The 144,179-nt window shown below is 36.8% G+C and overlaps 4 protein-coding genes and 1 pseudogene across 10 annotated transcripts; 1 reads left to right on the plus strand and 4 right to left on the minus strand.

Annotated features, from left to right (window-relative positions):
- The first annotated feature begins 7,928 nt into the window (after window positions 1-7,928).
- On the plus strand, window positions 7,929-12,804 carry RBIS (ribosomal biogenesis factor). 2 transcript variants are annotated; one of them, XM_032869102.1, is made up of 4 exons: window positions 7,929-7,988; window positions 10,130-10,246; window positions 12,261-12,377; window positions 12,653-12,804. In XM_032869102.1, the coding sequence occupies exons 2-4, from the start codon at window positions 10,133-10,135 to the stop codon at window positions 12,725-12,727; spliced, it is 306 nt and encodes a 101-aa protein (XP_032724993.1). In that variant the 5' UTR covers window positions 7,929-7,988; window positions 10,130-10,132; the 3' UTR covers window positions 12,728-12,804. The 2 variants fall into 2 exon arrangements, with proteins under 2 accessions (XP_032724993.1, XP_032724994.1); XM_032869103.1 differs by having other exon boundaries at window positions 7,930-7,988; window positions 12,670-12,804.
- Window positions 12,788-41,468, minus strand: E2F5 (E2F transcription factor 5). Of its 2 annotated transcripts, none has more exons than XM_032869101.1 (8): window positions 40,960-41,468; window positions 22,184-22,293; window positions 21,055-21,216; window positions 19,521-19,564; window positions 18,011-18,075; window positions 17,201-17,468; window positions 14,972-15,016; window positions 12,788-13,580 (listed from the first exon to the last, which is right to left on the minus strand). In XM_032869101.1, the coding sequence occupies exons 1-8, from the start codon at window positions 41,191-41,193 to the stop codon at window positions 13,471-13,473; spliced, it is 1,038 nt and encodes a 345-aa protein (XP_032724992.1). In that variant the 5' UTR covers window positions 41,194-41,468; the 3' UTR covers window positions 12,788-13,470. The 2 variants fall into 2 exon arrangements, with proteins under 2 accessions (XP_032724992.1, XP_032724991.1); XM_032869100.1 differs by having other exon boundaries at window positions 14,972-15,019; window positions 40,960-41,466.
- Window positions 41,469-45,855: 4,387 nt separating this feature from the next.
- LOC116874580 lies at window positions 45,856-45,980 on the minus strand (annotated as a pseudogene).
- A 5,165-nt stretch (window positions 45,981-51,145) lies between these two features.
- Window positions 51,146-87,453, minus strand: LRRCC1 (leucine rich repeat and coiled-coil centrosomal protein 1). Of its 4 annotated transcripts, XM_032869104.1 has the most exons (19): window positions 87,101-87,453; window positions 84,336-84,541; window positions 83,986-84,051; window positions 81,018-81,185; window positions 78,851-79,026; window positions 78,554-78,760; window positions 70,277-70,473; window positions 69,879-70,026; window positions 68,559-68,707; window positions 64,589-64,793; window positions 63,755-63,894; window positions 61,867-62,068; window positions 61,290-61,475; window positions 60,345-60,519; window positions 59,279-59,442; window positions 55,495-55,703; window positions 55,267-55,404; window positions 53,663-53,798; window positions 51,146-51,845 (listed from the first exon to the last, which is right to left on the minus strand). In XM_032869104.1, the coding sequence occupies exons 1-19, from the start codon at window positions 87,451-87,453 to the stop codon at window positions 51,723-51,725; spliced, it is 3,348 nt and encodes a 1,115-aa protein (XP_032724995.1). In that variant the 3' UTR covers window positions 51,146-51,722. The 4 variants fall into 4 exon arrangements, with proteins under 4 accessions (XP_032724995.1, XP_032724996.1, XP_032724997.1 ...); XM_032869105.1 differs by lacking the exon at window positions 78,554-78,760 and having other exon boundaries at window positions 87,101-87,280; XM_032869106.1 differs by lacking the exon at window positions 84,336-84,541 and having other exon boundaries at window positions 87,101-87,266.
- A 16,289-nt stretch (window positions 87,454-103,742) lies between these two features.
- Window positions 103,743-113,969, minus strand: LOC116874456 (solute carrier family 7 member 13-like). Of its 2 annotated transcripts, XM_032869109.1 has the most exons (5): window positions 113,854-113,969; window positions 113,280-113,346; window positions 112,502-112,633; window positions 107,583-107,944; window positions 103,743-104,619 (listed from the first exon to the last, which is right to left on the minus strand). In XM_032869109.1, the coding sequence occupies exons 1-5, from the start codon at window positions 113,944-113,946 to the stop codon at window positions 104,344-104,346; spliced, it is 930 nt and encodes a 309-aa protein (XP_032725000.1). In that variant the 5' UTR covers window positions 113,947-113,969; the 3' UTR covers window positions 103,743-104,343. The 2 variants fall into 2 exon arrangements, with proteins under 2 accessions (XP_032725000.1, XP_032724999.1); XM_032869108.1 differs by having other exon boundaries at window positions 113,280-113,969.
- Between the last annotated feature and the right edge of the window lie 30,210 nt (window positions 113,970-144,179).

Below are 144,179 nucleotides of genomic sequence, written 5' to 3' on the forward strand. Positions count from 1 at the left end.
GATGAGTAATTTTCAAAAGGCCTTCATGCTATTTCTTCCTAATCAAAATCTCAGCTTCTTAAAAAGTAGCAAGACTCCATCTCAATAAGGATGTGGTGAATTTGACATGCTCATACACTGTTGGTAGAATTGTAAAATATATGGTCTTTCTGAAAACAATTTGGTAATTTAAATCAAGTATTTTAAGTATTTATAAACTTAGGTTTTATTCCTAGGCAGGCTCCCCAAGAAAATATTAGGAGATCGTCTCAAAGGTTTATGCACAATATGTTTATCACAATGTATTTATAACAGAATGTCAATGAAAAGAGAGTTGAAGTAACTTATTATATATCAAAAAGACATAATTTTAGAAAGACACAAATATATTTTCAATGTACTTATTAATAAGTATATATGCTTATATTTACAGATTATAAATTTTTACCTGGAAAGAAATTCCAATTTTTAATAAACAACACAGCATAATTGCTTAGGAAAAAAGCTGCAAAGAAATATAGTTTTGAAAATCTGAGTGATAGAACTTATTCATTGTTCAAAATATTTATGAGATTACCTTCAGATACTAGGCAGTTTTGAGGTACCTGGGTGGTGCAGCTGGTTAAGTGTCTGACTCTTGGTTTCAGTTCAGGTCATGAGCAAAGGGTCCTGATCTCAGGGTCATGAGATCGAGCCTCAAGTCAGGCTCTGCACTTAGCATGGCATCTGCTTAAGATTCTCTCTGCCTCTGCCCCTCCCTGCCTAAAATGAATGAATGAATGAATGAATGAACAGTACGGGCATATATGAAAATAAAACGGAGTGGAAGTCATAGTGTATGGTTTCTGAGTCTAAGTCATGAAAGACATTGCAGTTTCCCACTTGCTCTCTTAGATCACTCAGCCTGATGGTAGCCAGCTTCCACACTGTAAGAATACCCAAACAACCCTATGGGGAGGTCTCCTGGAGAGGATTTCAGGCATCCTGGCGCTAATCAACCCCAACCTATAGCCACATGAGTGAGTTGCCTTGCAAGTAGATCCCTCAGACCCAGTCAAGCCTTCAGATGACTGCAGTCCCAGCCAACACCCAACTGAACCTCAGGAAAGACCCTGAGCCAGAACCATCAAGCCAAACCCCTCCCAAATTCCATACACACTAAAATTATGAGATAGTAACCAAGGATTGTTGTTGTGAGTGACTGAATTTTGTGGTAACTTGTTATGTGTGAGAGAACTAATATAGCAGCAAACAAACAAAACCAGATAGAAGGCTCTGCCTGTATGGAGCTGACATTCTAGCAGGAGGAGACAGATAAAAAACCAAAATGATTAAATATATTATCATATGGGACAATAGTGTGATAGCAGAGAAGGAATGTAGGAAGACTTGGAACTTTATAGAAGTAGTCACTTTATAGAAGCCCCCACTGAGAAGACATCGAGCGAAGGTCTGAAAAACGTGAGAAAGGAGCCTGCTAGATATTTAGGAAGAGAGTGCTCAAGGCAGAATGGTCCAGAAGGAGGAACACACCTGGCATGGATTACAGAACAGGAAGAAAGCAGTGGCGGCAAGGGGAGGTCACATATGGCTTCAAAGGCTGTAGTAAGCACTCTGGTCTTTATTTTGAATGATGTGGGGAACTATGGGGATTTTGAGCTGAGGAACGACATGATTTGATTAACATTTTGGCAGGATTCCTCTGGCCACTGGGTTTGTATAGAGATTAAAGCAGGAGAACCAATTAGAAAGCTATTCCAATAACCCAAATGAGAGGAAGGTAATGGAGAGTAAAATCAGAATGTAATCATTGTTGTTTTTTTGTTTTGGTTTGTTTTCTTCTTTACACTTTTCTGAATTTTCCATATCTACAATGACCTTTCATGACTTTTCTAATCCAAAAGAAAATCAAGTCTTTAAGGAGCCAAATGTTTGTGAGAACTTTAAGTCCTCAGTATTTCTTGCTTGTTAAAATATAGATGTCCATGTACTTCTTAGTAGGATTTCAGCACATCAGGGTTGTTATAAAACACAAAGAAAAAAGTAAAAAACTATTGACTTTAGTTTTACAGACGCTGAACATTACAATTTCAACTGAAAAACAAAATTATTTTTGAGCTTTAGACAGCTTGAGTATTTGCATTATCAACTAAACTTGGTAATTACAAAGCACAGCATCCTTTCACTTTTTACTTTTAAATACTGTCGAAATTCAGTATCAAATTGTAATTAAACAACACACTGCCTTCTTTACCTTTGCCAATTTTCTGAGTTTTAAACATGTACTTGCTAAATATGCCACAATTCCTGCAATTTTTAACCATTACTTGGATTTTAACCAAGCATCATAAAAAATGTGAAAGGACTTCATGTACCCTTTGAATACTTTTATTGCCTTTGCACTATGTATTTGAACATTCTTAACCTTCAAATATTTCATATACAAGCCCTCCTTTGTGACTATAATTAGTTTAGTTTCAGGGTTTCTAGGCACTTGGCCAGGAGATTACTCTGGATAAAAATCTGTTCAATTAATTTAAAACACATTTGTTAAGCACCTAGCATTCCTGAGGAACAGTTACAAGAAGATAAAAAGAAGTGTTCTTCTGGGTATTTTTAGTCATGGTAAAGGTGATAGAGCTTTAAAGTCATTTCTAGTATATTGGCTACAATACCTTGCTTGCTTTTTTACACTTCAGGGAATTTTATTTCATTTAGCAAATGTTTATACCATTCCTCCCACGCATTGGAAATACAAAATACTACATGGGATTGGTGACTGAGTAATAAGCTGGCCCCAGAGGGGTGCATGGGAGTCTCAGTTGTTAGGCGTCTGCCTTCGGCCTGGACCCAGGTCCATGTGAGGCTCCCTGCTCAGCAGGAAGCCTGCTTCTCCCTCTCCCACTACCCCTGCTTGTGTTCCCTCTCTCGCTGTCTCACTCTTTGTCAAATAAATAAATAAAATCTTAAAAAAATAAATAAATAAAAACTGGCCCTTGAAGAGTACATGGAAAATCAAGAGACAAACATGCATACAAGTAATATGCTGTTTGAATTATAGAAAATACATAGTAAAACACGAAAGCCTGTGAGTTTCCTCCTGCAGCTTTATAATCACCTGCAGAAGTGAGTCATTTTTTCTTCCCCCAAAAGGGTTAATGATCTCCTTTCATTTCTTGATTCTAACAGTCCAGATATTTTCAGGAATTTGACCTAGTTAGAAAGGTGGAGGGTCCTGCCTGTTTTGTTCCACTTTCTTATATAGACTGTGTTACAGATATGTTTATTCTTAGTCTAAAATTAAATGCTTCTGTCACTTAGGGGTTAGAGGGAAAAAGAATCCCTATTTCCATAATCAACCATGAAAATTTTCATGATCTAATTGGCCCCTCACAAGAAATGCGGATTCATTGGAAGGTAGCTTTACTGTTTACTTGGCCCACAAAGAATCTATGCAGCAAGGCAAAATGCGTATCATTTTTATGGACTGTTCTTCATGCACTGATACTCAAGGGAAGTCATATCAGGTGCACTGGCGTCCCAGGCTCTCTGTTATTTATTTCCTGAACCCCTGCCCCCTTACTGCCACCATTCCTTCTTCCAATCTACTTTCATACTGCCAATTAAACTAGCTCCGTATAAAAAGCCATACGGGGTGTGTGTGTGTGTGTGTGTGTGTGTGTGTGTGTAGGAAGGGGAGTCCTTTATTTTCTATAGAATAAAAACCCAAACTTTGCTATCTGCTTTTTCCCCCTTCTTCTTTCCCTCTTTCACCTTTCCTTCCTTCCTTCCTTCCTCCCTTCCTCCCTTTCTTCCCTCCCTCCCTTCTTCCATCTTTCCTTCTTCCCTCCTCCTTTCTTTCCTTCCTTCATCACAGCCGTCCCTCCTTCCCTCAAAATTAAGTCTAAAAGACATTAGGTCTTAATAAGGGAGGGGAGATGGCAGCATCTTAGGGAAAGTCAGAGCCCAAGCAGGGTAAGAATACTATCTCTGCAGGTAGCAGCAGCCAGAGTGGATGACACAATGGATGGTGTGACCCCAGTGGGGCTGAGGGGGGCACCTGCGTGAAGCTGGGGTGGGAGAGGAGGCAACAGCGAAAGAGGATTGGTTACTAACAGGAGGATAAATCAAATGAGGGATTAGCACCTATATTTAGAATAATATACATAGAATACTATATGTAGGGAGCCAGGTTTCTCACTGATGGAGAAATAAATTACAAATATGAAAAGGTAGGAAACAAAACTAAATCTATAGTATTCAGTTCAAACTGGAGATACTAACATAAACTCATGGTTTTACATGTAGAAATAAATACAGTTGGTGAGGCGTGTGAGCGTGTACAGAGAGTTAGACAGGCAAATAGTATATATACATGCATATATTGTGTAGATCTATCCGCTGAGGCCTAGAAGCAGCAACATTTCAGAGCTTAGCTTCTAAATATTATTATGCACTAAAAGGAACCAGGGCTCCGTGGAGAAATGACTCATTCTGGGATGTGGGATGTATAGGTCCAAATGAACCTGGAGTGCTTTGCTGTGCCAAAAAGTAAGAAGGTGGTCAAAGAAGGATGGGGACGAGTCAAAGGGATATATGTGAAGGAGCACTCATGGGCCAAATCTTGGGCAATGTGAACATCAAGTAAATTATGATAAGAAAAGGCTGTAATCCATTGAATAAAATAACAACCCATGAACCTGTACTAATATAAATAAATAAATAAATAAATAAATAGATGGAGAACAAAGTTTTTACTTACAATGGAATGTCAGCTGATGACTATACAAGGAAGACAGAGATATTAAAATTACAATTTGGGTATCCACACAGTAATAATTAATTTACCCAAGATACATCAAGTACCAAAATTAGCATGAAAGTTTGATGAGGAATGGGATATTGGCAATAGCTTCAAGTTGCTCCTCATAAAATACTCGTTGATTTAAAGGGGGAAAGAAGTAAGTCTACAGTGGAGAAACTTGGCAAAAAAATCTTAAGCAACCAAAGTTAACATCACAATGTTATCATAATGAGACAAATCTAAATTACAAACCACCTGACAGAATGCAATGAGACCACAGCATCATTTTTGTGGTACTTCTGTCTACCTCCTTTCCCAAAAGTATATCCCGAATCAAATCATGAGGAAACAGAAAAACTCCCAGTTATGAAACATTCTACAAAATAGACTTATTTTTTAAAGTGTCAAACTATTGTGACTGAATGAAACTGAGCAGTGGGGAGAATAAAGTTGAATCAGTGAAATAAGTTTATCATAAAGTATCATCTATACAAGCCTGGTTTTATTCCAATAAAGGGCTATGAGATTTGTGATGAATGGTTTGCAATTATTTATGGGTACTCTCATTTTTCTCTTCTCCCTAACTATCCCTGTTTACTTGTTGAACTGCTTTCAAGACAGTTTTTGAGGACCAGATCTGTATACAGAACTCTGCATTGCTGAATGTCAACAGGAAAACTACGGTTTCTCAAAAATGTTTTCTCTACTTAGGATTTAATTGATCTTTAAGGTTGTTAGAAAAGCTGGAAATGTATTTGCATGTATTTTTAAAGATTAGAAAACTTGAAGTTATTTTTTCTTTATATATGATTTATTTGGTTCATAAGTAAATGACTTTTAGAAAATTAATGCAATCCTTTCTTTTGTCCTAGTAATATCTTATGCTCTCATGCTTTGTATTTTATGAACTCTGCACAACACTCCTGTGAAGTAGGTTGGACAGGAGTAAAGACTCTTTCACGTACAAATGATTTTTAAAAAATTAACTCAAGACAATTTAAGCAAATAAAACAACGTTTTTGCTTAGGTAAGTGAGAAGTCTAAGGATAGATCTTTCTCCCGTCTATGGCTGAGTCTAAAGACTCAAATGACATCATCAGGGTCCAGCATTCTATTGTTCAGATCTGTTTTCTTTTATATGTTGCCCTCATTCTCTCCCACTGCACACAGGTCTTCTGCAAGTTGCTGGAGAAGATGGCTAATAGCAGCTTTAATTTCACATCATCCCAATATAAAGACACTAAATGCAGGAGATAGCATTCTTTACCGGCTCTAGCTGAAAAATCTTTAGAGGAGGACTGTAATTATCAGCTCAACCAGGACAACTTAATGGGAGAAGAATTGTTCTCCGGAAAGGATTCTGAGCAGAAAATGGATGTTCTCTGGAGTGGACATATCCTCTGAATGGTCATGTACATATGGGAAAGGGAAGCACAGAGAAATAAAGTAACTTTTTCATAATCACACTACTGGTTGGTGAGAAAGGTAAACCAGAAATCTATGACGCCTCACTCACACTTCAGATAATACCTCTGCATTTGCCTATATAACCATGCTATTTCTTTGGTGTATGTGTCTTTATTTAACCATTTCAAATTTTTTAAAAAGGCCCATACATTTTTGCGAATACTATAATGTCATTCCATCTATTTCTTTGTCTTCCATATATACATCAATAACTTCACATTCAAGGAACCATACTTCTACCTGCCTTATTTGTTTCAATATTTGTGGATGACTCAGGCCTAGTAAAAGAATTTGATGATGATTTTCTGTAGCTTCAGCTTTATTTTGGTTTTGCCCCCAAACATTATGGGCATTTTATATTAGCATTTTAAGGTGTTTTTAAAAAGTCACTCTTAGAATACAAAATTTGAATAAACATACATTGCAAGGTAATTATTCCTCTTTCCTCCATATATGCCCTACTTTTTTGTGATAGACATAAACACAATTACACGATTTACTGTCAAAGTGCCTCATCTTCCTATAAGGAGGCCAGTGGCTGACTTGGAGGAAAGAAAATTTGAGCCAGGGCCAACGCACACAGATCCTAGTTTGGTTTTGTCCACTACTAGTTTTGTAGACGCCAGCCAGCAGCTTCAAATATGAGCCTTTAGTAGTATCTTCCTTGAAAAAGGGAGTGGTATTACGGCCTTATTTTGATACTTAGAATGTAGACTAAATTCTTATAATAAACGGATATATGTAAATACTTCTACATTTGTTTAAAATCTGGCTTTCCTATGAACTCATCAAAATAAGTTCAGAAATGCATGAAAACTGTTACTTTAATGTAGAACTCCTCTTGGTAGAATTGAGTCAATTTTCTAGAAAAATTCAAAATGTCTTAATTGAGAAATACAAATTCACAACCAGAAGGCAAAAAAAAAAAAAAAAAAAAAGTTTCTCAGTTTCTCTACGTTCCCTGACACTTTTCTTTTCATATTTTCTTGTACCTGTTCTGTATTGTTAGCAATGTTCTTTTTGAAGGAAAGGGGGAAACCATGCCATCTTCTCGTTCATTACAAACGTTCTCTTCGGACCTTATAGCTCCCCATCCCTCCCCGCCACACACAAGGTTCTCTGCACGCCCTGGACTGCCTCGACGCCATCCAGAGGCGTCTAGCGCCACCTCCTGGGAGCGTGGGCAGATGCAGCCGGGAATCTGCGACTGAGAGCCCACGGGGTGACGGACTTCTCGGCTCAGAACCTCAGAAACGCCTCAGTGCTTTCTGTACACAGACCTACCCACCCGGGAAATCCAGACTTGGCCGCATCTCCAACGCCCTTAGCTCGCCGGAGCCCAGTTTTGGTCCTCAATCCTGCCTAAAGTAAGGGATGCTCTTGGGGCGGGTTTTCCCAAGGTGGGTGGAACTTCGCTCTAGGCGGGGGGGGAGTGGGGAGAGGGCTTCCCTACGTTTAAAAGATACTTTAGAGAGTTAGCCCTGTGGGCGGGGCTACGTTACGAGGGTGGGAACCCGCTTGTGAGCGGAAATACGTTTGGCGGGCGGGGCTTCGTGTAGTCAGGTCCGAGCTCTGTGGGTGGGACTCCGCTCGGTGGGTGGGGCTTCACCCGGTGGGCGGAATTACGGCCTGTGGGAAGAATTTTGACTGGCTCCTTTCCTCCCCGGAACTTCCGGAAGATCCTGTGGTTGTAGATGGTGTCGCTCGGAGCGTGAGTTGTTGCACGAGGATATTGAAGGTACGGTGAGAGGTTAATAAACTATTTGGCAGACTGGCGGGTAGTTTTCGGGGCTCAGGACAGGACTGGTGGGTCTCGTGTCAGTGAGGCCCGAAGGCTGGGCTCGGTCGCGGTCGGCCTCAAGCAGTCCTAGTGGGCAGCGGGCCTGCTGACCCAGGCCTGAAACCCTGGTGCCTTTTGAGCCTTAAGCCGTTGTCAGGGTACCAGTTTTTCGTTGTGTCTCTTGTCATCCCAGTTTTCACGTTGCTCTCAGAATTTCAATATTGCCGCAGGCCCCCAAGGTATTCCCTTCTCCACGAACCTTTCTCAAGTCCCCAACTCTGGTGGACTTCTCCCTCTTGTGTCCCAATTTTATGCTTCCTCTGGCAAGACGTATCATGTGTCTGTGTTTGTATCACATACATGTATGTATATCACTTTTTGTATATCTGTCACTTTTATACCACACCTGGCACATTCTAAATTGTTATTAATTAATACTACATAAGTGATGGGATTTTGTTACTGTTGGAAGGATCTTAGATTATTTAATTGCAGGGATATGATGTGTATTTTCTAATTCCTCTGTAGTAATCGTGAATTTCCTACTGTGCTCATGTTTGTTTGTTTTGGGTAGGAGTACCATTGGTGTTTGTAAGCATTGTTGTCTCTGAGTAGTTTACTGAAGCTAGACACTGAAGGAGGATATACATTTCAGTGGAGAGATACAAGTTGAGCAAAGGAAAGAAAGGAGGAATATGCAAAGTATCTTTGGAGAGCAGTTAGTAGACTGGGATGGGTGTGTACAGAGAGGCGGCAGGTTATGTTTGACATATTTATCTTGGGTTTGGGGTTCCAGCAGTAATATACCAGGACAAACCACCCTGCCCCTAATGCATTGTTAGAGTCAAAGTTTTTAATATTGGGAAGGTTCATCACATAGCACAAGGCATAGACTTGAATGCACTTGCCTTACGCCAGGGGTTGGCAGTCTTTCTGAATGGACCAGATGTTTGTTAAATAAATAAATAAATATTGGGCTTTGTGGACCACAGTTGTAGCAGGGAGGTAGCCACAGACAATACATAATCAAATGGACATAGCTGTGTTTTACTACAACTTTACTTAGAGACAGGTGCCTGACTAATTTGGTCCATTGGTATAGTTTGCCAGTCTATGGTCTAACCAAATAGACCTAGGGACTACAGCAGTACTCTAGTCCTGAACTATTCAGTACTGCATGATGTTTATTTATACATGAGAAGCCATATCACATAATTTTAACTCTGGATCTAGTCTTCCCGGCTTTGAATCCTGTCACTTCTTGATTAATGACAGTGTGACATTGGGCAAATTAACCTCTTTGCATCAGTTTTATTTGTAAAATGGGGATAATAGTACACCCCAAAAATGTGCAGAGTAAATTAGTTAAAGCATATAAAATGTTCACATAGTGGTTATACACATATTAAAAGCTCAACAAATCTTAATATTTTTTAAAATTTTCCTCATATGCATTGTTAAAGCAGATTTAAGACATGTTTTTAAGTTAGGATTTACAGACTCAGTGCGTGTTTAGCTACAGAGTAAAGAAAGTAAGTAAAGTTTCAAGACAAGAGCCATTCACGTAAAGGTGATATGGAAGTTGTGAAGGTAATTTAAGGTAGGAAGTTAGGATTAAGGACTCATTTTGAAGAAGTGTACATAGGAGAGAAAGTGAGGCAAGTGAAAAGGAGTGAAAAAGGAGAAAGCAGACAGGAGTTCATCCTAAAGCAGGATGATAGGAACCAGAATGGTAAAGTAGTATTCAACTAGCAGGATGGATGGTGATAGTTAACATTGTCAGATGCTACAAAGAGCTGAGAAAGCGATTGTGTTGATAGTATTAACAAATTCAGCCAGCAGAAATTAATGTGGTACTTCCTGTGGGCCAGGTATTACAGATAAAAGAATTAGATACATACTCTGCACTCAAACAGCAGAAAACCTAGTAGTGACGAAAGACATGGAAATAATTTAATACATGCAGGAACTTTAAAAACAATCAGGAATAAAATGGAGTTTCTTAGACTAAATTGGAATCTTTACTATAAAAACTTAAGTTGATTTATAGTTCATAAATGTGGGCAACTTAATTGAGCTCCTTTTCTTTTTTTGCCTAGACAATGGCTAAGAACAAACTAAGAGGGCAGAAGTCCAGGAATGTATTTCATATAGCCAGCCAAAAAAACTTTAAGTCTAAAAACAAAGCAAAACCAGTTACCACTAACCTTAAGAAGGTAAGTATTAGCTAAGCACTCTGACTTTATTGTTTACAAGCAAAACATAGTTGTAAAGCCACTGGAAAACTGAATGCTATTATTTAAAACAGGTTCTTAAGCCTTTCTCACAAAGGAAAGATGATTTTAAACATTTATTTTTAAAAAAGTGAAAAAAAAATTACCTCCCTTTTTTGATGTGGTTGTATGAAAAAAAAAAAGGCACTTTAATTGCAAATGCATGAGGCTCCAAAGAACAGTTTCTGGGTTTTTTTTAAAGATTATCAAAATGAGTTTTAAAAGCTTTATCAGAGTATAGAAATTATCAAAAACCATGGTATGGGAAACAGTTCTTATCTCTGAACTCAAATATATTCAAGAACCTCTTAACAGAAGCAAGACAGAAAATGCTGGTCAGCACTCATTCTTTTTCTCCTCAGTGATTCTCCCTGAAGATATCTACAACTCAAACAAAAACCTATAAAATAAGATAGATATTTTCTTTCTTAAAATGCGAAATTTGAAAAGAAAGTTTTCTTTTTTGTGTTTTGTTTTATTTTGTTTTTTTTTTTTTAAATATTTGGGAAATGGGAAATTTCATTGAGATTAAGTAGATTCTTTAAGAAAATTCTTCAAAGAAATGTTTTCAAGTTTAAGTAGTAGGTGGAATCAGCTCTCTAGGGCCTAGTAGTTGTCATAATAGTGATAGAAATGTAACATTTCATCTTCCAGTTTTCATGAACTATCTAAATTACGCTTTTTGATCAAGCATTTTTATGACTTAGTAAATGCTATAAAGAAAATAAAGCTAGGTGATATGATACAGGTTGACACTGAAGCCAAGATCCAGATGATAAGGACCAAGTAATCTAAAGTTCTGTTAAGTGTTGGGAGCAGCATATTCTAGGCAGAGAAAAGCAAATACAAAGATCCCAAGCTAGGGGAAAACTTGGTGTATTTGACAGGGATCATTTTGTGTGAATAGAAGTACTAGAAGCTTTATGTATGCTAATGGAGAAATCTAAGAGAAGGAAATCTGGATAGGCAGGCTGGTTGGAGAAAAAAATCTAATAGTTTTTACAGAAAGTGGCCTAACTTCCTAAGTGGAGGTTGTAAGATTGCCAGGTACTATATAAATTGTAAATTAAAGTTTGTGGTCATGAACTTAAAGTGAAGCCAGCCAGTTAGTCACGATTTCCTCAGTTTTAGGCTCAGAAAAAGCTGTCAGTTGAATTTAACTAGGTTGCCAAGCAGGTTTAATTAAGGGAGAGAAGAGAAGGAAAGTTAAGAGTATAAAGAAGGGATTGATCAAATAGTGCTCATGGAATCTCTGGTGGCTAAAGGAAAAAGGATATGAAAATGTGAAAAATAGTGACATTGGTGGAAGACAGTTTCTGTAAGACTCAAGAATTGTTAATGTTAGCAAACTAAGTGAACTAGAGAGACAGGATATGGTGCAGTTACAAGTAATGATGCAGCCAGAAGTAATCCATGTGAGTGGATGGCTGAGGTAGGTAGTGAAAAAGAACCCTGAAATTGAAGAGCTGAGTTTTAAAGGAGAAATGGTTTGGGAACAGCAGTGAAGAACAAGAATATGACTCCTCCTCTTAGATTTAAGGGAGGAGTGCTGCAAAGGAAAATGTCCTCACGAGACCGGAAGGGACTTCCAATAAAGCAAGAAGGTCAAGGAAGGATTCAGAGGTGGAATGTTCAAGGAGAGTAAGTCATTTGATCTGATTGGGTTTCTCGTTTTACAATGAGAGATGATGGTACCATAGCCTAGAAGGACTGTGGTCATGTATTTTAGTGTGCCTGTACCAATTCTACATATGAGGTATGACCACATAATTCTTATTTTTAAAAACACAACCTTTGTCTAAAATTTCTCAATAAAACCATGAGAATTTTTGTGTGAATTTTCCCCACAAATGAGTAGGATTGTTGAATTTTTAGGTTTAATAAGGTTAAAGTTGGATATATTTTATCATTAATGGTTATAAGATTGTAAATTAATGCCTTTTTTCTTTTTTAAAAGATAAACATTGTGAATAATGAAAAAGTTACCAGAGTGAATAAAGCTTTTGTAGATATACAAAAGGAACTTGCACGTTTCTCAAAAGGCCTTTCCCTTGAACCTTTGCAGAAACAGCTGGTGAGTAGAAATCAGTTCCTTTTGTTATTGTTAATAAGTTAAACTCCCAACTTTTTAAAGCCACTAAGTTGAATGCAGTTTTTAGTATTTGGCTCTCTGCTATTCTTGGCCTTGTAGTATACACAGCATATTGAGTCATATTCAGACTGAAACATTGAGTCTGAATATGAGAATTTATTGTTTTACTTCCTATGACTAGAAGAAATTAAGTCAGATAATAATTATATACAAGTCATTTTTGTTCACTACTATTATCTACATTTTAAAATACAGTATTTTTTTTTCCCTTCAGATTCCTCAGCAGTGTCATGAAAACAAACCAGTTAATGTTGATGAAGCGACAAGATTAATGGCTCAGTTGTAATACACTGGAGATACATCAAATACCCCAAAAAGACCAATAAATTAAATGTTTTATACAGTTTTATTTTTAAAAATCTTGTTAATGTACAGGCATTGGCACATTTTTAAAACAAACTACATAAAAGAGATCTTTCCTATAATCTAGGAAAGTGGAATGTCAGAAGTCAACAAAATGTGATAAACTTAAAGTGCTAAAACAGAAGGCACTTCACAAAATCTGTTCACTGAAACAGTTAATATAATCCTACTTTACATCCTTCACTTTATAAGTGGCAGTGAATGTGTGTTTGGATTGGAGGACACACAAAAATACGGACAGTTTCGTGGCAGTAAAAAAATACAAGACAAACAAGTGATGAGCCTTTGGCCAACTTTTTTTGTTTTCGATGGCCTTAAGTCTATTTTAACTTTCTTCTCATAAGAGGAAAAATGAGAAGGATTCAAAATTGGAAGAAAAGCTGAAATCCCAGAATCTAATTATGTGAGGATGGAAGGGATTTGTGGGTATTAAATCACCTTTTCCCCTGAAAAAAGCCTTTGTTTTTGTGGTTGAAAGAGCCCTTTGTTTTTATGGTTGAAGTTTTGTGAAGTAAAAAAGAAAGTATTAGAGAACACTTCAGAATCAGTGAACTAAAAAGATGTTACATTCATTATTTTAAATACTTAGGTTATTAAGAAGTCTAAAATGTTACAGTTAGAGGTAGATAACAGTCCCAGGTTTCCATGGAATCTAATAATTTAGTATCTGGACATCAAACAGATCACAGACTCCTTCATTATCATCTAAATTAAAGTTGTAGTCATCTGCTGGGGTAGGAGAAAGCCGTAAGAGCGGAAACACTGCAAGCAAAACAAATTCAGTGTTAAATACGGTTTTTACATACGGCTAATTATGTCTAACAAAATACTCTCAAGTACATCTATCCAAATTAAATTACATATAAGAATATTTTACAGTATATAATAGAAAAAGTAATAATGAAATTAATGACTTGTATCTAGTGTGTATTTTGAAAGATTCTCATTTAAAGATAATTTATGCATGGGTATGCATAGTATAGCATGAGAAAATTTGTATTTGTTGAACTTGTCACACTAAAATACGTGCTTTAAAAACATTGGTCAGGGTGTCTAGGTGGCTTAGTGGGTTAAGCATCTGCCTTCAGCTCAGGTCATGATCCTAGGGTCCTGGAATCCAGCCCTGCCTCTGGCTCCCCGTTCATCACTGGGGAGTCTGCTTCTCCCTCTCTCTTTGCCTCTCCCCCCATTCATGCTCATTCTCTCTCTCAAATAATTAAAATCTTTAAAAAAAAAAATTAGTCAAACACTGTCCTCTGATCTGCTAAATAAGTTACTACTTTGTAAACAGAAGTAGGAACTGGACTTAATAAATTTGCTGATGTTCTGTTCCTACAGAAATGTTTAATCTCAAATGGCTACTGTACCATTTGTTATTTAGCAGTTGCAACTTCCTAGGTTTGGCTATGTTTGTTAGGAACCAGGACTGAATCCAAGAACTTACAGAAAGGTGAAGCTAAAAGAGCTATTAAAGTAATTACAAAAAAATTTTTTGTATTTTTAGGATTTTTAAAAAATTTCAGATTTGGGGCACCTGGGTGGCTCAGTGGGTTAAAGCCTCTGCCTTCGGCTCGGGTCATGATCCCAGGGTCCTGGGATCAAGCCCCGCATCGGGCTCTCTGCTCATCAGGGAGCCTGCTTCCCCCTCTCTCTCTGCCTGCCTCTCTGCCTACTTGTGATCTCTGCCTGTCAAATAAATAAATAAAATCTTTAAAAAAAAAAAATTATCTCAGATTAGATGACAATTTGGCTAATGTTAATCATAGTTCAGGTACTTCACATTGGTAGCTTGAAGTTAGCCCTAGTGGGGTATTTACAAAACTGGGTTTTGGGATTACCGATATATTATTTTACTCTTCTTGGCCAAATTCTTCAGATATGTAAAGGGCTAGTGTGCTAACTGTAGAAATTTAGTCCGTGATGGTAATAAGTATTCCCTTTTGGGCCCTTTTTTCTCAAAATGCAGAAAAATTAAAATTCTGAAGGATGCCTACAATTTACTGTTAAGTGGGAGATTTTTTATAAATCATCATAGTATGTTAAGCAATTAAAAAATACAGGTTCTGCATTTCTTTTAAATCTTAGGCCACTTAAAAGTTCTAGAAAAGCATTATTGGTATGTAAAGTAGTTAGTAAAATTTTAAACTACTTACCATCAGAAGACATTAACTCATCAATGATATCTCCACTAATAGTTCCTGCTGGAAACAGAAATGTGATAAAGTTTTGTTACATTTCTGTTTATATATTTTAATAGTAAAAGGCAGTTATATTTAAATGCAGGATATATATAACAGCATATATTTAAACAATTTAAACAGCAGCTTGATTAACAAAACATTGTTAAAATAATAGAACTTTATGGAAAGATGCCTTTTTCATGAGCACCAACTCTGCTTGGCATTACTTTTTTTTTTTTTTTTAAGATTTTATTTATCTATTTGACAGAGACCACAAGTAGGCAGAGAGGCAGGCAGAGAGAGGGGGAAACGGGCTCCCTGCTGAACAGAGCCCAATGTGGGGCTTGATCCCAGGATCCTGATACCATGACCTGAGCTGAAGGCAGAGGCTTTAACCCACTGAGCCACCCAGGCACCCCATGCTTGGCATTACTTTTAAATGTCCAAACTCAAGATGTAGATCGAAGGACTCAATCATTCTCCCAAAACCGACTCCTCGGTTTTACAAAGTCAGTGGTATAATTCTCCCAGCCAACCTTAAAACTTCAACTTTCCATTCCTCCTGTTAAATTTATCTCCAGATCTCACATATCAAAGTTATTTCATACTTTGTGTAAACAGTATTTCTCAAATCTCTTTCCAATCTTGTTACCTCCCATTGCAGCTTTAACGTTCTCTCCTGGTTGCATAACTGCAGACACCAGATCTCCAGTCTCCATTACCTCTAATCCTTCTGCTTCCCAAAAGCATCTTCCCTGTGTTTCCTGTGCTCACCAGTGTACAGTTCTAAGTATGCTACTTCCCTGCTCACAAATCCTCATTGGCTTATGGGCTAAAGTCCCAACTCAGTCTGATATTTAAGGTTCTCTCTAATCTGACCCCAAATTATTCTCTCTACTATTTCCAAATACGAAGCTATATACAGAAATTTTTTAATGCTTTGTGGAAGCCAATGTACTAATTTTGTCTAAGTTAAACCACATAAAACCTGTCTGTCTTTATACATTCCCCATTAGATTATAATTAGATCATAAGCTTCTTAAGGAATACATTTCTACTGTGCACCCTCATTCGATACCTGAAAGTATAGAAATAGTTACAGAGGAAGGAAAGGAGGACAAGAAACTGAAAAATATTATGCCCAGTTAGATCTTTATAGCCTCATTCTCAACTACTGTGAACTCCCAGAGTAGTAAGACATACCACATTCCACTGAGACAAATGCCAAAGGTAAAAATAAACATGGTGTGTACACAATATAGTTCTTAATGATCTGCATTATTACATCTAGACTGGCATGACTAAGTAAGTCATTCGTTTGGCAACCATTGAGAGAATACCTGCCATGGGCCTTTTATTTGGAATCAGTAAGGAGTTGCTAAATACCTAGACATGTAACCATGGAAAAAATTGAGTCCCCAAGGAAATTTTTGTAGTTTAGATGTTTATCCTATTCCTGATGCCCAGTTTTTAGAGTTTTAGTTATTTTCATTTCAGATTAAACAACCTGGGAAGGCAAGATTCCCAAAATTAAGGTTGAGACCTTTTTTCAACTCTATAAAACTAAGCTTTCCAAATAAAAAGTGTAATAATAAGGGATATGAAGAAAGGAGGCAAGCATCACTATACTGTACACCCGTCTGATTTTTCTTAAAGGTAATTAGAACACATTTCAGTCATTCATCCTAGAATGACTAAGAGAGAAAAGAGTCTTTCAAAGTAAACCTCTGATAAGAAAAAACAAAAAACCTTGACATATGTAAATTATGAAAATGGGGAAAAATGAACAAATTTCAATTAATTCCAAATGTGAATCCTAAGGAAAACTGCATGCTTAGGCCCATTAACTATCTTTTCCTTGGTCACTGTTTATAATTATACACAGTCATAGGTACATTATACTGCATTCAAGTGTGTGTGTCTGAATACACAATCAGATTGTATGTCTATGTTACCTAAGAAACAAATCCATAGTAGTATAATTAAAGGCAGGATCCGTTTTTAAATTTTCCTCATAATACCTGTCCCAGTGCTGGGCATGCAGGAGACACAAAATACTTATTAAGCTTACCATTTTGCCTCCTGGGTTTGGTAATCGAGTGAGTAACCAGAGCTGACAAATTCAAAAAATCTCACCAACTTGTTTAATACAGTATTCATAGTCTCCCTTCTGACTTTTTAGAAGAAAGGCTCTAGACCCACCTGATGATAAGTCTGTGGCTGGTGTTTGTTGAAGATTTTGGCTTCTTTCAGAGGCATGTTGCTCAGGCAGATTCTGAGTTGCTGTGTTGGATTTCTGTGGAGTCACTGGAGTGGAGGGCTGAGAGGAGGGTTGTGTGAGGTCATCAGGTGGGGGGACAGGAAAAACCACAGGCTTAGACGAATTGGACTCTTTATTTATAAGCAGCACGTGGATAGGTCCTGAATGACTCTTTAGATTGATCTGGTATTTCTTTTGTCCATTCTGACCCTTTAAAGTTATTGGGTATAAACAAATGAATAAATATTAAAATTTCCAACTACCTTGGAACATTAAAAATTAAGATAAGCAAAGCTATTAGGGACTAATTATTTTATAGCATAGAATTATATATAGCAGAGTCAATAAATGTCTGACTCAACTCAAAAATGTTTTGGGAAAGACCCAACTTAAAGCAAATCTGTTACTGTTGATATTGAAGTTGAACTTTTTCCTTAGGATTGTTATATCAGTTACAGATATAGTAATTTTAACTGATTTTTTAAAGAATAGTGATATATCATTGCTCCTTCCTTGATATTTTCTAGATCAAAATCAAATTTAATAAAGCTTTTAATCAAAATGTTAAATAATTCAGTCACTTCTATAATCTTACTAAAGTCATCCAAATTCAGATACCAATACTTTCAGGTAGGAAACTTGAAAGCAGTAATTTGAAAGTGTTCACTCCCAGTTAGCTTCTTCAGCTAATAAGAAAACATTTGTCCCTCTTGAGACAGTAGATCAATTTTAAGGAAACTTATCCTACATACCATTTCTGGAATAGGTACCTCCAGCTGTGTCCCAGAAGGCGCCTGAATGGCCAAAAGTGTATCACCTGGTGAAAAGAATGGTTTTAAACTTTAGAAAATACTATTGATCTTGGAATATAGTGGCAAGAGTATGGGCTTTGGAGTCAGAATGCTTGGGTTTGAATCCCAGGTTAGGTGACCTTGGGCTTTGATTCCTAATTCTACAAAATGGGGGAAATACAACTTACTGCATAGTTCTGAGGATTAGATGGGGTAATACATGTAATAGATCTTAGAAGAGGATAAATACTTAGTGTTTGCTCTGTTATTCTCATTAACAAATTCAGATCAAGTGAATTTTGCTTTCATTCAGTCTTGTATAAGGTCTGAAATTCTTGAAACCTTTAGCCGTAAATAACATTGTCTACTTGAGATTTTTAAATTACTTAAGTGACTAAAGGTACTAGAGATTAGGTACCATACTGTGAAATCTTGAGCTGAAGTGAACTGAATTTTAAAGCTAAATTCTACAGCAGACTGTGTGGAGTTGAGGATTAAAAAATACTTTCCCCAAACTTTCTTAGAAAGCTTAGGACAGGGGTGCCTGGGTGGCTCAGTCCTCTAAGCATCTGCCTTCGGCTCAGGTCATGATCCCAGAGTGCTAGGACCAATCCGTACATGGAGCTCCCTGCCTAGTGGGGAGCCTGCTTCTCCCTCTTGTTCTGCCCCTCCCCCACTCATGTCTGGTGTACTCCCTTCTCTCTCAAATAAATAAAATCTTAAAAAAAAAAAAAAAAAGGCAAGCAAGCTCAGGACATATGGTGGCAGACTAAAGCCGTGTCCACACATAGTGTCAACATAGTCTTGGAAAGCCAGATATCACTTGGCAAGGTGCTTGGTAGATCTTTTTATGTGCATAATATACAAGACTGTTTAATAAGCCATGCATAACTAAATATAAATATGTATACAATATTTCATTTTACTTGGGTTATGATTATGGGAATGCAGCCCACCTCCTGCTATAGTTATTAATATACTGTATTGTCCTTTCAAGGGGAAAACAGGGAGCAGGGGGTGGAACAGGGTTAGGAATAATTGTCCTGGTTATACAGTGGATTCACCTAATTCTGCCTTCGTGCTTTCTTGGAGTTCATTTGTGACCAGAACACTTGCTGCACACAGTTTCGTAAACAGTGACGAGAACCATGTTTTGTTCAAATTTGGTCACTGACACTACAAATCTGTGACTTTGAGACTTGTTTAGTCTCTCTCTGACTTAGCTGCCCCTCCACCACACAGTTTACACCTACCAATGCAGTCAATGAAGTGAAAACTGAAAAGCAGTTATTTTCATGAGAACAGAAACAAAAGCAGCCTGTACCTACAGAGCACTGTAGGGTGACACAAAACGTCCACAGTTCCTGAAAATAACAACCTCGGGTGAGTGCCTGCGGAAAGCTGAATCACTCTACACTAAATATGTCGATCAGAGGAAGAATGTTAGAACAAACTGACTAATGGTACTTACCATTAAAGCAATTACAGATGTCTTCATGAGTTACATAGGAAAATGTACTGTCATAAGAATTAAGGAACAATATGTATACCATGGTTTAGGCATTTAAGTTAAGATGATAAATCTGCAGGCCAAAACAAAATGACCAAATGCATAAAGGTGCTGCCACATATGATAAGATTTAAAAAAAAAAAAAAAAAAAGTCTTCAGTTTGGAAAGGCAAAGACAAAGGTCGAAAGAGGAGTGCCCATCCTTTGCTCTGAGAAGAAATCACTTTTGATTTTCTGGGACATCTGAGGGCCTTTTAAGAGAAAGATGAAAAACAGTGCATATTGCTCATGGAGACAGCTTCTGTAGGGAAAGATATTGGTAGGGAAAAGGATGCCATTAGCAGTGGAGAGTGACCAAACTGAGAATCTCCCTGGGTCATGGTTTAGGGAATGGGAATGGCCAAATTCTTGGAATGCAGTGCAGCAAAGTCCAAGATCAACTAATTCAGTGGTTTCTGTATCTTGGGGCTCCATCAGGCACAGCTTGAAAATTCCATTGTTATCAAACTGTTAAGGAGCTTTGATCTGTAGAAAGGAAATAGCAAATGAGATCATGGACTTATTCAACAAATTACAAAACACATAAAAAATTAATTGTATAGGGGTGCCTCAGTGGCTCAGTGGGTTAAGCCTCTGCCTTCGGCTCAGGTCATGATCTTGGGGTCCTGGGATCGAGCCCCACATCGGGCTCTCTGTTCAGCAGGGAGCCTGCTTCCCTCTTTCTCTCTGCCTGCCTCTCTGCCTACTTGTGATCTCTCTCTCTCTGTCAAATAAATAAAATAAAATCTTAAAAAAAAATTAATTGTATACATTAGTCAAAAATTCCTGAGAGGTGGTAGAAGATAAATGCCACTAAAAGATTCCCTAAGAGTGGAGGCAAGTTTACAAATCAAGAGAATCATTGGTATTTGAGAGAAAAGTGATTTTTAAGCAACACATGAAGAATATCACTAATTTTCCCCCCACATAATATGATAAACACATAAGCCTTGGTCCCCAACCTCAAGCATGTACTATCTTTGAGTTAATATTAGGCAGAAAGTATCCTGGATTGATTGCAGGCCCATGATATTTTATTTTCAAGCCAAAATTAATTTTTCAAAACTTTGAGAGTTACTGAATTTTTGCTACTTCAGAACACTGAGCATAATTATTTAAATATACCTATGCATTTAACAATGACTTCTAATATTCAGAGACCCCCTAAGCCCACTTTAGCTAGCATATTGCATCCTATCAATGGTAGACTGAAAGTGGATAAACTTTTTTTTCTCAATGCAACAAATGAATAATGTTAACAGATGTATTATGTATTTTAAGAGGTAAAAAACTTTTCAAATATCAGTATAAATTACTAGAATGACTTTGTAAAATTAAAATGCTATATTCACTTACAAAACTTTTCAAAACACTACAATAAAGTAACTGATCTTCAGACTGGATAATACATAAATACAAACTCTATGCCCCTATGGGTAACTTATTTAAAAGGATATCTATTATTAATGGAGTCGTCCATCACATTTTTGATGCTTTGCTGTAGCCACAACTTCTGCTGATCAAGTTCTCTTTCCTTCAGTTCCAGATCTTCAATTTCAGCTTTAAGATATCTTAATCTGTCTATGACTTCTTTAGTATTACAGCCAGCACCTACACCTCTTAAAAACATACAAGAATTAATAATGCCAGTATCAGGCTCAGGTTAACATCACTTAATTTTTATAGTAATAAACACTGACTTAATTAGTAATTTTTCAAGACAAAAAATCTTTATAATCTCCTAAAAAAGCAAGCATTAAAATCCTTAGACAATCTAAACATCATACCTCTGAATATATTTGCTTAGAAAATTTATTGGCAAGAACAATCAAATTATAAAAATTCTCAATGCTTTTGCCACACAGAAAAATGAAAATTTTTATAAAGTCCAAAAAAGTTCTCGGTATGTTCTAGAATGGTGTTTGTCATCTGAAAGGCCAGGCTGGTGACTGGCATCAAAAGGATGTCAAAGCTAAACAGTCCCACCTGGAAGTGTCATGACAGACTAAGATGCTGGTAAAATAAATTACGACCTTTTAATATTTTGGTGAGATTCTGGCTTTAAAAACAAACAAAACCAAAAACTAAGGCCAAAGAGGACAAATCTGCAGAACAGAAAATATTTTTTACATTCGAACATACAACCATACAACAGCTAACAAATGACAATACACATTTCAATCAACTACCATATATAAGGTACACATTCTATACACAGGACATAGTTCCTATTCTTAAGGAGTTGATATTAGTTAAGCCCCTGAACACTTGGGCAGAGAGGGATTAATAATACAATGCACTATGCACTGTATGCCAAATGAGTAGCCTGAGGAAGAAAGTAAGATTTCAATGTTCAGAGTATAAATCAAACAGTGGACAGAGTAAGGGAGTGTGCCAATAGAAGAGTGCCATTTGCAGAGGCCCAGAGCTGGGTCTGGGGAAAGACAAGGGGCCTGGTGAGACTAGAGGGCCAAGAGAGAAGATTTAGGAGAGCTAAACAGTAGAAAGTGCAGATTTTCCGGAGTGTTAGGAAGAAAAACAAAGGTTTTAGAGTAGGGTACTGGTTTGTACCCAGTACAAACTTACTTCCATTGTATGCTATTTTTTGACTTTTTCTCAATCAGGTCAATTCCCTCCAAGACATTGGTGATATCGTAAATTCTTCTTTTTTGTCTCACAGCCAAAGTATCTGCAGCCTGTTTTTAAAAAGGAGAGGGGGGAAAGGGGGGAGACAAAGGACAATGAGATAAGGGACAATTCATATTTTAAAGCCAAAAAGGGTTGATTAATGATTTCACAGCATGAGAGCCCGATCCCAAATCTGACCTGGTCAGTTGCTTGGGAACAATAGGTGGGTATGTTCAAAGCATCTCTCAAACATTGCAAATACCAAAGAAATTATCCCATTTAAAAGCTAGCAGATGTTAGAGTGGAGGAAAAAATATATGAAGGGTCATGACATAAAGCCCACAGAAATAAAAGAACACAATTAAGAATACTTCATGTCACGTTATGGACTAGTCCCGAGGGCGAGTACTAATTGTCTACCCATGTCACTTCCTATTTCATTTCTCTGTTCATAGACAGTCTTGTCTAAAAACAGCCTTAATTGTTTTTTGAAACTTTGAAAAATTATATCTCAGCAACCTGTTAATAATTAAGTCTAGAAACTTGGCAGGGTGGGGGGAGGGATTCTAAATTATACATACACTTGTAGTACCGAAATATACTATCTACATTTTTTAATCTCACAATGAAAATGGAAGAGTGACTCATGCCATACCAACACAAAGTATAAAATCAACAATAAATCAAAAATCTATAGCACAAAGTTGTGGTGCCAGCAAATATAATACAAAAGCTTTGTAGTCTGACTCAAAAGTAAGGTCAACAAAAATATTTCATGCTACCATGTTATGAATAAGTGCAAGAATGCTATACTGTTTCTCTAACTGGCTACCACTCATATTTATGAGCTTTTCTCCAATGGCATAGATAGACCCTTAAAAAAGAGGTTATCCTACAGCTCTTTTTCAGGGTGAAAAAGACAATTACCTATCTTGAACATGGAGTCATGTGGTAAGAGTCATGGTAGTAAAGAAAAAACACATTTATGTCCTTAACACATTCAGCACATTATGAACAAAATTTAGTTTCATGTAATTGGTTACCAGCTTTCCCCAGCCATCACTACTTTGTTGATTCTTTAAAAACACAGGCCACACACACACACACACACAATCTGGGACAGCATATTGTTTACAATCTGGGCCTTCTTTCTACAGGAGCAAGTGTAACCAACTTCACAGGCATTTAATGTTGATTCTTTTTTTATACAGAATTTATTTGAGGTGTGGCAAAATATATTGTAAATTGGAATACAGAGGTTCTGCTTTGTAGCAAATCCAATGGCTATTGATTTTGATACTGCTGAAATAAGTTATTCATGCATATAGGTTCTGTCTGATACAATTCACAGCCTAAATGATTAGTTTCCAATAAATCAGAAAAAAAAGGAGGAAGGCAAACTCTGCTTTAAATAACCAAGAATCATTATAGCTTAAAAAGATACTGTTTGGCATGAGGACTGATTCTTTCTTAGCATTTCTTCCAGCATAAAAAAGTGGGACATCTGAGGGCTAAAGTCATGTTAGAAGGGGTGAACAGATGATAGTTATTGTACATGATGTTGTACTTGTAGTGCCGAGCAGGGTAGACTCTCAAGACTTGTCAGTCACTTGGCCTTTTATTTTTTTGTTTGTTTGTTTATGTTGATTCTATCAATTCATTTATTGTCCTACCAAAATACCAAGTTACCACTGTCCGATTAATCATTCAGGCCTTCAGGAAGGGGATTCATGCCTCAATCATTGGACCAGGAAAATAAGTAAGATGTGGTGGAAAGAATGAAGAACCAGAAACCAAGGCTTTTCTGACTAGTTCAGTGCCATCTCTTCTATTAAACCAGAACATTAAAAGTAGGACTAGGCATGGTTTCATTGATCTCCTCTTCCCTTGTCCTTAGCAACTTCCTTCCTGTTTTACTGACCTTCATAAACTTGCTTGAGTTTGAGGCTGTTTTTCTAAAGAGCAATAATCTCCTGCCAAGTTAACTGTAAAAATCTGAAGCTGAGGATTCATCTCTCACTTCCCTCCGAAGAAGCCTTCTTGAGAAGTGACCCAGAGCACTTCAAGCCGGCTCTACGTTTTCCGTATCTATGTACTCACACACAGAAGCCTTCAAAACCATAGCAACAGCTCGCCAGTTAGGGTATTAGGACTTTTTGTGTGAACCAGACTGCAAGAACTCTCCAAGGTCTTCAGCCAAAGAGCCATCAGGGCTCACTTTTAGATCAAAAATTTTTTAAGGTTTATCATCTCGTTTATAATTCATTACTGTTTAACATTACAAATTTTAGTCCTATATTTCCAAAACTAAATGTTATTTCTTAAATACTTTTCTATTTAAGTATATAAACACATAAATGACCAGCATGTGCAGAACATTTTCACTTAAAAAGCCTCCCCAGGTGTTTTATTTCAGCAGCCCCGTCATTTTTTGGATGTTAGGTTCTGGAGTTTGCCACACAGGGATCCAATCCCAGCACCGCCACTTCCTATCTTCAGCTGGTCTCAGATTCATGAAGCCTCATTTCCTTTTTTGTAAAATGCAATAGTAACATATCTGAATTGTGGGGATTAAACTAGATAATCTTAGCACAACTGTCTGCTACATAATGAACACGTCAATGTTGGAAAGTAACAACCTCATCATCAAACACAGGTTGAAATCCCAGATCGTGGATAAGATTTAGAGTTTGTGTATGTACAGACCTATCACATTTTATGTAGTGTTTCAAAAACTTGTTTGAATTCTTAAATTTTCATGAAGTAATTCAAGACCTCATACTCAACAGAATCATACACTGCCTCACCACCATCATCCTTCATTTGTTTAGCACCTATGATGTGCCAGGCTTGTCTGTGTCTTATGGATAGAGTAGTAACAGAACAAAGTCCCTGACCTCAAAGAGGAGGAAGGAGTGCAAAGGCTCTGAAGTGGGAATATGCTTACCAGGATGGCCAGAACAGTGAGTGGGAGGGAGAACAGTGAGAAAAAGAGGGGGGTGGGGGGGTGTGAAGGAGGGAGACAAGACAGGAGGCAAGAAGGGGTAGTGAGGGACAGACAGCTAAAGATGGTAACACTGGATAGCAAGGGGCCAGGTCACTGGGATGTTGCAGGCCATTGTAAAGACTTCAGCTCTTACTCCCTGTGAAATGGAAAGCCACCAGAGGGCTTTAAGCACATGCTGATTTTGATGCCCTGCTTTACAATGTTCTCTCTGGCTATTCTGGGTAGAAAAAAAGAGGCTAGGGAGAAAGCAATGGCAATAATCCATTCAAGAGATGGTAGTGCCTTGGAATGAAGGGGTGTCTTTGGAGGTTTGAGAAATGGTGTGATTCAGGTTATATTCCAAAGTTATAGCAAGGAGTAGATCTAGACAGCAGAGTCAACTCCACAGTTGTTGACATACACAACTGTAGGTGAGGAAGACCGTGGAAGAACAGGTTTGAGGCACGAGAAATCAGGAACGTGGGTTTGGATAATTTGACCTCCAAGGGGAGAAGTTCAGAAGACCACTGGACATGAGAGTGTGTGGGTTAGCAGAGAAGTCCAAGCTAGAGATACAATTTCAGTAGTCAACAGTAAATAGACATTTTAGGTCACAGGACGGAACCCACTAGATTCACCTAAGGAGGTAAGAATAGAAAGAGAAGATGTCTAAGGGCAGACCCCAGGGTACACCAGTATTAAAGATATGGGAAGTAAGGGGCAACTTGCCACTGAAGTAAGAACTAGAAAGAGCAGAGTCTTGGAAACCAAGGGAAGAGTGTAAGAAAGAGGGACCAGGTCAGGTACTGCTATCGGGGTGAGTCAGATGAGCAGTGAGACCTGATCACGGATTTGACTTTGGCAAGTCACTGGTGATCTTGGTCAGAGCTGACGTGGCAGAGTAATGGAGTCAAAGCCTTAATGGAGAGATTCCAACAAAGAGTAGAAGGAAAGCTCCAGCAGACAACTCTTTTGAAGAGTTCTATTGCAAAGAGGAACAGAGAATGTGGTAGTGGCTGTAGGGGGTTATGGGATCCCTCCAGGAAGTTTTTATTCCTCTTCCTTTCTCTTTTCTTTTAAAGATGGGAGCTAATTCAACACCGTAAGTTATGCTGGTAAAAACCGTCCAGTAACTGTCCAGTAACAGAAGAGGGATAATTAACCATGTGGGAAAGAGAAGGGACCACAGTAGATAGGCAAGAGAATGTGAATCAGATGAGCTGATGATAAGCCTTAGATAAGAACAACAAGGCATATTAATAACTGCATTCCAGCTGAGTGCTGGGTGGATGTAGGTATGATAATAGACAAAGGAGGGGGAGAGTTCAGACATTTCCTTCTGGTTGCTTTCTATGTTCTCAAAAGTGGAGGTTGGTGGCGGTGGGGAGTGAAGAGGTGAGGGTATGGTTAATGGTTTAGAAGAAAGAAGAAAGATGAAATACACATCTAGGAGAGTAAGAGTAAATACTGTAGATGCTGACCCAATATTAGTCCTCTTGCAGTTAGTCGTCGTGAATTTAAACTGAGACCCATGAGCATCAGTGTGCACTTTTCTCCAGCCCTGGAGAACAGCCTGGGTAATGATGAGGGGCAGGCCAGAAAGTAAAATGGGGATATCGTCACCCCATGCTGCCACATGGCTACTGAATAAACACACCTGTGCATGTATCAAATTTACTTTAAAAGGTTCCATTTGCTATAATCTATATTATTATAGATTTGACCTATAAAACACAAAGGAAACATCTATATGTACGAAACCAACTCAACTGGGGAGAAAATAAACAACCATCTGTAAGAAATGCATCTCCCCTCCAAACAGTAAACCCTTTTCTAAAAATACATCACCAATTGCAAACAAAAGTAAAGCGTGGGATGCTTTTTTTAGAGGTGGGCAAGATAACTCGGGAGAACGGAGAGATTGCATGAAAGTGCTAATAAAGGCTCTAAGAATTTCGTGGACCCACCCCTTCACTTTAACAAATGAGTCCTATAAGACCCAGTGTCAACTCTGGGGGAGGGAGAGAGATTATGCGGTAGGTTTATTTAAGATTAGTTGCAGCTCATTTGTTCAACAATGTTCTTCTGATGGAGCACGATGTTGCATTCAAATGCGCTCACAGACCGACAATGACTATGGGAAACATCCCGTCTTTCAGGTTCTCCATCTGCAAACCAGGTACTTGACTCTCTTCCAGGACCCTGACTGTTAAGACAGGTGTACTCAGTGTTTCAGCTACTGTGCTTCAGAAACCAACACTGCAGTCAGTGGGGCCAGAATCCAAAAGTAGAAAAGGTGCCAGGGAAACACTGTATCAAGTCGGTTAGTTATATACACACATGCACACACATGCAGATGATAGGATGCTGACAATAAGGTGAAAACCCAAGTGATGCCCCCAGGGTGCCCATAAAATATCTTAAAAACTTTTAAAAACCGAGTGAATTCATTTTCAACTGTGCCATGTGGTGTTTTCTGTTGATCTCCCTTATGGTAAGGTTTGGACTGATTATTAGCTAATTTCAAATTCAGTTAAAGGTAATTAACTTACAGAAAGTCTGATTTCAAATCACAGCTAAGAAGAATCATTTATAAGCCAGTAACAGGATAGCTACGTAATAGGATCTTCCAAAGAGTATCATCTAATTTAATGCTCACACCATTTTGTTAAGTAGGTACAATTCTCCTCATTTTATAGAACACAGACTCATAAAGCTAATGGATAATCAAATGGAATTTGACAGTAATGATATATTCATGAAATAAGTTTGTGGCAAAACATTTTCAAATGGGCTCTATAATTTCAAGATTTTAAATAAGTGTGGTGTGCTGTCAAAATTCCCAAGCTAACAAAATTGCACTTAATAAGCAATTTAAGCACCACTAGAACTTATAACAAAAGAATTGTATACATGTCTAACACTGTGGGTAACACCTTGTGTTCGAGAGTGCAGTATAAAAATGGGAACAGTCCCATACTGTAGAGATAAATTGTTATAAGAGGTTGAAAAAAAGAAAGATTACTTAAGGTGGAGGCAAAAAAGAAAGTTCCTGCAAGAAGCTGCTATGTGCTTTCAATGGGGCTGCAGGGGACATTAAATCAATAAGGAAATTAAATACCAAAAATAAAGAAGTAACCTTATGGATACAAAGGCCTCCCTCAAGAAGCAGCACTAAGTACACAGTGTTTTAATTCCTAGTCAGTATACAGACCCCAAAAAATTTCTCTTAAAAAATCTCCAGTGCTTTTGCTACCCCAAACTGCCATTTGTAAATATGATATTGATATATACGTACCAACATTTTTGAAGTGCATAAGTTTTAAATTTGTACTAATTTTTAACTTGTTTTTATTGCAGGATAGTTGACATACAATAACTTACTAGTTTCTGGCGTACCACTTAGCAATTCAACATTTATATATGTTGTGATTACCATATTAAGCCTAGCTACTCTCACCACACAAAATTGTTACATATTAACTATATTCCCCAGTTATACTCTGTATTCCCACGTCTTATTTTATAACTAGAGGCTTGAGCCTTTTAAATCCTGAATAAGGTTTTATTTTTTATTTATTTTTTAAAAGATTTTAGTGATTTATTTGAGAGTAAAAGAGAGAGCATGAGCAGGTGGGAGGGGTAGAAGGGGAGGGAGAAGCAGGCTTCCCACCAAGCAGGAAGCCCGATGCAGGACTCAATCCCAGGACCCTGGGACATGACCTGAGCCAAAGTCAGACACTTAACGACTGAGCCACCCAGGGGCCCCCTCCTCGGGGCCCCTCCCGCCCCCCATAAACTTTTATAAAGAAACTTGTTTTATTGTTTTACTCAAGTCTCCAAAGATTATTCAAAAGAAAAAAGAAGATATTTGATGAAGTATCTGTTTAAGTAGGAAAAGCCCACTGAAACACTGAAAGCTATAAATTACAAACTCTAGATTGCTTGTTCAAGTCTTCAACTGCTTTGAAAATTCTCTTCTCGTAAGTACTAACTTTTTAAAACAAGAGCAAAATCATGTGCATCTATCTGCTCTTCCACCACTTGGGTTTGCCTCTGCATATTTTATGCCATCCGGTGGGTGACCGGCACAGAAGTGAGAGGCATGGTCTCTGGGATGGGCCTGACTTACTAACTTTGTGACCGGGGCAAGTTATTTAACCTCTCTGTGCCTCAATTTCCTGATCTGTATGACTGTTAAGATGTTGTTATCGTGAGGATTAAATAAGTAGATCTGAAACAAAAGAGTGCCTGGCACATGGTAGACATCACAGTTGTGGTAGCTATTATCACCATTATTGATCCAATTTCTCCCCTAAAGTAATAAGAAAATTTTGTTCTTGGAAGGTGTATCTTGGAACAAAATAGAACTCCCCTACCTATCTCACTAAGTCATTAACTTTAACACTTTGGAAGACAGTCAAGCTCAATGAAGTAGGAAAAAAGGCTTCTGAAGAGCAAAAATAGATTTTTTTAAAAAGGTGTATTTAACTACTCAAAACATTCACTCCATTTGGATCCTACTTACTTCTTTTATAGGATTCCAAACAGGTGGGCTATTTAATTTCAATGTCTATGGGAGAACTGAAGTGCCATCTGGGACAGTAGGGAGGCACCTCGGAGCAATCAAGGGACAAGAAACTACAGAAAGGACAAAAACTCACAAGCAGACAAAGCTGAGGCCACTGGACAAGACAGCAGTCCAAAAGAGAAAAGCCTTGAGACAGGGCGCCTGCGTGGTTCAGTCAGTTAAGGATCTGCCCTTGACTAGGGTCTTGATCCCTGGGTCCTGGGAAGGAGCCCCATGTTGGGGCTCTTTTTTAAAATCTTTTTTAAAAGATAGCTTGAGGTTATCATCTCCAAAAAATACAAAAAAATACTATTCATCATGACTATCTTCAGTGACCAAAAAAGTAAAGTCCTCACAGTGTTTTCAGTATAAGAAGACAGACTTGTGCAATGCATTCTGAAAAAATTTTTCAAACAAAAGTCATGAAATTTTTTTTTTAATAAGAAACAATGTTATTGGGGTGCCTGCCTGGCTCAGTCCGTGGAGCGTGCAACTCCTGATCCCGGGCTGAGTTTAAGCCCCACACTGGGTGTAGAGATTACTTAAAAATTTAAAATCTTAGGGGCATCTGGGTGGCTCAGTCAGTTAAGCATCTGCCTTCAGCTCAGGTCATGATCCCACCATTCTGGGATCAAGCCCTGCACTGGGCTCCTGGCTCAGCAGGGAATCTACTTCTGCCTCTCCCTCTCCCTCTGTGTGCTTATGCGCTCTCTCTCTCAAATAAATACATAAATCTAAAAAAAAAATTTAAATCTTTAAAAAAATGTAATGACTTGTAACAACAATTTTTTTAAAAAGAATGTTATTAATTGATATAAATTCTCAGTTAATCAGAAAACTCAGCTATGGACAAAATCTCATTACATAAGGAATCAACAATGGTTTTCAGGACACTAGAATTTGTCATATTCAAGAATATTCGAGTCAGATGTGGACTTCTAAATAAATCTAAAAAAAATCTCAAGGGATTATAGTGAATATCAAATCTGACTGAGTTACATACAACTTTCATGTTAGCTTCCTTCATAACTGTGACCAACAGCCTATTCGGAAAACTGATTAAAATCCTTCAAACTTACAAGGCATCTCTTTCTCAAACACACACACACACACACACACACACACACACACTCATGCACATGTATATACAACAAAATGTCATAAATTTCCTTCACAGGGTACTTCTAAATGTTGACTCAATAGAATAAATGAAAAATTAGTTGACTATCCCAATAATTAAAACTGATATAAGCATGAAGAACACAAATTAAAATATGGACAAAAAATGAAATTACACCAAAAAATTGTTAACATTCTTGAAAAAAATTTCAAACTTTTAATGAGTATGGAAGGAATAATCAAATGAATGCAAACAAAAACAATGAAAAAATATATCCACACAAAGACTTGTACCTAGTCATGACAGCCCAAAATTGGAAGTGGCAGGTGAATGGATAAGCAAAGTGCAGTATATCCATAAAACGAGAAAGAATAAAACGGGAGAGAAAGGAATGAACTACTGTTATACACAATAACACAGGTGAATCTCAAAACGTCATGCTGAGTGAGAGAAACTAAACAGAGCACATACTGTGAGTTCACTGACATGAAAAGACCTATAAAGACCATTTTAATTCAAGAGAGCAGACTAATGGTTAGTGGAGCTGGGGTGAAGCTAGGGACTGCCTGGGAGGAGGCACAGAGAATTAAAACTGGGGCGAAGATTTTCATCTGGCTGTGGTGGTTACAGGTAGAAGCATTTGTCAAAACCATCGAACTGTGCCTTTAGAATGTAAGCATTTTAGTGTGTATATATACATGTGTATATACATATATATGGTAAAAAAATAGTTATTCATTACCATTCAAATTCACAAAATATGAAAACATTTAAATATGCACTATTCTTCTTTATCTATCTAATCTATTATTTATCTAATAAGCACCTATCTCTCTATCATTTGTCTAACAAACACCAGTATAGCACTTACTATGTACCAAGCACTGTTTAAGCCATTATTTTAAGATTTTATTCATTTACTTGAGAGAGGGAGAGAGAGAGCACACAAGCAGGAGTTAAAGGCAGAGGGAAGAGGAGAAGCAGACCCCCCGCTGAGCAGAGAACCCCATGCAGGGCTTGATCCCAAGACCCTAGGATCATGACCTGAGCCAAAGGCAGCCGCTCAATTGACTGAGCAACTCAGGCACCCCTGTTTAAATGCTTTAAACTCACTTTAGCAACTCCTATAATAATTATATAAGGTAGGTATTGTTGTTTGCACTTTTGCAAAAGGAAACTGAGCCTTGGTAAGCTGCTCAAGTTCACTGAACATGGTAAAGTCGGGACATAACCCCAGGCTGCATGTTTTTAACCACTACACTATGCTGCTTTTGATGTGGTAAGGTGGCTGGTCATGACTGCATGCTGCTAGTGGGAGTATAAATTACTATCTTTTTGTAAAGCAATTTGGCAATGTTCATCAAAGGCCTTAAAAATGTTTATTATCCCTTGATCTAGCAATTCTTTAGTGCAGATTATCCTAAGCAGAAATAATTCAAAATGTCTACATGCCAAAAATGTCTTCTGGACCTGTTGCTAAATCCAACGGATACCAAAGTCTGGAATTTTCTGCAATTCGAGACATTAATTGGTGAGGCAGGGGTGGTTATTCCACTACTACAGCGTCTCAAATGAGAAAATAGTTAAACTGAGACCAGACGGTTTAGAGAAGTGGCCAAATGACTGTGTATTTGTGTAGAAATGTGCTCCAGCAGACGGAAAAGCCTGTGTGTTTGACAGCCTGAAGACAGAGAAGAGAGGGCAGGTGAGCATGCCAGGAGAGTGGGCCTGGACCTCGTCAGAGGAAGGGGGGCCCGAGGAGGTAAGGTCTTGTAGATGTTTGGATGTTGTTCTAAGTAGAGGAGCAACACGACCTTAAATTCTACAATTCTTCCATATATCAATGTCATCTGCTTGCTGAGTCCATTAGTGCCCCGTTCAGCTCCCACCTATTCCCTGCTTCAGTGGCTCTCCCATCACCAATCCCCACAGATCAGTAGGTGGTTCCGAACCCACTTTATAGCGTAAGAAGTGTACAACTGCCCATGTCCCTGACTTTCCTCTACAGCCGTAAGCTGCAGTCTACTAAAGCAAGGGGCTGAAGCACACAATGGTTAACTCATATTTGTTGAATGAGATGGGAAAAAAACCTAGAAACGACTTATATACCTGTCTATGAGAAAGGTTAATTCTGACGAATGGGATGGATGTAACTTATAAGGCCATCACAAATTATGTTTACAATTGGGAAAGATAAAAGTTTGATCTCAGCTATAAAAAGGTGGAACAAATTGAAGACATATTGAAAATGGAAGATAGTGGTTCTCCTTGGGAGATGGCATACTGGGTAGTTTTTATTCTAGAATATATTAATCTATTTCCGAGCTTTTTACTATTTGTATGTTACCTCAATAATTATACTTTAAGTTTAAAAAAAGAATCAGAAAAAAATCCTCCCTTCCACAAACATATTAAGTTTAATGTATAAAGAAAGAATAATTGGGAAAATCCAGTTTTAACTGGCAAAATCTTAAAAAAACAATGTATTTATAAAAAATATTTACTATTGGGGCACTTGGGTGGCTCAGTCATTAAGCGAGTGCCTTTGGTTCAGGTCATGATCCCAGGGTTCTAGGATTGAGCCCCACATCCGGCTCCCTGCTCAGTGAGATGCCTGCTTCTCCCTTTCCCGCTCCCCATGCTTGTGTTCCTTCTCTCCCTGTGTCGCTATCTGCCAAATAAATAAATAAAATTTTAAAAAGAAAAAAAAAATATTTACTGTCTTAGGGACACCCGGATGGCTCAGTCGTTTAAGCGTCTGCCTTCAGCCCGCATCGGGCTCCCTCAGTGGGAAGCCTGCTTCTCCCGATGTCTGTTCTGCCTGCTGCTCTCCCTACTTAGGCTCTCTCTCTCTCTCTCTCTGACAAAAAAATAAATAAATTCTTTAGAAAATATATTTACTATATTAAATAAACAGCATAATACAATTCACACACCCAAATATATGCCTGGTCCATATCAACAGACAATCCTATTCAAACATTTCATTCCTTCAGTCAGCTTGACTTTTATAATACATCCTTGGATTGTGATGTTATTCTCCAAAACACCAATTTATACCATTTACTACTTTTTATTTTAAAGATTTTATTTATTTTTTTGACAGACAGATCACAAGTAGGCAGAGAGGCAGGCAGAGAGGAGGAAGCAAGCTCCCCACAGAGCAGAGCCCGATGCAGGGCTGGATCCCAGGACCCTGGGATCATGACCCAAGCTGAAGGCAGAGGCTTTAACCCACTGAGCCACCCAGGTGCCCCTACCATTTACTACTCTTGATATTAAAGTAGACTATCTGAAAACTATTACTGTCATTCCAAATTTCTTTTCTCTTTCTTTTTGCCTGGTAGACCATAAACCTTTTGAGACCTTTATTGGCAAGTTTCTTGTTAGCAACAAATGCCTGAATTCTTTTTCATCTAAACAACTTTATTAAAGGGGCACTTGGGTGGCTCCAGTGAGTTAAGTATCTGACCCTGATTTCTACTCAGGTCATGGTCTCAGGGACTTAAGATCAAGCCCCGTATCGGGCCCCATGGAGCCTGCTTGGGATTCCCTCTCCCTCTCCCTCTGCCTTTCCCCTCCACCCACTGTCACGTTCTCTCAAAAAAAAAAAAAAAAAAAAAAGTAAAAATAAAAATAAACTTTATTAAAAAGAAAAAGGAACTGAATACATTCACATGTATTACATACACTCTCTATGTAATACAGAAAACACCCAGTTTCCAATTATCACTCATTTGATGTATTTTGTGTGTCATGCTTTCGTGATGTTACCTTTTGTTCTTTTTCATGGACTTAAGCTGTGCTATTTTCCCCCCCCCCTTAAAATGAGATAGCAGTTCAAAGTGTTTCTGGCCTGCTAATAGTTACCTTTAAACTTTAAATAACATAGTTATATGCTTGGCATGGTGGTTCAAGGCATTACTGCTGGTATCAAGCTACCTGGACTTGTATGTCACTCACTGTGGATATATTTTAAAAATAAGCTCTACACCAGATGTGGGTCTGGAACTCACAACCCTGAGATCAAGAGTCACGTGCTCCACCGACAGAATGAACCAGATGACCCAAAATTGTTTTTTTTTTAAAGGAAGCTTTATGTCCAACATTGGACTGGGATATTGACTGTCACACCTCCTTTCACCTCACTTTTCTATTAGCAAAATTATATAATCTCTCTTTTATACGTTTGTTCTAAGGATTAAATGAATTCATACAAGTAAACATCAGGCATAGTGCCAGTCATTTGGTACTAGTTAATAATAATAAGTTTTATTAGTGTTGTAGAGCTTTAGTCTCCTGAGAATTTTTTTCCACTTAGCCAAGCATCTTGTATTCATGTTGAATAATGAGATGCCGGAATAGATGTGTCCAGATCAGCTTTCTATGTGCATATGAATCATTTTTTTTTTTAGAGCAGTTTTAGGTTCATAGCAAAACTGAGCAGAAAGTCCAGAATTCCCCTACACCCCTGCTCCCACACATGCAGAGCTGCCCCCTCTATCAGCATCCCTCACCGGAGTGGGACATTGGTTTAAACCGATGAGCCTACACTGACATGTCATTATCACTGTTGGTCCATAGTTTATATGAGGGTGCATTCTTGGTGTTGTATGTTCTATGGGTGTTGACAAATGTGTAATGCCATGTGTCCACTATTACAGTGCCATACACAATACATTCACTAAGAATTCTCTGTGCTCTGCCCTCTCACTTCTGGCAACCACTGGGCTTTTAGTGTCTGCACAGTCTTGCCTTTTCCAGGATGCCATATACTCAGAATGATACAGTAGGTAGCCTTTTCATATCAGCTTCTTGAACTCAGTAATATACATTTAAAGTTCTTCCATGTCTTTTCAGGGCTTGTTGCCCTTTTTTTTTTTTTTTAAAGCACTGAATAGTACTCCATTCTCTGAATGGGCCAGTTTATTTATCCATTTACCTACCAAAGGACGTCTTGGGTGTTCCAGGTTTTGGCAATTACAAATAAAGCTGCTACACACATTCATGTGAGGGTAGACCTAAGTTCCCAGCTCATTTGGGTAAATACCAAGCAGTGTGATTGCTGAATCATACAGTAAGGATATGTTCAGTTTTCTAAAAACTGCCAGTCTTCCAATGTGGCTATACCATTGTACATTCCCACCAGGAATGAGAGTTCCTGTTGTTCCACATTCTCGCCAGCATTCAGTATCGCTAGTGTTCTGTGTTACTTTGCCATTCTAACAGGTATGTCATAGTATCTCGTGTTGCTGTTTTGTATGTTTCTTTAATTTTAGTAAAATACACATGACATAAAATTAATCATCTGAACCATTTTTAAGTGTACAACTCAGTACATTCACACTGACGTGCAACCCTCCTCATATGGCAAATTCTATACCCATTCTGTTAGTTTTCTGGGACTGCCGTAACAAAAGACCACAGACTGGGTGGCTTAAACAACAGAAATTTATTTTCTTACAGTTGTGGAGGCTAGAAGTCCAAGATCAAGGTGTTGGCAAGTGTGGTTTCTTGAGAGGCCTCTCCCCTTGGCTGGCAGATGGTCACCCTTTCGTTGTGTCCTCACATGGGTTTTTCTCTGGGGGGATGTATCCTCGCATCTGTGTGTCTAAATTTCCCTTCTTCTAGGGAAACCAGTCTGATTGGATTAGTGCCTATCCCAATGACTTCATTTTAACTACTTTAAAGGCCCTATCTCCAAATACAGTCATGTTCTGAAGTACGGAGGTTTAAGGCTTCAACATATGGATTTTGAGAGGACACAGTGCAGCCCTAACATGTTGAACTATGAAACAAGTTCCCATTCTCCCCTTCCCCCTAGTCCCAGGCAATCACTCTTCTACCTTGTCTCTATGAATGTGACTACTCTAGTTACTTCATGTAAGTGGAATCATATAGTATTTACCTTTTTGTAACTAGCATGTCTTCAAGGTTCATCTATGTTGTAGCATATTTGAGAATTTCCTTCCTTTTTAAGGCTGCATAATCTTCCATTGTAGGTACAGATCACATTTTGTTTACTTATTCATCTGTTGATAGACACTTGTATTGCTTCTATCTTTTGGCTCTTGTGAATAATGCTATGAATATGGGGTATACAATTATCTGTTTAAGACCTTGTTTCTAAATCTTTGGGGTATACACTCAAAAGTGAAATTGTCCCGAGAATTTTTAAGCCCTAAATTGTCCTGAGAATTTTTATGCCCTAAAGTTCTGCCTGTCCTACTCATATATTTTTTCTTAGGCTACAAAATCTTTGCTTTATGTCACAAAGGCCTTAGGTTAATTATTTCTTCCAAGGCATGTATTAACTAGCTAATCATAAATCGGTACAAGTCAGGGACCTGTGAGATAAGGAACATCATAAATACTTTATCATTTTAACCTAGGTATCATGCAGGCAATTTGTAACATAAACAAATATAATACAATCTTAATCATGCTTTAAAATTCAGAGTGGCATCAAAATGACAAATAAAATATAGAAACTCAGTTAGAAATTATATTTAATAGGAATTTCCAAAACAATATATAGATAGTCATGACTATCTTAACAGTTCCTTAAATTCTTACTTCTGGAAAAGTAGAACCCTAATTTAATTTGTGAAATAATGTGGAATTTGCCCTCAATACCCTCATTTTTAAAGGAGGAGTTCAGATCACCTGGGTGGCTCACTAGGTTGGACTTCTGACTCTTTGATTTCAGCTCAGGTCATGATCACAGGGTCGTGAGACTGAGCCCCAAATTGGGTTCTATGCTTAGCATGGAGTCTGCTTGGGATTCTCTCTCTCCCTCTGCCCCTTCCTCTGCTGCGTGCATGTGTGTGCTCTTTTTCTCTCTCTCAAATAAATAAATAAAATCTTAAAAAAAAAAAAAGAAGAGCTCAATACCTCTCTCTTCTGCCATGGGTAGAGGAATAAAAATAATCATGTGTTTTTTTTTTTTTTTTTTTTTTTTTTTTAAATATTTTATTTATTCATTTGACAGAGAGAGAGATAACAAGCAGGCAGGGAGGCAGGCAGAGAGAGAGGAGGAAGCAGGCCCTCCGCGGAGCAGAGAGCCCGATGCGGGGCTCAATCCCAGGACCCTGGGATCATGACCTGAGCCGAAGGCAGAGGCTTTAACCCACTGAGCCACCCAGGCGCCCCATCATGTGTTTTTCTTTAGAAGAAACATTCCACGTTCTTATACAGATGAAAAACTTAAAATGAGAAGTTTTGGTTTTTCTAAGGAATACTAAAAGGCAGTAAAGCATACACAGTAAAAATGGTCTACTTTCAAATCACTCTACTATGTGACACTGGGCAAGTTACTGAATGTATCAATTTTCTCATCTGTGAAATAGGGATGTTAGGGCCAAATTTCCACGTTGTTAAGATGATAAAATTAGTTAACATATGTGAAAAGTCTGGAACAAACTCTCAATAAATGCTAGTTATTAGCAGCATAAATTGAGAGGAGTGAGGGATAATGTGTCATCTCACTGGAATAAAAAGATGTAACTACTGCATCCCATTTTTGTAAATAAAACCCTATAGTGTGGGAATTGGAGGGAGAGATTATGTAAGTTTCAAAAACCACTTTCAAGGTGTTTCTAATCCCTCCTAATTGTTAAAGTATACTCAAACAGCTTTATTAGAATTTATTTGATTTATTAAGCAATTTTCTCAGGTATATTATGAAGAAAAAATGCATCACTAAGACACAGTGTTATGTTCTTATTTTTCAGTAGTAGATGTCATGGTTCACAGTAAAAAACACCATAGAAAGAGTTCACTGTAAGATTTTTATATAAATAAGATTTTATACATCTATGTAAATAAATGAAAATTATATGTAAATAAATATGCATTTTTTTCATATGTATGTGAAACAGAATGACACAGTGCTCTTTAGGAGTAAAAAATTATTAATATAAAGAGACATAATGTTACTGCAGAAATCTCTGAAACTTTTAGGAAAGTTCCAGGATGAATGAAACAGTGCTGTTATGATAAATTAAACTCCACTTCCTACTCACTTTCTCTGTGACTTCTGGAGAACACTTATATGGCTGTAGATGAAACAGGAGGAAGACAAAGAATTTAAAGGCAAGTAAGGCGAAGTTCCATCATGTTTCCTGGTGAGCTGAGAAAGAAGCTCTTAAAGTTAAACCCCGAGTTCAGCTGTATCTGGAAAACCCAAAACTTCCCTGATTCCCTTTACTGAAACCACAATACATTTACATGGTAAGTTCAGGATACAACTCATTATCTAGATTTTGAACAGCAGTTTGCAAGCCATGTTTTGTAACCTCTCTGGCTTTTGTTGATGACTTCACGACTTCGTATGAAATTCTTTAAACTGAATCCATTTTAGTTCCTGACAATCTAAATACTTTATATATTCTATAAAGCACTTTCGGGAGGAAGAAAGGAAGGAAGAGAGGGAGGAAAAGGCTGTAAAAAGAAAAAGGATTTTCTAGAGTTGGGGGGAAATTCCAGAAATAAAAAAGAAGACAGTGGAAACTACTTGCCAACATGCAAAATGCACACATCATGCCTCATTTGAATTCAGATAATTCAACTCAGTAATCACTTAATGAACACCTACTGTGCTAGGGTAAGGGCACTGAAAGTCAAACAGCAGTCCCTGGGCTACACTCAGAGGAGGGCCTATAGTAGAAACCTTCAAGTGGGGAGGGTCTTCCTCTCTACCTTCAGGGAGTACTACAGAATGCTCTCCAGCTCAGATGCTGTTTCCCTTGCTCTAGGCACAACCTTAACGATCTTGGTCACACTCTCAAAGCTGAGTAAAGTGGTCCCACTGGCACTCTGGTGGGTGCTGGGACCAATCAACAGTGTAAAATCTGATTTCCGGGAAATGCCTCAGAGGGGTCTGCAGCAATTAACGACTCCTCAGTTATTTTTATTTGGGGGTGCCTGGGTGGCTCAGTCAGTTAAGCATTTGCCTTCCACTCAGGTTGTGATCTCAGGGTCCCAAGATCAAGCCCCTCAAGGGGCTTCCTGCTGGGCGGGAAGCCTGCTTCTCCCTCTGTCACTCCCCCTGCTTGTGTTCCCTCTCTTGCTGTCTCTCTCTGTCAAATAAGTAGATAAAATCTTTAAAAAAATTTTTGTTTTTAAAGCTTTGGTTCTTAAACTTGGTGCACTGGTTGAATTTTAATTCAAGTAATCACATTCTCCTGTTCCTCAGCATTGTGGAATCCTTCCAAATCCTGCCTGGAATGGATAAGTCATTTTGTTTAACTGAACAGTTTTGATGCATGTTGTTGTTTGAAAAACTGTAGTAAAAGACGAAGCACACGTTCTCATAAAACAGTTTACTAAGCGCTTCTTGAGTCAAAGTTCCTTGAATCAAAGTTCTGAAACACCCTCTTTCTGTGTGATGGCAAATCTCCCTTTTATAAATCTCTATCAGACAGCGTATTAAATCAAAAATCAAGTATCACCCTCCCACCCGTCATGATGATGAAAAGAATTGTGCAGGGGAGCGGGGTTTTATTACTATTATTATTTCACCGGGGAATGAGTGCGGAAAGTTCACTTTTTTTTCCCTTTCATCCGGAAGCGGTGGCAACATCGGGTGTTTTTTTTTGTTTCGAACAAGGGGAACACGTTCTCAACTAGAATAGCCTATTAAAACCATCATTCCTAACGGCAAAATCGATCCCAGGTGTCTCCAGGCAAGGTGCCCGGGGACCTCCTGCGCCACTGCCACAGGTGGACGCGAAGCAGCAAGGACCCTCGGTCGCCCTCGGGCTCCTGCGCCAGAAGCCACGCGGGCGCGCTCCAAGTCCTAGGCTCTTTGTCGAGAGCCCAGCGCGGCGCCGGGCCCTATTGGTTATGCGGCCGATCGGGGCCATCCTGGTCCCTCGTCCCTCCCCCATCCCGAAGTCCTGGGCCTGGGCACCGGCCACATGGCCCTAGCTCTGGGGTCGCCCGGTCCCCGCGAGGCGCGTCCACACCACGCCGCCCGACCCACGCTTCAAGGGGGTGGGCTTCTTCGGGGGCCTCGGGCAACGAAGTCCGCCCCCATCCCCGCCTCCCGCGCTCACCGCTTTGAGATCCAGGACGCCGTCCTTGGCCTCCTGCAGCAGCGACACGAACTTGGTGGTGAGCAGCCCCAGGCTCTTCTCGTGCCGGCTGCTACCGCCCCCGCCGCCCCCGAGCTGAGGCAGCGGTGGCTGCTGCGGAGGCTGAGCCTGGGAAGGCTGCGACGGCGGCCGCTGGCCCTGGCCCTGCCCCTGCGGCGCCTGCTGGCCCGAGCTCGCGGGCTCCGCTGCCGCCATCGCGTCCCCACGCCGCGGTGGTGAGGCCCCCGCGCCCAGCGGCTCTTCTGCCCCCGCCCGCGGCCACCTGCCGGGCCGGCTCTCCTGCGGCCGCTCCAGCCGCCGCCGGCCGAGAGCAGAGCCGAGGGGCGCGGGCTCCTGCAACAACAGGTGCGCGCGCGGCGCCCACTGGTCTCGGGGCGGCTAGGCGCGCCGGCCTCCGCCCCCTCCCCAAGCCCTGGGAAGCGTGAATGAAGCCCACGGCCGAGGGGAGGGGGAGTGGAAGCTGAGAGAAGGGGCAGCGAGGGGTGGGGACCCGAGTTTAAATGGCAGGAAGTGACGCCGCGGCCCGCCGTTGCCTAGAAACGCATTTTTCCTTGGGAAGGAGGAGCGAGCAGGGAGGAGGGGAAGCGTCGGTGAGTGTGTTTCACACTCGCCTCCCTGCTGCTCGTGAGCTGCCTCGAGCAATGACGACCTCCTGCAGCTGCAACGGGAGAAAGCAAGGACCTCTCTGGGGCAGAAAAACACTATGCCCAGTGGCCATCAGTTTCTGAGCTCCGTTTGTAGAGCCGCAGGAGATCAGATTTGGGTGGCTCACCGTCATCGGGTATTATCTGCTGAGCGCTCTTTTCGAGCTTTAGAATCTTTTGCAAACATTTCAGTGTCTGGGACTAAGTGCAGGGTTTTATTCCATAGATCATCTTTTCAGGTTTGGGATGGTTTTGTCCTAATCAGCAATTATTCCCAAGGCCTTAACTTTGTAGGTAGAGGAACTGAAGTGTAACGGGAGAGGTTGTGAACTGCTAGACTCTGCTAGACCCCAGATCGCCTGCATTTAGAGGTGTCCTTTATGCCTTATTGAAAACAGATTATTCTGTGTTATTTAGACTATTAGGCACTCGTAGGTTTTTGTACTTCAGTGATACCCCAAGCCATTTTTGATAAATGAGATGGCACACAGATCTGAGTTAAAAAAAAAAAAAAAGCCTTTTGTCTTGATTACAAACTTCTGAGAATAGGTTTAAATTTTAAATGAATTGTTTTCACCACACTTGGAATATAGTAGATGCTCAATAAATATTAGGAGAGTGGGAATTCTATATGACAAAATTAAGAAAGCTTCTTGCAAGATTTTACTTAAAGTAACAACAAACTAGCAAAAATATGTGACTAAAATGAAATGTTCAGACAGCAGCATTCACAAGTAAAACTAAACCGTTTTAATAAATTTGTTTCCTATTCATAGAACTTTCTAATAACCAAATAGTCTTCATTTTAATGAAAGAACTCTATAAGCAAAACTTGAAATTAAAAATCTGAAATAAAACATGAAAAATTCAGCTAAAAAAAGTCAAACAATTGATCTGAAAGTGGTTTTTCCTGTGTGATTTGTCGTCAGCAAAATCAGTGACAAGTTTTGCAAATTAATTTTATTAATAAAATTTTATTGATCAATAAAATTAATAAAAAACGATTTTTAATTTGAAGACAGAACATTCTATACATGCTCAGACAGGAATTGATAAAATTATTATTATTAAAAAACCCTTACATTTATGTTGTGCCTTAGTTGGGTAAGGCTGTAATAACAAAAATACCATAGTCTTTCTCACAGTTCTAGAGAGGCCCGAAGTCCAAGTTCAGGGTGCCAGCATGGTCAAGTCCTAGTGAGAGCTCTATTCTTGGCTTACAGACTTTCTTTTCTTGTCCTCACAAGACAGAGACAAATAGAGCTAGTAAGCTCCCAGTGTCTATTATAAGGACACTAATACCATCATAAGGGCCCTACTCTCAAGACTTCTTCTAAACCTAATACCTTCCAAAGGCTCCCTCCTCAAATACCATCACACTTTAACATGAATTTGGGGGCGACACAATTCATTCCATAGCATGTAGTATTACTTTATAAAAGCTATTTTGGTAATTTTGAAAATAGATTTTTTTTATTTCATTTTTTAAAGGTTTTCTTAAACGCAATTATACTGTTAATGATGCTAATAGTTCACTTGAAATTTATTTTGCAGTGTTTTTGTATTTTTCACAATAGATTTTTCACTTGTTTAAAGTAGCTGGGGTTCAACTAGAAAATATTCACAAATTATCCATCATTTCATTTAGTCTTCAAAATCTTATGTCTGTTGTAGAAGCTAAAAACCACTTACACCACTGGTTCCCAAATTTTACTGAGAAAAATCATCTTTGGTATTTGTTAAAAATGCAAACTCTTGGACCCAAACCTCGGAGATGAAATCAGCATTTGATATGAGAATTTGACTTGGAGATCTGCAATTTTCAGTTTCAGGTAATTCTCATACCCATGGTCATTCTTTGAGAAATACTGAACAACAACATGAAAAATAAGGAAATTATCTTTTCCTCTAAAAACAACTAAAGATCAGGGGCTGATAATACAAAAGTCTTCTTAATATTATTGAATCTTGGGGTGCCTGAGTGGCTCAGTCAATTTAGTGTCTGCCTTCGGCTCAGGTCATGATTTCAGGGCCCTGGGATCGAGCCCCACATCAGGGTCCCTGTTCAGCGGGAAGCTTGCTTCTCCCTCTCTCTGCCTGCCTCTCTGCCTACTTGTGATGTCTCTCTCTGTCAAATAAATAAATAAAATCTTAAAAAAAAAAAAAAAAAAAGAAAAGAATTCTAATGCCTGGGCCTCCTGGGTGGCTCAGTCAGTTGAGCATCTGACTCTTGGTTTCAGTTCAGGTTGTGATCTCAGAGTTGTGAGATCAGGGCCATGTTGGGCTCCTTGTGGAGGCTGGAGTTTGCTTGGGATTCTCTTTCCCTCTGCTCCTTTACCACCCCCTCCCCCATCTCTCACTTCTCTCAAATGAATAAATAAATCTTAGAAAAAAAACGCTAATTCTCATCATCATTAGGTTAATGCTTATGATCTGATATGTGGGGTCTGAATTTCAACAATACATATTCAAATATAAGAACAAGAGATCCAAATTTGTTACAGCAAAATATAATTCAACTAGGATACATTGCAATCTTCTATTTCCTTATGCATGAACAGTCCTCTGCTCTTACAGATAAAAAAAGGGGAGGCAAATCAGGTCAAACATTTACTGAAACTGAATGTCATTTAGACCTTCATGAAAAATCAAGTTGCTTAGCAACTCTCTTCATTGGAAACATGATTGATAACACATTTCTTTGAAATTTTAGTAAGATAAAAATACTTATCACTAAACTACCAAAGCTTGTCTAAATAATGAGCCATCACATGAAGGGTTCCCGTTCATAATACATTGCCCTAATTAAGACCCAAACTTCTGCATAGTACCCTCTGGTACAAACCCTTTGGCAACTAAAACCCTGTGTCAAATGAATGTTGAAATTTTTTGGATTTATCATCAAGAGGGGGTGATTCCAAGTCAAGTGTTGTCAAAAGATAATTTTTCACCACTAATAACCCCCACATCATTCAATTCCTTGTGCAGTACCAGGAAACCTATTCCCTAGAATGAAAAATAAAACCATCTAAGCAAACAAATAAGTAAATCCTTCAAGGTAATGACAGAAGGTATCCAAGAATTATCCAACCTTAAAATATGTACTATTTTGTCTTGTTCTACTGTAATTAAACTGTTTTATTTATAAAACACATATTTATATAATTATATGTATGCTTTTATTAAAAATACTTTATTTAGCAAAAATTAAATTCAGACTCATTCGTGGATATCTTCCAACTATGTCATGTTAACCATAAACATTACTAAATCAAATAATATGTGCTTTTAGAATCTCTGAGAAAAAATGCTTTGTAAAATGGGAAAAATGGAAAAGCCAAAGTATTACCTTTGGGATCTTTCATCAGTCAGTAGATTATCCAAGAGTTTGTCTGTCTTTTGTAATGTGTGATGCACATACTACTGGTATTACACAGAATGACTTCAGCTGATTACATGGTCAAGCATCTTTTAATTGTAATACTTGCATGACTAATTTAATGTGAATTGGGAAAATTTTAAAACAAACATAACCAGAACATCAAACTAGTGATTTAACTTATGTTATTTAAATTATGGCTAAAATATGTATTTAATTTTTAAAAGTTAGTTTTAGGAGAACTAATAAGAAACTAATAATTTGGATAGTGTGAAAATGTGCCAGAAATCACGAGATGAAACTCATGATGTTCTAACAGTTTTTAAGTGTATCAATTTCTTTAGTAATCATAACCAGTTAAAGTTTAGTGACCACTTATCTTTTAGCTGACAGGAAGAAAAACATTTTACTCTTCTAGTCTTTTTTTTTTTTTTTTTTGACAGGAAATAGGATTCACTGATAGGCAGTGCCCAGGTTCTCATGACTACAGAGCCCACCATTCATCCAAGGGGCCATGATTAGGGATACATTTGACTCCATGGCCATCTGATGAACTGCTTTTTCTTCAGCAACCATATCTTCAATTTCATCCACATTAAACTTAAGTCAAACCTCACTTCTTAGAAATGTGAATCTTCTGGCAGCAGGGAGCTTGCTCTTGGTCCTACGTAGGGCCTCAATTACATGCTCCTTGTTCTGCAGCTTGGTACAGATGGACATGATGACTTGTCTAATATGGACCCTGGCCACTGTGCTTTCCAAAGCACTCCTCAGACCTGTCTGCATCCTAGCTTAGAGATAGCACGAGGTCAGACATCAACGCCCACTGTCAAGGGCTGTCTCCAAGGTCCCTTAGGGGAACCCACACAATCAATAGGCTGCATACACTACCAAGGAGCCATAGCACCTTGGGCACTCTTCTACTCTTTAACCCATTATGCATCACAAAGAATATGCTCTCAAAGTTCAGAATCTTTATGTGGGTTATATCAGTAAAGAGAGCAAGTGTGTAGATTTCATAAGTTCAACAGTGTTCACAAAATAGTAGGTGAGGTATGCCAGCATTGTAAACACTGAGAGCAGAAAGGGCATTCCAGGCTTGTAAAAGTGGAAACCAATATTGTTTTCACTACTGTTCAGAAGAAACTATCTGCCAAACAGGAAGCCCTTCCACCTCAAAGGTTTAAAAATAGAGGAAAGAAGTGGCATAGACAGATCCTCAGTCTCCCATGATGAGCCATATACTAAGAAAACAGAATCTAACAGCAAGACAATCAGTCGGTTAGGTGTTTTTTTTTTTGTTTTGTTTTTTTTTTTTTAAAGATCTTATTTACTTGAAAGAGAAATTGAGAGAGACAGAGAGTATGAATAGGGGAGCAGGTCAGAGGGGGAGGGAGAAGCAGACTTCTTCTTGAGCAGGGAGCTTGACATGGGGCTGGATCCCAGGGCCCTGGGACTATGACCTGAGCCAAAGGTATAATGTTTAACCCACTGAGCCACCCAGGTGACCCTGGCATCTGACTCTTGATCTCCGCTCTTGTCTTGATCTCAGGGTGGTGAGATTGAGTCCCACTGGATGTGAAAAATATAAAAAAATAAAAAATAAATAAAAAAAGAATAAAAGCAAGACAGTTACATTACCAACAACTACAGCAGTATGGAGATAAAAGTGAAAAAATGGCAAACAAAAATAATCCATTTAAAGCTGTGGCAACTACAAGGCAGCCTAAGGCAAGGGCGATTCATATACCCATGAAGTGTCAAAGCGTTATCTACTATGGAAAATACTGCCTGACAGTAATCAAAATTCTGGAAAGATTTCAAAGATTCTTATAATATTGAGACTCTAAATTCTCAAGGTTGTAAAGATGATCATCTCTTTGGGTTTAAATAAAAGTATAGACCAAGGGTTTGATGGAAAAACAACAACAACAAAAAAATCCAACTTCATCTATAAAGCACTGCTTAATTAGATCTATGTGGGTGTGAGCAGACTAGAATTTGTACACTACTTGAAGAAAGATAAGGATTCAGTCTATTTACAGATTTATAACTAACAACTAACAGATGTAACTACTTCTAAATATAGCCTTTCCAAAGCCTGGTAGGAATCATGCTGGCAAACTGCACAGCAGCTTCCTGGAAAAGAATGTTCAGTAAAGAACCTTTGATTTGATAAGTGTCAGAGAAGATCTCATGGATTGATCCTCCTAAAATTCACTTCCAGTAAAACCAAAGAAAGCACACCCACTATAAAAAGAATATATACACACATATATGTGATTCTTACCATTTCCGGAAAGCCTGAGCATATCTTTCAACAAGACCCTGAGGTAAGGATAAGGATCAGGGAGATTTGTTTGGATTCTACGTTTTGTTTCCTAAGTTCTAGTAAATAGGTGTTTGTTTTACTTTGTAGGTGACTGTGTGGTTGATTCAACACATCTTTTAGGGAATGACAGTGGAGAAATTGGGCAGGGGGTTCTAGGTAGGACAAGGCATGAGCTATCTGATGGGAAGCAATTAGGTCAGACTGTGGCTTATACCCCAGGATGAGGCAATAAATGTTGGAAACACCAGCATGACAGAGTCATAACGAAAGAATACAGACTCCAGGCACTCTGAAATAACTAAGCTATGTTTTCTAGAGCAGGCACTTAGACAAAAACGGTGGTAATAACCACTTAATGTATAAATGAGTCAATTATACCGATATGTTCAGCTGCTTTTGTCTTCCTTGGTCATTGTGATTTAAGGCATACATTAGTCATGAGCAGCAGTCTCATGTTGCCAAAGGAAGTACAGACAATGAGCCCCACCATTAGTGGTGGTATCGCTAGCCCATAAATCACAAATCAGATGGGGTATCAAGACTTCTCAATGAAAATCTTCCAAATGAATTAAGTAGTCACATCTTTGGCAGGGTTACTCTCCTACTCCATAAAATGTGGACTAATTGTTGGATTCATTTACTGGAAGTTGCGATATCAACCTAAGGACATTACTACTTCATCCACTGCACATTAGTAGGGTTTAATGAAGAAGGGTATCAGCTGTTTATTTTCGAGTAACTCAAAAGAAGAGAGGATAAACTACACTCAGGGTTTGGCGATGTGAGTGAACATTCTGGGATTTCAGTGGAGAGCAAGTAGAATATTTTTTCCAATTATCCCCCAGAATACTAAACTAGAACTTTTATACCTAACACCCCAACCTTGCAGGAGCTTAGTATTGAAGACAGTGTATCTTGGCTTTAGGAATTTGGCGGCTGGTATGTACTAACAGAAACTAGAAGACTAGAGAGTTTTAAGTCTAGGTACTTTTAAATCAGGATTTTGGATCCAGGGGTTGGGTGAACTGAATGAAGGTGGTCAAAGGTATAAACTACAGTTATATTTAAGTTCTGGGGATGTAAGATACACGATGATTATAGTAAACAGTTGTGTATTGTATATTTAAAAGTTGCTCAGAGCAGATATTAAAAGTTCTCATCATAAGAAAAAAAAATGTACTGTGTAGTGATATTATTAAACTTATCATGGTAATCATTTCACAATATATACATGCATCATATTATTAGGTCGTATACCTTAAACTTATACAATGCTACATGTCAATTATATCTTCATACAACTGGGGAAAAAAGATCTTTGGGTCCAGATATAGGTTACAGTGTAGGCAGCCTTTCTTGGGTCCCACAACTCAGAAAACCAAATAATTTTTTAAACCTCTGGAGTCTGACTCTTTCTCTTACCTTCCCCCTACCCCCAGATACAACCTGGGTCAATATAGAGCCCATTCCTCTTATTCCATCTTTTCTCTGACATTTCTTATTTGACTCATAGGTTATGTAGAAGTTGCAGTTTAATTTGCAAGTATTTGGGAACTTTTCACATTTCTTTCAATTTCAGCATTTTTTACTATGTCAATTTCAGTATTTTTTTTACTATGTGGCTCTCTACTAATTTTTGCTACTTGAAGTTAGCTTCTTGGGAGTGTAAATTCATGATTTTCATCAAATTTGGCAAGCTCAGAGCTACTAATATATAGGTTATATAGTTATATATACTTTATTTAGAATTCCTATATATCACTCCTTTACTCTGCTTTTTTACTTCAATGTATGTTGGTGCAGTTAATGTGATCCACATTTCTGAGGCTGTTAATTTTCCTTCAATACTTTTTCTCTCTTCAGATTGTGTAATCTCCAAGTTCAGGATCCTTCTACTGGTTCAAATGCACTGTAGAGACCCTAAAGTAAAATTTTATTAGAAAATATTTCTCTTTATTCTCTATATGGTAAGCACTACTAACCCAGCTTCCTTTACTTTTAAAGCATGCTTTCAGTCTTTTGAACATATGGTGGTTGCCTTGAAGTCTTTTATCTAATATCTGGGCCCTCTTACAAGTATTTTTCCTTGCCTGCTTTTTTTGCCCTCTCTATGGGTCCCCCTTTTCTATTTCTTTACAGGTCTCTTTCTAGGTGAAAACCGGGCATTTTAAGGTATCTATTGTAGGCTTTTGCTGTTCTTAGAGAGAATAAATTTTCTTGAAGAAATGTTTCTTCATTTGCTGTATGCTCTTAGGATAATTTTCAGACTTTAAATGGGTGTTTTAAAATATTTTTTACAGGGCAACTGGGTGGCTGAGTTGGTTAAGTCTGTCTTCAGCTCAGATCATGATCCTGGGGTCTTGGGACAGAGCTCCAAGTTGGGTCCCCCCCTCAGCAGGTAGTCCATTTCTCCCTCTGTCCTTCCCTCTGCTCTTGCAAATAAAATCTTAATAGATAAATATAAAATACTTTTTACCAGTTGTGGTTGTTTTGCTAGAAAACATGTCCACAGAGCTCCTTGAGCTACCATTCTAGTAGTGGAACTCACTCTGTTGATTTTTCAAGTATAATTGTGTTATTTTCTTAGTGGCTGTTGTAGGAATTACAATATGGATTTTATCAGTCATCTTTAGATTAGTATTAGTCTAGCAAAATAAACAATATAGCCATTCCTCCCCTCAACTTAATGCTATTTTTGTCACACATATCCCACCTACATATGCTGTCAATTCAATACACTGTTACAATTATTGCTGTATATAATGCATTCTAATTAACTGAAAAAAATATTTATACAGTCTTAGGAGAGGTTACCTACATATTTACTGTTCCCAATATTCATTTCTTCCAGTGAATTTGAGTTACTATCTGGAATCATTTTCTTTCAGCCTTAAGAATGTCAACATTTCTTTTAAGGTAGGTTGGCTAGCAATAAATTTTGTCCATTGCCTGGACATGCATTATTTTGCATTTATTTTGACAGTTTTGCTGGATGTACTTTTTTTTTCGATGTAGAATTCTTGGTTGATAATTCATTTTCCTCCATACCTCAAGTATGTTACTCACTGCCTTCTGGTCTCTACTTTTTTTTTTTTTTTTTTTTGGCCTTTACAATTTCTGATGAGAAGTCAACAGTTAACTACATTGTTCATTTACATGAATCATATTTTCCTGCTTTCACGAGTTTCCCACAGTTTGACTATTAAGTGTCTAGGGGTGGTTCTCTTTGTGTTTATCCTGGGTTTTACTGAAGTTCTTGGATCTATGGGTTAATCTTTTCATTACATTTAGGAAATTTTTGGCTACTATTTTTCCAATTTATGCCCTGCTCTCCCACCCCCACTGAGCATGTTGGTATGCTTGATGTTGTCCCATAAATTTCAATAAGAAGCTTGCCTTTCACGAAATGGAGCCCTCTCTTTTAGAAGCATTCACCTTTTTTCTGATTGCATTTAATTTTTAAAACTTAGTTCAGGGGTGCCTGGGTGGCTCAGTGGGTTAAGTGTCCGACTGTTGATTTCAGCTCAGGTCTTGATCTTAGGGTCATGAGTTCAAACCCCATGAGAAAAAGCAAACAAACAAAGAAAACCCCAAACAATTTAATTCAGTGGTTATTAGTTAAAAATGTGATATTATATTCTTTTAGAAATAGTAATAGTACTTAGGTTTTTGTTCTGAATACATACTAACATAAGAGATGACAAAAATGAAAATAAGAATTCTTTCAAATACAGTGATTAGAATGGAAAATGAAGGTGGAACAGGAGTGTTCCTCCTGAGGAACAGTGTTTATAAAACCTTACATGTAATCTTTAATGAAGTCATATGCATTATAAAAAAGGGGTCATTATGAGTGATCTGGAGATGGCTACATATGCTTTGTTAAGAATGCCATATCTTTTATCATACAGACTTCAAATACTTTTCAGCTACACTTATGAGCATTTAAAAAAAATGGAACTATGTCAACTACAGGATGACCAATAAATATAATTAGTTCTTCATCAACACAATAGGGTAACAACAACGATGAAAAAACTTGACCTCATATAGTCCAAATACTAATGTTAATTTCCATTTACATATTTGAAGGCAAATGTGTAATCACCAAACAATGTATAGCACAGAAACAAGAAAGTGTTGTAAGTCTAGTTATTTTGATAGGTTTTTCTATACATAATTATCAACAATTTATTATAAAAACCTACATATACAATTAAAAAATACTTGATCAAAAGTCTTTTAAAATAGAATGAAATGTGTAGAAAGAGACATTTCAAAGTCGTAGCAGTTACTACTATTACAATATTTAATCATTTTTACAATAGGTCTGCTGTTCCATTTCAATTAAATTCATTTCTTGGAACCATCACATTTCTTGCTGAATTTCAGTTAGAGCAAAAGCAAGTTGCCTAATTTTTTCTTCCATTGCTTTTTTGTTCTTGCATGTTTCTTGAAGAAGTTCACGCATTTCCTCTTCAACCTGATGAACCTAAATTAACATGTAAATTTTGCATTTAAATTTTTTAAAGAAAATATATTCTAAAAATGCATTCTGAAAGAAAAAGTCAAACTTTACTCTCATTAATTTTGTAACTTGTGGTATTCATTTAAAGCAAAGAGGTATATATAATGTAACTTGTTCAAATACTAATACTGTATACAAAGTACTTACATTTATATTGTCTAGATCTCACAGGTTCTTGTGATGAGTACACAGTAATTTATCTTAACTGTATTTTAGAGCTTAGAAAATTTGTTCAAGGCTGTGCAGTTTCTCAGTAGCACATATGAACAGAAACTCAGTCTTCTGACTTATGTTAAGTATGAATGAGGAGTCATGAGTTCAATTAAAACAGTTCCTCACAGACTTTTAAAACTGAAATAACCTCCCTTCTCATTTAATCTGGTCTACTGTATTTTTCTTTTCTTTTTTTTTAAGTTTGTATTTATTTGATAGACCGAGATCACAAGTAGGCAGAGAGGCAGGCAGAGAGAGAGAGAGGAGGAAATAGGCTTCCTGCTGAGCAGAGAGGCTGATGTGGGGCTAGATCCCAGGACCCAGGATCATGACCTGAGCTAAAGGCAGAGGCTTTAACCCACTGAGCCACCCAGGCGCCCCTGGTCTACTGTATTTCTAAAATTGCTGTTGGTTATCATCTCTTCCCAACCTATATTCTCCTAGGATTCTCTGTATTGTATACTATTAATTTCTGCTTGAAACTCTCTCTCCTATGACACAACATTCCTGATAGTGCTATCAATATGACCATTTCTTTTTATTTACTTCCCTCTTCTGAATCTCTAATACAGATTTCCTAATCTTTTTCCCTTAGAAAACTAATATTTCTCCTAATTTAAATCATCTTTATGTAATAATTTGTAATTTTTTTCACAGTTATCACATTTAAGCCCTGGTGCCATTTCTGTAACTCTCTAACATCCCTTTGATATTACACCATATTGGCACCAGAGGTCCAAAATCAAACTCAGTATTTTCCTTTCAGCTAAGGGCCTAATCTTATGCTTTATTTGGTATTACCTGATGCACCCTTGTTAACACTTGGTAGATTTTAAAGAAAACTTCTGAAACATCTGTTGACCTGAAATAAAATAAAGAACTACATTTTGAACAAGTTATACTTCCTTATTTATTGTCATTATTTCCAAAGACCTTGTTGCTTTTTTTTTTCCACATAGACTCCTGAGGGTAATGTCACCTAATCACACAACTGTCATTAAAATTTTATGGAGTTACTCTTTCTGTTTATGAACTCTTTCCCAGTTAGCTGATTTTCAATCTCTGTCTCACAGATATCTGTTTCTTACTGATGCTTCAAAATCAAGGGAAAATGGAAATTTACAACTCTTCACTCACCTAGTGGATGTCAACAGAGGGATTATATCAAACTAAACAGGGGGTACCTGTTGCATTTTTAAAATACCTGGATCTAACCAGAGACAGGAAATGAAAGTCTCTGAGGGGGAAGCTCATGCATGTGTATTATTAAAAAGCTCTACAAGTGATTCTGATATCCACCTCTGATTTATTCACCCTAAGTACCTCTGTCAATGATATTAAATGATATCTTGATATTAAATGATCTCATTCAAGACAATCAGTGACAGTCTTAAACCCTAATTAATAAAATACTCTTTGGAAACTTTTTCCAAAATAGTGATGGATTATACTTTTTATTTATATTTATTTTAATTTATTAATAAATTAAATATATCATAATATATTAATTTATAATTAATATAAATATTAATAAATATAAATAAATTACTAATTTATTTATATAGTACCTTTAAATTTGCAGAATCAATGTATTTCTGCTTTTCACTTGCCAGTTGTATTATTTCAGCATGATGAGCTTCAACAATTGCATCAACTTGTTTTTTAAAGGCATCATCCATACTATGAAGCTTTTCCACCGCATCCCTTAAAAATAAAACAAAAACCATATTATCTTTGTGCGTAAAAATTAGCATTTTTTTCTCTTCTTGGATGGCAACTCTTATATTCATATTTCAATGGAAGTATAACTCCATTAAGTAGCAAAGGGCTATCTTGGGTAACTAAAGATGTAAGTGGTACATCATCCAGCTGCATCTGTTAGTAACACAACAGGGTAGGGTAACATCAAGGAAAACTTGTTACACTTTTACCCTCTAAAAGTTAGAGTACTCTGGTTCTCATTTATTTTGAGTCTAAGGATCTGAGTTTTAAGCACATTCGCAGATGACTATTATCAATCTTTTTTTTCCCCATGTGTTTGTAGTATAACTTGAGAGGTATACACTACAGGAAGATTTGAGTCTATGCATATGTATTATATGTCTGACTTCTTTATGCTAATGCTTAACAGATAATATTCTATATTAATAAACACATTAAATAGCATTCACAAAATTTTAGTGCTAAGAGTTTCTTAGAGGCAAAACCCAAATTCCTTTATATTAAATATGAATATAAGAAAGTTAAGTCCATAATGAACATATTTTCTGCTTTTGGTATAGCCCATAGTAATAATGGATTGAAATTAGGTCCATGAATCAAGTCTTTTTTATTCCCAGTTGCAACACTTATTAGCCATATGACTTAAAAGCAAGTCACAAGCTCTGCACTTAAGTTTTTCAAGTAACTGTAAAACAGGATAATTCTACTCTTCTGCCAACCTCACAGAACTGTTGCTGGGTTCAAATTAAGATATAAGAGAAAAAACCAATTTATATGTTATAAAAGGCTATATAAATAAAATGTTTTTGTTAAAATTCTATTAAGTCAAACATCATATATACATATATACTAATCCTAGTCATGAAAGCATTAATGTATAAAATCAGGTCTTTATTGTTTTGTGATTAACATAATAATGTAATGTAAGAGATTCTGAAAACTATCAGGCTTTATGATTTATATTAAAGTTAAGAAACTGCTATTTATAGGAAATGCCATTTCTTTTAGGATTGAAAATACTCCAAATTGTGACAGGCAAGAGAGAAAATTACAATAGGCTTCAAGCCAAGGTCCTTGAATTAGCGCAGTTGAAAGCAAAGAGGAATAGGTACACGTAACTGTATTATCAATTAAAACTTTCTATAGAATATAATATTTTTCCACAGCAACTACTGTGTGTCAGGCAATAAGTACTAATTAACTCATATAAGCCATATATATATACACATAAATATATATATATACAAAATTTAAACCTCACATCAAACATTTGAGGTAGGAACTATTATCTACATTTTATAGATAGAATGGAAGTAAAGTACTTGGCAAATAACTAAGTCCAACACATGTTTAACCCTTTCCTCTGTCCTTCTTTTTACATTATCTCACCCATTCCAATTCAGTGTTTATGTTTAAAGATCTCCCACATACTCTAGGACTCAGTGCTTACTTTTGTAGTTCAACACTTTTGTCTCTTTCTGCTTTAAGTTTCCTTTCCTTGTTTTCAAATTTTTCTTTCACTTCTTTTACTTGCATTTCAAGATGACTTAGAAGCTCTCCTTTATCATGCCATTTCTGATTAAGTGTACTAATACAAAAAGAAACAATTTAAAAAATAAAACTGGTTATATGAAATTATTTAGCCACATTTTATTTCTCAACAGGAAATACCAGATACCTGTAAGCTTTTCTAATTTCTTCAAGTTCTAATTCCTTTACTTTCAACTGTTGTTTTAGTTTTTCTTTTCTTTCATTGTGTCTTTCCAGTTTTTCAATTATGTCATCCAGTTGTGAAGATTTCTCATCAAGTTGTTCTTGAGTACATCTTTGTATTTCAGTGATCTTTTCTTGTAATATTTTGATTTGTTCTTCTCTTTCTTGTACACACTTGAAGGAAAAAAAATCAGCACTTTACTTTTATTAACCCTAAATGTCTCATTTTGTAATTAATTAGATATGGTTTAAAATTTTTCTCAAAACTACAAATTAAAAAAATAAATTGAGAGACACCTGGGTGGCTCAACTGGTTAGGCATCCCCCTTCAGCTCAGGTCACAATACCAGGGGTCCTGGGATTCTGGGATCAAGCCCTGTGTTGGGAATCCCTGCTCAGCGGGGAGCCTGTTTCTCCTTCTGCCTCTGCCCCTTCCCCCTGCCTGTGCTCTTTCTTTCTCTACTAAGTAAATAAAATCTTAAAAAAAAAAAAAAATTGAATGTTTATTGAGTGTTTTCAAAGAGATTTATAGGACATACGCTTAAGGCAGATGCTTAACCCACTGAGCCACCCAGGTGCTCCTCAGGATGTTTTTAAATCATAATCAGTAAGAAACATCATTACTATTTTAAGTGTTACTAAGAAAAATAAAAAATTTTATTCCTTTCACATTTTTTATTTCAGTAAATTAGGCAATTATCAATCATAGAGAGAGAGAAGGAAAAGAAAGCAGCACAATAAAAATTTCAATTACCACAATTTCACATTTGAAAAGATTTCATGACAGAGACAGAAAAAAACTCTTTGAGTGGATGACTGATACAGCAAAGACTGATATTCACAGTATGTGTCATGGCACAAATTAAACTGCTATTTCTACTGTGCTAAACAGAAGTGCTTTCTGCATCAGGATGAGCAAATACTTTACTTCAAAATAAAGTACAGTTTTATCACTATTAAAATGCCACATTAAAAACAGATTTTATGGGCGCCTGGGTGGCTCAGTGGTTTAAGCCTCTGCCTTCGGCTCAGGTCAAGATCCCACGGTCCTTGGATTGAGTCCCGCATTGGGCTCTCTGCTCAGCAGAGAGCCTGCTTCCCCCCCTCTCTGCCTACTTGTGATTTCTCTCTCTGTGTGCCAAATAAATAAAATCTAAAAAACAAACAAACCAAAAAAAAAAGAACAGGTTTTATACCTCTCAAAACATTTTTTATTCTATCTTCTATGCCACGAGCCAGACTTTATCCTGTATTTACATACTAAAAATCAGACGATAATGAAAAATCAAAACCACCATAGGTACTGTTAGAAGTGTGCAGGTACTAGGCCTCATATAAGTTATTTACTCCAGTGAACATTTGTTTGCTTTATGTGGGCATGCCTGGATGTCTGGGATAGCTCTGTTATATACCGTCTACTGATACTAGTCTCTGTGAGTGAGAAAAAGATGAAATTGGTAGTTCTGAAACAGGGTAGTTTTTAACCCCGTTTCCTCTGGCCCACCTTGCCCCTTTTCCTTCTGGGAAGATGGAGGCAAACAAACAAATACTGGAAAAGGGTAACTTAAGTATGTATTCATACGTATTAGAAGGAGGTGGTTTAATTCCTCAGTGTGTTACATATCTAAAAACTCTAAGTGAAGACGTCGGGTAGTCTTGTATTCTTGACCAACATCTTCATAAAAGTCATGAATTGTTTATTTTCTCCCTGTGACTCTCTGAAACCCTTAATGAGTAGAAGAGTCTTATGAAATAATCCTATTAATAAAAAAGAATAAACATTGCATCATTAGAGAGTCCTGTAAGCCATATATACTGAAAAATACCAAAACAATATATGAGGAGGAAAAAGAATTTAAAAAAATTTCTGCTTCTGATTTCCATAATCAGAAGCTAACTACAGAATCTATTTAAATTATCAAACCCCAAAGTGAAAACATCAAACATCTTAATCATGTTCATTTGCTTTTTGCAGACTTGTTTTGTCTGTTTTGTCAGACTTTGTTTTGCAGACTTGTCTTTCTACATAAACTTTCAATCTGAATCCTTGGTTTCCTATGATTTGGGGCTAGAGACAAGTCTGAGAAACAGTATTACCAATAACAAACTTTCAAAGACCCAGAGAATTTCTATTTTATGAACAATTCTAATTTAACAATGAATTAGGGTCATTATCTATTTTAGGTATTAGCGATGATGAATATGCTGCTGAAAGAAATTAGGCCAAACTATCGCTCTATGCTGTATGATTAGTGGGAAGGCACCACTAATACTCGTATCTTTGGGGCTGATGCAATGTTGTTTAGAATAAATGTAGTAAATTGTGGGGAAAAAAATGACGGGCTGGACTTTTTAAAAAAAAAAACCAAAAACCTAGGGGCGCCTGGGTGGCTCAGTGGGTTAAGCCTCTGCCTTGGCTCAGGTCATGATCTCAGGGTCCTGGGATCGAGCCCCGAATCGGGCTCTCTGCTCAGCAGGGAGCCTGCTTCCTCCTCTCTCTCTCTGCCTGCCTCTCTGCCTACTTGTGATCTCTGTCAAATAAATAAATAAAAAACAAAACAAAACAAAACAAAAAAACCAAAAACCTAAAATCAAAACTCTTCTGTGTTTCAGATCGTTATCATTCATGACTAGTCATTTCCTTCCTGCTCAGAGATTGACAATAAGGCATCAGTCTTCCATGGAAGTAGCTTTGTCAGTAACAATGTATTACACCCAGAGCATCATCTGTTTTACCTTGTGAAATTTAAAAGTAAATCACGAGTCTCTGTGTTTTGTATTTAGCTTAACTCAAAGGAAAATATGCTTGGCTAGATTTTTAAAACAAGAAAAAAGGTTTACTGCTAAAAGAAAATTTCAGTGATTTTTCCCTACTGCTTGGCATATATGACATATATATTTGAATTTTTGGATACACTGTAAACCAATCTCCATTGAGGGAATACTGATGTAATTGTTTAGGGTGGTATAGTTCAGGCATTCATAGCCTAAATCTAGCTATGGATATAGCAACATGGTGATAAATCTTGATTTTCTGTACTTGATAAAGTTCCCAAGGAATTTTTTAAAAAATGACCAAGAAAAAGAAAAAGAAATCTTAGGCAGTTATAGCCACTCTGAAGAATGAGTTCTTTAATGGGTGATAATCTCATTTAGAAGATTCTTAACTCTTTTCTCCATTTTTATACTTTAAGAGACAATCTCTTGAAGAAAATTTTGGAGATCAAAATTTGATTCAGTGCTCAAGATAAGAAATCTTGTTAGTATCTCTCTTAAGAAAGGCAATATTGAAGAAGAGGGTAAAAACATGGTCTCCCCTGGGAAAGCATCTTTTACAAACAATTTATATTTTTAAATATAGAATAGTTGGTTTTGTCATAATTCTGAGATGTGGTTTAGCAATACTGGAACATCCTAAACAAGGCTCTTAAAGGATATTCTGAAGATATAAAACATGAATTTTCTTAAGATTCCCAACCCTTTATTGACACTAATTCTAGTTATTTCACAGGCCATAATAACATCATCCCATAAAATTTTGAGGTAAAAGTAATTTAAAATTAATAAATAAAAGCCATACAGTCCTTTTAAAAGGCAAAGGGTATATATCATACAAGGAAACACATGACAATCTGTCCAAATTAAACAATAGTTTGGATTCATTGAGATAGATATTTATTTGATAATTTGACCCACTAATTTATAAATTTGCCACATGTTCTTTTCCCAAAATAAAGTATCAAACTTACGGTTTTTAATTTTGTAATGGTTTCAGTTTGGTCTTCTATGATTTTGCACTTAATTCTTAATGCGTCATTATCACTTTCATTTGCCTTTCTCAGAGACTCATTCTCTCTATATAAGCTTTCAATCTGAGCCTCTAATTTCCCACGATCTAAGGCTAGAGTTGATCCTGAGAAATAAACATCATCAGTAACAAACTTTAAGAGACCTTGGAAGACTTGTATTTTATGAGCATCTAATCTAACAATGTGTAATACGGTAAATAAAAACTGTAAAAATAAAACCAAAATATATAAAGTATAATAGAAAGGAAAGGGGAAGACAACCAAAAGGTCTTTTAAACACCTGTGGCTATTTGGAAAACCTAAAACTACAAATCAAGAACAAGTAACTCGACATGTAATATTTAATTGGTCAAGTTTTGGCATTCAAACAAAAAAATCATATTCAAGATTCTTATATGGAATGGACAAATGAGCAATTCTCCATTAAAACCAACATCTACCTATTTGTAATTTGTAAAGTTGTCCATCTACAAATGCCAAATAATAGTGTCTAGCTCTTGCTTTATAGTGACAGGAAAAGAAAGGAGACTAAAAGTAAACTTACCTAAACCTAAGGTGGTTATCATTCATATACTATCTCACATTTTTCCATGCATAACACAGTAAGTGTTACTAACATTTTTAGAAAAAAACTGAATACTGCATACTATACAAATAATTTAAAAGCACTAAGAAAGAATTATTTCAGTGACTTGGTTAGCTGTAGCACTGTAAAGGTATACCTGTCCAGAAAAGTAACCAAATTATATTGGGAAGTAAACCAACAACAACAACAACAACAAAATCAGAGCTGTAACTTCCTAACTAGTGTAATAAACTGGCATCTTAGGAGACATTCCATTTGGTTGTTTGGCTGGCAAATGCCTACTCATACTTCCATATAAAGTGTCACTTTCTTTTTTGGTGTGTCTTAGGCAAGGTTAAAAAGCCCTTCCTTTTCTCAATACTCAGATCTGTTGGTTTAGAAGAATGGGCTATTTTCACTTTGAAAATATGAAAATTTTACCCTGTTGTGCCAGCTCATGTCCCCATACTTTTCTTTCTGTCCTTAAACCATAAATTAGTGATTCCTTGGCGGCTAGCTCAGAAATAAGCTGGACTTTTTCATGCTTGAGAAGTTCTATTTGAATACTCTTCTGCTTGTCATCTTCAATCAAGATTTCAAGGGTGTTGATTTGATTCTGTACACCCCCAGAAACATTGAGGGGGGAAAAAAAGCAAAGTAATTATTACATTTAAGTGCTTATTTTTTACTTTTTGCATTTTATGAGAAAAGATGTTATTTAAGCAGATATATAGTAAATGCTCCTACATTTTGCATCAGAAAAAGTTTTAATTTATTAAAAACAGTTATAGGTCATGAAATAAAGTTAAAATTTAAGAGCTTATCCCTTTAAAAACCCTGAATTTTATTCTAGTATCAGTTAAAAGAGTAACCATGCATGGAATACTCAAAAATCTTCACCAGCATTTATATCAATAATCTAAAGGACACTTTTAGGAATTAAGTTCTCTTGGGCAAAATACCACTAATGTTTGAAATTGAGAAAACAGCACTAAAACATAAAAATTATTACAGCTATGTATATCTGAAAACCACTACTATCACCACAAAATTATCAGCAATTCGCATGGTGTTTCCAAACTCAGGATACCATCTGAGTATCACCATCATAATTTTTGCTGTATCACTATACAACTGGCACCTATTTACCTAGGACATTTCTTAAATTCACTTATTTTACATAAATATTTTAGTGTAAGCAATACCATCTGTGAAATCATGGTTTAATCTACTTCTATTACTTTTCTCATACACCTCAAATATATATAATCAGCATTATTTAAAAGCTTATAATTGTGTTACTTTCTAAAATTATTATAAATAAAAATTAAATTGAGACTATGAAATAAAAAATTAAAAAGGAAATAAAATGTTACAGTGTTTTACCTGTAAATTTGCTGCTGTTTCCTGTTTTAATTTCGAAACTTCTGCAAGTTTTGTTTTTTGCTCCTTCACCATACAGGTCAGATCTTTAATTAAAGAGGAAGATTCATTTTCTTTTCGTTGGGCCCAAACAAGAGCATGCTTGCTCTTTGCTAACTCAGTTGCAACATTTTCAAAACCATCTTTAACCTATATTTCAAAATTGCATTATAAATAGCAGTTCTCCAAATAAATAGAAACTATCTGTTTCTACGGCTGTGTTCTAATAAAACTTTATTTACAAAAATAGGCCCTGGGCTTTAGTTTGCCAATCCCTGCTCTACAGTTATAGAAGAATTCAGGCTGCCCAATTCCTATTCTAGTGCTCTCTTTACTTGACCATTTATAATCTCACTTAGTTTTTGCAACAGCACTGAAGAGTAGCTATTATTTATGTGAAGAAATTAAGGTGCTAATAATTTTAAGTAATTTGCTTAAAATCATAAACTAATGTGTAAATAGAGCTAGATTTATAAACTATCTCATCCAACCATATCTTGCTGATTCTGTTTTCAATAAAAAGCTAGATGCCAATTCTTACATCTTGAAATCTTCTGGCTTCAACAGTTAGAGCAATACGGAATTCATTTTCTAAATCCATATATTGTTGGTTTAATGTATCAATTTTTTCTTGGTATTCTTTTATATCCTGCTCATGCTTTCTTTCTTCTTTAGCTACTTCTTTAGCTAAGGCTTCCTGGAACTCAGCATCACTGAAAAACTCCCTTGTTTCAAGTTCTTTCCTGGAATGCAAAACAAATAAAAATCACAGGATACTTATTCACCTGAAAACAAAGAAAAACTTTCAAGGTTTTTAAATAGCTGTTAAAATAGTCTATATTCTCTATTGTTAATTTATTTATTACTATTTTTTTCTATTGTTAATTTAAAATCAGGTCCTCACTTTGGAGCAGAGAAACTGGCACAGGATAGTAGAGGAAGGAGATATGACTATTATTTGATTGTATATTCAGTGGTGATGGGGATAAAAGGAGTGTGCCATTTCTACACTGAGATAGTCCAGAGTCATTATATGACTTCTAAAATTCTTTAGGTGCATTTGGAGAGGCGAAGTTCTCCTGCACTATATCCTCTACTTTGGCTGAATCTTTGACATACAACTAATACAGTCTGACCATTACTGGTGGTTGGTTAACAGAAAAAAAAATCAGTTGAAGTGTGAAATTATTTACCAATCTTCTGATACACAGGGTAAGGTTTTTGCTTTTGTTTTTTTTTAAATTTAAATGTGAGTTCATTCTTTAGAGTTCTCCACTATTTTTCCTGAGTAAGTCAAACCCATAACACAAAATCCATTATTTCTAGTTTATATTTCTTTAAACTAGGACAAAAAGTTAAAAGATATTTCTAAAGGAAACTAAGTGCAAAATTTTAGATTTTTACAATTATCTCCCCCAATCTTTTATAGTCGTTCTGCCCCTGCATATGATGACAATTTTCCCCAGCACATCAAATTTTAATTTATACATTAAAAATCTCATTTATATAAGGTCAAAAACAAAACAGGTTTGGGAACAAACAGAATTAACCATGGCAAATACACAGTTCAACTGGTAGGGCAGTAGCGTAGATAACTAGCTGCAAGTATTCAAATTATTGTGGATTCCACAGAACAGGGCCGGCACACTATGAACCAAATCTGGCCTGAGACTCTTTTTTGGGAAATAAACTTTTATTGGAACACAGCCATGCCCATTCATTTACATATTCCCTATGGCTACTTGTTTTACTACACAAATATAGTTTGGTATGGCCTGAAAAGTCTGAAATATTTTTCAGACTTTTTAATCTGGCCCTTCACAGAAAAAGTTCGTTGACTCCTGCACTTTAGAGGAAAAAAGACTACTAATTAATTTAATAGGCAGTTACTTGAAGGTCAATTAGAACAGTTTTCTCTGTATTACAATGACTAACTTTTGGTTGTGTTTGGAAAAATACAAAATAAGCTTCATTGTTATAAGCTCTAACCTCCATAAAGCCACCTACTGGTTTTTAAGCTACTAGTTCTTAATGTAATACTGATTTTAATGCATACATAAACATGTTATTTTTCACAAACCAGTTGTTAGATTTCACCACTGATCAATCTGTCTAGTTTTAGGTAAGGGAGTAGGGTAAGGAGGGACCAAGAAACTTTTCTTTTTCTATTTTTAAATGTCATCACTTGGGGTGCCTGGATGGCTCAGTCAGTTAAGCATCTGCCTTCGGCTCAAGTCATGATCCCAGGGTCCTGGGACTGAGTCCCGCCTCTGGCTCCCTGTTTAGTGGGGAGTCTGCTTCTCTCTCTGCCCCGCGCCCTACTTATGTGCTTTTGCATGCACATACACACACACACTCTCTCTCTAATAAATAAAAATAAGATCTTAAAAAAAAAAAGTCATTATTTTCCGGATATATTTTTCATTTACCTGTGTTCTTGTTCTTTCAATGCAAGAAGTTCATGAAGTTGCTGTACTTGTTCCTTTTCTTGATGAAGAGAAGTTCTAAGTAAGTTTATTTCGGTATCAGCCGCGGCAGCTTTGAGCTCCACCTCTTGGATTAGTCGCATCTAAGTAAATATACACCATTACAGTATTTAGATAATACTCTCTCTGCTTCTTCTATTTTAACGCCAGTTCGCCAAAGAAAAGTGCCTTTTCAATAATAGGAACTGGTGACTAAGCTGATTTTGAATATTCATTAAATTAATGATGTTACGGTCACATAAAGTATAGCCTTAGAAGCATCAAATACACTAGCATTATCTATAGCTTAATTACATCATAGATCTCAATAATTTTCATTCAGAAAGTATGAAAATGCAATCTTCAGGCTCCCCAAAGACTTTTAAAACCTGGCTCTCAGAATATAAGCCTAACAACCCACACTATTTCCACCAACTATTCTTATAATTGCTTTGTGAGGGCTAGTCAGAAATAATTCCAAGCGGGAAGGTGGAGGGGTGGGTGGGCGGCGGCATGGTGTGTGTGCGTCCGTCGGTCCTGGCTGGCTCAGTTGGTACATACAGCACGCGACTCTTGATTCTAGGGTTGTAAATTTGAGCCCCATGTTGGATGTACAGAGCACTCAAAAATAAAATCTTCAAAAAGAAAAAAAAAATCCACAGGAATTGTTATGTTTACATTAATTTTTGCATATACACTAATCTTTTAAGTTTACTCTGTAACAATATAACTTGTTTCAAGAAACAACTATGAATTTTTGTTAACTCATATGACTGATAGATTAAAAGGGAGAAGTACCTGTGCTGCTTGCTGTTGCCCTTTTTGTCTCTCCATTTTTTCTAATGCTTTTTCCAGAGTTCTTAAGTGTCTAATGTGATCCTCTTGTTGATCTCTTGCTTTAATTAACTCAATAGTTAGTTTTTTAATTTCATTTTGAAGTTTGTGAACCATAACTTCGAGCTGTACTTTGGAATTTCTCTCTTTAAAAATAATTTCCCTTAGCCTAAAGGAGAAATCAAATGTGACTTTAAGTATGTATTATACATACAAAAGGATAAAAATGTAGTTAATATTAAAGGGCTTAAGAGCAAAGAAGATGGATTAAGATAAAGCCTGTGCCTTCAAGGAGTCCAGCACCTAGGAGAGGGAACAGACATGGATACAGTTATAAAGCTGTAAGAGAGAAATGATATATAAATAGATGACTGAAAGTCAACTTTGACTTCCCTATATCTTCCCCAGACACAAAATACGGATTTTAGCTTTCTATCAGTTAAGCCCTTTGGTTACAACTGAAAACTCTTTAACTACTGAAATTAAAAGTGAGAATTTATTGACCTACATAACAAATTCAGAGGATGGGGGGGATGATTCTGAGGGACCACTGAAACCATGAGGGACCACTGAAGCCACGAAGACCATAAGGATTCTCATCTTGTGATTCTCTACAAGCTGGTTTCCATTTCTCCTACAGTAGGGCTGCTTGTAAAGTATGAAGGAGAGAAGGAAAAAGCTACAAATATCCCTGGGCTCACATTCTTGTTTTTTTTTTTTTTTAAAGATTTATTTATTTATTTATTTATCTGACAGAGGGAAATCATAAGGAGGCAGAGAGGCAGGCAGAGAGAGAGGAGGAAGCAGGCTCCCTGCTGAGCAGAGAGCCCGATGCGGGGCTCGATCCCAGGACCCTGGGATCATGACCTGAGCCGAAGGCAGAGGCTTTAACCCACTGAGCCACCCAGGCGCCCCTGGGCTCACATTCTAACACCTCTGAGGACTAAGGCATTATGTTTACCCAGCCTGGGTCAGATGTTCATCTTTTTTTTTTTTTTTTAAAGATTTTATTTATTTATTTGACAGAAGAGAGAGAGACACACACAGCAAGAGAGGGAACACAAGCAGAGGGAATGGGAGAGGGAGAAGCAGGCTTCCTGCTGAGCAGGGAGCCTGATGCGGGGCTTGATCCCAGGAACCTGGGATCATTACCTGAGCTGAAGGCAGATGCTTAACGAGCCAAAGGCAGTTGCTTAATGAATGAGCAACCCAGGTACCCCTAGGTGTTCATCTCTAGACCAATATTATAAGCAGGGAGGCGAATGATAATAGAATTCAAGTCTAGCATTTGGAAATGGGACAACAAATAGCAAAGACAGCCTCATGAAAAAATACTAACCTAGGTAGCCACTCCTATATGTATCTGCTGTAATTCCCAAGCCATAATTTAAAAAAGTCGATATATCCATCAGCTTCTATACTAGCCATTTCTCTAATTCTTATTCTTATTATCTCTCCTCTTCCTTTGAGAGTAGTCTCCGAACTGGTCTTCCTTTGTTCACTCTCTCAACTCCAGTTTGGTATACTATATGAAGCATATTGGACTTTATTCTGTGGACTAGACGGTGGGTGGGAACAGAGTGACTACAGATCACTAGAATTAAAGCAATCCTCTAAGCAAGAGATACAGGACTAAACTAAAGTGACAGTAAAAGATAGTTCAACCTCTTTTAACAAACAGAATAAAAAAGACAGCAATACCAACTGGTTGTGGGATAGAACAAGAAAGGAAAAAAAAAGAAGATTCCTGAATTGCTAGTTTTGGTGGCTGACTGGATGGGACAATATTCATTAGGACAGAGAATATAAAATAAGGAGCAAGATAAGTACAGTATGGACATATTGATTTAAGACACATATGAGCAATGTACACAAGGCATTTCTAGTAGGTTATTAGCTGGTAAGATTTGCTCATCAAGGGGATGCCTGGGTGGCTCAGTTGGTTAAGCATCTGCCTTCAGCTTGGGTCATGATCCCAGGGTCCTTCGATTAAGTCCCATATTGGGCTCCTTGCTCAGCATGGAGCCTCCTTCTCCCTCTGCCTACGCTTCCCCTGCTTGTGGTCTCTCTTTCTGAGAAGCAAATAAATAAAATCTTAAAAAAAAAAAAAAAAAAAAAAAAAGATTTGTTCATCAAGGAGGTTTGGATGATAAAGATTTGGGAGCTTAGAGATTAGGTATTAAAAAGCACAATAAGAAGATTCGGTTTTTGAAATAATGTATACTCACAGCATGGCACCTAGATGACAGGCTCTGTAATAGGGATAAGGAATGCAGAATTCCTACCAAGTTATGTAAGAAAATACAAAAATGTGTGAGGATCTAATGCCAAAGAAGCAACTGAGGTATAAATAAAAGCAGAATCAGAAAAGATTGATGCTGGATTTTCAAGAAAATAATCTATATGTAACATGGTAAACATGGACAACAATGGAAAGGTCAAGGAAGGATAAAGATGAAGTGTGCCCAAATTTCGATTCAAATGGAATCTGGCTAGCAGCCCCAGACACTGCTTCCTCAAATATACCACTAAAAGATACCTACAATACAGAATAAAGCAAAAATTCATACACATAAAATTAAAAACAAGAAAAAACATGTCAAAGTCTGGAAAAAATTTCAATTATAAGGCAAACAAAACTAAATTAAAAGAAAAACAACTAGAACACTCGGGCTTAGCCTCATAAAACCATATCTTTCTGGGGGGGGGAAAGGAAGATAAATTCTCTCTCTTTTATGATTCAAGGTCACAGAAGCTCTATAAATCTACTATCCCACTCTATTAGCTACTTAGGTACCTAATGGCAACTAGAGTGCTGTTTTTCTGAGGTAGTCAGAGATTGTCAATTTATCCATCTTGTTCCATTACCCCTGTTTAGTATCTTCTTGTATCAAAGATAGCAATTCCTAAAACAAATAAGGCAGGAAGTTGGTGGGTGGTGTAGAAGGGCCAGTGACAGTATAATGCATCACAGCTTGCATAATTGAGAGGTTCTCATAGAACTCATGATGGGTATTATAATTTTCCTTATAATCCAAAGGTACAAAGTACAAGAAAAATAGCTGCTGGGGATAGAAAATACCACATGAGTATCATAAAATTTTACTAGTTAAATGCCTAAAAGAACCTGAGAACTGGGTTAGGGGCTGTGTACATGAACTTACTAATCTATTAAGATTGTAGAAAGGAATTTATCCACTGTATAAACAGACAGGAAATGGAACAGAAAGCAACTTCCCAAACTGTACTTGTTGGCAAATACTAAATCTAGAAACACAGTGCTCATTCAAGAAGAATATGAGATAAAAATCAACAAGAACTCTATGGAGAAGTCTTGTAACCCTTTGAGGAAAAGTATAACCTTAGAAATAATTATCTACAGGAAACAGAAGATAAAAGTTACTGTAATTTCAGAAAACTGGTATTTTCAGAGAACGGAATAAGACAAAACTGTATTAGAGAATATATACAGAAAAAAAACAGATAAAATGGGCAATGGAATGGAGAAGATAGAAAAGCAGAGACACCAGGGTTATCTGGTATCAGAGCCCACTGTAGAAAACAATATGCAAGAGAGACCAAATATGACTCACGAAGCTGAAAGTTTCCCAATCCCTACTCTTTATAAAAACCAACACCTTACAGGAAAAAAAAAAAATGCCAATCCCTGTTTTAGTCTTTTGCTCTTCTTCACTTATTATACTTATTTATCAATCTAACACTTCCCAGCTTGAAGGCATAAGTAAGTGTACCCTGAATCCTCCATTTACATAACAAAAAAGCATTAAATCTTTAAAATTAGTTCAAAACAAGCTAAAACCACATACATTGTTTTTAATCTTACTACACCTACTGTAAACTAAAATATTCCAGTTCCAGGTTTAGTATTCTTTGCACTAGGAGAGATCTTTCAGTTTACAGATTTTCCCCTTACCTATCTGTGGTGAGTACAGCCAGGCTATGAATATCTTTTTTTTCATTTGCATGTTTGTGTAGTTCAGCAATATAATCCATAAGTTTCTTTTCAGCTTGTTCAGCTTTCCATCTCTTCTCTCTCTCTTGCTCTAGTTGTTCAATAAGTGTCTGAAAGAAAACAATAGTGTTATATGAACCTGCAAAAGTTACCTAACCTCTCACTGCCTCAGTTTTCTCATTCATAATATAGGAATAATAGTTATCTAATTCAAAGGGCTGTGGTTAGAATTAAATTAGTGGAAGTAAGGTATACAGAACTGTGCAGAACAGTGTGTGGTACATAATAGTCACTCAATAAATGCTAGCTGCTATTACTTTTGTCCTAATGATAATTATTATTTTCAAGCATTAAAGGCACTTTACTTGAGAACAGAGGGAGGAAAGCAATGGCATGGAAGGTTTGAAATTGTTAAAAAAGCAATTATACTACTGGAAGAACAGTGCACATTATAATCGAAAGTGTAACTAGCACTTCATAAGTAAAACAAGAGCAAGTTAATATTAGAAAAATATAAATCAGTGTGTACTAAAAATTCTTAACAACATGAGAATTATTAAGGCAAATACTGAGGAATATTTAAATTCCTGAAGGCCTGTTTTTTTTTCTTGGTTTTGTTTCTCTTTTTAAAGTAAGCTCTCCGCCAAACGTGGGGGCCTGAACTCAATCCTGAGATCAAGGGTCTCATGCTCTTCCAACTGAGCCAGCCAGGTACCCTTCTTTAGGGCCTCTTAATCTGGGATCCATGATTTCAAAACCAGACTTCAGCGGAGTCATGAAAACCTTCAAATTAAACACATTTTTTCAATGTGCATAAAGTTTCTCTGAGAAGACCTGTAAGTCTCCTTAGCTATGGAGCTGAGGGTCCAAGACCCCAAAGTTTGGAACCACTGTTTTAAGAAATAAGAACTTGAAAATTTTGATCTGTTTTTTGCCTCCACAAACCTATCACAAATGACTTCACTAAAATCTGACCTTAGATAAATGTCTAATTTCCATTCCTTTACAAATTACAAAAATACACAAAATCTAGAAGTCAGGAAGGGAAAAATGACCCAATCCATCTCCCCAGTAAAATTATATTCAATATTTTTTGCTCATAAAAACATGCATTATTTTACTGGGACTAATTTCATATTTAAAACTAAGACTATTCACATTCATTTTTTCTTAATCTCTCTCTTTTTTTAAGTAGAGAAATCAAGACCTGAGCTGAGATCAAGAGTCAGACACTTAACTGATTGAGCCACCCAGATGCCCACTTAATCTCTCATATCATACCCGGTAAGTGGTATCTTCTGAGCTACTGTTCTCTACTTTAATGATTTCAGTCTTCCGTTCTTCTGCTTCTTCTAACATATTACAATTTGCTAAAGATGATCTTATATATAAATCTTTAAAGAAAGGTGGTTTCATTTTACGATTACAGCTGCAAAGAATAAAACATAGGTAATAACCCAAAGAAATGTACAGTATTTATACTAGTTTGCACAACTTAGGTAATGACAGTCTATCAGTGTAAGAGATCCTTTTGTATAAATTTATATAAATATACCAAACCAATCAAATCTCTAACATTAGAAAAGTAATATCACTCTGAAAAAGCTTAAAGGAATAAGCCAACAGTATTAACTTCTGTCTGTGTGCCTCATTTGAATTTCTAAGACTAAAACAATTACCTCATAAAAGGGTTGTTGTTTTTACTGTGGTGCTTAATAGTCTGAATAGTTTTGGAATGATATGGGATTTTTGATCTTCGAGGAATTCTTCTATTACATTCTTTTCTGTTGCCATAGTCACTTTCAGAAGTCATATCTGTATCTCTTATTGGTCTGAGATCTTTCTCAGGAACATTATCTACTAAAGAATCAGAAGTCTAGAATAAAAAAACCAACAAAGTTTGTTAAAAGTTCAGTAGAGTATAAAAGATTTAAATGTGAAATTTCCAGGACATTATGACTTTTTATAAGATTAAAGGTTCGTAAACTAGGTACGTTCAGAATTAAAGACAGGGAATTTAGCTTCTGGTATGCACAAGAAAGCTCCTATGAGGTTGACTCTCAAGATAGCAATGATAAACTCTAGGAAAAATATAAACAAAACTAGAAACAAAAACTATTTGGAGGCCCTGGACAGCAAACAAAAGCAGGCTTATTCTTGAGAGGAGCTGACACTTGGAAAAAATGATCAGAACAGGATGCTTCTGTTTTTACACTTTTTTGAGAGCTTACCACAATCAGCAGTACACAAGGAGTCTTAAAACTCGGGTTGAAAAACCAGACTTTTGGGCCTGAACAATCACTGTATAGTACAGACCGTAAGAAGCCCAGTACAGGATTAAAAAAAAAAAAAATTGCTGCCCAAGAGACAAATTTACAGTTTAAGTGAAAGCAAGTTAAATGTTTGCTATGACAAAAGTATCAACATTCTTCAGAGAGCTAGCTATAATAGCGTCCAAAGTCTCCGCAGCATAACATTCACAATGTCCAGGATATTCTATTCTCAAAGGAAACACAATCAATGGAGATCTAACCTGAGAGGACTCAAATGTTCAAATAAGCAGAGAAGAACAATGGTATATTACTTAGCTATAATAAAGAATTATATTGCCATCTGTGACAACATGGATGGACCTAGGGTATTCTGCTAAGTGAAATAAGTCAGAGAAAAACAAACACTGTATGATTTCATGTGTAAGTGGAATCTAAAAGCAAAACAAATGAACAAACATACAAAAAATCCAAAAACAGACCCATGAATACAGAGAACAAACTGGTTGTTGCCAGAGGGGAAGGGATGAAGGGGTGGGCGAAATGAGTCAGAGAGATTGGAAGGTAGAGGTTTCCAGTTCTGGAGTGAATAAGTGAGAATAGGGAATATAGTCAATGGTATTGTAATAGCATTTTATGGTGACAGATGGTAGCTACAATTGTGGTGAACATAATATACAGTTTGCCAAATCACTATGTTATATACCTGAAACTATGTAATACTGTTTATCAACTAAACTTCAATTAAAAATCATAAGAACTTTAAAATAATGATTATAACCATATTCAATGATATAAAATATGCTTGTCTTTAATGAAAAGAAAAATTCAGTAGAGAAAAAGAAATTATAAAAAATTGAAATTGTACAACTGAAAAATACAACACCCGAAGTAAAAATTGGCTGGTCTTAAGAAGAGAATGGGTGATGAAAGAGTAAGTGTACTTGAAGATCAGTTTATTGAAGTTATTTAATTATTAAAGTTATTTAAAATGAACACAGAGGGAAAAAAGTTGGTAAGATGTACAGAGTCTCAGGGAACCATAGAAGAGTATCAAAAGGTCTAAGCAGAATCTGAGAAAAGGGAATATGGGACAGAAAAATATTTGAAATGATGTCAAAAATTTCCTAAATTAGGTAAAGACCAATTTACAGACTTAAAACACTCAGAGAAACCTTAAGTAGGATAAATATGAAGAAAAAGTATCCTTAAGCACAATGTTGCCAAATTGCTGAAAATCAAAAGTAAAGGTAAATTCTTGAAAGCAGCCAAAGAAAAATGAGACATTATATACAGGAAATCAAGGATTCTAATTAATGCTGACTTTGCGTTCAAAACTATGGAGGCCAGGAGACAGTTAAGAGAGAAAAAAAAAAGCTGTCAAAATAGAATCCTATATTCAGCAAAAAGTATCCTTCAAAAAAGCAAAATGAAGAGAATTTGTTGTTCTCAGATGGCCACTATAGGATTTGCTACAGTAAGTACAGGCTGAAAGTCCTGGCTGAAGGAAAATAATAACACAAGGATATTAAATTTCCAGAAAGAAAGTATCGTATATGATTTATTTTTATTTGTTTTTAAAGATTTTACTTATTTATTTGACAGAGAGAGAGAGCACAAGCAAGGGGAGCAGCAGGCAGAGGGAGAGGGAAAAGCAGGCTCCCTACTTTGCAGGGAGCTGGATGTGGGACTCAATCCCAGGACCCTGTGATTGTAAACTGAGCCAAAGGCAGATGCTTAAATGACTGAGCCACCCAGGAGCCCTTCATATATGATTTATATACATGTAAATACAAATAATTTTTAATTATTTTTTACTCTTAATTCCTTTAAAGCAAAAATTAAAACACTGTCTCTGGAGTTTATAATGCCAAATGAGATACATTTGGCAACTATAACAAAGTGTAATAGATATAAGAATTCTACATTTTATATGAATATAGTATTGAAAAGTCTATTTTTAGAGCTATCACACACAGAAATAAAAAGTATGACTAAAGAACCAAATACAAATTAAGACTGGATTATAACAAATATACAAGATAGAAAAAGTAGAAAAATGAATAAAAAAGTGAACAGAAAGCAAACAGTGAAATGGTATACCTAAGTCCAACTTCATCAACAATTATAGTAAATGTCAATGGACTATGGACTCTTCAAAAGGAGTGATGGCCAGGCTGAATTAAAAACAGGACACACCAATATATAAAACTTACTTCAATATATAGATAAAGCAATTAAAAAGAAAATGGATGCCACAACGGGCTACCACTTCATACCCAGTAGGATGGCTACAATCAAAACCACAGATAATAACAAGTTGGTGAGGATGGAGAGAAAGTGGAACCCTCATACAATGATAGAAGGAATGTAAAATGGTGCAGTTGCTTTGGAAATAGTCTCGTCATTCCTCAAAAGGTTAAACACAGTTACTATCTAACCTAACAATTCCACTACTATATATAGCAAAGAGAAATGAAAACCTATGTTCACACAAAAGCATATACCTGAATATTCACAGTAGTGTTATTCATAATAGTCAAAAAGTGGAAATTACCCAAATTAACATATCAAATGAAGAATGGATAAAATGTGGTATATCCATACAATAAATTAACTTACATTTTTAAAAAAATGAAGTACTGATATATGCTATAAAGTGGACAAAACCTGAAAACTTCATGCTAAATGAAAGAATATAATCACAAAGGACCACATATAGCTGATTCCATTTACATGCAATTTCCAGAACAGGCAAATCCATATAAAAATAAAATCCACTAGTAGCTGCCTAGGGCTGGAAGAAAATGGTAGTGACTGGTAATGGGTACAAACCATTGAATTTCATGGTAAGCGAATTCTAACTCAATAATGCTGATATTTAAAAAGAAAACACAAACCTGACTTATGGAAAAAGATTTATCACATACATTATAAGCATAAGAAGGCTGAAATGGTTATATAGTACCAGATAAAACAGACTTCAAGACAAAGAATACTCCCAAGACAAAGAGGAATACTTCATTAGGAAGACAGCACAGCCTTAAACATGTATGTGCTTAATAACAGAGGTTCAAAATATAATAAGTGAATGTTAAGAAAATTAAAGGGAGAAACACTCTTTGATGGAGATTTTAACATCTTCCATACAAATGATAGAATCAGACAAGTAAATTTTTTAAAAATCAGTAACAGTAACTGATAGAACTAGATAAAAATATCAGTAATGACATGAGCTATCTGAAAAAACTACCAGCAATCCTGACTTAACAAGTGTACAATAAACATTCTGTCCAAGTGCACAAAGAACAATCACCAAGACAGACTACATGCTGGGCTATAAAATAAGTCTCAGTAAATTTCAAAATGTTCTCTGACAAAATGAAAATAAATCGGAAGTTACTAACAGAACATATCTAGAAACCACAATACTTGAGAATTAGATGAGACAGTTCTAAATAATCCTTGGATGAAGAAATAAATCACAAGAGAAATTAGAAAATATTTCTAGGTAAACAATGATGAAAACAAATGTATAAAAATTTGTGAAATGTAGCTAAGGCAGTGCTTAAAAATATTCACTGTTTTAGATGGTTAATTAATTTAAATTAGAAGATAGTTCTAAAATTAATCATCTAAGCACTTATATTAAGCTTAAAAATGAAGGGTAAATTCGAAGTAAGTAGAAGAAATAATAAAATGTAGAAATCAATAATACAGAACACAGAAAGCAAATAAAATTTACGAAACTATCTTTGTAAGAGAAACAAAATCTTGGCTAAATTTTTAAAAAGATTTTATTTCTTTGAGAGACAGAGTAAGAGAGGGAGCAAGGAAACACAAGCAGGAGGTGGGGGTGAAAGGGGAAGGGCAGAGGGAGAGGGAGAAGCAGGTGACACAGGACTCGATCCCAGGACCCTGGGAGCATGACCTGAGCCAAAGATAGATGCTTAACCAACTGAGCCACCCAGGTACCCCAGCCTTGGCTAAACTGACCAAGACAAAATAATTAATTAATTAATTAGTTAATTAAAAAAATTATAAAATAAAAGAGAGGATACAAATCATTATCTGTAATAAAGGAAAGGCTATCATTACATATCCTATAGATGTTAAAAAGACAGTAAGAGAATATTAGTAGTAATTTTATGCTGACAAATTAGATGAAATGGACAAATTATAAAACATAACTTATCTAAAGCAACACATGATGAGATAGAAAATGAGTTGCCTTATAATCATTAAAGAGAGTGAATTCATTATCACAAACCTTCCAGGCCCAGATAATTTTACTGGTGAACTTTATTAAACACTTAAGAAAGAATAATTCCAATCTTATAAAAATTTTTTAGAAAATTTTAGAGGAGGGGGGCAGTTTTCAACTCATTTAGGTAGGCAGCATTAATCTAATATCGATACCAAAGATGCCACTATAAAAGTAAAAACAAATATACCTCATGAGGAAATTGTAAACCTTTATAAAATATTAGCAAACTGAATCCAAGAATATATGAGATAATTTATCATGATTAAATGAGGTTTATCCCCAAAATGTAATGTTTAATAGCTGGAAATTAATCAATGTAATTCATATTATCATGTGAGTCAAAAATTAAAAAAATATATGATCATCTCAACAGATGCAGAAAAAAGCATTTAGCAAAAAAAATTCAACAACATCTGAAAACTCAGCTAATTGGGAAGAGAAGTAAACTCCTTAACTTGATAAAGGACATCTATGAAAAACATAAGACTCACATCATACTTAATTGGGAAATATAGAAGGCTCTCTGAGGATCAGGAATAAGATCCTCGTGCCCACTCTCACCATTCATCTTCAGGACTGCGCTGCAAACCCTAGCTATCGCAACAAAGCATAAAGGGCCAGCATAAAGGTCAGAGAAGAAGGAAAACTGTTTCCATATGACTGTTTATGTAGGAAATCACCAGGAAAATATAAAACAAGTACTAACACTATTAAATAAATTTAGCAAGGTCACAGGATCCAAGATATGGATACAGATATATATCAATAAATAAATAAACAGTATTTCACAAACAAGCAGCAATCATGGAACATGAAACCACAGAAATGGTTCAATTTACAATGTTATAAAAGAAAATAACTATGAATAAATTTAATAAAAGATATGTAAAACATATACTGAAACTACTACTGAGAGTGATAAAAAAGATCTAAAGAACAGATATACAACATGGAATGATTTCAAAGTTATACTGAATTAAAGAGGCCTAACACAAAGGAGTATTGTACAACTGCTTTTATATTAGGTTCTGGAAGAAGCATTCAATAATCTATGGTGAAAAAGGGAGGAAAGTGATTGCCTTGCGGGGGGAAGACTGACTGGGAATGGGTAATGTTGATGATGGTTATGTTTATCTTCATAGAAGTTGGTAACAGGTATATACTTGTATATTGTCAATTCAGGGAAAACATGTATCTGTATTTTTTTTTTTTAAGATTTTATTTATTTATTTGACAGAGAGAGAGAGAGAGAGAGAGAGAAAGGGGGAGGGAGAACAAAGCAGGGGGAACAGCAGGCAGAGGGAGAGGGAGAAGCAGGCTCCCCAAGCAGGGAGCCCGATGCTGGGCTTGATCCCAGGACCCTGGAATCAGGACCTGAGTGGAAGGCAGATGATTAATGACAGAGCCACCCAGCCTCCCACGTACCTGTATTTTACATTAAAAGATATGGTTAAAAACATACTGAACTCTACAGTTAATAATATACATGCTTAAGTATTTTGAGGGAAATATACCAATGCACGTAATTTGCTTTGAAATGTGTCATAAGATAGTTTTAACAACGAATAAATGGATAGATATATGATGACATAAGCAAAGTAAAATGCTGACAGTGGAATCTAGTTTCTGGGTATACTGGTATTCACTATGAAATTCTTACAAATTTGTTCTAAGTTTGAAAATTTTGTAGTAAGATGATAGGGAAAAACTAAAAGACAGAAGTCTTCACAGAGAACCTCAAAATCAGTGAAATAATTTTTAAGTCTCATAGTTAAGAAAAAACATCACGGTAATATAGCACATTTTCAGTAATTTTATGACCTGACTTATAAATTACTACTTTTGAAATTACACTGAGTATATACATCAATGGAAATTAAAATTGTTTGTTTACCTCTCACACAAGTTAGCATTCACCTAATTTTTTTAATATGCAGAGCAATGAATCATGTTTTTTCCCCCAGATAGCTGGACTCCCATTTTTGGTTACAAAGTAGGAAGAATTATCACTATAACCGAGTAAGAAGCATATTGGTGGAAAGAATACCGGGCTGGATATCAGAGATTTGGGTCTGAAGCTTCAACTCTTACTACTAAAGGACACTTACATAAACTCCTGAGTTTCTTTTCTATAAAGTAAGAATGATATATTGATCCCTAGCTACTTGATTGGGTTGTTGTAAGAATGAAATGAGGATGGCATTAAAGAAGTTGCAAAAACTCACTTCAAATTCAGGTTACTAAAATTAAATCTAAGTTCTGACACTGGCAGAAGAGTCAGCCTTTAGAAAAGAGGGACGATGAAATCTGAGGAAATGGTAAGTCTAAGAGCTAAGAGCTCAGTGACACGTTATCAAGGATGTCAAAGAATATATAAGCTGGCATTCTTATCCCAGGTCTATTCCTACCTACTTCTGTGGCTCAAGTGGTGTCTAGGGTTTTTTGGCACACACAAAATCCTTATAGCCCTATTCATTTACGGCCCTAAGGTAGACTTTTTGTTTATCTAGCATTGTTATGTTAGTGTTATAACTATGATAATAGTTCAGAATTATTAAAACCTTTCGAACCATAATTCTACCATTAGCATTTTCTACTCCACACCCCCCCTCGTTTGGAGAAAAATATTTTGAATATTAAAATTTAATTACAAATAACTAGGTTAAACTGACATTGACTAATAGCTTCTTTGGCCTGTACCACAACTTCTCTATTCTTTATCTAGATAGGGGCTAAATAATAATCCACTGCATTCTGAGAAGTGTGGTGCTTAAGAAAACAACTGTTATTGTATATCACATTCAAGAAAGCTACAGCACAGACTGGAGACCCAAACAGCAATAAAATCTAGGCATTGTCCATTCTCATAATTCAAAGATTCTAAAAGCCAGTGTACCAGTAGCAGGGGTAAAGAATATCTTAGGAAAGTAGAGATTAATTTGGTGAGGGTCTGCTGTAAGCAGAAACTGAAGCAGGAACTATGTAAGTTAACCTGTCATTCAGCTCTAAATTCTAGAAGTGGTTTTGACCTTTAAACAACTGTAGATAGTAGAGGCCCAAGGTAACTCACGTATCCTCTATGTTTACAAACATTGAGTCAGAAGAGTTCTGAGTTTGCTCAAGGTCAAAAGGTTGGTTGGACAGAAAAAAATGTGAGGTATAGCAGAATAACGGAATTAATAATAAACACTTGAAGGACAATAAGGAAAAAGTGAAAAAAGTATGTCATCTTTTTCTACTACTATTACAAAACAGAATCTTATTTCTGTAAAGGAAAAAAAAACATACATACACAACAGAATGTTAACTATAAATTGTTTTGGGTTGGTTAGCTTATATGTTATTTTTATTTTAAATTTTTCTTAACTACTTTTTTTTCCCCAACAAACACTGCTTAGAAATATAGGAAAAATAGTTACTTCGGTGAGAAGCTGTAAAATTTGATCATCTAATTTCTGAAGTTTCATGTCGTTATGAAAATTGTTTTCATGGTTAACTTTCTCCGGCTCAGAAGATGGACATATAGATATAACTGATGTCAAACCAGTATCTGTTGGTGATGCAAACTGATCCAAGGGAACTATCTCATCAATGGGTGGTGTTACCACTGGCATACTACCAATTATCTATGATACAGAAACAAACCAAAATCTTTTAAATTTACATGAATTAAAATTGGAAGGTATCTTTTCTATTAGAAAAAAACAATACCATACCTCATCTTCACTTATATTTAGAGGAGAATCAGAAGAAACTAAGTTATCCAAAAGACCTTCTAAGCACTGTAGGCATGATGAATTTATTTCTGACGAATTTACTGGCTCACCAAATATGTTCTTGCAGTCTAGGATTCTAAGCTGTGGCAACGTCTGGAGCATAATTGCTCTGTACCCTTGGAAACAAATCATTCAAAATGAAAAGTTAGGCATTAAAAAGTTAATTATTTCTTAAATACACTAAATTTATCACCTACCAGCTATATCACTTGAATGATAAAATTAGTCTTGGAATACAGCTAATATACTTGTAAGAAAAGCTACTTAGTTCTTCTCTAGTATGTAATCATTTTAACTGTAAAACAAACAAAACACTCTCCAACACCCCTCCCACATAATCCTCCTGGTGATGATCAGAAAGTTAAGAATCATTATTGCTGGATTTATCTTTTGTAAAATTGCTTTAAAGTTATAAATGCATGATACTGGTAAATTTATTCTGAACAGAAAGCCAAACATGTCTTTTATTTGTAATATGATTAGTATAAATATAAATCAGGATAATGTGGGTAACCACCAGAAATTCAGAATTTTACTAATGAGGCCTTAAATATTATTTTATTTTAGTATTATAAGTATTATTTTATTTTATTTTACAATTAAATGTCCCCATCTTTCTCCCTTAAATTAGATATAATTAAGATTAAGATAAACAATCTATAAACTATTCAAGAATATTTTCTACGTACAATGAAATATGAGAAATCTGACAAATTTACATTTGGTGTTTAGGCTAAAAGAAACACTTTAACTTTGCTGAAATATAATGTTAAAACCAAGTATTTCTAAAAAGGCCAATGAAGTGGTTGGAAGAACTCCAAAAGAAAGAAAGAATCTGGAAAATCCCTATTAGAAATTTTGAGGGGGGAAAAAAGCTATTTTAGTAGTAGTAAGTATCCTTTCAATTCTAGAGGGAGGGCAACCGTATTGAAATACCTTGTCAAATAAAGTGAAAAACAAAGGTTCAAACTGTAGGAACCAGAGAGTCTTAAGACAAATTGTTAGGGGAAAAAATCCAACTTGGGTGAGTACAGAAAACAAAAATAAAGTTGTTTTAGAAATAAGTCTCCTCCCCCACCCCAAAAAATAGGGTTTCCCCAGAAAACTGAGGTCTGTCTTGATACTTAGGTAGACTCTCTATTATATGGCCTTAGGAAAATAGTTCATCCCACATCTATTATGTTCTTCTGTGAAATAAAATTATCAAAATGGGCTTCTATTCTGGGAAAAGCCTTCATACAGTTGCATATTAATGACAGATTGGAGCCAACTCTGTCACCAACTTCTACTCAGCTGATCTTTAGAGTATATATTCGTATTTTACATTTGTATCGTATTGCTTGGTTAAGCCATCTGAAATAAGTGATAATAAGAAATAGTAGTCTGGTCTGCTTTGTATTTACCAACTTCAGTGATTCTGAATTAGATCCAATGGCTTTTTGGCAGAATCTTCTATATATCATATTATTAAGTTAACACATTCACGAACAAAATAAAAAAGGTACACAGGAAAAAATTTTCTTAATATTTCCTGATTCCCAGCTACCTTTTCCACCCTTTCTATATTTCCTGATTCCTACCTACTTAATACTGGAGTTAGCCATTGTTAACAATTTTTGGTATAGCCTTCTAGATATTTTATATATATAATCAGCAAATATACACACATATGTTACCCTTTGCATACAAATGATAAACAATTACATGGAATGCTTTCAAATGAGCTTGCTTTTTTCTATCAACAGTGTATCTTGGAGATAACTGCCTATCAATAGCTAAAGATTCCACATTCTTTTTTTTAGTATAATACTATGGCTGCATAGTATTATACTGTTTAAGAATAGATCATAACAATCTAATTTTGAGGCATTCACTTATCAAATATAAAACTGTCTAAATTGATTTATCAGATAAACATTCTCTTCACTGAATTTGTCTTGATAAAATTACTTATTTGTAATTATGTTTTTCCAAATATATTATAAAAAGTTGCAAAGCTTAAGACAAATAAAAGGGTCACAAATACAAATTACAGGAAACAAAGGAGCTCTGAATATTAACTGTTACAAAAAGTATTATTGTTACAAAAAGTATTAATTGCTCATACCTGGTACATGACAGACAGGGTTATCGTCTCCATTTTTTTCCAAAATAAGATTAGTCAAGAAGTTCAATCCTACCACACACTGAAGTAAGTGATGGATACTATCTATACAATTACTATGTAGGTCAATGTATCTAAGTTTATGTTTAATTCCATGAAGGGGAATCAAACCTGCAGTAAGGGAAAAAAAAACTCTTTTGATGCCACCAAAGTCATTTTTCCAATAGCTAATTAAAAATAATTCTATACAGATTAGATTTTGAGGCAAAGAAGCATTAATAAGAAGTCTCTGCAAATAGCTATCCTAATAAACAGTATGAGTAAAGACATTTGATATTTTGAAGAAAGAGGTTTAGCATCTCGAGACCCTAGCCCAGAGGTTCCTGGTTCCTGGTTCTCTTCAAACAGAATGTATGGACCTCCCAAGGTCAACGCATGTACTTCTATGAGAAGTACATGTGCTCCTCTACATTATTCTCACCCTAGTCCAAGTCTCCATTATCTCTCACCTAGACCACTGAAATAGCTTCCTAACTGGTCATCTGACTTCCACTCCGATTCTCCTAAAATCCATTCTTCACTCACTCAGCAACCAAAGTGATCCTTTAAAAACAGTATGTCACTTGTTTAAAGCCCTCTTATGGCTTCCTATTGCACCTAGAATAATAGGCAAACATTTTTACCCAGAGTATGAAGCTATGATCTGGCCTTTGCCTACCTCTCATCTCTTTTATTAGCACATTAATCCCTCATTTGCCATGCTCTAGCCATATTACCCGTCTTTCTCTTCCTTTATCATGACAAGGTTAAAGATGCCTTAGTGTCTCTGCATGCACTTCTCATATACACTACCTTTATTTATTGAATTATTATCATTCTAAGAATTATCTATTAAGACTTACATGGTTGCCTATTGTATTTTCTTCATATTTATTATAATCTGATATGAAGTCACTAAATGAACCTTTTCAGGTGTACAGCTCAATGTACATAAGCAAGCATATACAGTTGTGTAACTACTACTATAACTGAGATACAGAACATTCCATCACTCTAGTCAATGTGTCCCATCTTCAACCCCTGGAAACTAGTGATCTGATTTCTGCTCCCATAACCTGTCTTGGTCAGAATGTCATATAAATGAAACCATATAGTGCATCCTTCTGTGTCTCACTCCCTGCCCTTAGCCTAATTCTTTTTAGATCTATTCACATTGCTGCATATATCGACTGTTCATTCCTTTGTATTGCCAAGCAGTAGTCTATCAGGTGGATGAATCATAATTTGTTTACTAGGTGACAGACATATGGATGGTTTACAGTTTCAGAAAATTATAAAGAGTCATATAAACATGATTATATAAAAAGCGATATAATGATACAAACTTTCATGTACAGGTCTTTGAACAGACATGTTTTCATTTCTCTTAAATACCTAGGAGAGGGACTGCATGATTATATGGTAAGTGTATGTTTAACATTGTAAGAAACCTTCAAACTCTTTTCCAGAGTAGTTGTTCCATTTTCAGTTCTCCTCGCAATGTGTACAAATTCTAGTTGCTTTATAATCTCACCAGTACTTTGTATTATAAATTATAAATTTCAAAACTATCTATTCTAGTAGGTATGAAGTAGTAATTTGTGTTGCCTTAATCACTAAAGATGCTAAACATTTTTTTTTCACGTGCTTGCTAATTTGCCATTTAGATTTCCTCCTGGGAAATGGTTAGCTCAAATCTTTAGCTTATTTTTGAGGGGCTGACATTATCTTATTTTTTGCTTTTCTTCCCCACTACAGGGTAAGCCCTATGACAAGAACCTTATCTATTTGTTGTTTTTTTATCACTACAGAATAGTATTTGATACAGTTATCTTCAATAAATATTTGTTGAGTAAATGAATGAACAATCTTATCCAAGACTCACATGTTTCAGATAAGGCAACTGCATCCAAATAGTAATATTCTTTGCTTAACATCACACAGCAGTGACAGAGCTAGGGTTAATACTCAACTCCACTACTTTCACATCTTTGGGGGCAAAAGTTTTAAAAAATTAATATACTTTTGCTATTCCGGTTTAGCAGCAGGGAGTAGACTGCCTTAATTTTTTGTATATGAAACACCTGGAATAGGCTAGTATTTTTCTAGTATGGGAGAAAAATAAACACATGAATAAGACGGTTTCAAATATTGCCAGGATTATGATGATAATTAGAAAAATTCTGCCAGTTCTAAGAGATAATTCTTAGAATAATCATGAAACTTTGTTCATTTTATCAGTGTATCACTTTAATCAATTAAAAAATAGGTAAAATTGTTTAACCTTCTTAGACCTGCTAAAAGTCAAAAAGAAAATTATTTGATCTTCAATTTACAATATAGCCTTTGGAATGTAGTATGGTCCAATATGCTATATGATCTCATATGGTAGCACTAGTCACATGTGGCTTTGTAAATTTAAACTAAAATTACAAATTCAGTTCCGCACTGTACAAGCCACATTTCAAGCACTCAAGGACACATGTGGCTATTCGTCACCATGTCGGAAAGGATATTTAATATTTTCATCACTGTAAAAAGTTCTACTGGAACTATTCTTTATATAATAATATATATATAATATACAATAATTTATGTAATTATTATATATATAATAATTTATATAATTTTTAATATAATAGCATATTGATCAATTATTTAAGATTAAAATATTATTCTCCTGAAGTAAGGCCCTCCTATCCAAGTTTTTTTCTGTTACTGATCACCTAGTTTCACCTAGTTTGTATTCCTATTTTTTATTTAGCCATAGCTTTGGGACCAACAAAAAAAGACTAAAGACTGAAGCACACTTTCTAGATGGCATTTTTGGTCAAAAACAGGATTATTCAGTTTTCAGCATGCTGAGCTTAGCCTAACTCCTCACATGTGGCAAATATTTAGCATTATAGAAAACACAAGATTATCTACTTACCACTAAGATCATTTATTTGGTTATAAGATAAATTCAGTCTAGTCAGATTAGTTAGTGCTTCAAGTCCTAAAATAAAATAAGATAAAATAATGCTATATAGTATTACAATACTATTTCAGACAGTTTTGAAGCAAATCTATAGTCTGGTGACAGTGAAATAAATTTTACTGGTATTTTGCAAAATACTTAAAAAATTGTTTACTTTTCTGGAAGAAAACTTTTATGTAGTAAATTTTAAGGTCAGTTTTCAAAAGTTTATGATAGTATTTATTCCATTCTTTTGGGAAGAAGGAAAGAGGACTTAAATCATCTTCCTTATGCAAAATATCACATGAAAATCACTTACAAACCTTCTATTCTTGTGATCAAATTGCAGGACAAATTTAAAGTGCACAGTTTTGTCAGTGTGTTTAGCCCTTCAATTCGATCTATTTGATTAGATGACAGATCTAAGTGTTGTAAATTCCAAACATGATCAATGGCTTCGATTTTTGAGATGTTATTACAATGAAGATTGATGGCATGAAGGGATGAATCTAAAGATAATTCTGATATGCTACAAGAGAAAATATATATTATCAAAAGCAAGTAAAAAACAGATTTGAAAATTATGACCAAATATAATTAAAATCAACCAAATAGCATGTACATGATATGCATGTGCTCTACTCATTTTATAATAAAATCCTTCCTACTTGCGGTAGCCTTTTTCAACATCTTGTAAGGTACAGTGCTTCTTACCACTAATCAGTATTCTGGACCATACAGATAAAGAAGAAACCCACTCAAGAGAGGCAAGTGATCCTGGGCATTTCTACCTTCTATAAGCAACCAAGTCATGAGCATATAATGAAAGATATAATTGTAATGATGCTGGAATCATAATACTCCAGTTCAAATCTTCATTCTACTACTTTTTTTTTTGCTAAATTACTTGAACAAATGAGTTAACCTCTCTAAGCCTCTGTTCCCTCATTTAATTTAATTTAATTTTCACAACAATTCTAAGCAATAGGTATCATAAGGATACTGAAGTTTGCAGAAATTAAATAACTTGTCCAAGTTCTTACAGTTATTACTTGAGGCAGTGTAAGTCCAGATCTGGCACTGTACTTTGTAATCTTACTTTCTTTACTGTCTGCAACAGCTATTTAACTCAGAATGTAGTCGGATTTCAAAAGAAACCACTAGTTATTACTCTTTTTAGTGAAAAAAAAAAAAAAAATCCATCCTGCCTTCTATACATTTGGAATGCACCTCCCCTAAATAGAACTCATCTCTTCATTCTCTCAAGTACAGCCATTTATAACCAGAACCTCTCCTAAAGATGGTAGCTCCAGGAATAAAAACTACAGTGCATATAGTTCAGAAGTGCTGGACGGGGGGCACCTGGGTGGCTCAGTGGGTTAGGCCTCTGCCTTGGGCTCAGGTCATGGTCTCAGGGTCCTGGGATCGAGCCCCGCATAGGGCTCTCGGCTCAGCAGGGAGCCTGCTTCCCTTCCTCTCTCTCTCTCTGCCTGCTTCTCTGCCTACTTGTGATCTCTGTCTGTGAAATAACTAAATAAAATCTTTGAAAAAAAAAAAGAAGTGCTGGACGGAGGGACAGTGAGTTGAACTGGGCCACATATGTCATGGGCATCTGTTCAATGTTCTGTAGCGGCTACTGTGGAGGAAACAACTCTGGCAGCAGAGAAGTGAGATGTTTAGTAGTCAGGGAGTAAAAGGAAAATACGGAATTCTGGTGTGCTTTCAAATTAGCATCAAGAATCTCAAATTCAAAATCAAAACCACTTTAAATATGCCATAAAAGTCATTCAGCTCCTCCCTTAAACTTCAGAATGAAGCACATAATAACATGTGGCAGAAAAAGATAAAGCATTGGTAAATTTGAAACTACCAATCTCCAAATGTGACTGCTGAAATATTTTCCAATTCCCTAGCTCCTGTCATTTACTGAGCTATCCTTGTGCTTGCTAGTAACACATGTTCTTAATGACAGTCATTTATTTTCTCACACATTTCAGTTTCTGGAAATTAGTACTGTGCAGATAATCCGCTACAGTAGAAAAAGCAGAAAGTGAAATTAGATAGAAATAGCAATTTGAATTTGAACTTAGTTGCTTACCAACCGGAAGAAGTTGGGAACAGTATTTAGATCCTCTGAGTCTCAGATCTGTCACATGTAAAATTACTACCTTGCAGAATTATTGTGAGGGGTAGCGATAACATATATAATAGGTACACATAGATGGTGTTCAGTAAATGGCACCTATTAAACACAAATGTAAAACCATCTCCCTGGGGTCTTCTGGCAAATTTGAGATCACCATCAGAAAAGGATGGTTTAATTTTCAGCAGCAAGGTTCCGCATAGAGCAGGGCATGCCACGAAGGAACAGCAAGTGCTGTTCGAGCACAGCAAGGAACTGCCTGTAGATCAGTATGGCTAATCAGAAAAATGGAGAAATGTTAAGAGGTTAATGCCGAAAAGGTAGACAGGGACCAGTCAGTAAAGAATCAAGACCCTAGTAAGTCATGCATAAATTTGGGCTGCAAGTAAGAAGGAAATGATTAGCTAAATATGATGTTTAGTTCTCTCAAGAAGTTTATGTATATATGGATCATAGTGCTTTGCAAAGGAGAAATTAGAAGGGAGGCAAAGGGAATTGAGGAAAACCTAATTAAGAGCAGTAAACCTTCCCTCCACGGTTGCCGAATTTACCACAGCGCCACTTTTTGTCAAGGTTAAGAGAAAGAGTAGCAGACACAAGACAGAACCCGAGACGACCAACCATTACAGCGCAAGCAAAGGAAGAATAATCCGTCAAGAAAGGAGAACCAGTAAAGAGGGAGGCCGGCCAAAGACTGGTAGAGAATGAGATCCTAGGGCAGTGTCCAGGCTACTCAGAAGGCCAAGGAGGAAAGGAATAAGGACTCGTTGGACCTGGCACTTCAGAAGAGCAGTTACGGCGCAGTAAGGCAGCGGGGAGGGAGCCAGACAGCGTCTGTGATCCGTCTGGGTAAAGCCGTGGCGCCTCCGCTCCGGGGCGCCTTGCTATCTACCGCGGCCGCCTGCGGAACGCGCGGGCCGCTCCCGGCTGCGGAGCACCCTTTACCTCCGCAGGCCTTTGTCCATGAAGCACAAATCCCCGCAGATGCTGTCGCCGTCTTCATTTTCGACTTCCGCCTCCACCGACGCCTCCATGGCACCGGCGACGGGGACCGTGGTCTTAACCGGCGTCCAGAGCTGGGTGGGAGAGCCCGGAACACGCCTTCTGGGTGAGCGGAAGTCCAGTCCGAGGGGGCGGGGGGGACGGCCCCCTGCCCCCCACCAACTGACAGCCGGGCACTTTGCCGCCTTGACAAGTGCCGTAAAGCCGGAAGTCCGGTTTTCTTCCCCAAGGGCTTCCCTCCCTTTTACGGTATCCACGGCGCGATTCTTGGGACTTTCCGTAAAGGGAAACATCATCCCGTGTGTGTGGTTGGTGGATAAAGAATGGGTTTTTCCTGAGACGCTCTCCTGTATGATTTTTGCGTTGTATGCGACTGACTTCTGAAGGCGAGTTAGCAGCAGTTTGTCTTTACAGAACTGTAGCCGTACGTACCCATAAGTTATCCCCCCACCGGCCATTGCACCTACTGTTGATTTAGTAAGCATTTATGGGATGCCTTACAGATGCCAGGCACTTCCCTGTGACAGGAGTTAAGTTGAAGCCCATTCTCGTTCTCTGGAAGCATTCACAGTTCAATGGAGGAAAAAAAAGAATTGCCGTGCAACGGGGTGAGTGCTACAAATAGCACAGGAGCATTTAAACCAACTGTATAGTGATGTGCGTAGCGGGACAGTTTTCTAAAAAGTTTTTGGTGACTGAGCAGATCCTTGCTAGGTCAAGGGGAATTCTGGAAGTGAATGGCATTCCAGGTAGGAAAACAATAATGGTAGAAGGTGGGAAAAAAAAAAAAAAAGGTTAGATTGCTCTCTAACTCATGGGAATATTTTATAAAAAATATCAGGGGCACCTGATTGCCTCAGTGGGTACAGCATGTGACTCTTGATCTTAGGGTTGTGAGTTCAAGCCCCACCTTGGGCAAAGAGCTTACTTTAAAAAAAAATTTAAAAATGGAAAAAAAAGCTGTGTCAACTCTGAACCTGTCACTATCTGGAACTCAAATCTTTGGTGGCATCTGTTAGCAGTCAAATAAAAGCGTAACTTTCTACTCTAATATTGAAGATATTTCCAGACTTTAAATGCCATTAGTCTCCTATTATTTAGCTATACCTTTCACATAAAATTTATAGCCACAATTCCCTGTTTCCTATAACCATGTGCTTTGCCAAATGTCCGCAGCTCCTTCCAATAAGAAGTGGAAGTAGAATCTTCTCAGTGGCTTCTTGATTCCTGGCTTGCTTGTGACTTTTTTTTGGGCAATAGAATTCATTTAATTCTAGTGGTGGGCCTCAAGACACCTTGCATGCTTCTGCTCCCCCTCTTGGAAAACTGGCTGACCTGCCATCTGAACAAGCCCAGGCTAGCCAGCTGGAGGAGAGCTACTACATAGAGCAAAAACAAGTCACTCCAGCAAAGGATGCACAGATACATACACGAGCTCAGAAGTGCTTAGCTGAACCCACCCCAAAGTGCAAAATAACAGAAATGTGAGCTAAATAAAGTGTTTTGTGTTAAGCCAGTAAAAAATTCTGGAGAAAATGTGTTATGTAGGATAAAATGATTGATAATAGTATGACTAATAATCTATGACTGAATATCCATTAAACTAAATTTTCAATGAGGATAAGTATTATACTATAACCTAAAACAAATAACTGATATAAGAAACAAATTATGTTGCAATGTTATTAAGTGTATTGGATCTTTCCTCCAAAGTCATGGGCATTATAATTAATTAATTAAAATATTATTGTTAGTGGAGTTCAAAAATTGTAGATTGTATCTGAATTGCCTTAGCACTTAAGAATTGACTTTTTATTTATTTTTAAAGATTTTATTTATCTATTTAAGAGAGAGCTAGCGCAAGCAGGGGGAGTGGGAGAGGAAGAAGCTGACTCCCTGCTCAGGAGGGCCTTGATCCTAGGACCCTGGCCGTGACCTGAGCCAATGGTAGATGTTTATACCAACTGAGCCACCCAGGTGCCCCAAGAATTGAATTTTTAAAATGATAGTTAGATAAACTAATATTACTATTGTTTGTCTGTTTTTTTTTTTATCACAAATGCTTAGAAACTGTGGTTTTGCTTCAAAACTCCTTTTTTGCAAAACAAAATTTGTTAAATAAGTTTCTATAGGACACTTTAGTTCTCAAATTCAAAGAGCCTATCATTAATATTCTAAAAATATGTAAACAGCACTTTTCAGTTACTACACTCTGTAGTTTTATATTTTTATTTTATTTTTTAAAAAGATTTTATTTATTTATCTGACAGAGTTCACAAGTGGGCAGAGAAGCAGGCAGAGGGAGAGGAGGAAGCAGCCTCCCTGCTGAGCAGACAGCCCAATGTGGGGCTCGATCCCAGGACCCTGGGATCATGACCTGAGCCGAAGGCAGAGGCTTTAACCCACTGAGCCACCCAGGCACCCCAAGTAGTTTTATATTTTTAAACAAAACTTCAGTTTGTCTTGGACTTGCTTTTCATGCGATCTGTAAAGTATTTATGGGTGCAAAATGGGTAGTATATTTGAAATCAGCCTTAAGGTGTGAGATCGGGGATGAGATAGGCAGTCAGAAGGGTCAGCAAGGTAGCATTGTGGGGGAGGCAGAGAGAATACTGTCTATTCTGGAAATGGTAAGTTGCTTAGATAGACTGATGTGTGGTGAGGGTGTGTGTGCACATGGGAAAGCAAGAGATGAAGCTAGAAAGTTATGCTTGGCTCAGATCTTGAGAACCTGCAATGGCCAGTTTAGAAGTTGGTATTTGTTGAAGGAAGGTTGGGATGGGGTGAGAGTGTGGTAGTTATAAACAGTTGTGAGTGAGGTTGGGAGGGGATGCAAGAACCCAATCAGGGTATTTAAGCGAGGAAGTGACAGGATTAGATTTGTGTTTTCTGACATTATCTCTAGAGATTGAATAGAGGCTGAATTGGAGGGAGATTAGAGGTGACTATATAAATTAATGAGGTTGTTGCATTAAACCACATGAGGAAAATGGAGGACTGGACAAAGTCTCTAGGGGTCTGAATGATGAGAGGAGAATACCAGAGGAGAAGTTAGTAAGTTAGATTTTATAAGCTTTGTTTCTTGATTTGGATATAGCGTCTAAGGTAACCATGGTTGTTTCTCCTTCCTTTTCTTCATCTTGATTTGGAATATCCTTTAGTGTTTTACTGAATTCTTGAAGGATCAAAATGTAATGGTGGTATTATATTTTGTAATTTCTTTTTTTTAAAGATTTATTTTATTTATTTATTTTAGATAGAGCAAGAGAGCAGGTTGGGGTGGGTTGGAGAGGAAGAGAGGGAGAGAGAATCCTAAGCCAACTCTGCACTCAGCCCCATGCGGGCTCTATCTCATGACCTCAAGTTCACAACCCGAGCCAAAACCGAGAGTCGGATGCTTAACTGACTGCACCATGTAGGTGCCCTTACATTCTATAATTTGTATTTGTTTTTTTCTATTAGAATCTACATAGCACTTTTATATTAATTTCTCCGACAAGGTACAGCAGGCTATCATTTAGCTTTTTAATAATCTAAAATATAGTTAAGCTTTAAAAAAAATAAAAACCAAAGCTTTTAAAATTTTACAGTGACTTTATACATTCAGATCTCAGTGTAGAACTTCCAGTGAGTAGTGTGGGCCTGTAAAATCAATCAGGTTTGTGACCTCTGGCCTTGAAAAAATTGCATTACTCATGGATTCCAGTCATTTAGTTGTATATACCACCCCTTCCAAACACATGCTGTGCTTGTACATTTCTCTATGCCAACCATTACGTACAATATTTTTGTAATTTGTGTTTTGTTGATGTATTACTTTTCTGGAATATTTGGAGAGTTATTTCTTTTCACAAAATTGAACTTTCTGGATATCTGGACTTCTTTCACATGGAACTAATCCTTAAAATTTTAAATTTGGTGGAATATATTCTAATATACTCTGTATGCTATCCTACATTCTTAAATTATATCAAGTATAATTTAATATATTCTTAAAATCTTATTGTCATAAAAATTTACTGTATTATATAAAACATTAATTTTGGTATTAGAAAATTATTTTTCTTATGAAAATAATATTGGCTAACTATAGAAAATGTTGTGAAGTATGAAAATTAGTAAAAACCACTTGTTATCTTAGAGACACTACTATTAATCTTTTGTTATATCTCTATTTAGTCATGTCTATGCATGTACGTAAATGTGAACATGAGAAGTAATACAATTCATTGTAGTAAAATTAAACATTCACCAGATTACAAATAAATTGCAACAAATTCCTAAAATATATGGGGCCAAAGGGGTTCAGAGCAAATCTCTTCAAAATGTGCCACTTTGGCATGCAGACTATTTTGAGCTGAAGGCATTCAAGACCCTAAGGGCTCAAGATAACATTTTGCCCCTCCCTTAACTACCTAGAAGAATCTAAATTGGAGGAGTCTTTCTCTGAGTAAGAGTTGAATAGAGAGAAATCTTATCTGAATGACCCATCTGTATCGCAGGGCAAACATTTAATTAACCATCATCTTTTCTTATTGCCCTTATTTCTTATTGCCCTGTGCAATCTGCCTCCGTTCCTCTTCCATTCCTTAGTTCAAGATAGCATACGTGCCTTTTTTTTTTTTTTTAATTCATTTGAAAGAGAGAGACAGAAAGAGCACAAGCAGGGTTAGAGACAGAGGGAGAGAAGCAGACTCCTCGCTGAGCTGGAAGCCCGACATGGGGCTCCATCCCAAGATCTGGAGACCATGACTTGAGCCGAAGGCAGAGGCTTAACCATCTGAACCAGCCAGGTACCCCATATATGCCTCATTTTACCTTTCAGGCTTTGAACCTCTCATGTTTGTGGGATTCCTAAATGTACAAAATTAAATTTGATTTTCTTCTGTTAATCTGTCTCATGTCACTTTAATTCTTAGACCAGCTGGAAAAACCTTTGAAGGATAGAGGAAAATTTTTCTTCACCAGCACTTTTGGTGAGCCCAGGAGACCTCACTGGCTAGGCATGGCTCATTCTGAAGCTGTTGCAGTAGAAAGATCCTGGGACTTCTCATAGAGCTGTAAAAGGTAAGAATTCTTACCACATCAGACTCCTGCAGAGTCCAGTGGAAGCAGAGTGGTGAGAGTCCTTTTTTTCCTTTTCTAAATCTACATTAGCAAGAGAAAATATTTGTGGAACTAGCTCTTTGGTTTCAGTGACTGGTTATTTGATATGAGTACTTTTGGTTTTTATTAATCCTTTTCCTTTCAGAGATGGTCTGTCTGCTGTGTCATTCTGTATCCTGAGAGCTTGGCTTTCGGCCAGTGAGAATACTCTCTTTGATCTCTGACAACTGGAGGATGCATGTACTGCTGTGAATCTGGTGGACAGCCCTATAGGCTATGGATCCAATAGTCTTCGTCCAACTATGTCAGCTCTCAGGGGAATCTGTCCTAAGAGACCCTAGTCCAAAGTGGCTTTCATCATCTCAACCTTCGTTTCTGTGCTTATGTTGGAAAAAATCCCATTCCAGTAGTGCCTGCCCACTGTCGCAGATGAGCAAGTCTATGACTGGAGGCTTCTCATGTTTTCTCGGGAGACTAGAGACACCTTATCATCTGCACTGACGGCCTTTGGTGTCTTAGACTAATTTTGAGAGTGAACTTTTTGAACCATGGGGGCTACATCGTCTATACCTACTCCAGGAATGTCTCTTGAATCTGTGGTAAAAATTTACTCTAAGCTAGGAAAGCTACTTCCAGGTCTTTCCATGAAAAGGCCTACTGGTTTAAGTCACTATTGAGAACTCCTCCTCTTCAAATGGTCAGATGATGGATCCTTTGATTTGGCTGTATTTGAAAGAAAAAATTTTTAGGGAGCTGTCATCCTAAATAATTGATTCATTGGCATCTGTGGGAGACCAAATTAAAAGGAGTACACAAAGAAATGCAATGACTACACTTAGGGACTCCCATAAGATGTAAGAATAAGAACAGAAATTAGACTCAGAATAAAAATTAAATGTAAATTTTCCTTCTCAAAATCTGGCCCCATTTTCCTGTTTTAGCTCACTTTTTTGGTTGCAAGATTTACAGAGAGCCCTGTAGCCCAATCTCTAGGCTTTGAATCTCTAAATAATAAATCTTAGACCCCCACTAAAAGAATTGGTGTCCCCTGGAGAGCAGCATATCTTTTCAGAAGATTCTACCAAATTTAGATGAGAATTAGAAAGATCATTGGTCATTCTTTCTCATAGTGGAAAGAGATAATCAGAATTTCTCATATGCCCTCCTACAAATGATCAGCTGAAGACTGATTTTCAGGGGCTGATAGAAAAGGAAAATAAAATTTCACAGTGACCCTTCCTTTCTAAATCAAACCCATTGGCTATTGATCCTTTCTCTCCCAGGGATAACTATTACGTTTTTGCTTGTCTCATTTTGTCTGCCTACCTCAGGCATGCTGATTGTTGATTCTTTTGTTTTTTTTTGGGAGTGACTGGATCTTGGGAAGGTAGTATCCTTTGTATCCTCTTTAGGGACTCCTCTTAAACTCAAGGAAGAAAAATTTGCTATTTGTCCTGGCTGAAAACTGACAAAATATTTAAAAGAATTAAAAAAAAATAGCTCCATAGTCAAAAGTTGGCCAGATTGGAAGCTGATATTCAGAGCTGATAAGAATTTTTTTAGACTTTTTTCCCTAAGCTAAAAGAAAATTATGTACCAGAAGGAAAGGAGCAATTGAAGATAATAAAGTTGGATAGATATATCAATTTATCATTTAAGTTACAACCTGATATTCTGAGAAATTGAGAACTACTGTCCTTATATTATAAATCTTTGCAAAACTAGAAATATGGACCCAGAAAGAATTCAAGGTCAATCTGTCTTTTTCTTTTTTTTTAACCAATGCCAAGACTGTGAATGGATAAAGATGTGGTATGTATATGTGAGTGCATGTGTGTGTGTGTATACATTATATATATATGTATATATTATTCATCCATCAAAAATAATGAAATTTTGCCATTTGCATCAACGTGGATGGACCTAGGTTGTATAATGCTAAGAGAGATAAGTCAGTTAGAGAAAGACAAATACCATATGATTTCACGCATGTTAAATTTAAAAAACAAAAGTGATGAACATAGGGGAAGAGAAGGAAAAATAAAATAGAATAAAAACAGAGAAGACAAACCTAAAAGAGAGTTTTACTATAGAGAAAAAACTGAAGGTTGCTGCTTGGTAGGTGGGTAGGGGGATGGGGAAATGGGTGATGGCATGAAGCAGGACACTTGATGTAATGAGCACTAGCTGTTATATGCAACTGATGAATCACTAAAATTTACCCTGAAATTAATAATACACCATATGTTAACTAACTTGAATTTAAATTAAAAAAATAAAAGGGGGGTGCCTGGGTGGCTCAGTGGGTTAGTTAAGCCTCTGTCTTCGGCTCAGGACATGATCTCAGGGTCCTGGGATCAAAGCCCACATTGGGCTCTCTGCTCAGCGGGGACCCTGCTTCTCTCTCTTTCTCTCTGTCTGCCTCTCTGCCTACTTGTGATCTCTCTCTGTCAAATAAATAAAATCTTTAAAAAAATCGAAGTTCTTCCAAGGTAACCAAAGAAACTTGGATGATTATGGAGTATATATAACAGGAAATGTGCAGAATTTTATGGAGAAAACTGAAGTTTATAGAAGGACCCCTTCCCCCCAAAAAAGTTTAATCTAGAGAAAGCTATAATCATTATTCTAAAGATGTCAGTTCTTTCGAAATATACTTCCAAATAAAATTCCATCACAATAAGAATCCCAACTTAATCCTTTATGGAACTCAACAAAATCATCCTAAAATATATATGATTTCAAAAATTAATTTTGAAGGTGAAAAGAGACTTCATATTTGAAATGACAGTGCATTTTAATTTAATGATTTTAATGGTGATGTCTTCAAGTTCTTGATGGTTACTGTCAAAAGGAAACCTATTGTTTACATAAGTAAACAATAAATGTACAAAATTATTTTTTCATAGTCCTCTGTTTTGTATCTCTGCCAGCTAATATTCTAACCTCTCTACTGCCCCAGCTGTGCTCCAGAACATCTAGAACCTTGCATAGAAAAAGCTATGATACATACCTACAGCCAGATAGTAATAAGGTTTGAGCAGCTATTCTTAAAAGATAAACAAAAAGTTTGATCCAAAGACTGAGGAAAGAAACAGAGTATCCAAGAGATCTTTTGAAAAAATAATTTGGTGCTCTTTTAAGGAATGTTGGCCCCAGCCCTGCATGTTTAAGAATGGCAATGATCATCAGTGTGGCACAAGTAGTCCAAATACTCAGGGAGACAGCTAAGTTCAGTGAAGTATATTTTAACACCACGGATAAGAGACACAAAGATTCCTGTCCTTAATGTGGCACTACATATTAAAATATTTCCATAGAGGAGTTCTGTTGCTCTTGGGAGTTGCATGTTTTCGTCTTTTTCCATTTTCTAAATTATGAAAAGTAATTTTGAAATTTAACATGGATTTCCATTTTTTTTTTTACACTTTCCTTTTATGTTTCTGGAAGGTTCTTCAAACATTGATGTTTCCTTAATTTAATCATCTCATCCTTCCACAAGCATTTTATTATTGAATCTAATTTGGTTCTGTAATGATTAACTTGTGAATTGTTCTATGATTTTGTGAATTCTTTTAAGGCTGGAGTTAAAGTGTGTCTCATGTTAATTATTTTTTGAAAGATCACATATGCCAGTGAACAAGTTAGTCACAGCTAATTAAGAAAGGAAGATTTCAAAAGTTCTGGGAAGAGACATCTCCTCTGCGGGTATAACACTGATGTTATTTAACTCTGAAAGAATACTTTGTAAATGAGTACCAAGAGAAGAAATTATAGTTTAATGGAAAAAATGTAAACTTTGCATTCAAGTGAGCAAAGATTTGAATACCACTCTGTCACTTACTGGTGGCATGGTTTTTAGCAAGTTGTGTTATTTTTTTGGAATCCACGTTTCTTCATTTATAAAATGAGGATAATAATTTCATATTGCACATAGTATTGAATGAGACCATATATGTGAAATATCTATTGGATTGTTTCACATGTTAGGATTAATTTATATATCTATACTGGCCATGGGCATATATAAAAACCCATCTAATATTAAATGTATGTAGGCTACTATTCTTCCCCTATTTTATCTTAATCTGTAGGCTTTAGTCCACTTAATATGTACTCATTAATTCAAACATTTATTCATTTGTTAATTTTGTGGCAGAATCAGGTACGAAGAAATTAACTTGTGTTTTATTTGTTTTGATGTTTTGTTCATTTCATGCATAACATGTAATGAGGCAAAGATGTATATTAGACCCTAGGTTGGACCCAGGGTTGTTCACTTCTTCACAGCAGACTGAGACCCATTAGCTCAAACTTTTACACATCCAATTGTGTGTGTGTGTGTGTGTGTTTTACATATCCAATTGTTTTAACCATAGTCCAAATAAACACATTTTTAGCCATTTAGAGCTTGCTTGCTTTGCATATCCCACAAAACTGTGCTTAACATGTAAACTTTGCTTAATAGATAAGGTAAGCCCTGGGTAATTAAGATCCCAAGCCACTGCTGCCCTTGGGGGCTCTCTGACTCAGAGTCTGCCTACTTGCTGCTGAGTGATAACACTTAGATATGCAAACCTTCCATCTGGAGTCTCCTTTCCCCAGGAATTCCCTTGTTGCCCTCCCCTTTTGGTTGATGGCTTGCCAAGGCCTCAAAGAAGTCTCATGCTGTGAGTGTTTTTCTCTACATCCAAACCAGCTAAAGTGTTGTCCAAATAAAGCTTGTGTCTCCTGCCACCATCTCCTGATCCTATCTTTTTCCTTGATCCGCCTCAAAGTCTCTGGAACCCCCTAAAATGCAACAAATATTTATCTAGCACCTATTATGAAGGATTGAAACAGACAAAAACCTTTTGTATTCTAATCAGGACACAGTATTTTGTATCTTAGTCAGAGGAGAGATAAGTAAACAAATAAATACAGGGATAATATGTCAGGTGGTGATGAATGATGGTGTGGCTTGTGGTAGAGTAGTAGAGGTGATAGTGATGTTCCTGCAGAAGGAAAGGGTTAGTAATTGGCAGATAAATATTTCCCAACCACAGGGCCACAAGAAGAGAATTTCACCTTCAGTTGATCTTTTCCAACATCAACTCCAGAATTTTATCCTTTGGGCACAAATAAATGAGTATCTTATTGGGTCTGATAGCTTCTGCTTGTTTTTGGTATTTCTGTAAGAGAATGAGAGCTTGGAGCTGCCTATTCTGCCATTTTGCTGCCATCACATAATCTGTTTTGGTTTTAATCACAAATTTGCTAGCCTGTGGCTTGCATTTTTACTATGTTTATAGTGTGTGTTCTTGAAAATTTTAAAATTTATTTTTTTGAAAATTTTATAATTTAAATGTTGTATAATCCAGATCCTTTTTTATGACTTGTGCTTTTTATATTTAATTAGCTGATCCCTGTTTTGATGCATTAAACTACTCTCTTAAGTATTTCTAAATTTAAAATGTATACTTTTTGCATTTAGGCCTAGCACCTTGCTTTTTTTTTTTAGTGATACATGATGTGAGTTGGGAATCCGTTTTTATTTCATCCATGTCAATAACCAATTGTCCTAATGCCATGTGTTCTGGTTTACCAATAAAAATAATCTGGAAATCTATTTTTACACATATTCTATGTAGAAAAATTATAGGGTTTCAATTCAGGAAAACTTGTTTTTAATTTAGGCTTTATCACTTACTGCCTCTGTAAGCTCATTCAACTGATTGAACTTTCTCGGATCCTGTTTCTTTACTTTTAAAATGGTGGTTAGTAATGCCTATCTTTCAAAGTTGTTTTGACAATTAAAGACAATATATATATACATAAAGTATCTGGAGGTACTAGATTTAAAAATTAAATATTTCTTAGTATTGCTTGTATTATGTTTTATGTAACTCTCCTCTTGATTTATATATTCTATTCTATTCAATTTAATTTATTGTATTCTGCCTTTTTTCTATTCCTGTTCTTGATGCTTTCCATATTTCTGCTGCTAGACTTTACCCTTTAGGAGATCCTCAAAATTAAAGATTGATTAGAACTTTTAAATGTTTATTTTTAAATAAACAGATAACCCAGATATGAACCAATGCAGCATATTTTTCTTAAGGAATGCAAAGAGATATATTGTGTATTAGAGACCCATTTTCTTCAGGAGAACGGGCAGTGTCTTCCCTCTGGTTCTATGTAGCCATACCGGAGGACATGATTTCCTTTGGAGTCAGGACTACTAGGTAGGAAATGTTAACCAGTAAGTAAACCAGTAAAGTAAATTAGCCACAAGGGTAAGTGCAGGAATCTTACATTTGGGGATTTTCACTATTTTAGCTCTCTTGTGAAAAAATAAAGGCCATTTATTAAAAAATAGCTTCATATATAACCTTTGAAAGTGGCTTCACTATAACATATCATAAAAAAGAAAGTGACCTTGCGAACATCATGAGCTTATTTGAACTTTTTTTTTTTTGAATGCTTATCATATCTGGGGAGAATTAATTATTCAAGAAGCATTGAAATTATATTTTGTTTTGGTGTCTCAGTGCAATATCTCTGATCCTAATATCAGCCTCTTTGATGAGAATACAATAGTTTAGGAATACTGAATGCTGGGCCATCTGAGAAGAGCTAGAGCTGGAGCTAAACTCTGATCTGTGGCTAACATGTTAGAACATTGTAACGAATCAAAAGGAGAGTGTTGTCGTGAAAATGGTGGAACAGTTTTCTACCATCTTTCCCTCAAAGAACACTCATGTTGCAGTCATTCGCAGATGACAGAACTTTTGTGGAAGTCCAGGAGTCCAGTAATGAAGTTCTAGCACAGTGTAGGAACAAAAATTTCGAGATTGGACACATTTAAGAAGGTAAGATGGATAGCTTGACTTTACCCACATCATCCCTTCCCCAGTACAGCACAGCTTAGGCCTTCTTGATCTGTGATTTCTCCCACAGGAGGAAGTCAAAGTATGAGTGAATGTTTAGCTTCAAGATACTGCTAAAGAGGCCCACTTATCTCTTGCCACATCCAGGTACTGAGTTGTGGGCAGAATGATGGGGAGAGGTGAGTGGCTGGGAGAACAGCAGCCAGGGTCCAGAATGGAACAAATCAAAGGAATGTGGATTCTGCTAACCACATCACAGTCTCCTTCAGGCCTTCCATGAGATGCTGGGAATCCCCCAACTCACTAACAGAGTGCTCTTAGTGCTCTGTGCACCTGATCTATATACAATCCCACTCCTTGGCTGGCTCCCTGGCCATGTTCCTGTGGGTGAAGAGAGAGCTTTTTCAGACAGCTGGTGAGCATGTGCAGAAAGCTGGTTTAAATATGTGGGGCTGGGAGAAACCACAAACTTGAGCACTCAGCATCATGCTAGGGAGAGCAAAGGGGAGACTGTTAGCACACAGCCTGGCTTTTCAGGATCAAGAAAATGCATACAAGCTTAAGAATTCTGTCACAAGAGGGAGTAAGAAGTGTGGAGCAGGTGTACCCATAGAGAAGGGCTGAGAAAATCTCAGAGAATCTGTAGGAGGGCTGACAAGGTATTTCTCTCCCAAACCAGTCAATGAAGACTGAAGAAGGTGACTCCTTTAAATCCAAAAGCAATAATTCAAACTTCAAAGAACATGAAAAATGAAGGAAATATGATACCATCAGAGGAGTACAATAATGTTCCAGTAATCCAAAGATTAGAGATCTGTGATTTGCCTGATATAGAATTCAAAGTAGCAGTTTTTTTAAAAAGATTTTATTTATTTATTTGAGAGAGAGAGTGAAAGAATGATCAAGGAGAGCAGGCGAGGTAGAAGCAGACCCCCTGCTGTGCAGGGAGCCTGATTCAGGGCTCTATCCTAGGATGCTGGGATCATGACCTGAGGCAAAAGTAGACACTTAGCTGACTGAGCCACTCAGGTGCCCCCAAAATAGCAGTTTTAAGAAAGCTTAATGAGGTATAATAAAAAAGCCAGTCCAATGAAATAAGGAAAACAATAAATCAATAAAATGAAAGGTTTAACGTAAAGGTAGAAATCACTGAAAGCACCAAACAAATTCTGGAGCCAAAGAATACAGTGAGTGAAACGGAAAAAAAAAAAATGCAATAGAAAGTATCAGCAACAGAATAGGTCAATCAGAAGAGAGAGTATAAAATAGTAGGTCTTTTGAAATTACCCACTTAGAGGAGAATGAAGAGAAAAGGATGAAAAAGAGCAAGAGGACATCATTAGAGAAGTAATCTATGAATTATTAAAGTCTAGGGCAAAAGACGAAGGGGGCAGAAAAGCTTATATAAAGAAGTAATGGCTGAGAACTTCTTAAATCTGGGAAAATACTTCAGCATTCAAGTCCACATCCAATGTCCATCTAAATATATACCCCTCAATTTCAATCCAAAATGATCTCTTCCAGGATACATTATAGTAAAACTGTCTAATATTAAAGACCAAGAGATACTTTTAAAACCAATAAGAGAAAAAATAATCATACAAGGCAATCACCATCAGGTTATTAAGCAGATTTTTCAGCAGAAACCTTGTAGTCCAGGAGGGAAATAAAAAACTAGAAAAACTAGAAGAAATCAATGAAACTAAGAGTTGGATTTTTGAAAACAAACCAAATTAAAACCCTTCCTTTTGATTAAGCAAGAGAGAAGTAAAATCAGAAGTGAAAAAGGAGACATTATAACTGTTACTAAAGAAATACAAAGAACTGTGAGACTAGTATAACAATTATACACCATGAAACTGGATAACCTAGAAGAAATGGATAGGTTCCTAGAAATATACAACTTGCCAAGACTGAATCATGAGTAAATAGAAAATCTGAAAGGGCCTATAACTAGTATGGAGATTGAATCAGTAATCAAAACCTCCCAACAAAGAAAGACCCAGGATTAGATGACTTCACCAAAGCATTCTACCAAACATTTAAAGAATCAATGCCAATTCTAAATCTGTTCAGAAAAGTCAAAGAGGAGGGAACATTTGCAGACTTATTTTGTGAGACCATTAACCTGATACCAAAACCAGACAAGAAACCACAACAAAAGAAAACTATAGGCCAATATCCCTGATGAACATAGATACAAATATTCTTTTTTTTTTTTTGAGATTTTATTTATTTATTTGACAGACAGAGATCACAAATAGGCAGAGAGGCAGGCAGGGGGGCGGTGAAGCAGGCTCCCCACTGAGCAGAGAGCCCAATGCGGGGCTCGACCCCAGGGCCCTGAGATCAAGACCTAAGCTGAAGGCAGATGCTTAACCTGCTGAGCCACCCAGCCACCCCAGATGCAAATATTCTTAACAAAATACTAGTAAGCTTAATTCAACAGCACCTTAAGAGGATCATCCACTTCAACCAAGTAGGATTTATCCCTGGAATGCAAAGATGGTTCAACATATACAAATCAATATAATACACCAGATAAATGGAAAGAAAGCTAAACGTTGCATGATCATCTCAATAGATGCAAAAAAAAAAAAATGTATAAAGTTCAACACTGTGCTAAAAAGTAGGAATCAAGAGAGATTACCTTAACATGAAGGCTATATCTGACAAGTTCAGTTAATATTATACTCAATGATTAAAAACCAAAGCTTTTCCACTAAGATCAGGAAAAGGACAAGGGATTTCCAATATTACCACTTCTATTCAACACATTATTGGAAGTCCTAGCCAGAGCAATTAGCCAAGAAAAAAAAAAAAAAAAAAGCATCCAGATTGGAAAGGAAGAAGTACAATAGTTTCTCTTTGCACCTGACGTGATCTTAAATGTTGAAAACCCTAAAGCCTCCACCAAAAACTGTTAGAACTGATAATTGAATTCAGAAAAGTTGCAGGATACAAAATCGGTTGTGTTTCAGTACACTAATAACCAACTAGTTGCAAGGAAATGAGAAAACTATCTCAATTTCAATAGCCTCTAACATAATAAAATGCTTAGGAAAAAATTTAGCCAAGGATGTGAAGGACTTGCACACTGAAGATTATAAAACACTGATTAGAAGAATAAAGAAAACATGAATAAATATAGAGATTATTTTATGGTCATGAATTAAAAGACTTAATACCATTAAATATCCATACAGTCCAAAGCTAGCTCTAGATTTAATGTGACCCCTATCAAAATCCCAATAGCATTTTTTACAGAACCAAAAAGAACAATTCTAGAATCCATATGGAACCAGAAAATACCTCAGGTAGTGAAAATAATCTTGAAAAAGATCAAAACTGGAGGCATCATACTCCCTGATTTCAGAGTGTATTACACAAAGCTGTCATAATTAAAACAGTATGATATTCATATAAAGAGGGACACATAGGTGTGCCTGGGTGGCTCAGTTGGTTAAGCATCTGCCTTCAGCTCAGGTCATGATCCCAGGGTCCTGGTGTTGAGCCCCACATTGGGCTCCTTGCTCAGCGGGGAGTCTGCTTCTCCCTCTTCCTCAGCTCCATCCCTTGCTTGTGCTCTCTCTCTGTCAAATAAATAAAATCTTTGGGGGGAAAAAAAAAAGGACAGATGCATAGACCAATGGAATAGGATAGAGACTGTAGAAACAAATTCATACATATATGGTAAACTGATCTATGATAATAATGCCAAGAATACACATTGGGGAAAGGGTGGTCTCTTCAACAAATGCTGGTGGGAAAGATAGATTATATATGTGTAAAATAATGCAAGTGGACCCTTGTCTCCCATCATATAAAAAAATCAAAGTAGATTAAAGACTTACACGTAAGACCTGTAAATACAAAATTCCTAGAAAAAACATAGGGGAATATCCTCATGACATTGGTTTTGGCAACAATTTCATGAATGTGAACCAAAAGCACAGAAACAAAAGCAAAAGTAAGTGGGCCTACATCAAACTAAAAGTTTCTGCACAGCAAAGGAAGTAAAAAATAGGGTGAAAAGACAACCTTTGGTATGGGGGAAATATTTGCAAACCATCTATCTGAAAAGAGAGTAATATCTAAACTATATTAAGGAAATCATCTCACTCAATGGTGAAATAACAACCTGTTTAAAAAAAAAAAGGGCAAAGGACCTAAAAGGGGCATTTTTTCAAAGAAGACATGCAAGTGACAATTAGGTATATGAAAAGATGCTCAATGTCACCAGTTGTCAGTGAGATGCATATCAAAGCCACAGGGGAGATCACATCACACCTGTTACGATAGGTATATATAAAAAAAGAACAGACAACAAATGTTGAAGATGTGGAGAAATTGGAACCATTGTGTCCTGTTGGTGGGAATATAAAATGGTGTAGGACTCCCTTCTTTTTTTTAAGGACTGAATAATATTCCGTTCTCTGCACATACCACTTTTTTTTTATCCATTCATATATCAATGGGCATTTATGTTGTTTCCACATTTTCCAGTGTTCCAATGAACATAAGAGTGCTAATATCTATGGCATATTCTATTTCTAATCTTTGAAGATCATGATTTAGTCTGTTACACTTTTTAAAGATGAACACAAGGATTTGGAAGTGAAACACATTCTTTTAATTGGCATCACTGTGAAGAGTTTAGACCAGTGAGTAGGAAGCAATATGTAGTTTTATTAATATAAATTTCAGACTTAGAATATTGCCTTTTATTTTTTGCAAGTGCATCTTAATATCTGCTAGGCACTGTTCACCCATGATCTTGTCTTCCTGACAATGACTCTTTGATTTTGTTTGTTTGTTTATTTGAGATGTAATTAACATATAACATTATATTAATTTCAGGTGACACATAGCATTATATTAATTTCAGGTGTATATTAATTTCCTTCTATACACAGAAGTAGGCCTATTATACCTTTTAATCTGTTGGGTATATGTGTGTGTTTTCATTTAAAATTTTTGACCTGAAAGAAAGTGGTAAAAAACATGTAGTGTACTAGGAACTTGGGCTTCAATTACAAGTAAAAGAATTTGAATTGTAAAGAATTTGAATATGTAGCTGGGGGTTGGATTCGATATATTTGGGAATTGGGCAGGAGGAGGGAGGTTTTGTGTATATTTGAGTGTATACACTTGAAAGCAAAGATTGTCTTTAAAAATGTACCCATTCATTAACCATTTAGGGTTTCTTATTTACAAAATAATTTCTTCGAGATGTTTTTCTCCTGTTGAAATACCATCATCCTGGTCTCCAGGTGGTGAAACATTAAATAGTAATTGTAAATAACAAGTGACTTTGTCAAAACAAACATAATGTTGATTAATGTGAACATGAAGCCAGTAACATAGAAGTCCACTAAAAATAAAGATAAACCCATATATATACTCTACTGTTGGAGACTGAATCATTGGTGTCAAAATTAGAAACAAAGATATAGCTATGGATCCCAATACAAATGGCAAATGCACCTGAAAGTTAAAAAAAAAGAAAAGAAAATTAGCGATGACTTCTTCCTCAAAAGTTTCTATAAACAATATAAGAACATTCCCTTTCTATTTGGAACAAATGTTTCTAAACACCAGGGAGAAAAGTGCAAATATATTTTCACATGTATTTAAGGAGATAGTCTCAGTATTGTATTATAGAAAGTAAATCAGTGGCAGACTAAATAATTGTAAAAAGGTGGAACTGTTATTTATTTATTTATTTATTTATATTTATTCCATAGTTCTTATGATTACCTACTCTATTGATCAAGTATTGTCAATTATTTGCTAAAATCAGTACTTTATTTTTTGGCACAGGAAAAAAGATGTAAGAAATCTTTGTCAAAAAATAAAAAATTGACTCTGTCATACTGGTATTAGTCATTGAAGCTTGCTTTGTTTTGGGAATTTGGAAACCAGCCATGCATGGCATAACTGTAATATTTGGTTATAAAGTTTCTTTAATCGGGCATGTGCCATTTTTTCCTGGAGAAGCACTCTTAACTAATAAAAACAACAGAAAGGTTGGAATCAGAAAAGTTTGGTTGGAAATGCAAGCTTTACTTTTTTTTTTTTAATATGTTATTTATTTATTTGAGAGAGAGAGAGAGAGACTATGAATATGGAAAGGGTCAGAAGGAGGAAAGGGCAAAACAGACTCCCCGCTGAGAGCGGAGCCTGATCCCAGGACCCCCAGATCTTGACCTGAGCTGAAAAGTCAGATGCTTAACCAACTGAGCCACCGAGGCACCCCCAAACTCTGCTATCTTAATTGCTCATTCCTTCAAGAAATAGTCACTGAATTCCTATGTGCCATTTGCTATACTAGGGATACAGAGGTATTAGGACAAATAAAGAAGGCTCCCCTTCAAGGATCTTAGTGCCACTGTCTAGTTGCATCATTTTGGGCTATTTAATTAATCTGGTCCTCAGAACCATTTCCAGAAAGGATCCAGGAGAAGGTCCTGAACTGCCAGTCCTGTGGGGCTTTCACCACCAGCGGCCACGGTCCGCTGTCACTGCACAGTGAGACCCTTGGGACCCTGCACCTTGTCTCAACTGAAGGAAGCTACATGGTGGGCTGGTGGGTGCTACAAGAGAAATGTGTTGAGGGGTTTTTAATAAAATATTTATGATATATCTGTGTTATTGCCGTTTAAATACTAAGCTGATGTTGGGGGGAAAATGGGTCCTCTCAGACCCATTTGCAAAATGAAGTTTTGTCTAATGCTGATCTTTTGAAGTCTTCTTGAGAATTGTGTAAAGGGTACTTCAGTAGCATGTGCTCAATAAAATGGCATTTCTTAATTAACTTTGTAACAGTGATTTGTACACATTTCTTACACTTCTATGAAGCTAATAAGATTCTTGATTGAAAATTCATTTTTATTTCTCTGAACTGCCTAGTAGAGTGCCTGAAACACAGCAGATAGTTTCTGCATATTTGTTGAATAAATGGATGACTCAAATCCAAGATATTATCATTCACTTTTTTCAGCAGGAGGCATGGCTATAGAAGGAGCCATTTTGAGGAAAAGAAAGTCAGGATTATCTAGACCAGTGTTTCTTAAATATGGCCAGTGGACCTCTCTGGATAAGAACCCCCAAGATAATTGATAAACATATAGTTTCCTAGGGCCCAACTGACACCTACGGAATTAGAATCCCCTGGTGTGAGTCTGGGAATTCATATTTTAAAAAGCACACTCAAGTGGTTATTATGGTCACTGGTATGAAATATGGGACTCTTGTTTTACTTTCCACACAGTCCCTACAGCCAGAAAGTATCTTAAATGGGCTATTTTGATTATATTTATGATATGATTAAAGAATAAAACAGACTATTTGAAACCTCTTTGGATTTACATCATAACAAGGTATGGCTTGCATTATACTAAGGCAAAATAGATGAAAATAAGAAAGAGAAAGAGGGAAATAAACACCGATAAAGAATTTGGTTCACAAAATGTATGCCACAAAACCTCATAGAGATTCTGAGAGCAGGTCATCATAAAGTATAAGCAAAATCTGTTAGTTAGGAGAGACCCAAATATTCTTGATGCTAAGATCAGAAAAAATTTCCTAAATAGGTCCTTACAGGATATAATCTTCACCTAGGATAATTACGTAATCTCTAAATTTTGGAATTCTCTTGGATAAGCAGGGTGACTAAGTGAACCTGTGCAGCCTCTTTGGCCTGAATCTACTCATGCTTCTTTCTAATTCATTCTCTACACTATCGTCAGAATGGTCTTTTTTGAATGAGTCTGATTATTTCTTATGCATATGATTGCTTAGGTAGTCACTACATTACACAGGTACTCCCATGTAAGGGGACAGAAGGGGGCTGATATCTGGCTTGTGCTCTGCTCACTAGGCTCTGTGCCTGGGCATGGAGCTATGTCCACCTAGAAGAAGGGGTGCTTTTTTATATTTTGCACAAAGGTACTCTAGGAGCCTGCAGTGGCTCTTCTGGCATTACCTAGAAGACAGTGCTTTTATTTTAAGTTCAGGTTCACAATTTTATAATCACTCAAACTGATGCTTAGATTAATATCTTCTAGAAAACAAGGACTCTATCAAGGACATAATAAAAAATGGAATGCCACATCACCTATGCTGGGATGAGCACTGAAGGGTGATTTTGAGTTGGGCCAATATCCCCCACCCCCAAAGCATTATTATGTAGTTCCTAGAAGATAAAAAAAATGATAACATCTATTTTCCTTCTAGAGAATCAATTTTGACCTTTTACTCCTTAAAAATCAAACCAAAAAGTAGCTCATACAGCCAATTATACATCAGTAAACTGGGACATGCAGGTCCAGATCAGATGTTTTATAAATTCAACTACTGATCAGTTAGGAGCATCCCCTGTAGATTAAAAAAATTATATTCTAGATAGAGAGTAGAGATTTAATATTAGCATTTTTATCTTCATTTACCTTATAAGGTCTAGGTAGATTTGGTTCCTGGTACCTTAGTTTAAGTAAACCTATCATATACAGCCCTCTTAAAATCCAGGTTGCTAATCCTGAATATTTTATTAAATTGATTAAATCTGAGGATATAATAAGAAAAGAAGCTAAAATGATTATCTGGGTGATAGCAACAGTTGGACTGAAGTAGTTATTGAGCATAGAGAAGATCAAAGGCAGTTGTCCTTCTTGGCTTGCTGTGTAGAACAGTCTTGAGGCTGAAAGTATTGTACAGCACATGTTGCTAACTATTGAAGTTGAAATCCCAAAAGAAATGACCCATTGCATGGAAGGGATTACTTTGTCCATCCAGGTGACAGCAACAGCATCTAAAAAATTTTTTCAGAAACGTCAGTCACTTTTGCTTCATTTCAAATATGGCAGTAATTCTTTACTTCGTACATCTGTACTCTTTGTAATAAGACTTCGCCCCTCTTTCTAAGAGGGGGTGCATTTCCTTATCAATTCCTGAATATGAACTGGCCCAGTGGTCTATTTTGGCCAATAAAATGCATTAAAAATAGTGGTTTGCCAGCTCTGAGCCTACACCTTGAGAGGTATCCCAGATTTCTGTTTATTCTCTTGGGACGCTGTACCATATAACAAACTCATTGTATTCTGTCGGAGACAAGCCATAGTAACTCTGGAGCCATGAAAGTGCACCTTACAGACTTCTGAATACACGGAGCATCACTGCTCTCAGGCCCCAGCACAACACTGGCACAATGAAATCCATTGTGGCCTTTCTGCCAAAGGCATGCTCTTACAGGTTGTTCCCAGCTAATGACTGTGAGGTAGAGACACCAAGAAGCACTCATGTTTCTGATGGCCAGCTTTGGCTAAAGGGCCCCTTGGCAGATGTGCCAAACCTTCCCTTTACTACCTATTAATCTACGGCGCTTTTACCTATCTTTCCCTTTTATTTTTTTCCTTCACTTTGAGTCCAGCTTGCATTGTGGTCCCATTGCTCTCAAGCCTTACCTGGCTTCCTTCTTGGTTTCTCTAATGCAAGCATTTTGTAAAATAAAGTCCTTGCACATTTAATTATTTATTGGCATTTGCTTCTCTCTCTGTCTTTTAACTGTGTTGACTTTTCTTTCTTAAGATCTTATTTGTTTTAAAAAAGATTTTATTTATTGATTTGAGAGAGCGTGTGCATGCGTGCACATGAGCAGGGGTAGGGGCAGAGGGAGAGGGAGAAGCAGACTGCCCATTGAGAGTGCAGCCTGATCCCAGGACCCTGGGAACATGACCTAATCGGAAGGCAGATGCTTAACAAACTAAGCCACCTAGGCACCCCTAAGATTAATTTTTGAATAATCTGTACACGCAATGTGGGGCTTGAACTCACAAGCCCAATATCAAGAATTGCATGCTCTACTGACTGAGCCAGCTAGGTGCCCCTGGCATTTGCTTCTCAAATGACTCAAACTGTCCTACCATCTTAGGCAACCCCCCCAAAATAGGAAAGCATGGCCAAGCTAGATATAGCTGTTTATCTAAACTGCAGGGAGCTGCAGACACATGTATGACTCCAGCAGGCAACCAGAACTGCCTTGCTGAGCCCAGCACAAGTTGCCAGCTTGTAGAACTGTGAACCAAATAAATGATGGTTGTGAGGCGGTACATTTTGGGCAGGCTTATTTTGCAACAATAGATAAATGATACAGCCGTAAGTACTATGATTAAAAGTAAAAAAGGAAAAGATTTTCAATGGGGTAAATATTATATGCTTAATTGAGACAAATAACTGATACTAAAAACATAAGAAGAAATTATGGGATAAGGGTATCAAATGTCCCGCAAAATTTCTCTAAAGTTACTGACTTTGGGTTATAATTAAAGTGGAGTTCAGAATTGTATGATATGATTGCATTATCTTTCCACCTATGGTGTGCTGGTCTTCTTCAGTGATAATTTGTTGAATTAATAGTTCAGTTCTTTTTCTTCTTTTTTCATTTTCAAGTACTTACACAACTACAGTTTGCCTCTAATTATTTATTTGCAAAATTAGAAGTGTTAAGCTCTGTTTCTATAGATAATTTCTGTTCTAAAATTTGGACAACTTGTTATTAATAATGTTAACAATCCTAAAATTCAGGGAGAGATGATTGCAATTATATTCTAAATTTATTCACTATACTCCATAATTTTAAACTGTATTTCAAACTTTCTAAGACTAGCTTTTGCATGGGGTTTAGGAGGCACTTGTCAGGGCTCAAAGGATATTGAGCTTAGACTCAATATTACTAGTGTGATATCAATCCCAAGGCAGGTATCTAAGTCAGGCTGGTGAGATGACATTGTGGGGGAGGCAGAGAGAATAGTGTCTATTCTGGAAATGGTAAGTTGTTCAGGAGGGGTGATGTGTGGTGAGGCTGTGCATGCTCACGAGAGAGCAAGGGGTGAGGCTAGAAAGTTAGGCTTAACTCAGATCTTGGAGAACCTGTGATGGTCAGCTTAGAAGTTGCTATTTGGTGAAGGGAGTTGGTGATGGGGTGGTTGCAGCAGTTGTGAGAGTGAGGTTGGGAAGAGTTGCAAGAACACAAAACAGAGTATTCAAGCAGAGGAGTGACAGGATTAGATTTGGATTTTATGACATTATCTCTAGAAACTGAGTGGTGACTGGATTGGAGGGAGAATAGAGGTGACTCTATAAATTAGGAGGTTGTTGCCATAACTCAGAAGAGAAAAATGAGTGTCTAGGCACAGAGGGTGAGCATGCAGAGAGGGGAATACTGATGAGCTGTTAATGGGGTAGATTTTTATAGGACTTGCTGACTGGTTTGGAAGTGGGTGTAAGGCAAATTACAGTTCTGTCCCTCATTTTAATAGTTAAGAAAAAAAATCTCCTTTAGTGTGTTTCTATATTCCTGTGAGACCAAATTGTGGGAAAGTGTAATGGTAACCTGTTAATGTTTACTTATTAAAATATGTATTTTCCGGGGTGCCTGCGTGGCTCAGTGACCTCTGCTTTTGGCTCAGGTCATGATCCCAAGCTCTTGGGATGGAGCCCGGCATTGGGCTCTCTGCTGGGTGGGGCCGGCTTCCCCCGTCTCTCTCTGTCTGCCTCTCTGCCTACTTGTGATTTCTGTCAAATAAATAAATAAAATCTTTAAAAAATTTGTATTTTCCGTTTAGAAGCAACATAACATTTTTGTACTAGTGTCAGAGAAGATGCATAATGCTACCTTTTGACTTTTTGAAACTTGTATAGTTTTTTTCAAGATAAATTTAAAAGCTTCTTATTTTTGTAAAGTCTTTGCACATCAGACTGATCCTCTTTGTTACCTTTGCCTTAAAAACCTCTCCACTGCAGGTGAATTCTAGTTACTGAAGTGCCCCACTGTCTTGGTTGTAGTCACAGCTCCTCCCAAACCACGCAGTGTGTTTGTACGTGGTCGTTACTTCTGTGCCTGTCTATACAACATTTTTGTAGCTTATGTATTTTTGCTGCTGTATTACTTGACTTCCTCTAGAATAAAGACTGAGTTGTTCTCAGTAAATGAGCTTTCTAGATAACTTCTTTCAGGAGTAACTATTTTTTTTTTAAATTAAGATTTGGTGGAATTTTTTGGATGTATTTCAAATACTACTTTGCCTTTTTAAAGTGAATAGAATATAATTAGCATTTTCCTTCCTTCTTTTTAAAAAAGATTTTATTTATTTGAGAGAGAGAGAGAACGAGAAAGAGTGGGGAGGAGAGGAAGAAGCAGACTCCCCAATGAGCAAGGAGCCCTATTCGGGACTCGATCCCAGAACCCTGGGACCATGACCTGAGGCCAAGGCAGATGCTTAACTGACTGAGCCACCCAGGTGTCCCAATTTAGCATTTTCTTAAAGACTTGGTGTTTTCATAAAAATTTATTACTTGATTTTGTGGAAATATTATTTGGCAGTGGAAAAACGATATTTTTTCTGATCCTAAGTACAACATGCTAATCATGGAAAATATGAACAATATAAAAAAGGAAGTAACACTGTGACACCACTTACTATTAACCTTTTGTTGTATCTCTGTTTAGTCACATCTATGTGTGTCTCTTATATGATTATTTTTTAATGTAACTTATTATCCCATATATATTAATATGTATTCATACTATTATTTGCATTGCTAATAGGCCCTGCTAGTGGTGGTATTGCTTTGATTTGGTTTGTTTATATTGAGGCATTTTAGAATGGTGGTTGAAAACATGGGTTTGGATTTGGACCACCTGGGTTTGAGTCTGTCAGTTACTAGGTGTGTACCTTTGAGCACCATACTTAGTGGAATGGAGAAGAGTGTTTCGTTTGAAGATCAGGTCTTGCAACTTGCTGTCTACATTTACAACACATTACCTTCAGTAACCTGGACAAGGTGCAGTCTCTTATCATGAGAAGTGCATGGTGTTGGAGACACAGTTTTGAATCTTAACTCTGTCCATCACTTAAGTTCCCTGAGCTCCAGTTTCCCTATCTACAAAATGAAGAATGTACTGCCTATTCCAAACAGTTATTTTGAGGATAGGTATTGGGATGTACCCCAAGGGTGGAAATTCTTCTGACAAAGTATCTCTTCTTTGCTTTCTAGATATGCTTCCTCCTATTTCTCCTCATCTCTTTCCCCTTTCTCTTCCATGGCACTCTCCTCCTCTTCTTTCTCTTTCTAATTCTTGTTGTCTCACATTCTACAACTCTTAGACCTCTGTCCTTAGCATGTAGCCCCTTCTTTATAGATTGTTTAGATGACTATTTTTCCTCTCCTTATAAAAACCAAAGCATGAACACATCATGTTTGTATTCTTATGGGTGTATCAAACATATCTACAGTTCACAGGAGACCATGTTTATTGAGAGTAGGTAGTAGTAGCGACTAGTTCCTCTTTGTCTGGACACATTCATACCTGTAGAGATGATTTCCTGAGGGGTCAAAACTGCCAGGTAGGATACATTCACCAATACGTAAATCACAGCCACCGTGGGAAGGACAGTAATCAGAGATTTGGGAATATTCTCACCAGGATTCTTTATCTCTCCTGAAAAACACAAATAAACTCATCAGAAAAGGAAATACTGTGGGACTTATGAAAAGTTCTTTGTAATGAAGAGGAGGAGAAAGCATTATTCATGTATTTGCAGCTTCCTCACCTGCTTGGTCTGATTCTGCCTTGGTCCTGCACATATTTGGCCTGAAAGCTTAGATTTCTTACTATTTTGCACCGTTTTGTTAAAAATTATGATTCTGAACTAATACTATGAGTAAAATCTGTCTATGTATATGTGTGTGTATATATATATATGTATATATATATGAAATCTGTGATAGTTTTTTTTTTACAAATAAACTATTAATATATTCTTACATAATTGATACTTAAAATGTTTTGAAAAAATACTAGAATAAAATGCAGTAAATTCTGAAACTGGTCTTAATTTTCTTTTGAAAACTTTATAAAATTTCCAAGTTTTAAATAAGGGACATGACCTGGAGAATACTCAAATTCCACATTTTCTATATAAATGATTATACACTGAGCCTTAATGATGACTGTGATACATCCAACTAGTGCAGAAAGATTAAATTTGATTCCATAAAAACAAATGAATCAGCTCTATCTTTCTCTACAGAGTTGTAGACAAAACTTTATGCCTGCTGCAAAAGTAGTTCAGAGATGAATTTACCTGCTATGTTGATCAGGACTGATGTACCAGAATATGCAAATAATCCTTGAAGAAAGGCTTCTGCAATCTGTGAGACACCAGGAAGTTCAGCATCGAAAGCTTCCTCAAACCTGGCCACATTTTCCTTTTTCCCAATCCCTATCAGAACAATCCCAGTAAGGGAAATGAAGCAGAGGACAGCCATTTTCACCAAAATACTGATAGATTGAAACCAAGCCACTGTTAGCACTCCTCGAGCATTAAGAAGTCCCAGTGACCACAAAGTAGCCAAAGCTAGCCATTTCTTAAGTAGCTCTGGGGCTGGGCACCTGGTATAGAAAGGCTGAATTAGATAGGTAGATATTATCAAGCTTTGAGTAGCTATTCCTAAGGGATAAGTAAAAAGTTTGATCCAAAGATTGAGGAAAGCAACAGAGGATCCAAGAGATCTTTTGAGGAAATAGTAAGGTGCTCCACTTCTAGGGAAGGTGGTCCCCATCTCTGCGAGACTGAGAACGGTGATCATAGTCAGAACAGCGCAAGCAGCCCAAATACTCAGGGAGACAGCTATGTTCAGTGAGGAATATTTTAATACCCCTTTGGGAGACACAAAGATTCCTGCACCTGTTGTGACACAAAATAATAAAATATTTCCATGGAAAAATCCTATTGCCCTCAGGAGTTGCATGCTTTTTCCTTTTTCTTTTTTTAATCCTGAAAACTAATCAAAAAATTTCATGTGGATTGCTTACTTTTATACACTTCCCCCATGGTTCTTCTGCAGCATGCTTTGTTGATTTAGCCATCATCCTTACACAAGCATTTTATTGAACTTAACTGTTTTAGAAATGATTAACTGGTGAATTGTTCTAAGATTTTGTGAACTTTTTTAGAGTGTTCCAGAGTTAAAATGTTTCACATGTTAATTATTTAAAAATTCAAATATGCCTGGTGATGGTTGCAAAACACTGTGAATATAATTAACGCCACTGAATTGTACACTTAAAAATGCTCAAAATGGTCAAAATGAATATAATGAAATTTTACCACAAGTTTAAAAAGTTATTAATGTAATATACCAAGAACTCCATCTAACTGTACAATTTAAAGGGATAAATTGTTTGGTACCTGAATTTTATCTCAGTAAATCTGTCTTAAAAAATCACATTTGCCACTAAACAAGTTGGTGAAAGCTAATTAAGAAAGAAAGATTTAAGTTTTGGGCATAGATTTTTCCTTTTCCAAAGAGAGGAACTGTAGTTTAATGTAAAAAATGTAAACTTTAAGTAGGCCAAGTTTTGAATCCCACATTTGACACTGAGCAGCTGCATGATTTTTTAGTAAGTTGTTTTATTTCTTTGAATACATATTTCCTCATCTGTAAAATGAGGATGATAATTTCATTTTATCATAGAGTCATTTCCATGGAACTGTGCGAAGCACCTGTTGGAGTAATGACCTTCATGGTTTAATAATTGCACTTGTGCGTACTGTTGCCTAAGGCATTGCCCAAGAAGTTAGTGACCTGAAAAACATTCTCCACAGCTTCTGTGGGTCAGAAATTTGGATGCTGGTAGCTGGGACCTTTGGCTTTAAGTCTCTCATGAGGCTTCAGTCATCTGCTGGCTGGAACTGCAATCATCTCAAGGCTCCTCTGGGGAAGGATCCACTACCACGTTCACTCATATGGTTGTGATTCAGTTTATTGAAGACTTTGGGACCAAGGGCCTCAGTCTCTCAAAACTATTGGCTGGAGACCTTTCTTTGTTCTTCCTCTGTGGGCTTCCTTATAGGGCAGATCACAGTGTGGCATCTTGCTTGTTCCATCAGAGAAGAGAATGGTAAGAAAGAAGTCTTGGAAGTGACATCCCTTCACTTTTGCTGTATTCTATTCATTGGAAATAGAATTCCCTAGTTCTGCCCACACTCGAGGGAAGAGGATTAATTTAGCACATTAATACCAGGAGGCAGAGGTCATTTTGGTCATCTTAGCAGTAATAGTTTAGGTTGTATATAATGAAATTATTTTGTGGAAGCACTCATTCTTTTTTTACAATTTGATGTCAATATTGTCCCTGTAGATATAAACCAATCTATTAATAAATATATTTAGGAGCTTCCAGGTCCAGGGTAATATCTCATATTTAATAATGTAATATTCAAAATGTCCAAGATACCATAGAAAATCATTCATTATTCCCAGGAACTCTCAACTTGAATGAAGAAAGACAACAGACACCAATATTGAGATGACATAGATTTTGGAATTATCTGGCAAGGATTTTAAAGTAGTCATCGTAAAAATTATTCAGTAAGCTTGTACAAACATGCTTGAAAGAAATAAAAAAATAGAAGGAGCCAGGAAAAAAATAGAATATATAAAGAGAAACCAAATGGAAATTTTAGAACTGAAAAGTATAATAAATTAAAAACTTGGTGAATGGGCTCAACAGCAGAACGGAGAACACAAGGAAAGAATCAGTGAACTTGAAAATAGAGTAGTAAAAATACTCACTTTGACAATAGAAAGAAAATGAACTTAAAAAAAAAAAAACTATCTGAATGATTTTTGTGGGAATATAACACAAGATCTAACATTTGTGTCTTTGGTGTTCCAGAAAATAGGAGAAAGGGGGTAAGCCTGAAAAATATTTAAAGAAATAACAGCTGAAAATTTCCCAACTTTGTCAAAAGATATAAAGCTGCATATATAAGGCTGTGAATGAGTCCTAAACATGATAAATCCAAAGAAATCCACCCCAAGAAAATTGTAAACTTCTAAACACCAAAGATAAAGAAAAATTTTAAAGCTACAAGACAAATGACTTCTCACTTTTAAAGGAAATACAATTTGAATAAATATATTTATTTAGGCCATTACAGTCTCCAAATCACATGTGCAGCTTGTGTCATATGTAAGTGTTAATACATCCAATATTTTTTAATATATTCAATTTTTTTTAAAGATTTTATTTATTTATTTGACAGACAGAGATAACAGGTAGGCAGAGAGGCAGGCAGAGACAGAGGAAGGGAAACAGACTCCCTGCTGAGCAGAGAGCCCGACCCGGGGCTCGATCTAAGGACCCGGAGATCATGACCTGAGCCAAAGGCAGAGGCTTTAACCCACTGAGCCACCCAGGCACCCCTCAATATTTTTTTTATTAACTCATACATTCATTCACCCATTATTTGTTTGCAGCAGGATAAAATACAGAAAAATTAATTTGTGATTTATTTTGTTTTGGTCTATTGTTTAGTTAACAAAAATTTATTGAGCACTTAACTGTGTAAAGCTTATAGCAGGCAAAGACTTTTTGTATTCTAGTCAGGCAGACAGAAATACTTCTTTTTTTTTTAGATACTTTAAAAAAAATTTTATTTATTTGACAGACAGAAATCACAAGTAGACGGAGAAGCAGGCAGAGAGAGAGGAGGAAACAGGCCCCATGCTGAGCAGAGAGCCTGATGCGGAGCTCGATCCCAGGATGCTGGGATCATGACCTGAGCCAAAGGCAGAGGCTTAACCCACTGAGCCACCCAGTCGCCCCCAGAAATACTTTATCTTCGTTAAGAGAAAGAAAAGTAAACACAAAAACACATATATGCAATATGTCAGATGGCGATGACTGATGAATGTTGATAGTGGTAGTGGTACTGGTAGTGTTTGTGTGGAATGAAAAGGTTAACAGTTAACGGATAATATTTTCCTAAGCACAGGGACACTTGAGATAAGTTTTATCCTTAATTAAACTTATTGCAATTGGAGATAAATGAATATCTTGCCGATGCTTTATTTACTAATTCCCGATTGAAGGATTTTCTTTTCTTTTCTTTTTTTTTTTTTTTGACAGAAAGAGAGAGTGAGAGAGGGAACACAAGCATGGGGGAGCTGGCGAGGGAGAAGTAGGTTCCCCGCTGAGCAGAGAGCCAGATATGGGGCTTAATCCCAGGACCCTGGGATCCTGACCCCAGCCGAAGGCAGACTCTCAATGACTGAGCCACCCAGGCACCCCCAAAGGATGTTCTTAAGCATGCCGTAGCTGGCTGTCTGGATAATTTCTTGTATAACTTGCGATTTTTTAATTAGAGCTTCACTTATGAAAGAGAGCCAGACATGGGCCAGTCCAAGTATATAGGACTCACAAATATTTAAGCTTAGGGACAAAAATATTGGCAATGGAGGTTTGAAGTGATTGAATATTCATATATTTTGAAAGTAGACACCACACAACTGCTGCTGGATTGGATGTAGGGTTGTGAGAGGTGGACAGCAATAAGACTGGCCAAGGTATGTGGGCCTGGCACTGGAAGACTGGAGTTGCCTTTATAGTTTTCTATTGCACAAATAGATCTCTTTGCCTTTGGAGAGCATTTTTTCACCATTAAATTCAATGCAGCAGTGAACATCCTTTACAGTTTATTCTTAGATACATGTTTGAGTTTCTCTAGGATATGCATAGGGAGTGGAATTGTTAGATGACATGGTACTGCTGTTTTATTAGATGGTTTCAAATTTCACTTCTTTGCCAAGACAGTATTGTCAGACTTAAAGTTTTTGCTGATGGATGTGAAATTATATTTCAAAAGTATATTGGTCTTTGCCCATATTATACATGTTTATTCTATTTTCTGTATTTTCCATCTCTTATTTCTCTTTCCATGTTTCTGTCTAGGTGTTTTATTTTGATATACGTCTAGTTCAGCAATTACATGTTGTCAAATGGTTCTAGGGGAAAGGTGATGCTAAATGTGAAGTTAACCTCTCTAGGTTTCCTTTTTCTCTAGGCCTCAGACTCCCTAAGCCCTTGCTGCTTGATTTATTTCTAGTTCTTGCAAATAGACATTTTTATATTGAATACAGCTTTTTACTGTTTTTGGTGGAGGATTATTTTGATACAAGTTGGAAGTGTAACTCTCTCCATCTCAAGCCTCAGTAAATTTCATTCTCATGCCCAATTGATTAAACTGTGCAAATATCTTCGATACTTTACTTTCTACATCCAATCCCTCACCAAGTCTTCTTGATTCTATTTCCAAATTGTATCTATTTCTGATCATATGTCTGATTCTGCTACAGGTATCTTGGTCTGAGCCACTATCATTTTTCTTTTAGGTAATAGCAAAAGCTCTTATCTTCCTGCTTTCGGCCCCTGTCTTTTCCTGATCCATTCTCCAGGAAAAGATAGAATATTCTAAGAGTAGGGCTTTTAATGTCTTTTTGTTGTTAAATTTAGGTATAGGTACATCATATTTAATTTTGTTTTTAAATTCTAAACATTCATTTGTAAATTCTAAAAATTCACTTGTAATTTAAGCATTTTCTTACTATTTGATGTTGGTATATAATTAATAAAGTAATCTTAAACTCTGCTTTATTGCTTAATAATTATTTATTTAATGATTCTAAAATACTGATAATGATTTACTTCATAGATAATAACAGTTTTGGTGTCTTTTTTTTCTTTTCCTTTCTATTGTTTTTAAATCCTTTTATACCTAGGACCTACCTTATAAAGATCAGTGTAAAATAATGGTTATAGCAGTGTTGTTTGTCACTGTAAAAATTTTAAAACCATGTCCATCAATAGGAGAATGGAAGTATATCAACGTGGTCAATATGAATAAACTAGAGAAGTGTTAATATGTGTATATTTAAAAACACAAAATTGAACCAAAAAAGACAATTTGTGTAATATAAAATATGTAACATGTACTTACGTAATGTTAAAATATTAAAAATGAATGTCACATATTATGCATTAGATATGTACATATGTAATAAAAATATAATGATATTCAACATAAGGCTTACCTCCAGGGCTATGTGGGGAAATGGGAAAGGAGAGATGCATAGGATTCTTCAACAATATTTGTAATGCTTAATTTCTTGAGTGTCTAAGATATTTATTATATTATTCTTTAAATTTTAAAAATGTTTAACTATTACTTGATTCATCTGTTATATCCCTTGCTTACAACTCTCCAATGGCTTCCTATTGCCCTTAGAATAATATCAACATAACACGGTCTATGTATCTACAAGATTAGTTTCCTGGCTATTTCTCAAGTCTCCTCTCATTCCCCTCTCCTCTTCTTCACATCCTCCACCAGTTCCTAGCTTTCTTGCCTTAAGCAGGTTACTTTATGTCTATTTGCTCGTTTGCAAAATGTGGGTAATAAAAGTACCTATCTCATTGGGTTATGTGAGGATTAAATATATTAGAATATAAAAAGTTCTTGGAACAGTATCTGGCATATAGGATATACTTAGTAAATATTAACAGTTAACACTGTTATTTTAAACATCACTGATGACATAATTTGATCATGACGGACCTTTCAGAGGAAGTGATGTGTTTAAACTGAGAATCTAAGTGGCAGAGACTGAGAGGGAGGAGAATTCTAGGTAGAAGGAAGAGCATATGCAAACCCTCTTAGAGGAAAAACAACTTGTACGCATGTACTGAAAGATAGGTGTTGCAGCTGGACGGTAGTGAGTGACGTGGAAAGTGACAGAGGAATGATTAAGTTGATAGCTTACAAAATGGTATAATAATGGGTGTTGTATTTGTACTGTAAGCTCAGGTCCTGATTGGGGTAGCCAACCTCAGGAGTGGTCCATAATGATCCTTGCCTCCTGGTATTCACTATTCTTGTGTAGTTTCCTTTCATATTGTGCTGGTACTGGTGTTGTTCTGTGTGACAAAAGAATACAGAAAAAGAGATGGTATATCAATTTTAAGATTATGTTTTAAAAGGCAGTGAAGCTTCTGTTCCCCCTCCCCTCCTGTCCCTTCCTCTCCCTTTCTTTCTCTCTTTTTCTCTTTCTGTGAGGGGCATTGGCCATGTCATAAGGACATTTTATGGGGAGACCCACCTGGTGAGGAACTGAAGCCTCCTGTCAGAAGTGTGTGAGTTAGCCATCTTGGAAGAGGATCTTCTGGCTTCAGTCAAGTCTTCAAATGATTGTAGTCCTGGCCCACATGATTGAAATCTTGATGTACTCTGATTCAGGCCCACCCAGCTAATGCTCTCTCAAATTCCTGACAGAAAATATGAGATAATAAATATTTGTTGTTTCAAACCACTAAGTTTTGAGGGTGGTTTGTTATGCAATAATAAATAATATACCCAGCATTGATACAATAGGAAGCTCAATAAAGCCAGTGCAAAGGGGATGGGATCTGGTGAGTGGGATGTAGTAGTGGGGATTGGAAGCCATAAATTAGAGGAACCTTGTGAGGTACCCAGGAAGTATCTCTGCACTCAGTTAACAGCAGGATTTATTTTAGATCTTTTTGCTTGTGAATTGAAGATCGTGAATACATTCCTATTCTTGTTTCTACTGCTTCAGAAACTGGGCAGACCAGAACTGTTATGCTCATTAATTACTGACTCCTTGTCAAACTTCTTCCCACTTAAGATGACTAAGCTTGAAACCTGCCCATGGGAGTGATTGGCCATGTTTAGGTGAATTAGTTTCATTCAGTTCTGGTATTTGTGTCCACTTGAGGTTTTGGAATCAACATAGTATTAATCTCCGGAAGTCAAATGTTTACTTTTTTTTATTCTGTGGACTCTCCAAAAAGAGATAAGGGCGTATATTGATATTTCACATTGTCTATGCTAATAGTTTCCAGGAATTATTTCATTTAATGTTTACTCCAATTGACCTTGTTATTATTCTTATTTTAGAGATAATAAGTTGGCTCAGAGAACTTCTGTAATTTGTCAGATATCCACATACCATGTCAAAGCCAAGATTTAAACCTAGGTCTTTTGATTCTAAATTTCATACTCTAAACCATTGCTTTATACTGCATCCTGAGAGTGGTCAGAAACACTTTCCCAGTAAGTGGCAAGATGGAAAGTTAATATATGTCATCTGTCCTGCTTTTCTTTCAGATTTTAAATTATTTGTCTACACATGAACTTTTTGCAAAATGATTTCCATTCTGGTCAAAACGTTAGAACAGTTTCTTTTCTCCCTATGTGTTAGAAATATGGGTCAAATTATCATAGAAAACTCAGCTGAGCCCGATGAATAATTTTTTTAGTGATCTCTAATGTATAATGAAAAAAATCTTCTCTTAATCTTTATTCAGTACCTCAGAACAATTAACTTGCTAACTGTTCATGTTTATAATGCTTCCACTACGTTTTCTATAGAATTTATAGATGCCTGGCTTCATCCTGATAGTCTCTGGTCTATAGCATATGTGTAGCATGCTAATTACACAGCATAATTTTAGGTGAATGGATGCTAAAAGCAGCAATGGTACCTATTCTTTTTGGTTAGTTGTGCCTTGATTATTGGTTGGTGGTAGAGATAAATGGACTGAGTTTAAATTTCTGCTCAGCAAATTTAATATTTATGTATTTATTATATTTGCTTCGATGAGGATGAATTTAAAGGGAATACTAGAATCCTCATTATCAAACTCAGAGGCTTTGGACTTGTTTAGACAGTATCTGTTCCAATTTTTCCCTCTATAAATGTGTAAATCTTCAGAATATTAGGGCCTTCTTTTCTGGAGTAGAACCTTTGCATCATCCAGTCTTAAGCACATCTATTCATAGAATATGAGGAGTCTGGGGAGCTTCATGTACCCCATAGCACCATATCTATAAGCTCCTTTGACCCTACACTCTATCTTGTGTTATTATTGGCTTTGACCTGTGAACCTCAAAGTGTGTAGATATGGGTCCATTTTCCTGGTGAAGTGGTCCCTTGGAAGCAGCACCATGGTCAGCTGAGATATCCAGGGTCTGGGGAACATTCCTTATAGGGGCAGGGGCAGGACACTTGACCAAGTAGTGTTGGCCAGTGACATGGTGGTTTAGAATTGTTGTCTGTGGATCACTGAAGCTCTGGAGCAGTGAAATTTGGAGTGTTTCATGCAAGGGAAACCTGGAATTCTGAGTCTGCTGGTAGTATGTGGCATATCCAGAGCAGTCCATTCCTGCTAAGTACCTGCCCTAGAAAATGATTTGCTTTCTAAGACCGTATGTATTCTGCTCCAAGGGTGGAGAGAAAAAAAAAAAAGATGCAAAAATGTTCAGGGTTATACCTGAGGTGGAAATAAAGAGGTGGGGTGCAAAGAAGAGGGATGGCCAGGGTGCCTGAGTGGTAAAATTGGCTGAGTGTCTGACTCTTGGTTTTGGCTTAGGTCATGATCTCAGGTGGGGACGTGTCAGACACTTGAGATTCTCTCTCCCTCTCTTTCTGCCTCTCCTGCTTGTGTTCTCTTTCTCTCATCAATCAATCAGTCAACCAATCTTTTTTTTTAAAAAAGAAGAGGGATGGCCAGACAACGGGATTCCCCAATGATGTTCCTTCACACAAAGCAATTTTACTCTGGCTCTTTGAAAATGGGACCCAAGGAAGTTGCAAGGAAAGGACTGACCAATGAAAGTAGATCATACCAAAGCCATCCGCTAGCTAGGGTAATAATTTGGAGAAAGAGAACAAATGGAAGGCTGGGACGAGGTCCTTGGGGAGGATTCATCTTCAAGGAATAGAGTCATTTGTTCTTGCCTTTCTGTTCACTTGAGTTCTTGCTTCCTAAAGCCCTTGCCACTGTTTTTCAATATGGATCCTAGTCCAGATGTCAGAAGACCCCACACCTTAATTTGAGTGCTTTCAACCTGGAGGTGCTTTCAAGTCTTATCCACTGATTCCCCAGGGAGATCATAACATATGTCCTAGGACATGTGTATTGAAAAGGTGGAGAACCCCATGTATTATTAATCTTATGAACAAGGGATGCTTAGTGACTATTATCCCTGAATTCTAGAAAGACCAGAGTAAATTAATTCCTTTTTTGTGTTTTTGTACTATAGATGTTACCTATGAATGAGAGATTCAGGTCATGATTACTAATTTGGCATTGTTTTGATGACTGTCCTTTGCTTGAGGGCTTTCACTTGCTCTGACTGAGGATGATTGTATAGATACTATTCCATGGAAAGGATAGCTGGCTCCTTGTGGGTGGGAGGATGGACTTTGATAAAGGAAGGAAATGTCACAAACCTGGAAAGCACCTCTTTAAAGGTACTTTAAGGTGAAATTTAAAGGGTAAATGCCTCTTTTGAGCTTTTTATTCCATATTAGCTCTAAAAATCTGGTTTTCTTTTTAGTAAGCTATGAGATCTGGGGCCATGGGTAAACCATGGAGAAGTAAACTAGTTAGCATTTGCTCATGCCTGCTGGATCAACACTTTAACTGCCAAGTTCCGAGTCTTTCTACACAGCTGGGTAATCCCTACCGTTTCCCAACCCCTCCATAAAAAATGTGAAGTGGCAGGTCATCAGTATCCTAGAGTCACACACTTGGTTCATCCAGTCCCATCTGCCCCATATACAGCCAAACACACCTTTCTGGGCTGTACAGAATCTATAAAACTACCTGTAACTGCCAGTTTTGTACCTATAGGTTAGTTTGAGTCTGCCACAAGTGTCAGAATTGGTGCTTTATTTTGACCCGTGTTTTAAAAAACAGGTTTGTTACTTATCACTACAAACACCAAAATTTTAGCTGAAAGGCTTGGATTCTAGAGTATTTGAATGAACTTTCAAATGGAACATATGCTACCTGCCCTTCAGATACCTGTTATTTATGAGGTTCTTTGTCAGACATATTTTGCCAAAAACCTCATTGAGACAACCTTTGAAAGGAAGAGATGGGCTCTAATTTGTTACTTGTTCACCAGGTAATCACAAGACTCTCCATGTATTATTGCCATAGTAAGCAAGCTCAAGTGCGTATGCTATGAGATAAGCTAAGGTAGAATTAAGAGAGCACTCAACTAATCATTGGTACGCAACATTGGTCCTGAGCATTGGTCAATCTTTTCTACTGATCTAGTACAAACATTATACACTTCACATATGGTCTTTTTTGACTCAAATTTCACTGGTTGTATTTGTCATAATATAAAAAAATCCTCAGGATCCTTAGCTTTTTCTAACAAGAATCAGTCTTGTAATTTTTCTCCTAAGATTTTGCATTGAAAGTAGTCTAAGAAACTTACAGAATAATAAACAGAAAATCCATACTCGATCAAATATTCTTAAAATGGGCTCACAAGGCTAGAAATATTTTTACATACAGATATGAGGGGAAAAAATGCTAAAAGTAGAAAATGTTCCTTACAAAGATAAAGGAGATATTTTCTTTTGGGGGTTTGATTTACCTTATAAGGTCTGGATAATTTGGCCTCCTGGAATATTAGTTTAAGCAGACCTATCATCATTAGCCTGTGCTGAATCCAGTTTATTAATCCCACATAGTTTATTAAGAGGATAAGAGGATTAAGTCTGAAGGAATGGTTATAATTCAGTCAAAGATAAGCATCTGAATCACAGCTTCAACTGGACAGGAGTGGATATTGAAAGTTGAGAGGATCGAAGGTGACTGACCCTCCTGGCTTGCAACATAAATAAATATACTATAATTAAGGGAACTAAATATTGAGGAAGGAACATCAATTGAAATGGCCCATTGCATGGAAGGGATTACTCTATCCATCCAGATGACAGCAACAGCATCTGTAAAAAGAAAAAAAAATAGAGAAGCCACTAATTATATAAGTGATGTGAAATTTATACTGTATGGAATTTTTAATTAATAAATTTAAAGTCATAGTTGTAGCAAAGACAAAGGACTGATATCAATAGGTTGTAGCTGCCCTTCATTTCTTTTTTTTTTAATAGGTTTTTTTTTTTAAAGATTTTATTTATTTGACAGAGATCACTAGTAGGCAGAGAGGCAGGCAGAGAGAGAGGAAGGGAAGCAGGCTCTCTGCTGTGGGGCTCAATCCCAGGACCCTGGAATCATGACCTGAGCCGAAGGCAGAGGCTTTAACCCACTGAGCCACCCAGGTGCCTCTGCCCTTCATTTCAATAAGGAAGTTTCCTTCTATGCCTGCATTTTTTAAGAATGTTTTTAAAAAAACAATGAATGAGTGTTAGATTTTGTCAAATGCTTTTTATGAATCTCCTAACATTATAATGTTATTTTTGTGGTTTAGTATGGTAAAACCTTAGTTGATTTTTGGATGATAAACCAACCTTGATGATAAACCTCACTTAGTCATTGTAGATGATTTTTTAAATATGTTCTTGGATTCAATTTATTAATGTTTTAAAGAATTGTTTCATTGTAGCTCATACAACAACATATATTATATATAATATTTGTATGTAATTTTCTTTCATTGTGGAAAGAATTATTTGATTTTTGTATCAGAGTAATGCTGATTCCATAAAATAATTTGGGAAGCATTCCCTCCTCTTCTGTTTTCTGAAATAGTTTGTGTAGGAATGGTATTATTTCTTCCTTAAATGCTTGATACAATTCATCAGTGAAGCACAGGGGTCCTGGAATTTAATTCATAGGAAGATTTTAGATTACTAATTTAATTTGTTTCCTTACTATGGATATATTTAGATATCGTCTTTCTTTTGGAGGCAGTTTTGTTAATTTGAGATTTAAAAGATGTGTCTCAATGGCACAAAGCCATTCTTTCTTTCTCCATGGTCTTTCTCCCCCTTTTCCTCAACTGTAGGTATCTTGAGAAGAAAGACAATTAGGGATGTGACTGAGGTCTCTCTGTCTATACCCAGCCAAATATGTTGGGAAACTTTGTGGAGGCTTTTAGATACAGGTTCCTGATTCATCAACAAACTCAGTCCTACAGGCAACACGCAGCTAAGGTGATCTGGGTAGAATTCAGTGTGGAAGGGAAGCCTTCTATCCATACAAGTTCCTTTGTCAATAAAACTCTTTGGTCAATTCAATGTACTCTATTTTTGTGACTTCCTCTGTTGAATGTATTATTGGTATGGATGTTTTGCATGCTGTGATATGAATGATCAAAAAGTCCAGAGGTGATTCTCCTGTTCAGGTAGAAATGCACATAGAGAGTATTTGTGGCACATATAAGTTTCTCCCAGATCCATCTCCTTTTCCCTCATTGTGTGGGCTAAGGTGCACATCTCAATACAATGGTTACTCTATGGCCAGTGACGAAATCTAGTGGGAGATGCAGAGTTATGGTAGATGTATTGCCAAATGCATTCCGTTGTTCCTATAGACCTGGTTGTTCCAGACCTGGAAACTGTAATGGAGACCATTGTACAAATTGATGCTAGTTGGTACATTATCTTAGACATTGCCGCACTTTTTTCCTATCCCACTAGCACCTGAAGACCAAGACTAATTCACATTCATTGGCAAGGTCTTCAATATACTTTCATAGTATTCTTCTAGGGAACCTTAAACTCTCTTGCTGTTTGCCACTGTTTGGTGGTCAGGATTTTGCATGAGTGCCTCTGCCCTCTGATATCCAAAATTCATATTGTATGGTTCATGTCCTATTGGTTGGTAAATCAGAAGCCTCAGTCTTAACATACCAGAGGTGGTGTTATTATGCCTTCACCAACAGGCTGATGAAGCCCAACAAAATTCAGAGTACTGCTTACCAAGTGAGGTTTCTTGGGAATATGAAGGCAGATTCATAACACTCAATCCCTCTGGTAGTTAAGAAAAAAATCTCTAAACGCCTGCTATTAAAAGGAGGCTTAGCACCTTATGGATTCTTTCTGTACTGTAGATTGTATATGTCTCACTTGGGTACTCTACTTGCTCTTCTGTATCAGCTAATTCACAGATCAGTATTACTTGAGTGGGGAGCAAAGATCATCAGGCTGTATTGGAAGCTGTCCAGCAAGCTGTGGCATACACCTTTGGAATCCACAATCATAAATACTCCACTGACCTAGAAGTCACTATGATTCTTTTTTTTTTTTTTCCTATTGCATCTGTCCTCTGGCAAAGAGAGGCAGCTTATAGCTGGAGGTTGCCCTTGAGGTTTTGACTAGTTTCCCCTTTAACGCAACCACCAGGTATATACCCCTATTGAAAAACAATTATTAGCTTGTTACTAGGATGTCGTCAAACTGAACAACTCACCCATGGAGGCATTGTGACTCTCTAGCCTGCTATTTTCATTTTGGGGTGAATCAGCTCAGACCCAGCTATTAAGAAGGTGTGAAGAGCCCAAAAAGTCTCTTGTATCAAATAGAAGTGGCATATTCAAGAATGTAACTAGCTTGGCCCAGTGGTATTCTGGCTTTTCATGAAAAAGCATCAGCTTCACCCCAACTTGCTGACTGAAGGAGAGCTGCTGGTTCAATAGTGCTCTCTATTTACAAGGGTTCCCATCAATGTCTGGGCATGGTCTACTGATGGTGTGGTTCAGCAGCAACCCTTCATTAGTTTGCTATAGCTGTTTAACCTCAGCACCAGCTATGGAACTGAAAACTCGGTGGACATGAACAGGCAGTCAGCAAATGGCTGTCAGCAGCCATGATATGTTTCCATACTTTATAGTCCCTAAAAGGGGTATCTTTACTTTCCAGTGTGTAGTTTTCTAAGTGATGGACCAAACATACAAGATATTTGCAATAGCCTCAGTCATTAGAAATACAGCAAGGGAGTGGTGATGCCACCAAGATGGTAACATACGTTGTTTCTGACTTTGCTTCCCTCATAATAAAAACAGCTAGGATCTATTTGAGAACAAGATACCACTGAGAGAATCCTAGAACATGGGGGTAAGGCTGAAGTGTCCTCCTCCACCAAGGAGATTAAGACAGTCTGCATCAGAAGCATAAGTGATACGGTTACATGTTGACTGCATTGCCCCTCCCCAGGCCAGTGAAACACCATGAGGAGAGGTCTCTCTGAACCTCTAGTTCTTCTAGTGGGACAAGAGAACTCAGGGGGAATAATCAGGAGCCCTCCAGTGTTGTGGGTCACTTTGTGTGAGCTTTTACTCTGATGTTGCACTACAGAGATTTCAGGGTAATCTGTGGGGTTTAACCACTGGCAGTCAGACTGTGATGAAGAAGTGGAGGAGGGGCTTGCAACATCCAGCACATGGATTTTGGCAGACTAAGTTCGTAACTGCAGTGCCCAAGTACTAGTCCCAAACAGTGGTTTTGCTCATCTGCAAAACCAAGTCTGTAGCATATTCTTATCAGGGAACGCTTTGGGGTGCAGACCTGCCTGATTCAGATCCTCATATGAGGAGTTTTGCCAGCCCTGGATCCTGGTTTGCCCATGCCAAGACAAGCTGTGAATCTCAGCCCCACCTGCTGCGGAGACTGTCTTCCAGCACCATCTGACCAGTTAGGCTGGTGACCTGGTGGTGCTCAAGCTAAGAGGTAGGTGGGTAGAGCTGATCACCCTCAGAAAAAGGCTGGTACTGGGTATGGAGTCTTCCCATGATATACACCGGCAGGGGAATTAATTCATAGCCAGGCTGAGAGTGGATAGACCCTGTTTGAGAAGTTTCAAGTAGCCTGGAATGTCCCCTTTTCTTCCCACCCAAACAAGAGACTGAGACAGAGGCCCACCCAGTATGGAGAGTTCCTTCTAGCTTCATCTAGCCCCAAGGGCAAACAACAGCTGTGCAGCCCAGGGGGTACTTCAGGTAAGATGAAGATGGATCTGATAGTTTGCAGAGTAAAGCCAGTGGTCCTATTGGGTCAGGAAGCTTGAGGTATGGGTTGGCTTAAGACAATGAAAGCTTTAACAGCTTTAGAGTTACTTCTTTTTTTTTTTTTAAATTAAAAATTTTTATTTAAAGATTTTATCTATTTGAGAGAGAGAAAGAATGAGAGAGAAAGTGTACAAGTGGGGTGGTGGAAGGGGCAGAGGGACAGGGAGAAGCAGACTCCCCGATGTGGGGCTTGATCTCAGGAAGCTGAGCCCAATGTGGGGCCTGATCTCAGGAAGCTGAGATCATGACCTGAGCCAAAGGAAGATACTTAACCAACTGAGCCACCCAGACGCTCCTAGAATCACTTCTCTGCTGAGCCTGGCCAAGGACTCTAATTTGTAGCCCTGCTCATTGCTGAATACAGTCTTTAGCCTGTCTGACCAGGAAAGCTAACCAGAATGCATGGGCAGCTACAAAGCCCATTCAACAGCCCTATGTACAGTAGCTCTCAAACAGGGAGCACAGCCTGTGGCTTCCTTCATCTGCAAGCAAAATGAGTGGTTCCACCTGACCAGGGAATTCATTGTGCACAACTGATTCAGACCCTAGACCATGAGTTGTATGGGTCCATCCTGCTGCCTACCAGGGCAGAGAAGCTAATTCATAATCCCATCTATTACTGAATATAGATGGTACCCAGTTCTGAACATCTATTAAGCCCGAGCAGAGAATCCAGGCACCACAGAGCCCATTTTTCAGCCTTAGTTGGATAGGAAACCAAGAAAGCAGTTCTATCCAACTGTTCTCAAAGAGAGGCACAACCCCTATCCCTGTTTTCAGAGCCCAAACAGTTGGCTCACCCCCAAAATTGACCTTAAGACCAGGCCCCACCTCCCCAAGGTCATTACCAGCAGACACACCCAGAAACCCGAACTGAACTGACTGGTGAAAAATTATCTCTGTCTAAGTAAACCTGTAAAGTCTGGAAGAGGAGCCTCTTACTTAAATGCACAGATACCAACATGAGGAATCACACATCACAAAAAAATCAGGTAAATATGACACCACCAAAGGAATATAATAAAACTGCAGTAATTGACCCTAAAATAGAGACTAATGAACTGACAAGAGTTCAGAATAATCCTTTCTTAAGGAAGTTTGGTGAACTATAAGAAAATGTGGACAAGTAAGCAAAATTTGGAAAACAATGCATGAACAAAGAGTTTGACAAGGAAATAGAAATGATAAAACAAAACAGAAATCCTAGTTGAGAATATGGGAATGTAGAAGGAGAAGAGAAAGAGACAGAAAGTATATTTAAAACAATAATAGCTAGAAACTTCCTGAACCTGAGGAGAGAAATGGACATCCAGTCCATGAGGCTCCAAGGATCCCAAATAGGTTGAATCTGAATAGGGATACACCAAGACACATTATAATTAAATTGTCAAAAGTCAAAGGCAAAGAATTTTAACAGCAAAAAAAGAAAAGAGAAATGTTATATATAAGGGAAACCTCATAAGACTGTCAGCAGTTTCTTAACAGAAAAGTTTAATGTTTGGATATAGTCTCAAAAATCAACACAAAAATCTTTCTGATTTTACTTCCTGCACATTCTTCTGGTCCACATGCCTTAGTCAGGTAGCTTAAACACTGAATATAATCATTGTTAGAAAGTGATAACCCATTCTTGGCTGTTTCCTGGGTAATAATCAGGAAGAATGCGATAGGGAGTTATCTAGACCAATTTTGTAAATTTGGGAGGCTTTTCGGATCATTGCTGGTTATTATGCTTCTTCCTTTCCTTACAAAGCAAACTAAAGCTCACCTGGTTGGTATAACCTCTGTGTAGCAGCCTGCCACAAGAAAGCCTCAGGAATTCAAAATTAGTTCTGGTTCATTGACCAGGATTCCCTTGTTAGATTGACATGGTACTAGTTTATAAAAATAATGACCACTTGGCTGAGTACACTGTTTGCTGAGTCTTCCTATGGCCATTGTAGGTTTCCAGGATAGAATATTCTAGATTCTGGAAAATATGGATGGATGGACAATAATGATCTTTTGTCTTTCAGAGCCATTCGTGGGACCTTCCTCTTGAAGGAAAATAACCTGGTGCTTCTCTTTCAAAACTGTTCCAAGCCAAATGGCTGACAATGATTTGATTGCTATGTCCCTTTATGTTACCAAGAAGTATATCTGAAACAGGAGGTGATGGCCTCAACTTTAGCACCTCCTATACAAAACAGCTTATAACATCTTCAAATAGTCTTCTCTACATCCATTTCCATAACAGTTATTCAGTGATTCGGTTGGGATTCTTTCATCTGGTTAGGTTCAGGACCCTGTGACAGGAAGGGGAGTAAGGTTGAGGTCAATACTCCCTCATCTTGTTGTTTGGGATCTTATAAATAGCAGCCTTCATTAAATGCTCTGTGAGACAAATTGAATGTATTTGGTCCCAGCCTCTGTTAGAAATATCAGAATAGTTGATGGATTGGTATGGTCATGGGGCTGTTCGCTAGCAGCCAAGTGTAGGAATGAAGGGTGGGTATCATTGGGAGACAATTGTCCATGGGTTTCTTACATTTATGTACATCTAGTGGGCAGAGACAATGACTGCCTTTGTCCTCGACTATAGTTTCAAGGCTGTTTGTGTAGTGAACTGCCATGGACATAGAGATAGATAGCATTTCTATTTAGAAGAAAAGGCAGGTTTGTTTACTATATAGTAAAGACAGTGACTTACCTTAAGGTAAAGGTAAAGGAGACTTATTACCCATTATGAAAGATTTGGATTCCCTAAGCTTGGGATTCCTCTACTGTCATGTGCAAGTGTTACCTGGCCTTCTTTACTTTGTCTTGTGGAAATTGAGGTTTGGGGAAGCAGTGTAAAAATAGTATTTTTGCCATTGCTATTGCTATGAATAATAAATTGTTTTTGTCCCCAGTGCTGGCATTCATGAAACCGTGCTAGGCTAACATGTGACCTTGCAATTCCAGTTAAATTGTAGACTTGTCACAGTTCTTGAGAGTCTTGTGATTTCTTCTTTGACCCATGAACTATGAGTTATTTAGAAGTGAGTTGTTTAATTTCTTTGTTTTGTTTTGTTTTGTTTAGAGTGGAGAAGGGGAGAGGGAGAAGGAGAGAGAAAATCTCAAGCAGGCTTCCAGCTGAGCGTGGAGCCCTGCTTGGGGCTCGATCTCACAACCCTGAGATCACTCCCTGAGCTGAAACCAAGAGTTGGATGCTCAACCAATGGAGCTACCCAGGTGCCCTAAAGAGAGAATCTTAAGCAGGCTCCATGCCCAGCACAAAGGTGGATGTGGGGCTTGATCATCACAACCCTGAGATCATGACCTGAGCCTAAATCAAGAGTTGTTTACTCAACCAACTGAGTCATCCAGGCGCCCCAGTTGTTTAATTTCTAATATGTGGGATTTCCCAAATTACATGTTTGTTGATTTCTATTTTGATTCCATCATGGTTGAAGAAAATATTTTGTATGATATAAATCTTTACAAAATTTTTAAAAAGATTTTATTTATTTGTGAGAGAGAGAGTGAGCAAGAGAGAGCAGGAGCAAAGGGAGGAGCAGAGGGAGAGGGAGAAGCAGACTACATGCTAAGCAGGGAGCTTGACTGGGGGCTCAGTCCCAGGACCCTGAGCAAAAGGCAGATGCTTAACCAACTGAGCCACCCAGGCACCCCCCAAATTTTGTTTCTTAGTCTGCAATATACGGAATTAGGTAGTTCTAAGCCCCTCTGAGTTTTAATAATTGCTGATTTTAAGAAACATGTAATTTTACTCAGTTTTTTTGGTTTTTCAGAAACACTGTGGTTAATATATATTTAAAAAGCAAGTCATGTTAATTGGTAAACACAAGAAATGCAACTAAAGTTAGAAAGGGACAGTGCTGGTATTTAATGTTTAACATTAAATAAATATTGGATTTATACATTACTAATATTATGGTTGGTGGACTTCGCCTTTATCTAAGAAGAACTTTTTTTTAAGATTTTATTTATTAACTTGAGAGAGTGAGCATGAGCTGGGGGGAGGGGCAGAGGGTGAGGGAGAAGCAGACTCCCCGCTGAGCAGGGAGCCCAATATAGGGCTCAATCCCGGACTTCGGATAATGACCTGAGCCAAAGATAGTCATTTAACTGACTGAGCCACCCAAGGGCCCCTAGGAAGAACTTTTAAAATATTTAAAAAAATACTATAAAGTCAGATTTTCTTTGTTTTATTTCACATTTCAGGGAGACATTGATTACAAAGATCTCGGCTTACACCAGAGATTTAAAAAGTGTATACAATAAAATGCCAATCAATAAAATCAAAAGAAATAATGAAGTTAAAAAATCATTTTTCCACCATACAGTAATTGATTCAGACAAGAATGATCAATGACTGCTAAAACTTGGGTGAAAGTTTTATAACAGTTCCCACATTTCTCCCTAGAAATTATTTAGTAATTTCAAAGGAAAAATAGTGACCACGTTGGAGAAGGATCCCATTTAGCCATGTTTTCAAAGCTAACCTAACTAGTACTAGAACAAGTGATAGCTATTAGTTATTTCTGCCCAAAAGGCATGACCTGAATCTAACCACAAAGAAGCTTTTAAGGAAACCCGAATTTTATAAAGTGACCATACTTTTAAAAAATGTAAATGTCATGAAAAAATTTGAGGTAATTTTTAGATTTAAGGACACTAAAGACATGACAAATAAATGCAATGTGTGATCTTGGATTGGATTCTGAATTGGGAAAAAATGGCACAAGAACATTATTGGGACAATTGGTATAATTTGTCATTGTATCAGTGTTAAATGCCCTAATTTTGTTAAGTGAGTTGTACCTGTTTATAGAATGTCCTTTTTCTTTGGAATCATATTTAAAGACTTTATAGGTGGGGTGCCTGGGTGGCTCAGTCAGTTAAGTGCCTGCCTTCAGTTCAGGTCATGATCCTGGGATCTTGGGATCGAGCCCCATGTTAGGCTCCCTACTCAGCAGGAACTTGCTTCCCCCTCTCCCTCTGCCTCCCACTCCTCTCCTTGCTTGTGCTCTTTCTCTCTCTCTCTGTCTCAGATAAATAAATAAAATCTTTTTTTAAAAAATAAAGACTTTAGAGGTAAAGAGACAAGTTATCTATGGTAAATTCTTAAATGATTATATATTTGTGGGGAGTGATGAAACATATGTGATAGTGTTAACAACTGGTGAATCTGGTTGAAGGCTATATGTGAATTATTTTTTACTATGTTTGCAACTTTTTTGTAAGTGTGAACTTTTTTAAAAATAAAAATAATGCACACATCCACACCTTCCAAATAGATATTTTATTCAGTTTATTAAAGGTATTTATTCTACCTTTGACATCTACATTTACATTGTAGGACTTGATATTTAGTTAACCATCAAATGATAGTGGTCCAAATATCCAATTTTATCCATGCCCTATTTAACTGAAATTTTGCAATGGACACAATCTAAAATCTCTATCTTTTGATAAATATTAGAAGAAATTAATTTAATAACTTGTTTTGGAAAGATTAGAGAGAAAATATTTGGATCAGTTTTCACATTAAAAAGGATAAAAGTATGTAATAATTTTTTGTTTGAAATGAAACTCACTTTTATTTGTGAGTTTTATTTGTGAGTTTATTTATTGTTTCAGTGAATTCTGTATGAAAAGAAATGATCAAAGATTGAAAACTCCACATTCTTTCTCTTTCATCTATTTTTTTTCTTGTTTCCATAATTTACTGACTACATTTGATGAACTGAAAACACATTTAAAAACTTGCTATTAATATCAAGATACCTTTCTAAGTTGTGGTAAGAGCTTGATATGAGAATAATTAACTTAGAAGTGATAAGTTATAAAATTACCAAATTATAAGTTAATTACAAAATTAACTTAGAAATGATATCTCTTCTCTGCATATTTTCCTTAAAATACATGTAAAGGCAGGGAAGCAAAAGTATTTAAGAAAGAAGAAAGTAAAAACTATAAGATATTATCTTTGGTAGCATGTTATGCACTTATTTGTTATTTCACCATTTACTGACTTGCAGAAGATGACAAGAATATGTGTCTAGTGTGGGTTCCTGAGCCTTACCTGGCATTTCATATAGCACTGGAAGTTTGTGATGGAGCTGCCCAGTCTGGCCCAATTTTATGTGACCAGTTATGTATATTTGGTCTGTACAAAAAGGACCCTTTTTCCTTATCAATGATATATTTAAGAAAGATTCAAATAAGTGGCCAGAGGATTTTCCCCTAGGGAATGTTTTTTTTTTTTTTTTTTTAAAGAGAGAGAGAGATGCCAGCATCAGAAATTAGCAAATTAGAGATCTTCAAAGCATAACACTTTTTTTTTCTGTGTATTTGATACATAAAAAAAATGAAGTTCTATCTTACTGCAGTAAATTGTAATAAGTTAACTTTGCTTGATTAAGATTTGGTGATATTTTAAGGAACTCAATGATGTGGAATTTCTACGAAGGTCCATGTCAGAAACCCTCACTGCCCTCAACTCAAAAACAGTAAGCTCCAGGGAGCTTCTGAGTCTCTTGCTTGTGGGTCTCTCTGATCACAGTACTGGGATGAAGTTCACCTTGGGTCTGACCTATGATGTGCTCAATGTTGTGCTTATAAATGCTAAATTAATTTTGTCACCTAGGAAATTAGATGTCTTTTAAGAATCATGTGATTGGGGCACCTGGGTGGCTCAGTGGGTTAAAGCCTCTGCCTTGGGCTCAGGTCATGATCTCAGGGTCCTGGGATCAAGCCCCACATTGAGCCCCTTATTGTGCTCCTTGCTCTGCGGGGAGCCTGCCTTCCCTTCTCTCTCTGCCTGCCTCTCTGCCTACTTGTGATCTCTGTCTGTCAAATAAATAAATAAAATCTAAAAAAAAAAAAAAAGAATGGCATCCTTTGGGTACATTTTATCTTTGTCACTTATCAAAAACCTGATGAAAGCCATTCCTATGTTGGTCTTATTTTGTCCATGAGAGTCTAGTTCTAGAAAAGATCTCTCCATACCAGTTGTCTGCTGGGAAATGCATATTTCTCAGATTATAATGGTAGGCAGTCCAACATTTTGTTTGAAGAGACACAAGATATGAGATGTGTAAGCAAAGTGTTCACTGTTTGTTGCCTAGAATATAACCTATTTTCAGAGGTAAAATCTGATGGCAGAACTTATAATACTCCCCAAAGCTTGAGAGTTTGCAAGTGATAATCATAGTTAATATATACACAGATAACAAGTATGCCTTTGGAGCAGTCTATAGTTTGGGAAAGCTGTAAAAATGAGAGACTTTCCTCTGTAGGAACCTCAATTTAAAATGATCAATCACTTAACTTTTAAGTACTTTAATGCTTTCTACAAGTGTGACTATAAACATAGATCCCTACAAAAAGGCAGAACATTCAGGGTCAAAGAAATGTCCTTGCTGATGACAGATTATACTAAACAGGTAGCCCTCAGTAAAATAGTGGCCCATATAATACATCAAGAAGCTGATTATTTAGACAGATTCAAGAGGCTACTATAAAATGCCAGCAATTGGCTCCCAATTTTAAAGGAGTTATTCAGAAATAATCTGGTAGGAAATTTTACAAGGATGAGGTACTGTAGCTCTGTAGATCTTTCAGAACAAGTGCTTTGTGATGCCAGACATCACAAAAATATTCCCACAGAGAGAACACAGTGGACAGTATAAACTCAACCAACCATTGATGGAAATGACTACAAAAGTGGTGAGGGGTCTTTTGTGCATGTTTTAAATTAAGTGTTCTTGTTGTCAATATTGTGTGCTCCAAGTTACAGATGAAACCAAATGAGGTTTCAATAGTTGTACATTTTAGATAGAACTTGAAGGTGAATTGTCTCATACAGCTCAGTGTGAGAATGCACAATGGAAAAAAGAAAAGAAAAAATATATAAGATGTATATTTTTATTAAACCAATTAAAATTTTTATGTATACACTCATAATTTCAAAGTTAAGTTATAATTAAAAAAAAATCTGTCCTCAGTCACTCTTCCATCTACTCCTGATTCCTTCTCCCAGAGGAAATGACTTTCTGCTCTTTTCAGACTTTGTCCCCATATTTTAAATGATATAATTTTATTGTTCTTTTAAAACATTTTTAGTTTGGATATCAAAATATTTAGCTAAAGAAATTAGCTCTTTTATATGCACTCACTCCCCCCATTTTTCTCTCTTCCCATCTTCTGCGTATAGTTCTGCCACAGTTGATTAAATCAATATTTAGTTTCTACATTATTACTACCTTTTATTTTTTATTTTTTTATTTTATTATTTTTCAAAGATTTTATTTCTTTATTTGACAGAGATCACAAGTAGGCAGAGAGGCAGGCGGGGGGATGGGGAGAAGCAGGCTCCCTGACCCTGGGATTGTGACCTGAGCCGAAGGCAGAGGCTTAACCCACTGAGCTGCCCAGATGCCCCTGTTACTACCTTTTAAATAAGATTCTCAGTTGGGCAGTTTATTGTGCTCATATTTTTCCCTGTCTTTTAAATTTTTTTTCTAAATTTTTCATGTACCCATGACATTCATTCCCAAATATTCTGGCAGCACTTCAATACCTTCTCCCCATATTTAAACAGCATTATTTTGTTTCTTTTTTTTTCTTTTTCTTTATCTTTTTGGTATCTCTTAGAGACCCCATCCTGCTCCGATTTACACTGGTTGTTTTCTATCCTACTTCTTAATTAGAGTCCTGAGATTTCCCTTCTTAACCATTCTGAGCATCCCCTTTACATTCTCCTTTGTTGGATATCCTGTGTCCTAGATATGTTGTTATTTTTTGTTTTCTTGGTTTATCCTCTGCTGGAGCATATATCTTACAGGAGCTTCTTGAGAAGGGTTGTAACTTTACTAGTGCTTTCAATTTTTGAGATGTTCTGAGCCTTATCTTCTTACTGGTTCCCCTTCTTTAACTTTTAGCTTTCTCTGATGGCAATGTCAGTTACTATCCATTCTTCTACTCTCTGACTTCCAAAATTTGGTTACATCTCTTATCTGATGTAGTTTCCTATCCTGTTTTATTTATCCTTCTATGTCTATGCATATTTTATTCATCACTGGTCATTTTAGTGGCATTTTAGGAGGGAGTAAGTAGCCGCATATATGTTCACTATACCACATGAAACATATCTCTCGTCAAAGTTTTAGTAACTAAAATTCTGGAATGGCTAATACAAAGTCTATAAGGTGAAGGGCAGAGGAAGCTCAGGAAAAAAAAAAGTTATTCAAGTGGCCATTTGATGCATTAAATTGCTACTGCCAGGTGGAGATTGTACATTTCTCACTGTTAAGTGAATTATGGGCTCTTTTTTTTTTTTTTTTTTTGCCTGATTTCATTTTAAGCTTCACTAAACAAAATGGACACTAGATGGCTCCGTAAAAGCATATATATTCAGAACATTACATTTGGTTCAAGAATTTAAAGACATCATAAAGTGTTTGATAACAAATGAAAATTAATTTGTTTTTTAGTTATAAGAAAATGAGTTTAAAACCACTACTAGCTATTGAGGAGTGAATTCAGACACGTGTAAATTTCCCAAGTGCCGTTTGTGACGTAAATACTTGTCAAATATCTGCCAAATGCCAGGTACTATGAGAAGTAATGGAGCTCTAAGGATAAGTAAGATAGACACGGCCTTGTCTGTAGGGAATTTCCTGGCAACGAAAATTCAGAAATGAAGTAAATAATTACACATGATAAATTAAACAATTTCAAATATGTAAAGTTTTGCGAAAATCAGGTATAAGACACTATTTGAAATACATGTCACGTTGCCTAATTTAGACTGGGTCAGGAAGGCTTTGCTGAGAACAGGAGGCTCAAGCTGAAGTCCGAAGGATGAACTGACTGCTCAAGCAGTTGGCTGGAAAGATGTGTTTCCTAGGCGGAGGAATGGCATAATTCAGACCCCAACGACAGAGCAGAGAACCCAGAACATGGCCAACCTGCCACTTCAGGAGCAGAAGTGAGCAGGGGGAGAGTGGGACAAGATGAAACTGGGGAGACCCACAGAGGAAAATTATTCAAGGTCCTGGATTTCATATTGAGTCTAGGAGAAGTGACAAGCCATACAGTGTTTTAAGCACACTGATCATATTTACATATTTACATTTTTAACACATAACTCTTGTTACCCTGTGCAACATAACACGAATTCAATGTTGTGAAGTTTCCAGCTTTTCTCAAGTCATTCAAATCACTGGCTTGGTAATGGTCACCAGGAATGACTGAAATCTGAGTATAGGAGCAGGGGCTTTGAGGATATAACCTAGAAGACATAGAAGTCCCTAAAATAAAACGATCCAAGGAAACTTTAGAAGAGAAATATGTATGAATGTATGAATACATATTGTCTGTATGAGTATGTATAATGTATGAATATATAATGAATATATTATATATATATATATAGAGAGAGAGAGAGAGAGAGAGAGAAAGCAAGCCTCAGATACATAGTCACAGTCAACATGACCTACATTATAATAATTTTTTCTGCTATTACTTTATCTTTAATTGACACTTGGTTTGGATTATATCATGAAGTGTGAAGGGACAGATATTGAGTTACAATGGCATAACTTTGCCTAATTTTGGTCATTTCTTTTATATTATGTGTAACTTAATAATATCCTCTGCTGTGTGTTTATACTAGTTTAGCTTTTATCCTTTGAGCCTTCATGTGATCTAATTGAACAACCAAGCATTAGGAACATATTATAGAATTTTCATAGAATTTTTACAGTTGGAAAGGATAGTAGTGATCATATTTTTGTGCATTTCACACCATTTTGTGGAATTTGAAGTAGTTCCTTTAGGGTGTCTTAGGATTGCCTGGGAAGTAGATAAAGGTTCAAGGTGGCAAAGCTCACCCACCTTTTCCCTTTAACTGGAGAAGCCCTGCTTATCTGTATAACTTTCGTGCAATATTTTCTTCGAAGAGAGCTCTATAATATTGCAAAGTTGGGAAAGCTCTGATCTTGTCCAAATTCTCATTTTCATGGGTGGACACTGAGGACAAGTGTTGTAAATAGATTTTTCCAGGTCCTAATGAAAGAAATAAGACTTGCCCTTAGATGTCCAGTGCAAGAAACTCACTAATTTTATTCCCTACACAAATATGCTGATATGTAAATAAATTCATGTAAGTTGTTTTAAAGAGAAGGCCCAGCTATTTTAATAATAGAGTTCCCAGAGAAGACTGGAATTAAGAGTTAAACAGTGGGCTTATGAAAGAAAAAAAACATTGTACCAGTGTGAGCTAAAGTAGTATTCTTTTTTAAATTGTACTGCTTCGTTTAGATCTATGATTAGGTATAATAGTATTTACCATAGTCCCTTACAGGTAAATAGATGTCCAGTAATTTTTTTTCTGGTTCTTTTTAGGAGTATTTAGTAGGAAGCTGCACAGGAATTAGTAGAGAAGAAGTGGCAAAATATTTCTCAGTTAAGAATTGGCAAAAGAAGGGGCGCCTGGGTGGCTCAGTGGGTTAAAGCCTCTGCTTTCGGGTTGGGTCATGATCCCAGGGTCCTAGGATCGAGCCCCGCATCGGGCTCTCTGCTCAGCAGGGAGCCTGCTTCTTCCTCTCTCTCTGCCTGCCTTTCTGCCTGCTTGTGACCTCTCTCTGTCAAATAAATGGGTAAAATCTTAAAAAAAAAAAAAGAATTGGCAAAAGAATTAAGTATAACTCCCCAATTAGTGTGCTATATCATTTTAAAGTCACAATGTGAATATAAGGAAATCACTGCCATTTTCAGGTCAGTAAGACATAAAGATTCAAATGCTGCAATAACAGAACAATACTCATTTTTCTTTTTTTTTTCCCCCTAGGAGAAAATGGATTTCTTTTTGCTAGTTTTAAGAGTCTGGTTAAGAGCATCATGAAATATCAGTGGAGACATTCTGTGAGTAGGAGTGATAATCACAGTATTTAACCACGATGAGATGTGGGCTTAAAACAATCAGAAAGATTGCTGGCAATCGAGCTTCATTTAATATTTATAGAAGCAAGGATTGGGGGATCCCCTCCCATGTCAGATATTATCCTTCAGTTATAGGATACAGGATTGACTAGGAGGAAGGCATGAGGAAATTAGTAACCATTTACTAGTAGAATAAAGATATTTCAATGAACTGGTTGCCTGGGTGGCTCAGCTGGTTAGGTGACTGCCTTCAGCTCACGTCATAATCCCAGAGTCCCGGAATCGAGTCCTGCATCAGGCTTCCAGCTCCATGGGGAGTCTGCTTCTCCCTCTGACCTTCTCCCCTCTGGTGCTCTTCTCTCTCTCTCTCTCTCAAATAAATAAATAAAATCTTAAAAAAAAAAAAAAAGCTATTTCAGTGGACTGGTTGTTCTGGCTGAGATTTAGCCCTCATTATGGGAATAGTTTCTCTGAAAACTGCTGTGCTGGTAATTTATCCGGATTTACCTTATTTGTTTATTAAACTCCTCCACTTAGCCATTTGTGAATTCATAGATTTGTCCTTCAGATTCGGATATCACCGAGACTCATGATCTCATCTTTGCCTCTCCTCACATCTACTGATATTTTAGGATTTAGCGGATCAACTGTCTCTGCTGTTCCTGGTGACTAACCTCAGTTTTTTGATGTTGATTTTTTTTTTTTTTAGATTTTATTTATTTATTTATTTGAGAGAAAGAATGGGAGAGAGAGAGAGAGAGAGAGAGCACAAGGTGGGGGGGGGTCAGAAGGAGAAGCAGAATCCCTGCTGACTGAGCAGAGAGCCCGATGCAGGACTTGATCCTGGGACTCCAGGATCATGACCTGAGCCGAAGACAGTCACCCAAACAACTGAACCACCCAGGTGCCCCGACTAATGGTTATTTTGCTATAATTTTGACAGTTCAAAGGATGCTGTTACATTATTCAATATAAGATGAGGAAAATATAGAGAGAGCATAGGGACCTTTGAAAGTTAAAAGATGCAATTAGTGCACTTAATTCAGATGCAATTAATATTTATGCTTTGGTAAAATACTTAAGTGATTTGGGAGATAATAAGTAGTCATAAATTTAGACATTTCTAAAAAAAAAAGATTCAGTAAACCTCCTGAGTTAAGTAAAACTTTAATTAATGATTGTTTAATTAATTTAAGGGTACTCAAAACTATATTTAGTTACGGGATTACTTTCAGCCTTGCTTTAATGAAACACTTCCTGACTTACCTGATTATAAAAATCATGTATGGTGCTTATTAAAAAAATACTCATTTTCAGGTCCCTTTCCATACCTACTCAATGAGATTTTCCAGGGGAGGACCTGGAGATATGAGGTTCTGGAAATGTGAATGCTAAAAAGTACCCCCAATTAAATCTTATGAATAAATAATTTGGGAGACACCATTCTACTTTGTAGCCCATATTGTTTTAAGTCAATGTTGAAGAGCAATCAGAATATTGAGTAGGATAAGCAGAAAAAATACCTGCTGCTAAACTTATAGAAGTAACATTTTTATAGATAATGCATTAGTTGCTGTGAATTGTGTAAGACTGATGATTCACAGACCTGTACCCCTGTGGCAAATAATACACTATATGTTAATAAGAAAATAAATGAAATTTTAAAAAATGAAATGCGTTAGTGCTATAATATGCTAATATATTATAATGGTATAGGAAAAATTGGAAAAAAACTTAGAAATGGACAAAAAGATTATTGGATGTCTTCAGTGGAAAACTAGCATTATCTAACATACACTTCCAGATTATATATTATAGATCAAAAGCTATTTCACAACTTTGTAAGTAGTAGAATATTGCTAATGATTAAATGATTCTTTTCTAGAAAGACAATCTGTGTCCCATGCAGATGTAATTAGTTATTGTCCTATTGGTATTGGCCAATTTTTTGTGTTTTAAACAAATCTATTATTTTTTTAAGGATTTTATTTATTTATTTGACAGACAGAGATCACAAGTAAGGCAGAGAGGCAGGCAGGCAGACAGAGAGAGGAGGAAGCAGGCTCCCCGCTGAGCAGAGAGCCTGATGCGGGGGCTCAATCCCAGGACTCTGGGATCATGACCTGAGCCAAAGGCAGAGGCTTTAACCCACTGAGCCACCCAGGCACCCCAACAAATCTATTATTTCAACATTTCTGTTCATATCTATCTATTTATCTACCAATCATCTCTGTATCTACCATCTCCTCCCCCTGTTCTTTGGAATATACTTTAAAAGGGTTGTAACATCTTGCTGTTTTTCTTAAGAATTAATGAGTCTAACAATATCTTTGAGATATCTTCATTTAATATTTGTAAGACATTCATAATTATACTCTAAAAATTTTCAGTGGATGGTATGCTATCTACTTCTTATTTATCCACCCTGAAAAGAACAAGAACCATGCCTTAGTTTCTCTAATATTACTTTTCCACAGGGGTCACGTATTCAAGAGTGCATTGTGCCTGGTTGAAATTATATACAATGGCATATTACTCAACCATCGAAAGGATGAAATTTTACTATTTACATCGACATGGATGGAAATGGGGGGTATTATGCTGAGCACAGTAAGTCAGTCAGAGAAAGACAGTTATCATATGGTTTCACTCATATGTGGAATATAAGAAGCAGTGCAGAGGATCGTAGGAGAAGGGAGGGAAAACTGGGTAGAAATCAGAGAGGGAGACAAACCATGAGAGACTCTTAACTATAAGGAAAAACTGAAGCTTGCTGGAGGGGAGGTGGGTGGGGCAATGGGGTGATTGGGTGATGGACATATAGGAGGGCACGTGATGTGATGAGCACTGGGTGTTATATGCAACCGATGAAAAACAGAAACTACATCTGAAACTAATGATGTACTATATGTTAGTTAACTGAATTTAAATAAAAAAAGAAGAAAAAGCACATCTAGTATTAAGAGTTTTAAGGAAAAAGCAGTTTCTAAGGGCAAGTCTAATCTAGTGATTTTCTCCAATATATCAGACAACATGACACGTAGCAGTTTTCAGAGGAGAAGGAGGATCACTCTTAAGGTACTGCATGGAAATCTAAACTGGGTTTCCTGACATTTGTCTCAGTTTTTTGACCTGGAAAAGAAAAGCTCTAAAAATGTGCCCTAGTCTGGGTTGTCCGAGAATAGCAGATGCAACCTTGATTCCATGTTGTGTAGCCTCTCCCATAGATACATTTTGTGCATTCTTTATGAGTTTAGTTTGCTTCAGCTTGCTTATGAGTCCTGTGTCAGTGACTCAGAGTAGAGGCAGATACATAAACTTATTATGATATTAATAACAGAGGAGTGTACAGCTAAACACTTACCATAGAAATGCCATTACATGGGCAAGGGGAGTTAGGAAATTATAACAGAAAAT

The sequence above is a fragment of the Lontra canadensis genome, unplaced genomic scaffold, assembly GCF_010015895.1.
Source record: "Lontra canadensis isolate GAN:19392208 unplaced genomic scaffold, GSC_riverotter_1.0 scaffold37, whole genome shotgun sequence".
Lineage (NCBI taxonomy): Eukaryota > Metazoa > Chordata > Mammalia > Carnivora > Mustelidae > Lontra > Lontra canadensis.

Bases quoted from the DNA above. Each gene is read 5' to 3' on its own strand.
- LOC116874456 (XM_032869108.1), bottom strand. From the start codon at position 113,946: ATGCAACTCCTGAGGGCAATAGGATTTTTCCATGGAAATATTTTATTA. The intron at 112,634-113,279 runs GTAAATTCATCT...TGTGTTTTTCAG, and splicing joins AGTCCTGATCAACATAGCAG to GAGAGATAAAGAATCCTGGT. The intron at 104,620-107,582 runs GTAAATGAAGAT...TTTAACTTTCAG, and splicing joins ATCTACCTAGACCTTATAAG to GTGCATTTGCCATTTGTATT.
- RBIS (XM_032869102.1), top strand. From the start codon at position 10,133: ATGGCTAAGAACAAACTAAGAGGGCAGAAGTCCAGGAATGTATTTCAT. The intron at 10,247-12,260 runs GTAAGTATTAGC...CTTTTTTAAAAG, and splicing joins TTACCACTAACCTTAAGAAG to ATAAACATTGTGAATAATGA. The intron at 12,378-12,652 runs GTGAGTAGAAAT...TAAAATACAGTA, and splicing joins AACCTTTGCAGAAACAGCTG to TTTTTTTTTCCCTTCAGATT.
- E2F5 (XM_032869100.1), bottom strand. From the start codon at position 41,193: ATGGCGGCAGCGGAGCCCGCGAGCTCGGGCCAGCAGGCGCCGCAGGGG. The intron at 21,217-22,183 runs GTAAGTTTGTAC...TATGTTTTTAAG, and splicing joins AAAAATAGCATACAATGGAA to AGGTGTAGGTGCTGGCTGTA. The intron at 13,581-14,971 runs GTAAGTAGTTTA...TTTTGCTTGCAG, and splicing joins TGAGTTAATGTCTTCTGATG to TGTTTCCGCTCTTACGGCTT.
- LRRCC1 (XM_032869104.1), bottom strand. From the start codon at position 87,453: ATGATGTTTCCCTTTACGGAAAGTCCCAAGAATCGCGCCGTGGATACC. The intron at 70,474-78,553 runs GTAACTATTTTT...TTTTTATTCTAG, and splicing joins TTTTACAGCTTCTCACCGAA to ACTTCTGATTCTTTAGTAGA. The intron at 55,704-59,278 runs GTAAGTTTGATA...TTTTCCTTCAAG, and splicing joins CCATTACAAAATTAAAAACC to TGTGTACAAGAAAGAGAAGA.